This window comes from Siniperca chuatsi, linkage group LG5 (genome assembly GCF_020085105.1).
Source record: "Siniperca chuatsi isolate FFG_IHB_CAS linkage group LG5, ASM2008510v1, whole genome shotgun sequence".
NCBI classification, from domain to species: Eukaryota; Metazoa; Chordata; class Actinopteri; order Centrarchiformes; family Sinipercidae; genus Siniperca; species Siniperca chuatsi.
In genome coordinates this window covers 9,925-152,763 of record NC_058046.1, presented here as the reverse complement: position 1 = coordinate 152,763, position 142,839 = coordinate 9,925, and the positions used below count along the sequence as shown (strand labels likewise).

Genomic DNA, 142,839 nt, shown 5'->3' with positions numbered 1-142,839 from the left:
TGTGATTTTTCAGTTGGAAATTCAAAGTTTAAAGGATAGATTAATGGATTACAATAAATTATTAATAATGGGTTACAATATAATTATATCCACAGCTGAGGGTATTTTAATTGGCCAAATAAAATGACATCACTTTAATTGTAAAGGTACTATTCAAGGTATAAATGAAGGGATGGATTTTATTGGTTAAAAAGCCCTCAACCATGCATACTTCATTAAGAATACAATCATATATAAATTAATATATAACCATTAATTATTCCATTAAAATACCTTAATTACATCATCAATCAATGGAACTTTAAGGTGATTTTCATTTAGTATTCAGGTATTTAACAGTTTTAATCAGATTTGGAATGATTAATGGAATATATTATGGGATTATTAATAGGTTTTCTTCATTGATTAAGGGTTTACAGATTTTTTTACTGAATTTTACAGAATAACATCACAGATAAAGAATAAAGTTTCAGGGGTTCACTCCAGATTTGGAGTTAATTTATTAACCTTGATATATTTTTTATTAATTAATTGCTGGATTTTCACTAAGTGGCTGAAAAACAAAAATCGGTGAATGCAGATTTAAATATTTCAAACATTTATTAATAGTTTTCATCGACATGTAAATATCAAATATTTCCTGAGTTAAGATTCAGACAAACATGGACGTCCCGTGAGCCGTTTCCTGAAGAGCCATTTTTACACATTTAAAACCTGCGTTTATCGTTATCATCGTCATCTTGTGCACAAATTAACAAAGTGAAACCCTCTTTATGTTGATAACAAACAGCCGTCAGATAATCGAACAGATCGGAAGTAGCTGCTTGGATTTTATTCAGATACATTTCACTTTATTGTTAAGAATCGAAGAAAAGTCAAACACAATGTTCAATATTATCTATATTATAAATAAATTAAACTTTATATTTTCATTCAGCAGGTTGAACAAGAAATGTTGTTGTTGTCATGGTGGCAGCAACACGCTGAGCTCATTCAGCAGCAGTGCATTGTGGGTCGTGTAGTTTATCGGTCAGTGATGGCCTGCAGGCTGCCGGTCCTCTTCATGATGTTCGGGACAAACAGAAGTCCCGACGCTCTCTCGATGGTTTCTATGGGAACCAAGAAACGCTCCACAGGAACATTCTCATCTATTGGTTCATTTGGTAAAACATACGACCGAAGCTCCACCCCCCTGCCATCCGCCTGCTCCAGGATCAGCACCTGAGGAGACACGGGACAGGTGAACTCATCAGCTGTCAGGTCGTCATCATCATCAGACAGGAAGACTCACCTTGAAGAAGTGTGTCGGCACGGCGACGTGGTTTCGTCCTAAAACCTGATATCGAACGTAGAGTTTCCCATCAGCCTCCTGCCTGAAACACACACACACCCGATGATGTCATCCTGTAGCCCCTCCCACACAGCACTCTGACATCACAGAAGAAGAAGCAGACAGGTTACCTGGGCAGGTAGAGCGGTCCGGTGCAGACGTAGACGTTCAGGTAACGTTTGGTCAGAGAGCGACACAGTTTCTCCAGGTTGTTCCAGGTTTTCTGGTTCAGATGAGGGTTCTCAGCACAAACACAGAACAGAAGTCCAAAGAACATAACCAATCATGTTGCTCCTCGTTAACCGTAACATTTACCTGTAAAACTGCTTCAGTGCTGGAACCAGTTACAGCCTCGTGTTACCTGCAGTCATGTTCTTATATCCCGGTGGGGACTTTAACCTGAGTGCACACTGACCCACGTGGACTTGTGTCACTGTGGGGACGAAAACCGAGGTCCCCGGGTTTTAGGGTTCAGGTTCAGGTTCGGGAAAACATTATGTCAATGACTGTCCCCACGGGGTTAGTGAAACAATCGTGTGTGTGTGTGTATAAGTTTACCTGTGGTGCGACGTTGCTCAGGTAGAAGGTGTCCTCCATGGCTTTCTGACTCCACTTGTGATTGGCTGCAGCAGCCAGGTGACCTCTGTCGTAGCCACTCCCCCTGTAGTCAGCGTTGGTTGCTCTGTGAAACACATGCACACTGGGGGGACTGTCTCACCTCAAAGGCACAGTACTTCCTGTCTGTTTTTACCTGTCTTACTGTTTATTTCTGTCTCACCTGTCGTCCTCTTTAAAGTCGCAGTACTTCCTGTCTGATGGGCCGCTCAAGGAGGAGGGGTTTAGCCTCTCTATTACCCAGGATGCAGTGCGTGTGCGGGGGTCGTATGAGGTAACGTAGGACTCTCTGGTCTTGATGTTGGCCAATGAGGGGAAGCCATACTTCATCACCGCTCCTGAACCACCTGGACTCACCTGGACGGCGAGACACAACAGGTGAATACTATACAGGAAGTCTCTTTCAAAATAAAACACAGGTTTGATACTGCAGCTGTTCACAATTATCAGGATGAATTCTGCAAATGGAAATTAGTACTGCTACTGAAAACTGCAGGTTTGTTACACTACAGAAATATACAAATTCAGAACCTTTTTTATTAATTAATAATCCAATTCAAACGATAAAAAAACTTGTAGTTTTTTATGTTCTTCCCTGGCCTCTGGTCGTATTCTGCAGGTGAGACACACCTGGAAAATGATGGAAAAGGTCATAAAGTCATAGTTGTTAAGGCCGATGCATCCCAGAACTGCCCACGCTCAACACAGCAAGTTACATTCATGACTACAAGACATTCATCTTGTCAACAACTGAATACCGAACTGTGAAATCTATCAGTGGCTCCTTGAAAGAGTTTCCCCTCGGGGATCAATAAAGTATTTCTGATTGTTTTGTTTGTCACGTGCACGCACATGAGGATACACGTGCACGCACATGAGGATACACGTGCACGCACATGAGGATACACGTGCACATACGCAGATGAAGTAATACACAGTCCGGCCAATGGCTGCTCATTATTCCACTGAGCTACAGGTGGAGGTAATAACACCAGATTCAGTACGTGTTTCAGTCCAGGTTCAGTCCAGGTTCAGTCCCGTTTAGTCCGGTAAGCTGGTATCTGTTACCCCACAGAGACAGTCTTTGTTTTTACTTTTATCTTTCCAAAATTTATTCCAGAAATAAAAATGTTGCGATCAGGCCACTGATGTTTTAATAAGTAAAACCTAATAATATATTGTTTTAATGTAAACTCTCTGTTTCTGCAGCTACACACACACACACACACACACACACACACACACACACACACACACACACACACACACACACACACACACACACACACACACACACACACACACACACACACACACACACACACACACACACACACACACACACACACACACACACACACACACACACACACACACACACACACACACACACACACACACACAGACACACACACACACACACACACACACACACACACACACACACACACACACACACACACACACACACACACAGACACACACACACACACACACACACACTGTCTCACCGTCAGCTCGGAGGCCTGGACTGTCGGTACCGGGATCACCGGGACTCTGCTCAGCAGACCGGGACTCCGCTCCTCCTCCTCCCGGCCTGTGACACTCAGCAGGCGGCTCACTGAAGCTCCGATTCCCGCTCCGAACAACAAGGTCACTCCGGTCCGCCACGACCGCCTCATGTTGCCGGTGGATCAGCTGGCAATGACGCGCTCTGATGACGTCACGAGAGGTGACGTAAACCAACCTGTTTTTTGTTTTGTTTTAATTATTTGAACAGTAATATTAAACAGTCTGGAAACAGTAAATATCAGCTTGTCCCCGATGATCTGAGCCCTGAACAGTCAGGTGCCAGAGCCAATGCGACCTTTTACCGCCTGAGGTCGTTACACTGGCTCCCAGCTCCCAGTTAATGGTGGTTTTTAAGGCCCTACATGGTCTGGCACCAGGCCTGCTGTGCTGGTTTTAACTTTGATTTGATTTGATTGGTTTTAACTCACGTGTCCTAATGTTTGTATTGGTCGACTGTTGGTCTTAATACAGTATAAATCCAATAAATGTAATACATAAATCCAAAATAATAATAATAATAATAATAATAGTAATAAGATGATAATAATCATAATAGTACTAATAATACAATCTTTAGAAAAAATAATAAAAGCGTGAATCCCAATAAGCTGTAGTGTACTTATTTATTTTTTATTATAATTTTTTGTAAAAAAAAAAAAAAAAATTATAGCAAAACAAAAATGGTAGAGATTGTGAGGACATTTGTACTGAGACTCATAAACAGCTGTTTCACATATGCAGACTATTAGTTAGTTCTGTTATATGTTAATAAATGTTATATGATATATATTATTATACATATTATATTATATGTTATAAATAATATATGAGTCTGCGTCTTCTAACTGTTGGAGGGAATGTGGAGGAATCTATTCAAACTGAAATGTTAAAATCTTGCTGGATTGCAGTGAAAAGGGTCCAGATTTGATTTAATTTGTCTTTTTGGTGAAATGCCTCCTTAAATAATAAATATTGAATAATTGGAGGCAAAACGAAGCCCAAGTGTCGACAAAAGAAAAAAGGGACTATTGGAGCAAATTAAAAGCATGAAGAAAATTACTTATAAAATCAGAGACAGTAATAACAAGATGAGCTAAATGTCTTTATTATGTAAAGGGAAATCATGGAGAACATTAATGTCTACAGGTACAACATGTAGAGATGTCATTTAGCTGTTAATTAAATTAATTAAAAATATTAATTAGTAATGTTGATAAATGTCAGAACCAAAGAGTTTAATTCCCCCGATTTAAACCTTTAAAGAATATTATTTTTTAAATACCTCTGTACAATGTTAATGTAATTAGCTACCTGATAAAAGATGCAGCTGAAGAACTTTAACTAGTTTTATGTTGTTTCGTTTTGACAGTTTGATGGTAAAAACACATCTTATAAAGATCGTAGAAAAGGTTTCAGTCGTAGTCGTCTGGACACTGTTTTCAGAATCAAGACGTTTCGGCTCCCATCCGGAAGTCATTCTCAACTGTGAAAATGGTTCGAGAACTCAGAAATTTAAGCTACTCTGAGTTACATAAGCCCTTAAATGGCTTCCTTGACACCCCGTTCAAACCAAGGAAGCCATTTTTGTGAAAAAAGAAAACCCCTCTTTGAACAGAAATGGTGGTCTGAGATTCAACCTGGCCAAAGTTTACCACAGTGTATTAACACCGTGGTCAAGCCAATCACATGCTAATCAGGTACTTAACAGTGATGAGGGAGGTGCAGCCAGAAAACAATAGGCCTGATTACTGATTACTGGGCCATCATGGAAACCATTAGGTCAGTTTCAGGTGAAACTAGCTAATCAACAGATACTCAGGTAGACTCCTTCCTGAGGGCGGGGCTTATGTAACACAGAGTAGCTTAAATTTCTGAGTTCTCAGACCATTTTCACAGTTGAGAATGACTTCCGGATGGGAGCCGAAACGTCTTGATTCTGAAAACAGTGTCCAGACGACTACGACTGAAACCTTTTCTACGATGGACCGCTCCTGGACGAATGAGGGACGACACCGTCTTATCTTATAAAGATAACAGCAGATGGTTTCTCTGACATTTGTAGATATATTTACATAATATTTATATAACTGAGACAGGGGCATGCTAAACTCACTCTGCTGTTGTATGTTTAAGATCAACAGCTTTCCTTTATTGTGCTTTTATGCTGATGAGGGTCACTGAGTTACTGTGTCTTCAGTCATCAATAAAATCAATAATTTTATTATTTTGTTCCTTTTCCTCATTTATTTTTCACAGTGTTTCACTGAATAATTTCTGTTCACATTTAAACTCATCTTTATTGATCACGTTTTTTAAATTCTTTTTATTGACTTTCTTCTTCATGTGTCTCCACAACAGCAGGTGGAGCTGTTTCCTCCATCTTTATTTTACTGCTGAGAGTCATAAAACAATCTCAGCTCCATTAAACAGACATTTAAACCATCACTATGTTCCTGCGACCACTCAGCAAGAAGCAGCAGCCAGGTGCGTGTGCATGTGAGCAGGTATCAGTAACATTGTGGGGACATAAATCTGTTTACACATTGCGAGGACTCGCCTTCCTTTTGGGGACAAAATGCAAGTCCCCATAACGTAAATCATTACGTTTTAGGGTGAAGACTTGGTTTAGGGTTAGTCATCAGGGAATGAATGTACATGTACCAATGTAATGTCCACTGAAGTGATGTGTGTGTGTGTGGTGTGTGTGTGTGTGTGTGTGTGTGTGTGTGTGTGTGTGTGTGTGTGTGTGTGTGTGTGTGTGTGTGTGTGTGTGTGTGTGTGTGTGTGTGTGTGTGTGTGTGTGTGTGTGTGTGTGTGTGTGTGTGTGTGTGTGTGTGTGTGTGTGTGTGTGTGAGCAGACAACTCTGTTCATTTCACGTCTTTATTTCAAACTTATTTGAGACCTTTTCACAGTCAAACACACAAACTTCACTCTGGTAAAAAATACAAAGTTCAACACAACAACACAGTCTGTCTCCATGGTAACTGTCTGTCAAGGATGTATGATGTCACCAGTCTCCACCAGGATCAGTGACGGCAGTGTGAACGCCACAGAGGCCGACCAATCAGAACGCAGCTCTTAGGTTCGCTAACGTTCTTGTGAGGCTGATGATTGACAGTCAGTTCAGCTAATCAGAACGAGGCGGAGACACAAGTAGGAAACAAAAGTCAGTGCGATTTCACTTAAGTTCGTTCTGCTTCCTCCGAGCATTCGTCTTTACTGATCGTAGTTCGTCATCACAACGTTTTTACATCCCTCAAACGTGTCTCAGAGGAGACGAGGAGCCTGTCAGCTGTTCGTTAAGAGTAAAACAAACGGTCGAGCTGCAGTCTTAATAAAATTACATTACAGTGAAAACTGGACAGGAATAACAACGACCCACATTATCGGTCATTACCTCATGTAAGAGATGATAATAATAATATTACCCACCTGTTAAAGACGAGGTGGTTCGTCTCTGTTGAGGCCTTCACAGAAAAACTTGTCAGGTATTATTCTGTTATTATACTGCGACCACTTACCAATAAAATGACACACATCATTAAATGACGAATATCAGTCAATCATCTAGACAGCAAGAGGTTTTAAAATCCTGAGAAATGTTTAAATCCGGAGAAAACTATCTCAAATCTTGAACTATAGGAATAAACCAGACAGCTGTGACCTGAGTCAGAGGTATGTGGTTATTAGACATTAATCTTCCAGCCAGTCACAACGGAGAATTCCCAGTGGACATAGTATAAATGTATTTATTATATATTACATGTTATTCACGTGTTCATGTTTTCTTCACAAAGTAGAAATGATTAAATGTGTGACTTTTGAAACTCATTTTACTTTGAAAGTCATCTTGGATCATTTAAGTGAAGAGATATTTGTCTCAGTCTCAGCTGTTGTTATTAAACTGATGAAACATTTATTTTTGAACATTTATGTCTGATTTTATTGCTGTTTCGAGTCTGTTTTGTTCTTTCTGTAATAAACACACTTTTATTAAGTTACCGTTATGATTTGCAACATGAGGTCATTTCCTGTCACAAACTTGTGTGCCATAGTGAACATTTCCTCCATTTGCAATCTGAGTTTTAAAGCGTGACTCTGATCTAAAATTGATACCTGAGCAGCAGACGTGATCACGGTCAGACATTTAAAATGTTATAAAAGATGTCCACACGTTACAGGACGAGTGAGGACGTCTCATCTGTCTTTAACTTCGTTGTCTGTGGGCGTGTTCTCGGGTCAGTGGGCGGAGTCAGCAGAAGGTGGAGGACATCAGACTGAGGGTCAGCAGGTAAAGGTGTGAGGTCAGAGAGGAAGAGAAGCCCGCTGCGTTGTCAAGGCAACCGCTCTTCTTCAGACAGACGCTCCGCTCGCAGAACGAACCTGCACAGATGACATCATCAGACCCCACCCACATCACCTGAGCTGTGACATCATCATACACCGCCCACAACCCCTAAGCTGTGACATCATCAGACCCCACCCACATTACTCGAGCGGTGACATCATCCAGTTGTTAGTTAGTTAGTTTACCTGTGAAGTTGTCCAGACAAACGCAGCGCTGGAAGTCAACGCAGGTTCCTCCGTTCTGACAAATCAAACGCTCCTCGTCACACACATTCACTGAGCGAGGACAGTCATTGATTATTAATAACATTATTGATAACATGAGGAGTGGTTCTATGTCAATAACACATGTGTTCTGTAAACAGCTGACCTCAGCTAAACTGCATCTGGCTCTGTAGCATTACTGAAGCCCCGCCCCCCCTGCTCTGTGTACCTGTGCAGCTGGCTCCGCCTCCGCCTCCTTTCCACGTGTATCCAGGTAGACAGGAGTCACAGCGCCGCCCCGAGGCTCCGGGTTTACACTGACAGAGACCAGAGTCAGAGCAGTGAGGAGAAACACTGCGCTCCACATCGCAGTCACACTCTGAGGACGGACAGAGGCATCATCATCAGATCATATTGTTCAATCAGTCTCACTGCCTGCCTGCCTGCCTGCCTGCCTGCCTGCCTCACTCAGCAACATTGCCTGCCTTCCTTCCTTCCTTCCTGCCTGCCTGCCTGCCTGCCTGTCTTCCTTCCTTCCTTCCTGCCTTCCTGGCTGCCTGCCTGTCTTCCTTCCTTCCTTCCTTCCTGCCTGCCTGCCTGCCTGCCTGCCTGCCTGTCTTCCTTCCTTTCTTCCTGGCTGCCTGCCTGCCTGCCTGCCTGCCTGCCTGTCTTCCTTCCTTTCTTCCTGCCTGCCTGCCTGCCTGCCTGCCTGTCTTCCTTCCTTTCTTCCTGCCTGCCTGCCTGCCTGCCTGCCTGCCTTCCTGCCTGCCTGCCTGCCTGCCTGTCTTCCTTCCTTCAATCCTGCCTGCCTGCCTTCCTGCCTGCCTGTCTTCCTTCCTTCCTTTCTTCCTGGCTGCCTGGCTTCCTGCCTGCCTGCCTGCCTTCCTGTCTTCCTTCCTTCCTTCCATCCTGCCTGCCTGCCTGCCTGCCTGCCTGCCTGCCTGCCTACCTGCCTGCCTGCCTTCCTGCCTGCCTGCCTGTCTTCCTTCCTTACTTCCTGCCTTCCTGGCTGCCTGCCTGTCTGCCTGTCTTCCTTCCTGCCTTCCTGCCTGCCTGCCTGCCTGCCTGCCTGCCTGCCTGCCTGTCTTCCTTCCTTTCTTCCTGGCTGCCTGCCTGCCTGCCTGTCTTCCTTCCTTTCTTCCTTCCTGCCTTCCTGGCTGCCTGCCTGTCTTCCTTCCTTTCTTCCTGGCTGCCTGCCTGCCTGCCTGCCTGCCTGCCTCTTCCTTCCTTTCTTTCTTCCTTCCTGCCTTCCTGGCTGCCTGCCTGCCTGCCTTCCTGCCTCCCTGCCTTCCTGCCTGCCTGCCTGTCTTCCTTCCTTCAATCCTGCCTGCCTGCCTTCCTGCCTGCCTGTCTTCCTTCCTTCCTTTCTTCCTGGCTGCCTGGCTGCCTTCCTGCCTGCCTGCCTTCCTTCCTTCCTTCCTTCCTTCCTTCCTTCCTTCCTGCCTGCCTGCCTGCCTGACTGCCTGCCTGCCTCACTCAGCAACATTGCCTGCCTTCCTTCCTTACTTCATTCCTTACTTCCTTCCTTCCTTCCTTCCTTCCTGCCTCCTTCCTGCCTGCCTTCCTTCCTTCCTTCCTGCCTTCCTGCCTGCCTGCCTGCCTTCCTTCCTTCCTTCCTTCCTTCCTTCCTTCCTTCCTTCCTTCCTGCCTGCCTGCCTTCCTTCCTTCCTTCCTTCCTTACTTCCTTCCTTCCTGCCTTCCTGCTTGCCTTCCTTCCTTTCTGCCTGCCTTCCTCCCTTCCTTACTTCCTTCCTGCCTGCCTGCCTGCCTGTCTCACTCAGCAACATTGCCTGCCTTCCTTCCTTACTTCCTTCCTTACTTCCTGCCTGCCTGCCTTCCTTCCTTCCTTCCTTCCTTCCTGCCTGCTTGCCTTCCTTCCTTCCTTCCTTCCTGCTTGCCTTCCTTCCTTCCTGCCTGCCTTCCTTCCTTCCTTCCTGCCTGCTTGCCTTCCTTCCTTCCTTCCTTCCTGCCTGCCTGCCTGCCTCACTCAGCAACATTGCCTGCCTTCCTTCCTTACTTCCTTCCTTACTTCCTGCCTGCCTGCCTTCCTTCCTTCCTTCCTGCCTGCCTCACTCAGCAACATTGCCTGCCTTCCCTTCTTCCTTCCTTCCTGCCTTCCTTCCTTCCTTCCTTCCTTCCTTCCTTCCTTCCTTCCTTCCTTCCTTCCTTCCTTCCTTCCTTCCTTCCTTCCTTCCTGCCTGCCTGCCTGCCTCACTCAGCAACATTGCCTGCCTTCCTTCCTTCCTGCCTGCCTGCCTGCCTTCCTTCCTTCCTTCCTTCCTTCTGCCTGCCTGCCTGCCTCACTCAGCAACATTGCCTGCCTTCCTTCCTTACTTCCTGCCTGCCTGCCTTCCTTCCTTACTTCCTTCCTTCCTGCCTGCCTGCCTGCCTGCCTGCCTTCCTTCCTTACTTCCTTCCTGCCTGCCTGCCTGCCTTCCTGCCTTCCTTCCTTCCTTCTTTACTTCCTGCCTGCCTGCCTGCCTGCCTTCCTTCCTTCCTTCCTTCCTTCCTTCCTTCCTTCCTTCCTGCCTGCCTGCCTCACTCAGCAACATTGCCTGCCTTCCTTCCTTACTTCCTTCCTTACTTCCTGCCTGCCTGCCTTCCTTCCTTCCTGCTTGCCTCACTCAGCAACATTGCCTGCCTTCCCTTCTTCCTTCCTTCCTTCCTTCCTGCCTTCCTGCCTGCCTGCCTGCCTGCCTTCCTTCCTTCCTTCCTTCCTTCCTTCCTTACTTCCTGCCTGCCTGCCTGCCTGCCTGCCTGCCTGCCTGCCTGCCTTCCTTCCTTCCTCCTTCCTTCCTTCCTTCCTTCCTTCCTTCCTTCCTTCCTTCCTTCCTTCCTGCCTGCCTGCTTGCCTTCCTTCCTTCCTTCCTTCCTTCCTGCTTGCCTTCCTTCCTTCCTGCCTGCCTTCCTCCCTTCCTTACTTCCTTCCTGCCTGCCTGCCTGCCTGTCTCACTCAGCAACATTGCCTGCCTTCCTTCCTTACTTCCTGCCTGCCTGCCTTCCTTCCTTCCTTCCTTCCTTCCTGCTTTCCTTCCTTCCTTCCTTCCTGCTTGCCTTCCTTCCTTCCTGCCTGCCTTCCTTCCTTCCTTCCTTCCTTCCTTCCTTCCTTCCTTCCTTCCTTCCTTCCTTCCTTCCTTCCTTCCTTCCTTCCTTCCTTCCTGCCTGCCTGCCTGCCTCACTCAGCAACATTGCCTGCCTTCCTTCCTTACTTCCTTCCTTACTTCCTGCCTGCCTGCCTGCCTTCCTTCCTTCCTGCCTGCCTCCACTCCAGCAACATTGCCTGCCTTCCCTTCTTCCTTCCTTCCTTCCTTCCTTCCTTCCTGCCTTCCTTCCTTCCTTCCTTCCTTCCTTCCTTCCTTCCTTCCTTCCTGCCTGCCTGCCTGCCTCACTCCAGCAACATTGCCTGCCTTCCTTCCTTACTTCCTGCCTGCCTGCCTGCCTGCCTTCCTTCCTTCCTTCCTTCCTTCCTTCCTTCCTTCCTTCCTTCCTTCCTTCTGCCTGCCTGCCTGCCTCACTCAGCAACATTGCCTGCCTTCCTTCCTTACTTCCTGCCTGCCTGCCTTCCTTCCTTACTTCCTTCCTGCCTGCCTGCCTGCCTGCCTGCCTGCCTTCCTTCCTTACTTCCTTCCTGCCTGCCTGCCTGCCTGCCTTCCTGCCTTCCTTCCTTCCTTCTTTACTTCCTGCCTGTCTGCCTGCCTGCCTGTCTGCCTGCCTTCCTTCCTTCCTTCCTTCCTTCCTTCCTTCCTTCCTTCCTTCCTGCCTGCCTCACTCAGCAACATTGCCTGCCTTCCTTCCTTACTTCCTTCCTGCCTGCCTGCCTGCCTGTCTTCCTTCCTTCCTTCCTTCCTTCCTGCCTGTCTTCTTTCCTTCCTTCCTTCCTTCCTGCCTTCCTGCCTGTCTTCCTTCCTTTCTTCCTTTCTTCCTGCCTGCCTGCCTGTCTTCCTTCCTTCCTGCCTTCCTTCCTGCCTGCCTGCCTTCCTTCCTTCCTTTCTTCCTGGCTGCCTGCCTGCCTGCCTGCCTGTCTTCCTTCCTTCCTTCCTTCAATCCTTCCTGCCTGCCTGCCTGTCTTCCTTCCTTTCTTCCTGGCTGCCTGCCTGCCTGTCTTCCTTCCTTTCTTCCTTCCTGCCTTCCTGGCTGCCTGCCTGCCTGCCTGCCTTCCTGCCTGCCTGCCTGCCTGGCTGCCTGCCTGCCTGCTTGCCTTCCTCCCTGCCTTCCTGCCTGCCTGCCTGTCTTCCTTCCTTCAATCCTGCCTGCCTGCCTTCCTGCCTGCCTGTCTTCCTTCCTTCCTTCCTTCCTTCCTTCAATCCTTCCTGCCTGCCTGCCTGTCTTCCTTCCTTTCTTCCTTCCTTCCTGCCTGCCTCACTCAGCAACATTGCCTGCCTTCCTTCCTTACTTCCTTCCTGCCTGCCTGCCTGCCTGTCTTCCTTCCTTCCTTCCTTCCTTCCTGCCTGTCTTCTTTCCTTCCTTCCTTCCTTCCTGCCTTCCTGCCTGTCTTCCTTCCTTTCTTCCTTTCTTCCTGCCTGCCTGCCTGTCTTCCTTCCTTCCTGGCTGCCTGCCTGCCTGCCTGCCTGCCTGCCTGCCTGTCTTCCTTCCTTTCTTCCTTCCTGCCTTCCTGGCTGCCTGCCTGCCTGCCTTCCTGCCTCCCTGCCTTCCTGCCTGCCTGCCTGTCTTCCTTCCTTTCTTCCTTTCTTCCTGCCTGCCTGCCTGTCTTCCTTCCTTCCTTCCTTCCTTCCTTCAATCCTTCCTGCCTGCCTGTCTTCCTTCCTTCCTTCCTTCCTTCCTTCAATCCTTCCTGCCTGCCTGCCTGTCTTCCTTCCTTTCTTCCTTCCTTCCTGCCTGCCTCACTCAGCAACATTGCCTGCCTTCCTTCCTTACTTCCTTCCTGCCTGCCTGCCTGCCTGTCTTCCTTCCTTCCTTCCTTCCTTCCTGCCTGCCTGCCTTCCTGCCTCCCTGCCTTCCTGCCTTCCTGCCTGTCTTCCTTCCTTTCTTCCTTTCTTCTTGCCTGCCTGCCTGTCTTCCTGCCTTCCTTCCTGCCTGCCTGCCTGCCTGCCTGCCTGCCTGTCTTCCTTCCTTCCTTCCTTCAATCCTTCCTGCCTGCCTGCCTGTCTTCCTTCCTTTCTTCCTGGCTGCCTGCCTGCCTGTCTTCCTTCCTTTCTTCCTTCCTGCCTTCCTGGCTGCCTGCCTGCCTGCCTTCCTGCCTGCCTGCCTGCCTGGCTGCCTGCCTGCCTGCTTGCCTTCCTCCCTGCCTTCCTGCCTGCCTGCCTGTCTTCCTTCCTTCAATCCTGCCTGCCTGCCTTCCTGCCTGCCTGTCTTCCTTCCTTCCTTCCTGGCTGCCTGCCTGCCTGCCTGCCTGCCTGCCTGCCTGTCTTCCTTCCTTTCTTCCTTCCTGCCTTCCTGGCTGCCTGCCTGCCTGCCTTCCCTGCCCCTGCCTTCCTGCCTGCCTGCCTGCCTTCCTTCCTTCCTTTCTTCCTGGCTGCCTGCCTGCCTGCCTGCCTGTCTTCCTTCCTTCCTTCCTTCAATCCTTCCTGGCTGCCTGCCTGTCTTCCTTCCTTTCTTCCTGGCTGCCTGCCTGCCTGCCTGCCTGCCTGCCTGCCTGCCTGTCTTCCTTCCTTTCTTCCTTCCTGCCTTCCTGGCTGCCTGCCTGCCTGCCTTCCTGCCTCCCTGCCTTCCTGCCTGCCTGCCTGTCTTCCTTCCTTCAATCCTGCCTGCCTGCCTTCCTGCCTGCCTGTCTTCCTTCCTTCCTTCCTTCCTTCCTTCCTTCCTTCCTTCCTTCCTTCCTGCCTTCCTTGCCTTCTGCCTTCCTTCCTTCCTTCCTTCCTTCCTTCCTTCCTTCCTTCCTTCCTTCCTTCCTTCCTTCCTGCCTTCCTGCCTTCCTTCCTTCCTTCCTTCCTGCCTTCCTGCCTTCTTGCCTTCCTTCCTTCCTTCCTTCCTGCCTTCCTGCCTTCTTGCCTTCCTTCCTTCCTTCCTGCCTGCCTTCCTTCCTGCCTGTCTGCCTGCCTGCCTGCCTGCCTTCCTTCCTTCCTTCCTGCCTGCCTGCCTGCCTGCCTCCTGCCTGCCTGCCTTCCTGCCTTCCTTCCTTCCTTCCTTCCTGCCTTCCTGCCTTCCTTCCTTCCTGCCTTCCTGCCTGCCTGCCTGCCTGCCTGCCTTCCTTCCTGCCTGCCTACCTGCCTTCCTTCCTTCCTTCCTTCCTTCCTTCCTTCCTGTCTGCCTGCCTGCCTGCCTGCCTGCCTGTCTGCCTCACTCAGCAACATTGCATCATCATCTTCATCATAGTGATCATCATCATCATCACCACCATCATATTCAGTTATCATTTTTAGTTTTTATTTTGTATATTTTTGTTGTTCCTTGTGTATTAACAGTGTGAGAGTTTCTCCAGCAGGTGGCAGCAGATCTACATAATCCTCTGCTGCAATGACCTTTGACCCCTGATTAAACATCTTCCTCCACTCTGTCCACCAACATTCACAAAAATTTGGCATCATTGAAACTTTGTGACCTGCACTAAAATTTAAAATAAAGGTCTTAATATTTGAAAAACGTGTATGTTTGGTCAGTGTGTGTGTGTGTGTGTGTGTGTGTGTGTTACTGACCGACACAGACGTTCTCGTCATCCAGCGTCAGCGAAGCGTTTCTATAGTAACCTAGGCGACAGTACTGACAGTTCTGTCCTCGTGTGTTGTGTTTACAGCTCACACATGTGATCACGTTGATGAAGTCGATGTAGCTGCAGCGGTTGGAGTGTCCGTTACACTCACAGTCTGACAGGAACAGAGACAGACAGTTACAAAACTGACACCAGGCAACGATATTTAACTAAAGTGACGTAACATAACGTAAAGTAACGTGATGTAACTGAGGGAACTTAACTGATGTAATATAACAAATTAAGTAACGTCAACCTATTGTAACAAATCTTATCATAACATAACCAAAGTAATCCTAACGTAACTGAAGTAACCATTTTTGTTGGTTCTTTTATTTGTTTCCTCTGTTCTCCGGTTGCTTTGGGGACAAATTCCTGGAACTAAGTTTGGGCTCTACTCATAAGATGTTTTCTTTTATGTTTAATGCTCATATTTTTTGTTTTATCCACTATTTCTGTTGGTGTATTTACATATCATGTCAATAAAGCTAATTGAAATTACTGTGTAACAGTAACTGTGTTTGTAATAAACAAACCTGCTTATAACAGTTAACAATGAAGCCCCACCAACTGTACATAACCCCACCCAAAATTCCACCCACATCACAGCATGGTGGAAATCAAACATACAGACAGGTGAGACAAACATGAACACTGATGAAGATGGCAGCAGAGGACAGGTTGTTAATTTAAACCGATCGCAAACCAGATCAGTCCGACCATGCTGATCTTGTGGCAGGTCTCATCGTTACGCAAGTTTGTTTGTAGGTTTGTTTGTGTCCTATATTTCTTTCTGATGACCTTGACCCTGACAGTGACTGTCTCTAGTGAGTTACAGGGGGAAGAGTCAGAGACTTGCTGCGGAGGAGCCTGATGTATCAGGGAGAGGAGCCAGTGTCCGTTAGCAAACATCTAAAGTCACATCTGTTTGTGGAAAGAATAAACAGGGGCGGCAAAAAAATTAAAATATCTGAACACACCTTCAGTTTATCTGTAAGTGGCCATTTATACAGGGGGAGGGATCCGTTTGCAGGGGCAGGAGTCATGTGCAGGGGCAGGGCCAGTTCAGGTCAAGGAGTAAGGTGGTCAGAGGTGGTCTTACCCTGAAAGGTGACGTAGGCGATTTTGGATAGCTGACTGAACTTTGGACCTCCTGGAATCAGAATCTTCTGGATCACTTTGGGTACAAAACAAGGTGTATAATGATGGCAACAGGCAGGTAGCAGCAGAGGTCAGCAGGGGTCAGCACTAACTACCAATCAGAGCTCAGTATTACTACTGAACCATCAGGTCTATTTATCGTTAGTACTGTTACTACTACTGAAACTACTACTACTACTGCTGTTACTAATGCTAGCCAGTAGGTGGCAGTTCTATGACTGTTTATACATATGGTACCTTTTTTCTCGTAGCCTTTGTCATCTTTCTTCTTTTCTCCTTCCTCTTTAGATTCCTTTTTTGTTTCCACTTTGGCCTCATTGACTGTTTGGTTCAACAGAGACGTAAAAGATTTAAATTTGTATGAAAATATGAATTTGACTGCTGGTGGTGGATCAACATGTGAAGCTGCTGCTCATTAAACCTTCAGTCCTGCAGCTGCTCTGATAGAAACTCTACATTTACAGAGTTAATCAGATCTCTGCTGGTTTTCAGCTGTATTTACATACAGCTGTGTCTCTTTTCTCATGTATCCTCCCAGTTTAATTCTTGCATCCTCCAAAACATCCTCCAAAACACATTTGGACAAAAAATTCCCAGCGCAAGGTCCAACTTACTTTTGGTTTCTGAAGATCTCAGCCACATCTACATAGGTCACATGATAACAACCAACTCATCTTCATGATAACTTAGCAACACCTTCTGCTGAGGAAGGCCACAATATGTGGTTGAAAGCTTTGGAGATGACAAGTAAGTTGCACCTTTTGTTAGGATTTTTTTTTGTCAAGCTGCTTTTTCTAAGAATGAAGCTCAAACTAATCCAGATGTAAAAGTAAATTAGCGAGAATCTCTGGATGTGCAGCCATTGTCCTTAGATATATTGTACACTGTATCCTAATCTGACCAATCAGTTCCTCATTTTGTACCTTTCTCCTCTTTTTGCTCTCCTGTCTTCTCTTGTTTAGAGTCTTTCTTTTCATCTGACAGTCCTGCTGGTCCACCGGCAGCTGAATCCTCTCCAGAAGACTTTCCTTCCATCTGAGCTGCTGAAGAATCTACTCCTGGATCATCTACTGCTTGAGAAGAATCTGGTCTATAATCTAGACCAGGACCTGCACTACCTGGTGCAGGGGAATCAGGTCCAGTTGATTCCATTCCACCGTTTCCTGTTTCTCTTGTATCAAGCCCTACTGAATCCTGTCCAGAATTGACAAAATTTGATGCAGGGACATCAACAGATCCACGGAAATCATCTGGAATATTCCCAGGATCACCAACAGGCACTGGTCCTGAATCTTGTCCAGAATCTGCTCCAGGTTCAACTGAATTTGGATCATCCGGGAAAGGGAAGGTGAAGTCCACAGGGGCCAAATCGACAGCAGGGTCAGACCGATCTAAGGTGGTGGAGCTTGTGTCTGGTGCAGCATTACCCCCCCCTTCTTCAGAAGGAGGCAACAAGTAAGGAGCATCAGGAAGAGGTACTTCAGGAGGTGCTCCACCAGGAGAAGGTACATCAGGAGGAGGTATGTCTGGAGGAGATTTATCAGGAGGAGGAACATCTATCAGAGGCTCTGGAGTCCAGGAGGAGGGCACTTCAGGAAGAACACCAGGAAGAGGTACATCTGGAGGAGATACATCAGAGGGAGGTACATCTGGAGTAGTTACATCAGGGTAAGGTACATCAGGAGGAGATTCATCTAGAGGTGGTACTTCCGGAGGTACATCTGGAGGAGGTACATCAGGAACAGGTATATCTGGAAAGACTACATCAGGAGGAGGTAGATCAGGAGTTGGTACATTTATCAGAGTGTCTGGAGGAATATCAGAAGTTGTGTCAGCTCCTGCTGTGGGTGAAGCATCTCCAGCCTGATTGGTTGGGGCTGACCCAGTGGATGGAGTATCTCCAGATGGAGCCCCGTCACTGGCCGGGGTTAATTTTGGGATAGTTGTCGATTGTGGTGCTCCGGTTGATGTTATACCATCAGCAGATTGGGTAGTACTTATGATCAGGTTGGCAGTACCAGTCCCAGAAAGGGCGAAGTCTGTGCTTTCAGGTGATGAGGTGGAGTCAGAGGGCGGAGTCACTGGGTCAGAAATAGACACCTCAGAGTCAGTACTGCGGCCTGGAATAGTGGGGCTGTTGATACTGGTGTAACTGGTGGGACTGGAGGTGCTAATAGTGGTACTGGGAGTGGTGGTGTCTGGTACTGTGGGAGCTGGTGTGTCTCCTGTCTCCAGAGCTGAACTACTGGATGGAGCTGTGTCCGCTGTAGGTTCTGCTGCACTGCTAAAGTCTGGAAATGCATCAGAACCTGTAGTACTAACAGTAGTACTGACAGTAGTAAAAACTGTAGTGCCAGTGTCAACTGTTGTAGTAGTAGAGTCTACACCAGCTTTAGGAAAGTCACCAGGATCACGAGTACTAGTAAAGTACATTGTAGAGCTAGTATCAGTTATGGTGGTACTGATAGTAAGAACACTGTCAGTGTCAAATACAGTGTTAAAATCACTACTAGTACTTGTTTCTGCAGTAGTAATACTCCATGTGTAAGTGGTAGTAGAAGTACTTGCTGTATCTGTGACAGTAAAAGGACTCGCTGTGCTTGTAAAAGCTGCATCAGAAGTCAACATGTACATAAAAATAGTCATAGTACTGTCTGTAGTAGTAGTAAGGTCAGTAATGGAGGTAGTAGTGGTAATAGTAGTAGTAGTGTCAGTAGTTATAATACCGTCAGTAGTACTATCAGTAGTAGAAGTCTCACTAGTGGTAGTAGCAGTTCTGTCAGTAGTAGTGGTAGCAGTAGTAGTGTCAGTCACTCCATCTGATGAGGCAGAGGGTCTATCAGATGCTGCTGAGTTAGAGTCACCAGCCGCTGTCAGAGAAGAAGATTAATGTCTCTTTAGTGAATCAGCTTTCTGTTCTCTACAGATACTGACTGAACTCTCTGCAGAACATTAAACACTGGGAGCGTTTCAGTTTCCTGAAATGTGAATAAGAGGAATCCCAGAAACCCCCACCCAGACCCCCAGGCCTGCAGTAGACTCCAAATAAATGATAGATGTGTTATGAGACTGTCGAATATGTGTAGACAATAAAGGTGTAAGTCTGCTTCAAACAAAGTATTTGTCGGATTGTCTGACAGCGTCTGAAACCCCAAACAGTTTTTGCCGGATGCAGACATATTCTCTCTATGACACCACACAACTGTTCATCCTAAACCTCCTGAACCCCCAAAACATCCTGATCCTCTTCACAAACCTTGATCTGTCACTAAACCTTATCCTGAAACTAATCCTCCTCCTGAACCCCAACATCTTTCTCCTGCGGTTCAACCATGTCCAGCCATGTCAAGTCTTTATTTTCCAAAACACACAACTTCACATTTTAATTAAAACAAAAAATGAAGCAGGGTGTTTTATTTACCCAGCATACACTGGGTAAATAAAACTAAATACTCTATAAAGTTAATTTTGGAGTCTACTGCTGCCATCACTGCCATACCAGTTCAGAGCCACCGAAACCCAACCAGACAATCAGAAGGTAGTAAAACCCTGTGATGTGGAAACACCCAGTTCTGTTCTGCAGAGACCTTTACTGGACTCTAATGTTTCTGTGACCAAATCCACACACTGCTGGACACTTCCTTATTCAAATCCAGATTTTCACTTTTATTACAGATTAATTGTTAGCAAAAAGTAAAATGAACTTTCACATGTTTGAGAAGCTAAATATCGACTTTCTTTTGGGAGACTCTGTCCATATTTGAGCAGTGTTGTGTGGATTCAGCCACTGTTACATCTCCTGTGTAATAATCAGTAATCAGATTGTTCTATTGTTCTATTTGTTCTATTGTCTACTCTATTATTATTTTGATCATTGTTGCATCTTGTAGGATCTCTTTGAAATCCTTTGTTAGAAAATGAATCTGTACTGAGAACAGCTGAACCTGTTGGACATGAGTTTCAAGTGTTTGATTTAGTTTGAAGCTTTCTGATGTTGAACTGCCCCAGAAACATCTGATTATCATGGTTACAACAAAAAGTGCATCTTACAGGTCTGACTGCAGCAACAGAAAAAAAAACACTGCTTGCCATTTGCATACGTTTTCCCACAAACTCTGGTTAATTTCATGGTTGGATATTTGATTTGAATCAGAACAAAGTGCAGTCAGAAAATGCAGAAACCTGGTCTGAAGTAGCAGGGGAAAAAAGTTAAAGTTACAGTTTTACTTTGTTAATCATATGCCTTTTATAAATTGTGTCAATATTTGTATGTGTTAAGTGATTGACAGGTTAAAACAGACTAACACAGATTAAACACACACACCACCTGTCAATGTGTTAACTCGCTCTAATCGACAGATTAACTTTTCTCCCAGAATGCACTCTGGTATTTAACTGACCCACTCATGTGATCGGCCATGTGACCAATCAGAGCAAGCACATGATGTAAAACAACCAATCGGTCTTGCTGTTGATGTACATGAAACTCACCTGTAGAGTCAGCACTTAATTTTAAAACTTTGCTTTGGAACAAAATTAGTCAAGTAGTTGTATATTTGATGAAAAGTTATGATGGATTTACAAACACAGTTTGGTGTTATTGTGATAGAACGCAACAATGTTTAAAACTAAACTTCAGCAGAGAAAAATGTGAATGTTTTAATAATAAATAAAAATATGTAACAGGTAGGACTGATAGTAGAGTTATATCCCATGATGCAACACTGATCACACACAACACCAAGCTACTCTAGTTTTTCTGAGTGTGGAGATGGAGGTGGGTATGGAATGAAACATGACAACGAGGTGAGCAGGCAGACAGGTAAACAGGTGAACAGACAGACATGTAAACAGGTGAGCAGGCAGACAGGTAAACAGGTGAACAGACAGACATGTAAACCGGTGAGCAGGCAGACAGGTAAACAGGTGAACAGGCAGACAGGTAAACAGGTGAACAGACAGACATGTAAACAGGTGAGCAGGCAGACAGGTAAACAGGTGAACAGGCAGACAGGTAAACAGGTGAGCAGGCAGACAGGTAAACAGGTGAACAGACAGACAGGTAAACAGGTGAGCAGGCAGACAGGTAAACAGGTGAACAGACAGACAGGTAAACAGGTGAACAGGCAGACAGGTAAACAGGTGAGCAGGCAGACAGGTAAACAGGTGAACAGACAGACAGGTAAACAGGTGAGCAGGCAGACATGTAAACAGGTGAACAGATAGATATGTAAACAGGTGAGCAGGCAGACAGGTAAACAGGTGAACAGACAGACATGTAAACAGGTGAGCAGGCAGACAGGTAAACAGGTGAACAGGCAGACAGGTAAACAGGTGAACAGACAGACATGTAAACAGGTGAGCAGGCAGACAGGTAAACAGGTGAACAGACAGATATGTAAACAGGTGAGCAGACAGACATGTAAACAGGTGAACAGACAGACAGGTAAACAGGTGAACAGACAGATATGTAAACAGGTGAGCAGACAGACATGTAAACAGGTGAACAGACAGACAGGTAAACAGGTGAACAGACAGACATGTAAACAGGTGAGTGGGCAGACAGGTAAACAGGTGAACAGACAGACAGGTAAACAGGTGAGCGGGCAGACAGGTAAACAGGTGAACAAACAGACTGGTAAACACGTGAACAGACAGACATGTAAACAGGTGAGCAGGCAGACAGGTAAACAGGTGAACAGACAGATATGTAAACAGGTGAGCAGGCAGACAGGTAAACAGGTGAACAGACAGACAGGTAAACAGGTGAACAGACAGACATGTAAACAGGTGAGCGGGCAGACAGGTAAACAGGTGAACAGACAGACAGGTAAACAGGTGAACAGACAGACATGTAAACAGGTGAGCAGGCAGACAGGTAAACAGGTGAACAGACAGATATGTAAACAGGTGAGCAGGCAGACAGGTAAACAGGTGAACAGGCAGACATGTAAACAGGTGAGCAGACAGACATGTAAACAGGTGAACAAACAGATAGGTAAACAGGTGAGCAGTACTTACTGGCTGCTGTTTCTGCTGCTTCACCTGAAAAAGACACATGTGACTGTGTGATTCAGAGTGTGTAGAATAATGTGTGTGTCTGTAGTGAGTCAAACAGAGGTTTGATGAAGGTCGCCATATCTTTATTGGTGTGGTCTTTTGTTAGTGAATACCATATTAGACAAAAAATATACTTAGATACTATTGTACCAAATTATAGTCTAATTAGAAATCAAATAGGAGATCATAATACACAATTAGACACCATTTTACATTTTACAGGCTGATTAAATGAAATATAATGCCAAATCAGATCCAAAATGTGCAACAGTTAGACTCTATTCTACCGTTATTACCAAATAAGTGGGTAGTGGGTAGAGGGGAGTTCAGTTGTACTGTATGTATGAATGTATTTATTTATTATATATGATATTTATTGGCATTTATGAGGTTTATATGTTTTTATGTCCTGCTTGTTGTTACCCTCCCAGAACTAATAGTTGGTGTGCGAGCCCCCAGGGACTTCTTTTTCCCCAACACCCTGGGCGAAGACGAACGGGCAGAGGTTTGTGCATGACTCAGACTTACTCTTACAGGTAGCTTAGCATAGTGACATGGAATTAAATGGTCTGATGTCCTAACTGGTATAGGAGCAGAGTGTCCATTGAGGAAGCATGTATACTAACTACAAACTCCATGGGACTCCGAAGAACATCCAGGCTACGAGGAACGTGTGAAGTAGCCACCAGATGTGGTTTGACTTTAGTTCACAGTGCAGTTTTCTTCTAATGTGAAACAAATGACTCTGTAAGAAAGGGTAACTGTGTTAAACAAAGACCACATAAATGTTTTGTCCTCTGAGTCTAATATAGCATAATTTGGTAGTAAGGGTAGAATAGTATCTAACTGTAGCATATTTTGGATCTGATATGGTATTGTATTTGATTTAATTAGGCTGTGATCTTGTAAAATGGCATCTAGTTGTGTATTATGATGTCCTAATTAGAGTATAATTTGGTATAATAGTGTCTAAGTATAGTATATTTTGGGTCTATTATGGCATTATATGCGGTTTCTAATTACAGCATAATTTAGGTGTATGTTGTCTAATTAGGGTATAACTGTGCTCTGTATAATGTGTGATAAAACAAATCTCTCCTTTGGGTCACTTGTTTAAGTTTGTCTTCAAGTGTAGAATCAGCTCATTGTGGCCGATGAAGAAAAACACCCACTGCTACTACGTCCACATGAAGCCGTGTGTACTTTAAAACACTGTTTGTGTCCTCACTAACAGAGTCTCCAGGTGTTTCAGTAGAGATGTCTGTCTACAGAGAGACACCTGAACAACAGGAAGAGAGTCAAGTAGATCTCTTCTTCTCTTTTCAGTTAACAAACAACAAAAGTGCATCACAGCCAACAGACAGGTGAGGAGAGAGACAGACGGGTGAGGAGAGAGACAGACAGGTGAGGAGAGAGACAGACGGGTGAGGAGAGAGGAAGACGGGTGAGGAGAGAGACAGACGGGTGAGGAGAGAGACAGACGGGTGAGGAGACGGGTTAGATACAGACGGGTGAGGAGAGAGACAGGACGGGTGGGAGAGAGAGCGGGTGAGGAGAGAGGAAGACGGGTGAGAAGTTAGAAAGGTGAGGAGTGAGACAGACGGGTGAGGAGTTAGACAGACGGGTGAGGAGAGAGACAGACAGGTGAGGAGTTAGATAGACAGGTGAGGAGAGAGACAGACGGGTGAGGAGTTAGACAGACAGGTGAGGAGAGAGACAGACGGGTGAGGAGTTAGACAGACGGGTGAGGAGAGAGACAGACGGGTGAGGAGTTAGATAGATGGGTGAGGAGAGAGACAGACGGGTGAGGAGTTAGACAGACAGGTGAGGAGAGAGACAGGCGGGTGAGGAGAGAGGAAGGCGGGTGAGAAGTTAGACAGGTGAGGAGAGAGACAGACGGGTGAGGAGTTAGACAGACGGGTGAGGAGAGAGACAGACAGGTGAGGAGAGAGGAAGACGGGTGAGGAGTTAGATAGATGGGTGAGGAGAGAGACAGACGGGTGAGGAGTTAGACAGACAGGTGAGGAGAGAGACAGACGGGTGAGGAGAGAGGAAGACGGGTGAGAAGTTAGACAGGTGAGGAGAGAGACAGACGGGTGAGGAGTTAGACAGACGGGTGAGGAGAGAGACAGACAGGTGAGGAGAGAGGAAGACGGGTGAGGAGTTAGATAGACGGGTGAGGAGAGAGACAGACGGGTGAGGAGTTAGATAGACGGGTGAGGAGAGAGACAGACGGGTGAGGAGTTAGATAGACGGGTGAGGAGAGAGACAGACGGGTGAGGAGAGAGGAAGACGGGTGAGAAGTTAGAAAGGTGAGGAGTGAGACAGACGGGTGAGGAGTTAGACAGACGGGTGAGGAGAGAGACAGATGGGTGAGGAGTTAGATAGACAGGTGAGGAGAGAGACAGACGGGTGAGGAGTTAGACAGACAGGTGAGGAGAGAGACAGACGGGTGAGGAGTTAGACAGACAGGTGAGGAGAGAGACAGATGGGTGAGGAGAGAGACAGACGGGTGAGGAGAGAGACAGACGGGTGAGGAGAGAGGAAGACGGGTGAGAAGAGAGGAAGACGGGTGAGAAGTTAGACAGGTGAGGAGAGAGACAGACGGGTGAGGAGTTAGACAGACGGGTGAGGAGAGAGACAGACAGGTGAGGAGAGAGGAAGACGGGTGAGGAGTTAGATAGACGGGTGAGGAGAGAGACAGACGGGTGAGGAGTTAGATAGACGGGTGAGGAGAGAGACAGACGGGTGAGGAGTTAGATAGACGGGTGAGGAGAGAGACAGACGGATGAGGAGAGAGGAAGACGGGTGAGAAGTTAGAAAGGTGAGGAGTGAGACAGACGGGTGAGGAGTTAGACAGACGGGTGAGGAGAGAGACAGATGGGTGAGGAGTTAGATAGACAGGTGAGGAGAGAGACAGACGGGTGAGGAGTTAGACAGACAGGTGAGGAGAGAGACAGACGGGTGAGGAGTTAGACAGACAGGTGAGGAGAGAGACAGATGGGTGAGGAGAGAGACAGACGGGTGAGGAGAGAGACAGACGGGTGAGGAGAGAGGAAGACGGGTGAGAAGAGAGGAAGATGGGTGAGAAGGTAGACAGGTGAGGAGAGAGACAGACGGGTGAGGAGTTAGACAGACAGGTGAGGAGAGAGACAGACGGGTGAGGAGAGAGGAAGACGGGTGAGAAGGTAGACAGGTGAGGAGAGAGACAGACGGGTGAGGAGTTAGACAGACAGGTGAGGAGAGAGACAGACGGGTGAGGAGAGAGGAAGACGGGTGAGGAGTGAGACAGACGGGTGAGGAGTTAGACAGACGGGTGAGGAGAGAGACAGACGGGTGAGGAGTTAGATAGACGGGTGAGGAGAGAGACAGACGGGTGAGGAGTTTGACAGACGGGTGAGGAGTTAGATAGACGGGTGAGGAGAGAGGAAGACGGGTGAGAAGTTAGAAAGGTGAGGAGTGAGACAGACGGGTGAGGAGTTAGACAGACGGGTGAGGAGAGAGACAGACAGGTGAGGAGTTAGATAGACAGGTGAGAGAGAGACAGGCGGGTGAGGAGTTAGATAGGCGGGTGAGGAGAGAGACAGGCGGGTGAGGAGAGAGACAGACGGGTGAGAGAGAGACAGACAGGTGAGGAGTTAGATAGACGGGTGAGGAGTTAGATAGACGGGTGAGGAGTGAGACAGACGGGTGAGGAGAGAGACAGACAGGTGAGGAGTTAGATAGACAGGTGAGGAGAGAGACAGACGGGTGAGGAGTTAGATAGACGGGTGAGGAGAGAGACAGACGGGTGAGGAGTTAGATAGACAGGTGAGGAGTGAGACAGACGGGTGAGGAGAGAGGAAGGCGGGTGAGAGAGAGGAAGACGGGTGAGAAGTTAGACAGACGGGTGAGGAGAGAGACAGGCGGGTGAGGAGAGAGGAAGACGGGTGAGGAGTGAGACAGGCGGGTGAGGAGTTAGACAGGCGGGTGAGGAGAGAGACAGACGGGTGAGGAGTTAGATAGACAGGTGAGGAGAGAGACAGACGGGTGAGGAGTTAGACAGACGGGTGAGGAGTTAGATAGACGGGTGAGGAGAGAGGAAGATGGGTGAGAAGTTAGAAAGGTGAGGAGTGAGACAGACGGGTGAGGAGTTAGACAGACGGGTGAGGAGAGAGACAGACGGGTGAGGAGTTAGATAGACAGGTGAGGAGAGAGACAGACGGGTGAGGAGTTAGATAGACGGGTGAGGAGAGAGACAGACAGGTGAGGAGAGAGACAGACAGGTGAGGAGAGAGACAGACGGGTGAGGAGAGAGACAGACGGGTGAGGAGTGAGACAGACGGGTGAGGAGAGAGACAGACAGGTGAGGAGTTAGATAGACAGGTGAGGAGAGAGACAGATGGGTGAGGAGAGAGGAAGACGGGTGAGAAGTTAGAAAGGTGAGGAGAGAGACAGACGGGTGAGTAGTTAGATAGACAGGTGAGGAGAGAGACAGACGAGTGAGGAGAGAGGCAGACGCGTGAGGAGTGAGACAGACAGGTGAGGAGAGAGGAAGACGGGTGAGGAGAGAGACAGACGGGTGAGGAGAGAGGAAGACGGGTGAGGAGTTAGACAGACAGGTGAGGAGTTATGTGTGTGTGTGTGTTCAGGTACGTACAGGTGTTGGCAGGTTGTGTGTGTGTTCAAGTACGTACAGGTGTTGGCAGGTTGTGTGTGTGTGTGTGTGTGTGTGTGTGTGTGCGCGTGTGTGTGTGTGTGTACAGGTACGTACAGGTGTTGGCAGGTTGTGTGTGTGTGTTCAGGTACGTACAGGTGTTGGCAGGTTGTGTGTGTGTGTTCAGGTACGTACAGGTGTTGGCAGGTTGTGTGTGTATGTGTGTGTGTGTGTGTGTACAGGTACGTACAGGTGTTGGCAGGTTGTGTGTGTGTGTTCAGGTACGTACAGGTGTTGGCAGGTTGTGTGTGTGTGTGTGTGTGTGTGTGTGTGTGTGTGTGTGTGTGTGTGTGTGTGTGCGCGTGTGTGTGTGTGTACAGGTACGTACAGGTGTTGGCAGGTTGTGTGTGTGTGTTCAGGTACGTACAGGTGTTGGCAGGTTGTGTGTGTTTGTGTGTGTGTGTGTGTGTACAGGTACGTACAGGTGTTGGCAGGTTGTGTGTGTGTGTTCAGGTACGTACAGGTGTTGGCAGGTGTGTGTGTGTGTGTGTGTGTGTGTGTGTGTGTGTGTGTGTGTGTGTGTACAGGTACGTACAGGTGTTGGCAGTGTGTGTGTGTGTGTGTGTGTGTGTGTGTGTGTGTGTGTGTGTGTGTGTGTGTGTACAGGTACACGTACAGGTGTTGGCAGGTTGTGTGTGTGTGTTCAGGTACGTACAGGTGTTGGCAGGTTGTGTGTGTGTGTACAGGCACGTACAGGTGTTGGCAGGTTGTGTGTGTGTGTTCAGGTACGTACAGGTGTTGGCAGGTTGTGTGTGTGTGTGTGTGTGTGTGTGTGTGTGTGTGTGTGTGTGTGTGCACGTGTGTGTGTGTGTGTACAGGTACGTACAGGTGTTGGCAGGTTGTGTGTGTGTGTTCAGGTACGTACAGGTGTTGGCAGGTTGTGTGTGTGTGTTCAGGTACGTACAGGTGTTGGCAGGTTGTGTGTGTGTGTGTTCAGGTACGTACAGGTGTTGGCAGGTTGTGTGTGTGTGTTCAGGTACGTACAGGTGTTGGCAGTGCCTTTGGGCAGGGGCAGGTATGATCCTGGTCGCCAGCTGCGGGATTTGAACCCTTGGCTGCAGCGCTGACAGTCCTGTCCACTCGTGTTGTGGTCGCATTCACACTGCAGCATCGCATCACGTAACACACACTGAGACGCATGCAGGTTACACTTACACCTGTAGGAAACACACACAGAGAAACACGCGAGTCCTGCTGTTCCTTCTCCGGGACGTCAGGCGTCATTATTCCCCAATCAAAGTGCTTTCAGATGGTCTGTGATCAGAACTTCCTGAAACAGACACTCTGACATCACACCCACCTCACTCAGTGACTGGTCGGCTGTGTGCAGGTGAGAAAGTAGGCAGAGTGTGAACTTCTCTCTTATATCTTTTTTTATTCCTCACACAACTATTTCTGTCAGTCAATGTCTGATCCTTCTCCTAAAGCTTTGGTCAAACTTCAGTACAGATGCAGACAGCTGCTGACGTGTAATTGTTTTATACAAACTACGGAAGCAGACACGTTTCACACATGCGCACTAGAAAACAAGATGGTGACCTCAAGGAGAAGACAGGTTGTCTCTCTGGACGTATATGTATAAGTTAGATACCTGACAGGTACGTTGATGTTTGAAATAGTGTAGAAGTACTTGGGTTGTCTCTGGATTTATTTGGTTTGTTAGTGGATGCATTTAGGTGTTGTTTAGTTGCAGTTCGTTAGTTGGTAGTAGGTGTAGATGTTAGTTACCTGGCAGGTACATCGATGTTAGAAATAGCGTAGAAGTATTTCAGCAGGTTGTCTCTCTGGACATAGGTCCCTCCCAGTGCTGGGCGGAGGAGTCGCAGTCGGAGGTTGGTGAAGGTGAAGAAGTCTCTCAGTCCCTTCATGGTCTCCATTCGGGTGTACAGGGCGTCCATGTTGATCAACTTCAGACCTGCAAACACCCCAAACCGAGCGCGCACCTCGAACACCACAATCTTCTCCTCCTATTGGTCAAACACTGACAGTCACTTAACATGCTTTTTAGCCATTGGTCAGGTACAGTACACATTTCCTGTTTATCGATCACTGCTTTTTACTTATTGATTAATCTCTATTTCAAGTTTCTCAGAGAATTTAAATTACAGTGAATGCAAAGTCATATAATTAAACATCTTCCTGCATAGAGTGTGTATCATTAGTGTTATCTGTTTCCCAGTATGACCAGTATCAGGTCCAGTTACCCACCTTGGCTCCGACCCAGCGAGAGTACTGCTCAGTACAGATAACCCGGGTTAAGTTACTTGGTGCTAAATCAGAGACCCGTTTAGGAGACATACCAAACGCCTCCAGACAGTCATCAGCATAGTACTGATATGGCTGCCATGTTACACCTGGAACACAAACACTCATTAATAACAGTTATTATCCCTCTATTACCACACAATAACCAACACTCTCATGGTTTAGGTTTTATCTAACAGGTCACATTTTGTCCTGCTTAATGAGAACAGTTCATCCGAGCAAACTGTCAACCCAAGTCAATTTTATTTATGCATCTCAAAATCATAAATCAAAAAGTTGCCTCAAAGGTCTTTCTAATCTGAATGACACCTTCTATTCTTAGACTCTTGATTCAGATTAAAAAAACAGTATTAATGTTAGACTTAGTTAGCAAGGCTACTAGGATAACAAGTTTTGGCATCCCTCGTGGCTCAGTACTGGGCCCAGTACTTTTCTCTGTGGGGTGGGAACTTTTGCTGTTGTGGGTCTGTAAAGCCCCTTCAGATTCTGTATTTGATACTGGACTTTACAAATAAGCTCAGCTTGACTTACACTATACTCTCATTACATTGTGTAGTTCTTTGTCTAATGATGACAAGATTTTGACTTCAAATATGTTGAATTAGTCTGACTGAATAGTTCAGCTCATGTTGAGTCTCTGCTCTGTGATGTTGATTAACCCTGTCCTGACTCAGTCTGCTCCTCAGTGGGGGGCTCTACTATACCTGCACAAGTGAAAACAACACAGTGGAAATAATAATCATTCTACTTTATCATTCAGAAAATATCAACTCCACACACTTTTTTTAAGTGAAGGCAGTCGGCCATGTTCACTCAGTCTGTTAGCAGCTTGTGTTTGTTTATGTCATCAGTTTATTTTCAGACAATCTGAGCAAGATCGTCAATAACAGATTTGATATGGGATTTGTTGGCTGCAGTGCTAACAAGGCTGATGTTACCTCTACTGTAAGGTTTTAGTACTAGTGGAGAAGCATGCTAGCACTACTGTTAGCTCAGCTACACCCATCAGTCTCTTGAAGTGAGGCTTCTGTATGAATTCTACTTATTTCTACTCTGCACAGGAAGGGCTTGTTTGTAGCTTTTATTTTGAAGTGTAGCTTTAGCTAACAGGAAGAGGCAGAGTCAAGTGACCTTTCAACTTGTTGGTTGGATTGTCTTTCTTCTGAATGTCACCAAACTGTACAGGTATCATTTATAGCTGTTGAGATCTATTTTCATTGTTTGTAATGTGATCTACCACATTTACTGATCTTTAACCTTTGTTTATTGATCAGATCAGATATCAGATACAGATTACATGTTAGTACCAGCTGGTGTTCAATTGGACAACCCTCTCCACTCTCAGCCCCTCACGGACCAATCACCTTTGTCCAGAGATTTCTCCAGCACCATGCTGGTTGGTCGGCCGTACTCAAAGGTGACGATGATGTCATCAACCACCTCCAGACTCTTGTTCCAGGACAGAGTGATATTGGCCAATAAGGGTTCAGGATACCTGGACCACGTGACTGTCTGCCAGTAGGTGATGAGTCCCCCCCTCTCCCTGTCTCCCATCAGCTGAGGAGGGTGAGACAGGTCAGGGCTGGACGCATCGCACTCATCACTGCACAGGTACGGGTTCTCCTGCAGAGCAACAAACAAACTGTCAGATGGTAAAAACAGAAATCATTGTTCATTTAAAGTCACTGTGTGTAATATTTAGGTGATTATTTCATCTTTTAAAATATTCTTAGTTTTTTAGAGAAATGAGAGTGTTCAGGTGAAAACAGATAAACCTGTTCATTTCAGTGTCTCATTGGTTGGATCTGAGGGCGGACGATACCAGTGAGCATTGCTGTCTGCTTTATATCAGCTTTGATTCTACCACCAGGTGGCATCAAAGTGAAGAAAAATGTTCACCGTCATCACATTAAAGGTGGGGTATGCGAATCTGGAGAAATCCAATACCATGACAAATACCATGATAAAGAGTGAACAACGACACAGCTAGTAATTTAACTAACATTAGCTAGGTTATGGGTAATCTTAGCTAGGTTATGGATTAGCAAATTGTCTCTACAATTGCTGCTGTGAAACTTACAGCCAAATTGGACGAGATGGTTTTGCCCTGGCATGCCCTGACATTTTGACAGCAGCTAATGTTAACTTATCTTGTCCATCTGCCTGTGCAGAGAGAGGCTGCGCACACGCCCCTTTGATTGGGGTGTGGGTTGCCAGGTTGCAGTGACAGATGGGTTGAAATTGTATGTAGTGTGTGGATTGTGTGTGTAGATGTGTTTCATAGACGATCTGGCAACTAACATTCAAAACCTGGATCCGTGGTTTCATAATAATGTTTGAGGACCATGGAGATTACGGGAGTTTCCTGGGAGAAACGACAAAACGGGAGGGCGCTGGGAGATGGCCTTGAAATACGGGAGAAACCTGGGAAAAACAGGAGTGTTGGCAGGTATGGGCTCGGTCCAAGCCACTGTTTGTTTAGCATTTACAGAGCCTGGGCTGTGTACAAACACCAGATTTTTTTTCAGCGCACACAAGCTGGTTCAAATTCTATCTATCAGATCGATCTCAGTTTGGACATGTTAACGATGAATCCTCCATGCACGCCAAAGTTAGTCACGGAGTTCCACAAGGTTCTGTGCTTGGACCAATTCTATTCACCTTATATATGCTTCCCTTTGGCAATATTATTAGGAAAAACTCCAAACACTTTCATTGTTATGCAGATGATAGCCAATTACATCTATCCATCTAACTAATCAGTTAGCTAAACTTCAAGCATGCCTTAAACCTGCAATTTTCTGATGTTAAACTCTGACAAAACTGAAGTTATTGTACTTGGCCCCAAACAGAGCAATGTTGTCTACTCCATTCAGTGCAGTGAGGAAAACTGCAAAAAACAGTACATAGGCGAGACCAAACAGCCACTTCACAAAAGACTTTATCAGCACAGACGACACGCTAACTCAGGATTACAGAGCGCCGTGCATTTGCATTTAAAAGCTACAAACCGCACATTTGATGACAGCGAGGTGAAAATTCTAAGTAGAGAGAAGAGTTGGTTTGAACGGGGCGTCAAGGAAGCCATTTTTGTGAAAAAAGAGAACCCCTCTTTGAACAGAAATGGTGGTCTGAGATTTAATCTGCCCAAAGTCTATCAGAGTGTTTTATCACCTTGGTCACGCCAATCACATGCTAATCAGGCACTTAACAGTGATGAAGTGGATGCAGCCAGAAAACAATAGGCCTGATTACTGATTACTGGGCCATCTTGAAACTATTAGGTCAGTTTCAGGTGAAACTAGCTATTAACGGATACTCAGGCAGATTCCTGAGGGCGGGGCTTATGTAACTCAGAGTAGCTTAAATTTCCAGTTCCCGTCCAATTTTTTCACAATTGAGAATGACTTCCGGATGGGAGCCGAAACGTCTTGATTCTGAAAACAGTGTCCAGATGACTACGATTGAAACCTTTTCTACGATAGAACACTCCTGGACGAATGAGGGACTACACCGTCTTATATGTATGTGTGTGTGTCTGTGTTCTGGTCTGGCTTCCCGGTCTCCGGTTTCCTCCTGATCACCAGCACACTGGACTCCAATCATCACCAATCTACTCCGCTTATCTACCGGGCTGTTCCACACTACCGACGCCAGATCATCTCCGTACATGCACTCTCGCTCTGCCGGTGATCGCAGCTTCAGTCTGTCCTTGGGTCTCCCGGATCTCTGCGGTCACCCCAGTTGCCACGCCATCCTCACCGTCCGGCCAAATTCACCCCCGGAGCCTGCCTTCTTCCAGGACCAAATTCCAGGCTTCACGTGTCCACCGCTCGGTTGGCTCAGCCCTTCCCACTATGCTCGCCAGTCCAGAGCCAGCCCACCTTGTTCCCGTCCAGAGTCCAGTTGAGTCCTCGGGGCGGCCATAAACCACGGTGGATTCCTCACATGCCTACTACTATCTGCACAATAAAACTGTTCCAACCTACCCCCATTCTGGTTTGTGTGTTCTGCATTTGGGTTCAGAAAACAGCCTCTGTGACAGAACGATCTGGCCATCATGAACCCAGCAGACACCAACCCAGAAGTGGTCCCTTTTCATCAGGCAATAACCAGCCAGGGGATTCTTCTGGGCCAGCATGAGCAGTTAATTCGGGCTCTCGCCGACAGGAATCAAGACATGGTCACCCAGATTACTCAACTAACGCAGCAGGTTTCCAAACTCACCGCCCAACTCTCCATGACTGCCTTGCCCGCGTCGGCATCACTTCCTATGCCAGCGGATTTCCGGGTGACGCCACCACCATAAACACCACCACATCTCCGGGAATCCCACGCCCCCGATCCAGTCCCCTTCTCCGGTGATGTCACGAAATGTCCTGCTGCAATGCTCCTTGGTTATCTGCCAGCATCCAGTCACTTTCGCTTTAGACCAGGCCAAGGTGAACTATATAGTTGGACTATTGAGGGATAAAGCATTAGCCTGGGTGGAGGCCACCCATGCCCGACAACCCCTCTCGTCTCTGTCTCTTGCCGAATTTCTGGAGAGGATGACAAAAGTGTTCGACCATCCAGACAACGGTGGGAATGCGGGTAAGCGGTTGCTGCGGATTCATCAGGGGGTCCGCAGTGTGGCGGATTATGCAGTGGAGTTTCAAACCCTGGCTGCGGACTCAGGCTGGAATGAGGAGGCATTAATCAGCGCATTCATAGCCGGCTTGAGCGACACCCTGAAGGATGAGCCGCCCGGGCTAGACGCATTGGTGTCACTGTGTATTCGGCTGGACAATCGCCTGCGGGAGCGGCGTCAGGAGCGCACCAACCGTCCTCACCCTTCTTGCTACATGGCTACCATCACATGCCCCAGAACCAGTTCGCCCAGCCTGACCGCAGCTTCAGAGCTGCCGCCGCCGCCCCCGACTAACCCGGAGGGAGAGCCGATGCAACTAGGTCGGGCCCATCTGACGCCAGCTGAGTGCCGCCGCAGATTCGCTGTAGGGGAATGTTTGTACTGTGGCGACAAGGGCCACTTCCTAGCCAAGTGTCCTTGGAGGCCAAAAGACTAGGCTCACCCGTCGCAATGGGGGTTCTCGTGAGCTGCGACAACCCCGTAACCCAGGTCTGCCCAGACTACAGATTTCAGCCACCCTCTACTACCAGAACGAGTCTCTTCCCCTGCTGGCGCTAATAGACTCCGGAGCAGAGGGGAACTTTCTGGATACCGAGCTGGCCCGCCAGGCCAGCCTCCTCATGGAAGCGCTGGACGTTCCACGCAATGCGGAGGCGCTGGATGGCAGGATTCTAACTCGAGTCACCCATAGTACGGTTATGGTGTCCCTGCTGCTTTCCAGAAACCACAGAGAAGAAATCAAATTTCAACTCATCTCATCCCCTCACACACCACTGCTCCTGGGCTTCCCCTGGCTCCATCGCGGCCACAAACCACGCCGGATTCCTCGCATGCCTACTACTATCTGCACAATAAAACTGTTCCAACCTACCCCCATTCTGTTTCGTGTGTTCAGCATTTGGGTTCAGAAAACAGCCTCTGTGACGATTTAGTCAAATCTACATTGTTCATAGAATATTTATATTGTTGTGCGGTATATTATCATCATATTGCTATTATTACTTGTATGGAGGAATCAGAAATATTTACACTAATTGTAAACAAAAACAGTGTTACTTTACTAATGGAAAGGTATAAATGTGTTGAACATCTGACCTCACTCATGATCACAGAATAAAGAACACACCACAACTTAAATCAGTTCATTCGAATGGAATAGCTGTGATCAGAGGATCCGCTCGAGGAGGCAAAATTAAGCTCAACTTTGGGTGAATCGGACCACACCCATCTTTGAACTCGGCCTTCATTTTGATCTCATCTACACACCTGTGAAGTTTAGTGACTGCATCCTGCACGGTTGTGACGCTATCATTTTCTGTCAAAATCTGTCTACAGACTGACATATAAACACCTGACAAAGTACTCAAAACAGCCTCGGTGGTAGTTCCCGCTACAGAAGGTGTCTCCAGGACCACATTTTGCCAAGATGACACACACACACACACACACACACACACTAACATGACAGCAGACATGATCCAATACAGTTTACTGAGGGGGTGTGTGTTTGTGTGTGTGTCCCACTAACATACATGTGCAGTGTGTGATGGATTAACACTGATAATACTGATAATCTGATCAGTGTGTGTGTTAGAGGTTTAACCTCTTACTTTAGCCGCAGCTGCCAACTGTCACACTGCAGATTCAACACTGTCTACAACAAGACAACAAGATTTAACTAACTAACACTAACTGACTGTAACTTTTACAGTCACAGAAAGGTTTAAAATTGACTTCAGGATTCCTGTCAGAAGCTCGTTATTCAGGACGACCTGCTTCTGCTAGAAATGCTGTTCATATAAAATGAATCTGCAACAACAAATAGGTTTAGAAGGAAACGTAATGCCGCCTGGATCAAGTTTTCTATCAATATAATGAGGATATGTTGTTAATTAACATTTTTGTCAGCTCACAATCTGTTGATACTGAACATATCAGTAAAATGTTCACTGACAATGTATTCCATTAGTTTTCCATCTGATCTTAGAAAACCATATCAGCTGGTTGTGATTACAGCATTATGAAACTAGACTGTTTAGATTCTCAGATCTTCTGGTCTAATACAGAAAAGGTCTGTTTATTAATATTTAACTGAAACTTTCACTAACATTTAAGTGTTTTATATCTTCCATCTTTGGGCTATAAATGTGTTTTGACCAGCTTCACATGTCCAGTACTGCCTGCTCATGTTTATTTCAGCCTTTTTCACCCAAATAGTTTTTACAGGAAACCTCATTTCTATGTAAATCTGTTTTTTCAGTCCAGTTATGTTCTTGTACCATGTTTGGATGGTTGGGTGGTTCTTGAATATGTGACATGCTCAAGCTAAAACAAGGTGTTTAGTTGCTCTTTAAACGTTTCATGTATTTTGTCAGTTTGAGTCTGTTTCTGAGTTTCATTCTTATTTTTTGTCTCCTGGGAATACGTATTGATCAATTATTAACATTTAATTTTTGCTTCATTACATCTGTTACATTTATCAATAATTCAGACATGACTTCAGTTTCCCAAAGGAACAATTAGACAGACAGCAGGACTCTGACGGTCTTTGTGTGTGTGTGTGTGTTCAACCTGTGGGTCAGGACCCTCCAGGAGGTCAAATCTGAAGGGTCATGAGATGATTGAGAGGAGAGGCTTTAATATTTTTATGTGCTAATATTGAACATAAGACAATATTATTTTCTGAACATTATGCTTCAGACAGTGGAGGTCGTATTGTACATCATCAGATATTCTTTCTGACATCTGCTCCTACAGAGAGTGCTGCATTTTGGGTTGACTGTAGCCTTGATGTTGCTACGCTAACGAGTTTCTGTCTGTTAGAGTCAGTCAGCACTGAAAGTGTTTAGTTATTCAAGTTTAACCTGAAGGAGTTTCTGTTTTAAAGGGAATAAATCTCCGAATGTCTTTACAGCAGAAAGAGACTAATCATCAGTTGTCTGTCTGCTGTCGCTGAACGTCATCAGCTCAATGTGACTTCGAACAGGACAACAGACCTGGAAACCAACTCATCCTGAACTACATTGAAACAACAGACTCATCCACTTTTCTTTAAATAATAACATGGACATTATCTTTTCTTTTTTTGTATTTGTATTTAGCATTTAACTGTTTCTTTTTTTCAAAATCAGCTGTTGGAAAAAGGAGCGTGGGCTCACATTTGGTTCATTACAGTACTTTGACCAGCGCAGGATTCATTCAAATTATTGAAATAAAATGTTCAGAGAGAAAAACTGGTGACATTTTCAACCTGAGACGACCAATCAGAGATCATTTTAATATCTATAAATAACATATAAAGGCTGAGAAACAACACAGAGATACATGTTTCACTGTGACTGACCAGTGTGCAGAACCTCTCAGGTGGATTTCCACAGGTGATGCCGGGGGGGTCGACTCTGATCTGCATCACCTCCTTCATGTTGGCAGGTGGAGGCTGACAGGCGTAAAACTCCCATCCTGGCCCCGCCTCCGAACCACGCAGAGACCGACACACGTCAAACTGACCGCCGGTCTGACACCTGCCCAAGGCCGGCAGGAGGAGCAGGAGGAGCAGGAGGGGGAGGAGACGGGGTAGGAGGTGAGACATGGTGGACTGACAGTCAGACAGACAGGAAGTTCCTCAGCAGGTCACATCTCAAAGTCACCTCCCACATTTTTAAATCCACAGGTTCAGTTCGGTTTTCAGTCAGTCCCGAAGATGCTCCGCCCACCGACAGTCTGCAACAAAGAAACAAAAACAACAGTGAGACATACAATGTGCATATCTGAGACCTGGTCGGACCTGGTCCAGATAGACCTGAGGATCGTTAGACCTGGTCGGACCTGGTCCAGATAGACCTGAGGATCGTTAGACAGGATTGGCTGAATGATTAAAAGTAAATCTGCCATCAGTGAACTTTTTAAACCTAATTTTAAATCTTCGGCAGGACATTAAGTCGTTCACAGTCAAAGTGACTTCAGGAGTCTGAAGTCATCAGATTTCTGACTCCAGTCCAAACCAGCGAAACCAGTGAAGCCCTTCAGCACACACATCATGATAATAAACTCCAAAGTTCATTCTGTGACAGTTGAAAACTCACCACATGGTCCATTTAGTATCTGTTCTGGAGCTTTTGATTGTATCACATGCTCTTCCTCAGCAGATGGAGTCCAGTCGTTATTGAATTAAATATTTTTTTAGCGCTTTAAGGTCTTCTGTCCATGTTGGTTTTACACATCCATAATTCAATGACAACTGAGCAACTGTGCTGCTGATGAAGACCATGTGATATGATCAAAAGTTCACATGAAGTGAGATAAATATATTATAACATAAAGTATTCTACCAGACTCTAACACATATAATCAGGTGTAAAAGCGTCCTGTGTAAACAAGTAGAAGATGTTCAGCTTCCTGCAGCCTCCAGAGAAATAATGTCAGATATGAATACAACATGTCCTCCCTCCCTGCCTGTCTGCCTGCCTGCCTGCCTGCCTGCCTGCCTGCCTGCCTGCCTGTCTGCCTCTCTGCCTGTCTGCCTGCCTGCCTGCCTGCCTGCCTGCCTGTCTGCCTCTCTGCCTGTCTGCCTCCCTGCCTGCCTGCCTGTCTGCCTGTCTGCCTGTCTGTCTGCCTGCCTGCCTGCCTGTCTGCCTGTCTGCCTGTCTGCCTGTCTGTCTGCCTGCCTGCCTGCCTGCCTGCCTGCCTGCCTGCCTGCCTGCCTGCCTGCCTGTCTGTCTGTCTGCCTGCCTGTCTGCCTGCCTGCCTGCCTGCCTGCCTGCCTGCCTGTCTGCCTGCCTGTCTGTCTGTCTGCCTGCCTGTCTGCCTGTCTGTCTGTCTGTCTGTCTGTCTGTCTGCCTGCCTGTCTGTCTGCCTGCCTGCCTGCCTGTCTGCCTGTCTGCCTGCCTGTCTGCCTGCCTGCCTGCCTGCCTGCCTGCCTGCCTGCCTGTCTGCCTGCCTGTCTGTCTGTCTGCCTGCCTGCCTGCCTGCCTGCCTGCCTGTCTGTCTGTCTGTCTGCCTGCCTGCCTGCCTGTCTGCCTGTCTGCCTGCCTGCCTGTCTGTCTGCCTGCCTGTCTGTCTGCCTGCCTGCCTGCCTGCCTGCCTGCCTGCCTGCCTGCCTGTCTGCCTGTCTGCCTGCCTGCCTGCCTGTCTGCCTGTCTGCCTGTCTGCCTGCCTGCCTGTCTGCCTGTCTGCCTGCCTGTCTGCCTGCCTGCCTGTCTGCCTGTCTGCCTGCCTGCCTGCCTGCCTGCCTGTCTGCCTGCCTGTCTGTCTGTCTGCCTGCCTGTCTGCCTGCCTGCCTGCCTGCCTGCCTGCCTGCCTGTCTGCCTGCCTGCCTCTGTCTGTCTGTCTGCCTGCCTGCCTGCCTGTCTGCCTGTCTGCCTGTCTGTCTGTCTGTCTGTCTGCCTGCCTGTCTGCCTGTCTGCCTGTCTGTCTGTCTGTCTGCCTGCCTGTCTGTCTGCCTGCCTGCCTGCCTGTCTGCCTGTCTGTCTGTCTGTCTGCCTGCCTGTCTGTCTGCCTGCCTGCCTGCCTGCCTTCCTGCCTGCCTGTCTGCCTGCCTGCCTGCCTGCCTGTCTGCCTGTCTGCCTGTCTGTCTGTCTGTCTGCCTGCCTGTCTGTCTGCCTGCCTGCCTGCCTTCCTGCCTGCCTGTCTGTCTGCCTGCCTACCTGCCTGCCTACCTGTCTGCCTGTCTGCCTGTCTGCCTGTCTGCCTGCCTGTCTGTCTGTCAGCTGTTTGTTTGTATGTTTGTGTCTGAATGAGAAAGATGATTGAACTGAGACTCAGAGACTCGGACGCTTCTTCTTCTTCTTCTTCTTTATTAAAACGTTTCTCTGCTGCAGATTCGTCAGTTTGATCGTCTCAGACTGAAAACAGCTGTTTCAGGATCTAATGAAACACAGAGGTTCTTCCAGCGTAACTCCACTATGACAGATGTTTCACTAACCATCAAAAAATATGTAAAACTGTCATTTTTTCACATTTTCTATATTGTACACTCAGTGGCCACTTTATTAGGAACACCTGTACAATCTAATGCTGCCTTAACATCTGTCTTTACTGCCTTTATCATGTAAACTGAGTTCTGTTTATTACTGAGCTCGCAGTTAAAGCTGCTGTTGTTTCTAATGTTTACATGAGGTGGTCACAATATTAGGAACCGCTCTGAATATAATGCAGTCCAGAACAACACCGCCACTAACTGTGAGCTCAATGTTCAAACAGAGAACTGAATTAATAAAAAGGGAACATTAAAGGAAACATAACAGGTGGGTCAGACTGTACCGGTGGATCCTGTACAGGGGGGTCAGACTGTACCGGTGGATCCTGTGCAGGGGGGTCAGACTGTACCGGTGGATCCTGTACAGGGGGCTCAGACTGTACCGGTGGATCCTGTGCAGGGGGGTCAGACTGTACCGGTGGATCCTGTGCAGGTGGGTCAGACTGTACCGGTGGATCCTGTGCAGGTGGGTTAGACTGTACAGGGGGCTCAGACTGTACCGGTGGATCCTGTACAGGTGGGTCAGACTGTACCGGTGGATCCTGTGCAGGGGGGTCAGACTGTACCGGTGGATCCTGTGCAGGTGGGTTAGACTGTACAGGGGGCTCAGACTGTACCGGTGAATCCTGTACAGGGGTGTCAGACTGTACCGGTGGATCCTGTGCAGGTGGGTTAGACTGTACAGGGGGCTCAGACTGTACCGGTGGATCCTGTGCAGGTGGGTCAGACTGTACAGGGGACTCAGACTGTACCGGTGGATCCTGTACAGGTGGGTCAGACTGTACCGGTGGATCCTGTACAGAGGGGTCAGACTGTACAGGGGGGTCAGACTGTACCGGTGGATCCTGTACAGGTGGGTCAGACTGTACCGTTGGATCCTGTGCAGGTGGGTTAGACTGTACAGGGGGCTCAGACTGTACCGGTGGATCCTGTACAGGGGGGTCAGACTGTACCGTTGGATCCTGTGCAGGTGGGTTAGACTGTACAGGGGGCTCAGACTGTACCGGTGGATCCTGTACAGGTGGGTCAGACTGTACCGGTGGATCCTGTGCAGGGGGGTCAGACTGTACCGGTGGATCCTGTGCAGGTGGGTTAGACTGTACAGGGGGCTCAGACTGTACCGGTGAATCCTGTACAGGGGTGTCAGACTGTACCGGTGGATCCTGTGCAGGTGGGTTAGACTGTACAGGGGGCTCAGACTGTACCGGTGGATCCTGTGCAGGTGGGTCAGACTGTACAGGGGACTCAGACTGTACCGGTGGATCCTGTACAGGTGGGTCAGACTGTACCGGTGGATCCTGTACAGAGGGGTCAGACTGTACAGGGGGGTCAGACTGTACCGGTGGATCCTGTACAGGTGGGTCAGACTGTACAGGTGGATCCTGTGCAGGGGGGTCAGACTGTACAGGGGGCTCAGACTGTACCGGTGGATCCTGTGCAGGTGGGTCAGACTGTACAGGGGACTCAGACTGTACCGGTGGATCCTGTACAGGTGGGTCAGACTGTACCGGTGGATCCTGTACAGAGGGGTCAGACTGTACCGGTGGATCCTGTACAGGTGGGTCAGACTGTACCGGTGGATCCTGTACAGAGGGGTCAGACTGTACAGGGGACTCAGACTGTACCGGTGGATCCTGTACAGGTGGGTCAGACTGTACCGGTGGATCCTGTACAGAGGGGTCAGACTGTACAGGGGGGTCAGACTGTCCCGGTGGATCCTGTGCAGGTGGGTCAGACTGTACAGGGGACTCAGACTGTACCGGTGGATCCTGTACAGAGGGGTCAGACTGTACCGGTGGATCCTGTGCAGGTGGGTCAGACTGTACAGAGGGGTCAGACTGTACAGGGGTGTCAGACTGTCCCGGTGGATCCTGTGCAGGTGGGTCAGACTGTACAGAGGGGTCAGACTGTACAGGGGGGTCAGACTGTACCGGTGGATCCTGTACAGGTGGGTCAGACTGTACAGAGGGGTCAGACTGTACAGGGGGGTCAGACTGTACCGGTGGATCCTGTACAGAGGGGTCAGACTGTACAGGGGACTCAGACTGTACCGGTGGATCCTGTACAGGTGGGTCAGACTGTACCGGTGGATCCTGTACAGAGGGGTCAGACTGTACAGGGGGGTCAGACTGTACCGGTGGATCCTGTACAGGTGGGTCAGACTGTACAGGTGGATCCTGTGCAGGGGGGTCAGACTGTACAGGGGGCTCAGACTGTACCGGTGGATCCTGTGCAGGTGGGTCAGACTGTACAGGGGACTCAGACTGTACCGGTGGATCCTGTACAGGTGGGTCAGACTGTACCGGTGGATCCTGTACAGAGGGGTCAGACTGTACCGGTGGATCCTGTACAGGTGGGTCAGACTGTACCGGTGGATCCTGTACAGAGGGGTCAGACTGTACAGGGGACTCAGACTGTACCGGTGGATCCTGTACAGGTGGGTCAGACTGTACCGGTGGATCCTGTACAGAGGGGTCAGACTGTACAGGGGGGTCAGACTGTCCCGGTGGATCCTGTGCAGGTGGGTCAGACTGTACAGGGGACTCAGACTGTACCGGTGGATCCTGTACAGGTGGGTCAGACTGTACCGGTGGATCCTGTACAGAGGGGTCAGACTGTACAGGGGACTCAGACTGTACCGGTGGATCCTGTACAGAGGGGTCAGACTGTACCGGTGGATCCTGTGCAGGTGGGTCAGACTGTACAGAGGGGTCAGACTGTACAGGGGTGTCAGACTGTCCCGGTGGATCCTGTGCAGGTGGGTCAGACTGTACAGAGGGGTCAGACTGTACCGGTGGATCCTGTACAGAGGGGTCAGACTGTACAGGGGACTCAGACTGTACCGGTGGATCCTGTACAGGTGGGTCAGACTGTACCGGTGGATCCTGTACAGAGGGGTCAGACTGTACCGGTGGATCCTGTGCAGGTGGGTCAGACTGTACAGAGGGGTCAGACTGTACAGGGGTGTCAGACTGTCCCGGTGGATCCTGTGCAGGTGGGTCAGACTGTACAGAGGGGTCAGACTGTACAGGGGTGTCAGACTGTACCGGTGGATCCTGTACAGGTGGGTCAGACTGTACAGAGGGGTCAGACTGTACAGGGGTGTCAGACTGTCCCGGTGGATCCTGTGCAGGTGGGTCAGACTGTACAGAGGGGTCAGACTGTACAGGGGGGTCAGACTGTACCGGTGGATCCTGTACAGGTGGGTCAGACTGTACAGAGGGGTCAGACTGTACAGGGGGGTCAGACTATACCGGAGGATCCTGTACAGGGGGGTCCAGATCCTTTCCTACAAAATCAGATCCTTTATTTTAATGTTGCTATCTTAAAACTTACCTGTCTCTCTGACTCCACCTGTCTTTCTCTCAGTCTGACTCTGCAGTGTTTCTGGTCTCCCTCTCCACCTGTCTGTCTATCAGTGTGTTACTCACCTGTCTGTCTGTAGTTTGTGTCTTCAGGTCGAATCTTGATAATCTCATTAAACAGACGACAAAACGTTGAACGTCTTCATCATTTCTTCTTCTTCTTGTCTTCTTCTCTTTTCTCCTCTTTTTCTTCTTCTATTTCTCTTCTCTGTTTTCTTCTTTTTTATCTTTTCTAATCTCCTCCTGTCTCCGGCTCTTTCTTCCTCCCCCTCTTCTTTCTCCTCCTGTAGATAAACCTCTCAGAGCTCAACAGACTCTCTCTCCACTGTAACTCCACCTCTCTCTCTCTCTCTCTCTCTCTCTCTCTCTCTCCACTGTAACTCCACCTCTCTCTCTCTCTCTCTCTCTCTCTCCACTGTAACTCCACTCTCTCTCTCTCTCTCTCTCTCCACTGTAACTCCTCTCTCTCTCTCTCTCTCTCTCTCTCCACTGTAACTCCACCTCTCTCTCTCTCTCTCTCTCCACTGTAACTCCACCTCTCTCTCTCTCTCTCTCTCTCTCTCTCCACTGTAACTCCACCTCTCTCTCTCTCTCTCTCTCTCTCTCCACTGTAACTCCACCTCTCTCTCTCTCTCAGATTTACAGAAGTTGAATATTGTCAGAAATTCAACAATACAATACATATAGAACATGTTACATTCATTACACCACAGTCTGTTCCAACAGGAATAAAAGAAAATACTAATAAAAAGTAAAATTCAATTAAATTTAAAAATGTATTAAATATGTTTTCAGTCTGCTCTACTGTGGTTTAAATGTTCTTTCTATTTCCAATATAAATAAATATACTGTATATTTCACATGTATTTTATCTACAAATGTGTCCATTCAGCTGTGGAATAAATACCATTATATTACAACAAAAAGTGGGCTTCCTCTTCTTCTTCTGTTGCTGGAGACAGGCAGGCAGGAAACAGGAAACAGGAAACAGGCAGGAAACAGGAAACAGGCAGGCAGGAATCAGGAAACAGGCAGGAAACAGGAAACAGGCAGGCAGGAATCAGGAAACAGGCAGGCGGGAATCAGGAAACAGGAGACAGGCAGGCAGGAAGCCTGGAGCTTGTTGGTGAGTGGTTGCTGACGTGCTGCGGTCAGCGTATTGTGTCATTTCTGGTCACCGATGTTTGTGTTTTACTAGTAGCGTATTTCTGCTGCTCATCACAGTTAATTTTGTTCGATTGTTCATTATAGTGATTAACTATCTGCTATAAACTTACACTAGTTCTGCTCAAGCACTCATAGCTCTCTCCTTCTTTTAACGACTTTCTCGCTAATCTCACAGTTTACATGCTATTCATTTTTGCTAGCCACCGTTCTTTAGCTTAGCATTATGTAGTTCATTTGTAGCATTGGAGGCGAGGCTTAGTGAATTGGAAACGAGATTCCGCACCATGGGAACTTAATCATTAGCTGCTGTAGTTAGCCAGCCCTCAGTAGCTGGAGCTGACCGACCAGAGGTAGCTCCTGTTAACCATCAGGGAGGCTAGGTGGCGAAGGAAGCATAGCCTTAAGCACAAGCCCACGGTTCACCACCAACCTGTTCATGTTTCTAACAACTTCTCCCCACTCAGCGACACACCCGCTGAGAAACCAACTCTGATTATTGGCAGCTCCATTTTGAGAAGCGTGAAGTTAGCGACACCAGCGACCATAGTCAAATGTATTCCTGGGTCCAGAGCGGGCGACGCTGAATCCTATTTAGAACTGCTGGCTAAGGATAAACGTAAATACAGTAAGATTGTTATTCACGTCGGCGGTAACGACTCCGATTACACCAATCAGAGGTCACTAAAGCAAAGCAATGACATGTTTAGCCGCATGGCTGTCGAGGTGGTGTCCAGCAAACGATGTGGGCTTTGTAGATAAGTGCCGGACTTTCTGGGGAAGACCTGGTTAGGAGAGACGGCATTCATCCCACTTTGGATAGAGCAGTGCTCATATCCAGAAATCTGACTGATTTTATTTGTGGACCTAAACCATGACAACTCAGAGTTCAGACCAGGAGGCAGAATTGCAGTCCTACACGCTTCTCTGCACAAATAGCACAACAAAATAGGAGAATTAAATGTGGACTCTTAAACATCAGATCTCTGTCATCTAAAGCTGTACTAGTGAACGATTTAATATCAGAGTATCATGTTGTCTTACTGAAACCTGGCTGGGTCATGAAGAATATGTTGCCTAAATGAATCTACTCCGCCCAGTCATATTAATACTCACGTTCCTCGAGGCACCGGCCGAGGAGGTGGAGCTGCAGCATCTTCGACTCAAGCCTATTAATCAACCCTAAACCTAAACTAAATTATTACTCATTCGAAAGCCTTGTTCTTAGTCTTTCTCACCCGACCTGGAAAACACGACAGCAGATTGTATTTGTTATAGTGTACCTGAGTTTTTATCTGAATTCTCAGAGTTTTTATCCAGTTTAGTCCTTAAAACAGATAAAGTAATTATTGTAGGTGATTTCAATATTCATGTGGACGTTGATAATGAGCCTTAGTACTGCGTTTATCTCATTATTTGATTCAGTTGGCTTCTGTCAGAGTGTACATGAAGCCCCTCACTGTTTTAATCACACATTCGACCTTGTTCTGGTAGATGGCATTGAAATTGAACATTTAATAGTCTTTCCACAGAATCCTTCTTAATCGGGCCATTACTTAATAACTTTGAACTCCTATTACTGGACTACACGCCATTAGGTAAAAACTCCTACGCTAGATGTCTATCTGATATTGCTGTGGCTAGATTCAAGGAAGCAATCCCATCTGCATTTAATTCAATGTTATGTCTCAATATAACAGAAGACTCCTATGCTAATTGCAGCCCCTCCCAAATTGACCATCTTGTTGATAGTGCTGCAGGCTCACTGCGAACGACACTCGACTCTATTGCCCCTCTAAAAAAGAAGATAATAAAACAAAGAAGGTTAGCTCCATGGTATAACCCCCAAACCCGCAAATTAAAGCAAACATCACGAAAACTTGAAAGGAAATGGCGTTCCAACAACCTGGAAGAATCTCGTTTAATCTGGCAAGATAGTCTTAAAACATATAGGAAGGCCCTCCGTAATGCCAGAGCAGCTTACTACTCATCATTAATAGAGGGAAATAAGAACAACCCCAGGTTTCTTTTCAGCACTGTAGCCAGGCTGACAGAGTCATAGCTCTATTGAACCATGTATTCCTATAGCCGTCAGTAGTAACGACTTCATGAGCTTCTTTAATAATAAAATTTTAACTATTAGAGAAAAAATTCATCAAGTCCTCAACTGGTACCGACTTATCTTCAAACACAGGAACCTTGGAAACAGCTGTAGAGCCTGATGTTGTGGCTGTTTTGCTCCTGTCAACCTTCTTCTGCTGACTTAGATGATTAATTAATCTAAGCCATCAGCCTGTCTCATAGACCCCATCCCAACTAGGCTGCTTAAAGACGTTTTACCCTTAGTTAGGACTTCTTTACTGGATATGATCAATCTATCTTTATTAATAGGCTATGTACCACAATCTTTTAAAGTAGCTGTAATTAAACTGCTTCTTAAAAAGCCCACTCTTGATCCTGGGGTTTTAGCCAACTATAGACCTATATCTAACCTTCCCTTTCTCTCTAAGATCCTTGAGAAAGCAGTCGCCAATCAGTTGTGTGACTTTCTAAATAACAATAGTTTATTTGAGGATTTTCAGTCAGGATTTAGAGTGCATCATAGCACAGAGACAGCACTGGTGAAAATTACAAATGACCTTTTAATTGCATCAGACAACAGACTTATCTCTGTACTTGTCTTGTTAGATCTTAGCGCTGCGTTCGACACCATTGACCATCACATCCTATTACAGAGACTGGAACATGTAATTGGCATTAAAGGAACCGCACTAAGCTGGTTTATATCCTATCTATCAGATCGATCTCAGTTTGTACATGTTAAGGGTAAGTCCTCCGTGCACGCCAAAGTTAGTCATGGAGTCCCACAAGGTTCTGTGCTTGGACCGATTCTATTCACCTTATATATGCTTCCTCTAGGCAATATTATTAGGAAACACTACATAAACTTTCATTGCTATGCAGATGATACCCAATTATATCTATCGATCAAGCCAGATGAAACAACCAGTTAACTAAACTTCAAGCATGCCTTAAGGACATAAAAACCTGGATGACCTGCAACTTTCTGATGTTAAACTCTGAAGTTATTGTATTTGGCCCCAAACACCTCCGAGACAAATTATCTAAAGATATAGTTGCTTTAGATGGCATTGCCCTGGCCTCCAGCAGCACCGTAAGGAACCTCGGAGTTATCATTGATCAGGATTTATCCTTTAACTCCCACATGAAACAAACTTCAAGGACTGACTTCTTTCACCTACGCAATATTGCAAAAATCAGGCGCATCCTGTCTCAAAATGATGCCGAAAAACTAGTCCATGCATTTGTTACTTCTAGGCTGGACTGCTGCAATTCCTTATTATCCGGCTGCCTGAATAAGTCCCTTAAGACTCTCCAGTTGATCCAGAATGCTGCGGCACGTGTACTGACAAAAACTAGGAAAAGAGATATTTTTCCAATATTAGTTTCTCTCCCTGTAAAATCCAGAATAGAATTTAAAATCCTTCTCCTCACCTACAAAGCTCTTAGTGGTCTGGCACCATCATATCTTAAAGATCTCATAATACCTTATTACCCGACTAGAACACTGCGCTCCCAGGATGCAGGGTTACTTGTGGTTCCTAGAGTCTCCAAATGTAGACCGGGAGCCAGAGCCTTCAGTTATCAAGCTCCTCTCCTGTGGAACCAGGTCCCAGTTTGGGTTCGGGAGGCAGACACCATCTCCACATTTAAGAGTAAGCTTAAGACTTTCCTCTTTGATAAAGCTTATAGTTAGAGCTGGCTCAGGTGAGTCCTGAACCATCCCTTAGTTATGCTGCTGTAGGCCTAGACTGCCGGGAGACTTCCCATGATGCACCTCTTTCCTCTCTCCTCCTCTCCCTCTCCATCTGTATGCTCTCTCCCGTAGTTCTGTGCTTTCTCGTCTCTCTCCTCTCTCCTTCTGTCGCTTTCAGCAGGTATTTCTGCCTCCAGAGCTGCAGAGTCTGGATCTGTGGTTGTGGGCCACCTGCTGCCCCCGTGTTCCTGCAGAGTCTGGATCTGTGGTTGTGGGCCACCTGCTGCCCCCGTGTTCCTGCAGAGTCTGGATCTGTGGTTGTGGGCCACCTGCTGCCCCCGTGTTCCTGCTCGACAACTGCTATTACAGTTGTTGTTATTGGCTCTGTTACTAATACTGACATTATTATTCCTATAGCTGTCATTCCTATTATCACTAATTTATTAATATTAACACTACAATTACTATTGTACTATTTAAAATTTTAAATTCTACATGGTCTTTGCATTGTGCCTCCCTTTAGGAGTGATGAGAGAAACGGGGAGAACCAGGAAAGAGGAAACAATAATATCCAGGCTACGTTTTGGTCACACAGGATTACACAGCACATTATGTAAAAATAGGAAAACATAACACAAGAACATACAGGAAGGGCATTCTGTGATCAAGAAGAAACTGTAGAACCTGTTATGATTTACTGTCCAAAATATGATACTGAGAGAAGAGAAGTGACACTGAACCTTAAAGAAATAAAGATGATGGTTGATTTACGTGATCTTTTACAAAGCAGTTCTAGAGAGAAGTGTTATCTGTTGTTGTTTCATTATCTTAGGAGAACACACTTGATAGAGAGAATATAACTATGCTGTGATTTGTGGTTGATTGTTCTCATTTTCTTTTCTTTTCTTTAATAATTAGTGAATGTATAGTTAGTCCCGATCCACACTCCATTCCAGTTGGTGGCGGTAATGCACCATAACGTTGATTGCCAACCGCCATAAAACTTTACAAAGAAGAAGAAGAAGAAGAAGAAGAAGAAGAGCCTGTGGCGTCATCTCTGAGCGCCAGCACTAGCAGACAGAACTAGAAGCTGAGAAAATGGCCGACGTGGTAAACGTTGGGGTGAATCTTGACGCTTTCTCTCATGCCATCAGCGGCATCCAGGCGCTGCGCTCCAGCGTGAGCCGCGTGTTCGAGTCCCTGAAGGACGGCATGAAGAACCGTGAAACCCTGGAAGGCCGAGAGAAGCAGTTTATAGCTGAGTTCCAGGACAATCTGCAGGCAGTCAACAGAGACCTCAAGTGAGTCCGCCACACCAGACTCGATTTAAATCAGTATATTCCGGCTCGTAGTCCCACCAGACTGCGTTCAAATGCATACTGATTTTAAATAGTAGACTCAGGGTCATAGCCCCACCAGACTGCGTTCAAATTGGAATATATTTGAAAGAGTCATACTCCCACCAGACTACATCCAAAGTTCAATAGATTTAAAACACTGAAGCGCGCTGTCCCACCAGACTACATTCAGATATTTTTTAAACCGACTTTAAACAGAATAACGTTATAGTCCGGTGTTCCACATCAACCTGTGATCAGATTAACTGAATGCGTCAGTGGTTGCTTGTAGTAACGGCAGATGTTAAAAACAGGAAGAGGAAGCGTTGCTGTCCTCCTGAATGCTTTTGGTCTTAATTTAATTACATTTGCAAAACATTCCCATGTGTCCCATAGCTGTGTATGTCAGTGTGTGTCGCCAGCAGGATTCACTGGCTGCACTTTGGGTGTCTGGAAAAACACAAATCAGCCTGATTCGGTTAGATTCAACTTTATTGTCATTACTGTCACCTCCCTCCTCAGACCTCCCTCCTCAGACCTCCCTGTCACCTCCCTCCTCAGACCTCCCTGTCACCTCCCTCCTCAGACCTCCCTCCTCAGACCTCCCTGTCACCTCCCTCCTCAGACCTCCCTGTCACCTCCCTCCTCAGACCTCCCTCCTCAGACCTCCCTCCTCAGACCTCCCTGTCACCTCCCTCCTCAGACCTCCCTCCTCAGACCTCCCTGTCACCTCCCTCCTTAGTCCTCCCTGTCACCTCCCTCCTCAGACCTCCCTCCTCAGACCTCCCTGTCACCTCCCTCCTCAGACCTCCCTCCTCAGACCTCCCTGTCACCTCCCTCCTCAGACCTCCCTCCTCAGACCTCCCTCCTGTCACCTCCCTCCTCAGACCTCCCTCCTCAGACCTCCCTCCTCAGACCTCCCTGTCACCTCCCTCCTCAGACCTCCCTCCTCAGACCTCCCTGTCACCTCCCTCCTCAGACCTCCCTATCACCTCCCTGTCACCTCCCTCCTCAGTCCTCCCTGTCACCTCCCTCCTCAGACCTCCCTGTCACCTCCCTCCTCAGACCTCCCTGTTACCTCCCTCCGCAGACCTCCCTATCACCTCCTTGTCACCTCCCTCCTCAGTCCTCCCTGTCACCTCCCTCCTCAGACCTCCCTCCTTAGTCCTCCCTGTCACCTCCCTCCTCAGACCTCCCTGTCACCTCCCTCCTCAGACCTCCCTGTCACCTCCCTCCTTAGTCCTCCCTCCTTAGACCTCCCTGTCACCTCCCTCCTCAGACCTCCCTGTCACCTCCCTCCTTAGTCCTCCCTCCTCAGACCTCCCTGTCACCTCCCTCCTCAGACCTCCCTCCTCAGACCTCCCTGTCACCTCCCTCCTCAGACCTCCCTCCTCAGACCTCCCTGTCACCTCCCTCCTCAGACCTCCCTGTCACCTCCCTCCTTAGTCCTCCCTCCTTAGACCTCCCTGTCACCTCCCTCCTCAGACCTCCCTGTCACCTCCCTCCTTAGTCCTCCCTCCTTAGTCCTCCCTCCTCAGACCTCCCTGTCACCTCCCTCCTCAGACCTCCCTGTCACCTCCCTCCTCAGACCTCCCTCCTCAGACCTCCCTGTCACCTCCCTCCTTAGACCTTTCTGTCACCTCCCTCCTCAGACCTCCCTGTCACCTCCCTCCTTAGTCCTCCCTGTCACCTCCCTCCTCAGACCTCCCTGTCACCTCCCTCCTCAGACCTCCCTATCACCTCCCTGTCACCTCCCTCCTCAGTCCTCCCTGTCACCTCCCTCCTCAGACCTCCCTGTCACCTCCCTCCTCAGACCTCCCTGTTACCTCCCTCCGCAGACCTCCCTATCACCTCCTTGTCACCTCCCTCCTCAGTCCTCCCTGTCACCTCCCTCCTCAGACCTCCCTCCTTAGTCCTCCCTGTCACCTCCCTCCTCAGACCTCCCTGTCACCTCCCTCCTTAGTCCTCCCTGTCACCTCCCTCCTCAGACCTCCCTGTCACCTCCCTCCTCAGACCTCCCTGTCACCTCCCTCCTCAGACCTCCCTGTCACCTCCCTCCTCAGTCCTCCCTGTCACCTCCCTCCTCAGACCTCCCTCCTCAGACCTCCCTGTCACCTCCCTCCTCAGACCTCCCTCCTCAGACCTCCCTGTCACCTCCCTCCTCAGACCTCCCTATCACCTCCCTGTCACCTCCCTCCTCAGTCCTCCCTGTCACCTCCCTCCTCAGACCTCCCTCCTCAGACCTCCCTCCTCAGACCTCCCTGTCACCTCCCTCCTCAGACCTCCCTATCACCTCCCTGTCACCTCCCTCCTCAGTCCTCCCTGTCACCTCCCTCCTCAGACCTCCCTGTCACCTCCCCTCCTCAGACCTCCCTGTTACCTCCCTCCTCAGACCTCCCTATCACCTCCTTGTCACCTCCCTCCTCAGACCTCCCTGTCCTCCCTGTCACCTCCCTCCTCAGACCTCCCTCCTTAGTCCTCCCTGTCACCTCCCTCCTCAGACCTCCCTGTCACCTCCCTCCTCAGACCTCCCTGTCACCTCCCTCCTTAGTCCTCCCTCCTTAGACCTCCCTGTCACCTCCTCCTCAGACCTCCCTGTCACCTCCCTCCTTAGTCCTCCCTCCTCAGACCTCCCCCTGTCACCTCCCTCCTCCCAGACCTCCCTCCTCAGACCTCCCTGTCACCTCCCTCCTCAGACCTCCCCTCAGACCTCCCTCCTCAGACCTCCCTGTCACCTCCCTCCTCAGACCTCCCTGTCACCTCCCTCCTTAGTCCTCCCTCCTTAGACCTCCCTGTCACCTCCCTCCTCAGACCTCCCTGTCACCTCCCTCCTTAGTCCTCCCTCCTTAGTCCTCCCTCCTCAGTCCTCCCTGTCACCTCCCTCCTCAGACCTCCCTGTCACCTCCCTCCTCAGACCTCCCTCCTCAGACCTCCCTGTCACCTCCCTCCTTAGACCTTTCTGTCACCTCCCTCCTCAGACCTCCCTGTCACCTCCCTCCTTAGTCCTCCCTGTCACCTCCCTCCTCAGACCTCCCTGTCACCTCCCTCCTCAGACCTCCCTATCACCTCCCTGTCACCTCCCTCCTCAGTCCTCCCTGTCACCTCCCTCCTCAGACCTCCCTGTCACCTCCCCTCCTCAGACCTCCCTGTTACCTCCCTCCAGACCTCCCTATCACCTCCTTGTCACCTCCCTCCTCAGTCCTCCCTGTCACCTCCCTCCTCAGACCTCCCTCCTTAGTCCTCCCTGTCACCTCCCTCCTCAGACCTCCCTGTCACCTCCCTCCTTAGTCCTCCCTGTCACCTCCCTCCTCAGACCTCCCTGTCACCTCCCTCCTCAGACCTCCCAGACCTCCCTGTTACCTCCCTCCTCAGACCTCCCTGTCACCTCCCTCCTCAGTCCTCCCTGTCACCTCCCTCCTCAGACCTCCCTCCTCAGACCTCCCTGTCACCTCCCTCCTCAGACCTCCCTCCTCAGACCTCCCTGTCACCTCCCTCCTCAGACCTCCCTATCACCCTCCTCCTGTCACCTCCTCCCTCCTCAGTCCTCCCTGTCACCTCCCTCCTCAGACCTCCCTCCTCAGACCTCCCTCCTCAGACCTCCCTGTCACCTCCCTCCTTAGTCCTCCCTGTCACCTCCCTCCTCAGACCTCCCTGTCACCTCCCTCCTCAGACCTCCCTCCTCAGACCTCCCTATCACCTCCCTGTCACCTCCCTCCTCAGACCTCCCTGTCACCTCCCTCCTCAGACCTCCCTGTCACCTCCCTCCTCAGACCTCCCTCCTCAGACCTCCCTCCTCAGACCTCCCTGTCACCTCCCTCCTCAGACCTCCCTCCTCAGACCTCCCTGTCACCTCCCTCCTTAGTCCTCCCTCCTTAGACCTCCCTGTCACCTCCCTCCTCAGACCTCCCTGTCACCTCCCTCCTTAGTCCTCCCTCCTTAGTCCTCCCTCCTTAGTCCTCCCTCCTTAGACCTCCCTGTCACCTCCCTCCTCAGACCTCCCTGTCACCTCCCTCCTCAGACCTCCCTCCTCAGACCTCCCTCCTCAGACCTCCCTGTCACCTCCTCCTCAGACCTCCCTGTCACCTCCCTCCTTAGTCCTCCCTCCTTAGACCTCCCTGTCACCTCCCTCCTCAGACCTCCCTGTCACCTCCCTCCTCAGACCTCCCTCCTCAGACCTCCCTGTCACCTCCCTCCTTAGTCCTCCCTGTCACCTCCCTCCTCAGACCTCCCTCCTCAGACCTCCCTGTCACCTCCCTCCTCAGACCTCCCTCCTCAGACCTCCCTGTCACCTCCTCCTCAGACCTCCCTCCTCAGACCTCCCTGTCACCTCCTCCTCCTCATCACCTCCCTCACCTCACCTCCCTCCTCCCTCCTCAGTCCCCTGTCACCTCCCTCCTCAGACCTCCCTGTCACCTCCCTCCTCAGACCTCCCTGTTACCTCCCTCCTCAGACCTCCCTCACCTCACCTCCTGTCACCTCCCTGTCACCTCCTCCTCCTCCCTGTCACCTCCCTCCTCAGACCTCCCTCCTCAGTCCTCCCTGTCACCTCCCTCCTCAGACCTCCCTGTCACCTCCCTCCTCAGACCTCCCTGTCACCTCCCTCCTCAGTCCTCCCTCCTCAGACCTCCCTGTCACCACCTCCTCCTCAGACCTCCCTGTCACCTCCTCCTCAGACCTCCCTCCTCAGACCTCCCTCCTCACCTCCCTCCTCAGACCTCCCCTCACCTCCCTCCTCAGACCTCCCTCCTCAGACCTCCCTGTCACCTCCCTCCTCAGACCTCCCTCCTCAGACCTCCCTGTCACCTCCCTCCTCAGTCCCTCCTCCTTAGACCTCCTGTCTTAGTCCTCCCTCCCCTCCTCCTCAGACCTCCCTGTCACCTCCCTCCTCAGACCTCCTCCCTCCCTCCTCAGTCCTCCCTCCTCAGACCTCCCTGTCACCTCCCTCCTCAGACCTCCCTGTCACCTCCCTCCTCAGACCTCCCTCCTCAGACCTCCTCCTCAGACCTCCCTCCTCAGACCTCCACCTCCTCCTCAGACCTCCCTGTCACCTCCCTCCTCAGACCTCCCTGTCACCTCCCTCCTCAGTCCTCCCTGTCACCTCCCCTCCTCAGACCTCCCTGTCACCACCTCCCTCCTCAGACCTCCCCACCTCCTCCCTGTCTCCTCCTCCTCACCTCCTCCCTCCTCCTCCTGTCCTCCTCCAGTCCTCCAGTCACCTCCCTCCTCAGACCTCCCTGTCACCTCCCTCCTCAGACCTCCCTCCTCACCTCCCTGTCACCTCCAGACCTCCCTCCTCAGACCTCCCTGTCACCTCCCTCCTCAGTCCTCCCTGTCACCTCCCTCCTCCTCCCTGACCTCCTCCTCAGTCCTCCCTGTCACCTCCTCCTCAGACCTCCCTGTCACCTCCCTCCTCAGTCCTCCTCCTGTCACCTCCCTCCTCAGACCTCCCCCTGTCAGACCTCCCTCCTCCTCAGACCTCCCTGTCACCTCCCTCCTCAGACCTCCCTCCTCCCTCCTCCTCAGACCTCCTCCCTCAGACCTCACCTCACCTCCTCCTCAGACCTCCCTGTCACCTCCTCCTCAGACCTCCCCCTCAGTCACCTCCCTCCCAGACCTCCCTCCTCAGACCTCCCTGTCACCTCCCTCCTCAGACCTCCCTCCTCACCTCCCCTGTCACCTCCCTCCTCAGACCTCCCTCACCTCCCTCCTCAGACCTCCCTCCTCACCTCTCCTCCTCAGACCTCCCTCACCTCCCTCCTCAGACCTCCCCTCAGACCTCCCCTCAGACCTCCCTGTCACCTCCCTCCTCCCTCCTCAGACCTCCTCCTCCTCCACCACCTCCCTCCTCAGACCCCTCCTCAGACCTCCCTGTCACCTCCCTCCTCTCACCTCCCTCCTCAGTCCTCCCTGTCACCTCCCTCCTCAGACCTCCTCCTCAGACCTCCCTGTCACCTCCCTCCTCAGACCTCCCTGTCACCTCCTCCTCCTCAGACCTCCCTGTCACCTCCCTCCCTCCTCAGACCTCCCTGTCACCTCCCTCCTCAGACCTCCCTCACCCCTCCTCACCTCCTCCTCAGACCTCCTCCTCAGACCTCCTCCTGTCACCTCCCTCCTCACCTCCCTGTCACCTCCCTCCTCAGACCTCCCTGTCACCTCCCTCCTCAGACCTCCCTGTCACCTCCCTCCTGTCACCTCCCTCCTCAGTCCTCCCTGTCACCTCCCTCCCAGACCTCCCTGTCCTCCCCTCCTCAGACCTCCCTGTCACCTCCCTCCTCAGACCTCCCTCACCTCCCTCCTCAGACCTCCCTGTCACCTCCCTCCTCAGACCTCCCTGTCACCTCCCTCCTCAGACCTCCCTGTCACCTCCCTCCTCAGACCTCCTCCCTGACCTCCCTCCTCAGACCCCCTGTCACCTCCCTCCTCAGACCTCCCCTCACCTCCCTCCTCAGACCTCCCTGTCACCTCCTCCTCAGACCTCCCTGTCACCTCCCTCCTCAGACCTCCCTGTCACCTCCCTCCTCAGACCTCCTCAGACCTCCCTGTCACCTCCCTCCTCAGACCTCCCTGTCACCTCCCTCCCTTAGACCTCCCCCTCTTAGACCTCCCTCTCAGACCTCCCTGTCACCTCCTCCCAGTCCTCCCTGTCACCTCCCTCCTCAGACCTCCCTGTCACCTCCCTCCTCAGACCTCCCCCTCTGTCACCTCCCTCCTCAGACCTCCCTGTCACCTCCTCCCTCCTCAGACCTCCCTGTCACCTCCCTCCTCAGTCCTCCCTGTCACCTCCCTCCTCAGACCTCCCTGTCACCTCCCTCCTCAGACCTCCCCTCACCTCCCTCCTCCAGACCTCCCTGTCACCTCCCTCCTCCTCCCTCCTCCTCCAGTCCTCCCTCCTCAGACCTCCCAGACCCTCACCTCCTCCCTGTCACCTCCCTCCTCAGACCTCCCTGTCACCTCCCTCAGACCTCCCTCCTGTCACCTCCCCCTCAGACCTCACCTCCCTCCTCAGACCTCCCTGTCACACCTCCCTCCTCAGACCTCCCCTGTCACCTCCCTCCTCAGACCTCCCTGTCACCTCCCTCCTCAGACCTCCTGTCACCTCCCTCCTCAGACCTCCCTGTCACCTCCTCCTCAGACTGTCACCTCCCTCCTCAGACCTCCCTCCTCAGACCTCCCTCACCCCTCCTCAGACCTCCCTGTCACCTCCCTCCTCAGACCTCCCTCCTCACCTCCCTCCTCAGACCTCCCTCCTCAGTCCTCCCTGTCACCTCCCTCCTCAGACCTCCCTGTCACCTCCTCCTCAGTCCTCCCTCACCTCCCTCCTCAGACCTCCCTGTCACCTCCTCCTCCTCCTGTCACCTCCCTCCTCAGACCTCCTCCTCACCTCCCTCCTCACCTCCCTCCTCAGACCTCCCTGTCACCTCCCTCCTCAGACCTCCCTGTCACCTCCCTCCTCAGACCTCCCCCTCCTCCTCAGACCTCCCTGTCACCTCCCTCCTCAGACCCTCACCTCCCTCCTCAGACCTCCCTCCTCAGACCTCCCCTCACCTCCCTCCTCACCTCCCTCCTCAGACCTCCCTCACCTCCTCCTCAGACCTCCCTGTCACCTCCCTCCTCAGACCTCCCTGTCACCTCCCTCCTCAGACCTCCCTGTCACCTCCCTCCTCAGACCTCCCTCCTCAGACCTCCCTGTCAACTCCCTCCTCAGACCTCCCTCCTCAGACCTCCCTGTCCTCTCCTCCTCCTGTCACCTCCCTCCCCTCCTCCTCCTGTCACCTCCCTCCTCAGACCTCCCTCCCTCAGACCTCCCTCTCAGACCTCCCCAGACCCCTCCTCACCTCCTCCCCTGTCACCTCCTCCTCAGACCTCCTCAGACCTCCCTCCTCAGACCTCCCTCCTCAGACCTCCCTGTCACCTCCCTCCTTAGACCTCCCTCCTCAGACCTCCCTGTCACCTCCCTCCTCAGACCTCCTGTCACCTCCCTCCTCAGACCTCCCCCTCACCTCCCTCCTCAGACCTCCCCTCCTCCCTCCTCAGACCTCCCTGTCACCTCCCTCCTCAGACCTCCCTCCTCAGACCTCCCTGTCACCCCTCCTCACCTCCCTCCTCAGTCCTCCCTCAGACCTCCCTCCTCAGACCTCTCCTCCCTCCTCAGACCTCCCTCCTCAGACCTCCCTGTCACCTCCCTCCTCAGACCTCCCTCCTCAGACCTCCTCCTCAGACCTCCCTGTCACCTCCTCCTCCAGACCTCCCTCCTAGACCTCCCTCCTTAGACCTCCCTGACCTCCCTCCCTCCTCCCTGTCACCTCCCTGTCACCTCCCTCCTCAGACCTCCCTCCTCAGACCTCCTCCTCAGACCAGACCTCCCTCCTCAGACCTCCCTGTCACCTCCCTCCCAGACCTCCTCCCTCCTCAGACCTCCCTGTCTCCTCCCTCCTCAGACCTCCCTGTCACCTCCCAGACCACCCCTCCTCAGACCTCCCCCTCCTCCTCAGACCTCCCTGTCACCTCAGACCTCCTCACCTCCCTCCTCAGACCTCCCTCCTCACCTCCTCCCTAGTCCTCCCTCCTTAGACCTCCCTGTCACCTCCCTCCTCAGACCTCCCTGTCACCTCCTCCTCCTCAGACCTCCCTCCTCAGACCTCCCTCCTTAGACCTCCCTGTCACCTCCCTCCTCAGACCTCCCTGTCACCTCCCTCCTCAGACCTCCCTCCTCAGACCTCCCTGTCACCTCCCTCCTTAGTCCTCCCTCCTTAGACCTCCCTGTCACCTCCCTCCTCAGACCTCCCTGTCACCTCCCTCCTTAGTCCTCCCTCCTTAGTCCTCCCTCCTTAGACCTCCCTGTCACCTCCCTCCTCAGACCTCCCTCCTCAGACCTCCCTCCTCAGACCTCCCTGTCACCTCCCTCCTCAGACCTCCCTGTCACCTCCCTCCTTAGTCCTCCCTCCTCAGACCTCCCTGTCACCTCCCTCCTTAGTCCTCCCTCCTCAGACCTCCCTGTGACCTCCCTCCTCAGACCTCCCTGTCACCTCCCTCCTTAGTCCTCCCTCCTCAGTTCTCCCTGTCACCTCCCTCCTTAGTCCTCCCTCCTTAGACCTCCCTGTCACCTCCCTCCTTAGACCTCCCTGTCACCTCCCTCCTCAGACCTCCCTGTCACCTCCCTCCTCAGACCTCCCTCCTCAGACCTCCCTGTCACCTCCCTCCTCAGACCTCCCTGTCACCTCCCTCCTCAGTCCTCCCTGTCACCTCCCTCCTCAGACTTCCCTGTCACCACCCTCCTCAGACCTCCCTGTCACCTCCCTCCTCAGACCTCCCTGTCACCTCCCTCCTCAGACCTCCCTGTCACCTCCCTCCTTAGTCCTCCCTCCTTAGACCTCCCTGTCACCTCCCTCCTCAGACCTCCCTGTCACCTCCCTCCTCAGACCTCCCTCCTCAGACCTCCCTCCTCAGACCTCCCTGTCACCTCCCTCCTCAGACCTCCCTGTCACCTCCCTCCTCAGTCCTCCCTGTCACCTCCCTCCTCAGTCCTCCCTGTCACCTCCCTCCTCAGACTTCCCTGTCACCTCCCTCCTCAGACCTCCCTGTCACCTCCCTCCTCAGACTTCCCTATCACCTCCCTGTCACCTCCCTCCTCAGACCTCCCTCCTTAGTCCTCCCTGTCACCTCCCTCCTCAGACCTCCCTGTCACCTCCCTCCTCAGTCCTCCCTGTCACCTCCCTCCTCAGACCTCCCTGTCACCTCCCTCCTTAGTCCTCCCTGTCACCTCCCTCCTCAGACCTCCCTTCTCAGACCTCCCTCCTCAGACCTCCCTCCTCAGACCTCCCTGTCACCTCCCTCCTCAGGCCCCTCTAACGTTATAGCGTAGAGGTTCCTTGAGGTGCTGCTGGAGGCCAGGGCAATGCCATCCTGAGCATTTATATCTTTAGATAATGTGTCTCTGAGGTGTTTGGGACCAAGTACAATAACTTCAGTTTTGTTAGAGTTTAACATCAGAAAACTGCAGGTCATCCAGGTTTGTATGTCCTTAAGGCATGCTTGAAGTTTAGCTAACTGGTTAGTTTCATCTGGCTTGATCGATAGATATAATTGGGTATCATCCACATAACAATGAAAGTTTATGGAGTGTTTCCTAATAATATTGCCTAAAGGAAGCATATATAAGGTGAAATAGAATTGGTCCAAGCACAGAACCTTGCAGAACTTCGTGACTAACGTTGGCGTGCATGTAGGATTGATCGTAGAACATTTTTCTTTTTGTCTGTGGTCCACACTACTCTGCAAGTACATACTTGCAGAGTAGGCTTGGGCGGTATCAAAGTATAACGTTATACAGTAACAGGTGCTGTTGATGGACTCTTGTGCTGCTGGGTTAGCTGAATGAGAGTCTGTCGCAGAAAGTCCAAAAGTTTCAAATTTATTGAAAAAAGATAAAGAAATTCAAAAACATTTTTTTTTTTTTTAATCTAACAAAATATTCTGCTTCAGTCCGTATTTGTTGCTGTTTAGCCTTTCATTCAAATAGAGGATTCGGCTCAAAGATTTTATTTTATTTATTTATTTATTTTTTTTAGAGTTTGATCTCATTAAATATGACGACTATGAGCTTCATTCGAAAATCTCAATAAAGGCTTAGAATGTAAAAAAAAATACATTTGGTTCGACCATACTAAGTAGGCTTATTGCATATTAGACAGCATTGTAGGCTAGACTATGTCATACATGCTACAATGATTTCTGTCAGCAACAGTTCAGTTTTTCCGTTTACTCAGTTTTTTATTTTTGCTTTGTTTTTACACAAATATACTGTCATAATATCTGTCATATACTGTATACCCCGGTTAAATATCAGGAAGGTATGAAAAATAGATACTACCCAAGCCTAGGACACACATTAATGAATTGCATTTCAGGACTGGCCAATTTATCTATTTGGAAAACAAGGAAAAACCGTGTGGTCAGAGGACGTGGTTCTGATGCTGACTGGCCTGCTGGCAGCTCGGCTCAGGGTGGAGTTTGAGTTTTACAGACAGAAGTTTTGTGAACATTTGGGCTGTGCAGGATGTGCTGTGCTCCGAGAGAACTCTTTGGTTCTGAATTTATTTCTTTTTTTTTTCTTTAGTATTTCTGTTTTGGGTTATTTGCATGAATTTGTTTTGTTGGAATTTTTGATAACAGCAAAACATGTGTAAACAGAATTAACTAGAAATAAAGGTCTGTTTTTTAAAATTCTTTTATCTCTCTCCACCTGTCTCAGTGAGTTGGAGCGTCTTAGCGGTCTGGTCGGTCGTCCCTCAGAGTCTCACCCTCTCCATAACAGCGGCCTTCTCAGTCTGGATCCAGTTCAGGACAAAACTCCGTTATACTCGCAACTCCTTCAGGCCTACAAGTGGTCCAACAAGGTAAACATGCTAACATGCTAACAGGCTTTACTCATCACACTATTACAGATTATTGTAAAACTGATACATTTTGTGAAGATGATCCCAGTCTTCATCAGTATTGTACACAAAGATTAGTGGAGTGATGTGAAAATATTTAACTTATTGTCTTATTAAACACAAAAGTAATGTTTGGTGTTCTGGTGGACCACCAGTTACTGTACACAGACTGAACAAGTTTCCTCCTGTAAACATTTAGCCATCTATGTTTTTTTTTCTTGTAGTATGCAAATTACATCTGTTTACAACATGTATTTTCTGAGGAGACTCAGGTCATTTGGGACAGACACACACATTTTGTTATTATAGTTTTGATCTATAATACAGTGTGATACAGTTGTCTCTCAAAGGCTAACAGGCTAATTTCTGCAGGCCTATTAGTGGCCCAACAAAATAACCAGACTAACTGCTAACATGCTCTTAACTAACATGCTAATTCTGTGTTCATGTCTTATTGAAGATACCGTAATCACTAGTTTCTGACATGTAAATATTGACCACATCAACACACACACACTCACGTTTATGTATGTGTGTGTATATACTGGGTAGTTCCCAACTTTGTAAGAGCAACTTAACTCCTCATTTTAAAATGGCATGATGGGAAGATGGCAGCTCCCCTGGCTCTCTGACGAAAACTCTACCTCTGCTTCATCCTAATATTAAGCTGATCCCACTGTTTTTCTCGTGTAAATATCATCGATCCTAGTAGCTTCTATTTCTGCTACACATCACGTCCATCTATGGGCGATCTTTGCCGTCAGATCTCACCAGGTAAACAGGGTAAATCACACATTTGGTTAAGATTAGATCAAAGCCTGGGCATAACTGATAGAGATCTATATCTCTGTGCTATTTACAGCGGTGTGAAAAAGTGTTTGCCCCCTTCCTGATTTCTTATTTTTTTGTATGTTTGTCACACTTAAATGTTTCAGATCATCAAACAAATTTTAATATTAGCCCTGTGTGGACAAAGTGATTGCCCCCTAAACCTAATAACTGGTTGCTCCACCCTTAGCAGCAACAACTGCAACCAAGCGTTTGCGATAACTTGCAGTGAGTCTTTTACAGCGCTGTGGAGGAGTTTTGGCCCACTCATCTTTGCAGAATTGTTGTAATTCAGCCACACTGGAGGGTTTTCGAGCATGAACTGCCTTTTTAAGGTCATGCCACAGCATCTCAATAGGATTCAGGTCAGGACTTTGACTAGGCCACTCCAAAGTCTTCATTTTGTTCTTCTTCAGCCATTCAGAGGCGGACTTGCTGGTGTGTTTTGGATCATTGTCCTGCTGCAGATTTCATGGTTCCATTTATCACAGCAAGTCTTCCAGGTCCTGAAGCAGCAAAACAGTCCCAGACCATCACACCACCACCACCATATTTTACTGTTGGTACAGTATTTACTGTTGGTACTCTGTATCCACAGAGTATTTTCCCAAAGTCTTGGTGATCCCCAAGACTTTGGGAAAAATACTCTGTGGACTGACGAGACAAAAGTTGAACTTTTTGGAAGTGTGTCCCATTACATCTGGCGTAAAAGTAACACCGCATTTCAGAAAAAGAACATCATACCAACAGTAAAATATGGTGGTGGTAGTGTGATGGTCTGGGGCTGTTTTGCTGCTTCAGGACCTGGAAGACTTGCTGTGATAAATGGAATCAGGCATGACCTTAAAAAGGCAGTTCATGCTCGAAAACCCTCCAATGTGGCTGAATTACAACAATTCTGCAAAGATGAGTGGGCCAAAACTCCTCCACAGCGCTGTAAAAGACTCACTGCAAGTTATCGCAAACGCTTGATTGCAGTTGTTGCTGCTAAGGGTGGAGCAACCAGTTATTAGGTTTAGGGGGCAATCACTTTTTCACACAGGTCCATGTAGGTTTGGATTTTGTTTCCCTTAATAATAACAACCTTCATTTAAAAACTGCATTTTGTGTTTACTTGTGTTATCTTTGACTAATATTTAAATTTGTTTGATGATCTGAAACATTTATGTGTGACAAACATGCAAAAAAAATAAGAAATCAGGAAGGGGGCAAACACTTTTGCACACCGCTGTATATACCCCAAGTAGATTGTCCTTATTTTGAAGAAGACATTTTTGAAACTCTCCACTCAGAAATCGCCTAGTTCCAGGCCCAGGAAAACATGCTTGTAACTGGAGATCTGAACGGACGAACAGGAATCAAACCTGATGTCATCGCCCCACAGGGCGACAACCATGTGTTTGGTCTCCCCTGTTTACCACACCAACCATCAAACATCGGAACAACCTTGACTCTGAAATAAACCAAAGTGGCAGGGAGGTAGCACTGTAGGCTGACACTGTATATGAATATCTGTGTGTGTGTGTGTGTATAAATATATAGACTGTGCGTATATATGCTATTTTCTTTGATCTGAAGTGACCTTTAGTTGATTAACCAGCCAAGTCTCTGATCACTGATCCATTAACAAATAACTTTACATTGTGTGAATCTTATTGATGATTGGTTACCATGACAACCAGCTTCTGCCACCTGTTGTTAGTGTTTCTGTCACATCTCACATCTATCTCTGTGTGTAGTTGCAGTACCATGCTGGTTTGGCCTCCAGTTTGTTGAATCAACAGTCACTCAAACGATCGGCCAATCAGATGGGAGCTTCAGCCAAGAGACGACCTAAAGTCCAACCCAGTACTCTAGTACTACCTCCTCAGTGAGTACTGCAGTAATACATACTGTATATACTACCATCATACAGCAGTAATACATACTGTATATACCACGATCATACAGCAGTAATACATACTGTATATACTATAATACCTCAGTAATATATATTGTGTGTACTACTATAATACTGCAGTAATACATACTGTATATACTACGATCATACAGCAGTAATACACACTGTATATACCACTATAATACTGCAGTAATACATACTGTATATACTACTGTAGTACTGCAGAAGTACATATATACTGATGTAATACTACAGTACTGCATACTGTGTATGTTACTATTATACTGCAGTCGTACACATACACAATATAAAAATGCTGTAAAACAACAGGTTTTCTCCGTGACCAATCAACCAGACTGAAACCACCTGAAAAGGGTGGTCTCAGATCAGTCCGGTTCCAAGTGGACTTGTGGTGTGAAAGCAAACAGATCAACCGCAGGATTTTATGATGGTAAATATGTGATTTTAACGTTAATTCAAAAGTTAAACTATGAAATCCATCTGCTGATTGTGAATTGTTCAGGAAGTGAACTTTGGTACTTTGGCAGTTCGTTAAGTCCATTAAAAAGTGTGTGACAGTAATTCTCCTGTAACATTTCAACACATCTCTTTTCCGTTCTGTCTCTACCTGTTTGTCATTATTCACAACACGCCGTCGATTAACAGTCTAATAATGCTGATAACTATAAATAAACTCATCAGAAACATTAAAGTGCAGACTGACCTGCTGTCGGTCACAATCTGATTTCATACCTGTGTACAGGTATGTGGATGATGTCATCTCTCGGATCGGCAGGATGTTTCCTGATATGACCATCGAGCTTTTCAGACCCAACGGGACATCAGCTGTACTGCTGGTAATAAAAACACACATTTCAACACACAGTACAGGTGTGTTCAGACCAGGTAACAGGTGTGTTCAGATACGTGTGTCTGTCTCAGGTAACCCTGGGGAAGGTGCTGAAGGCGATTGTCGTGATGCGCTCACTGTTCATCGACAGAACCGTTGTCCGAGGATTCAACGAGAACGTTTACAATGAGGACGGAAAGGTGAGAGGTCAAACTCACCTGACAGGTAACCCCTGATACCTGTCTTGCTGTCTCCATAGTAACCTGTCTGTCTGTCTGTCCTCCGCAGCTGGACATCTGGACCAAGTCTCAGTATCAGGTGTTCCAGAAGGTAAGACTCACCTGTCCTCACCTGAACTCCTGCATACCTGAGCTGAGTGTGCAGCACTCTGATGGGTTGTGTTGTTGCTAGGTAACGGACCATGCCACCACCGCCCTGCTGCACTACCAGCTGCCCCAGATGCCCGACGTCGTGGTCCGATCCTTCATGGTGAGACACTGATCGATAATCTCTACCTGTCTGTCTCGCCTGTCTGTCTCTCTGTAGACCTGGTTCCGGAGCTACATTAAACTCTACCTGTCTGTCTCACCTGTCTGTCTCTCTGTAGACCTGGTTCCGGAGCTACATTAAACTCTACCTGTCTGTCTCACCTGTCTGTCTCTCTGTAGACCTGGTTCCGGAGCTACATTAAACTCTACCTGTCTGTCTCACCTGTCTGTCTCTCTGTAGACCTGGTTCCGGAGCTACATTAAACTCTACCTGTCTGTCTCTCTGTAGACCTGGTTCCGGAGCTACATTAAACTCTACCTGTCTGTCTCACCTGTCTGTCTCTCTGTAGAGCTGGTTGCGGAGCTACATTAAACTCTACCTGTCTGTCTCACCTGTCTGTCTCTCTATAGACCTGGTTGCGGAGCTACATTAAACTCTACCTGTCTGTCTCACCTGTCTGTCTCTCTATAGACCTGGTTGCGGAGCTACATTAAACTCTTCCAGTCTTCCTGTCAGCGCTGTGGTCGTTTCCTGCAGGATGGACTTCCTCCAACGTGGAGGGACTTTAGGACCCTGGAGGCGTTTCACGACACCTGTCGCATGTGAACAAACTGTTTATCAGTTTATGGACTTTATGTGTTTTGTTTTTCTGTTTGTATTTTCTGTAAAGAAGTTTGAATAAAGTTTGATTTCATTTTTTACAGGTGTGTGTTTTCTTCTTCGTCTTCGTCTTCGTCTTCGTCTTCTTCTTCGTCTTCTTCTTCTTCTTCTTCTTCTTCTTCACAGTAGTCTGAAGCTTGGACCCCAGTATACCTGCCTGTAGGTGCAGTTATTGTTAATATTACTAGTAGTAGTGGTTGTATCAGTACGCTGATGTTCAAGAAAAAGTCATTCTGCGGGTAAAAATGGACCAAATGTAATAAATGATTAAAACTCAGCTCATTATAAAGTTGTGGGAGAACAATACAGGTTTATGTTCTGACCACCAGTTTGAATTATTTACTTTCTGACTAATCAGGTTCTCTTAATTCTACAATACCCATGAGCCTCAGCTCAGAGGTGTGAATGTTGGGTTTCTACGTTTAAAATGTAGCTCAGTTTTACAGACAGAATGTGAAGCTCTGTGATTGGCTGTTTGTTAGTGAAATGCACCCTGGGAGACGGAGTTGACTTCTCTCCAGTTTTTGCGTCCTGAGGCTTCTTGTAGCTTTGACTTTTTATCAAAGAACCAGATATTTTCTAACACAGCTGTTCATCTTTTGTTCTGATGATTCAGCAGTTTCATGTCTGTCAAAGACTTGAGCATTGAACAGATCTGATCAGTTATCAATAAATTAGTGTTCAGAAGTAACTGTTAGTTCACATTTTTACCCTTAAACTGCAGAACTCCACTGAAACTTTAAGAGAAAGCATTTTACTCTTCAAACAGCAGCTGAACACAGAAACAGATCGCAATATTTCATTAATATAATATTTAATGATCAGTTTATTAATAACTGTCAGAGTTTATGATGAAGTCAGTTTCCTTCAGTTGAGTCTGAAGCTCAGAGACAATTTAATCACAAACTCCAGAGACCCTCCAACAATAATCATTAACCTTTATCAATTATTGATCTGCAGCTGCAGTCAGAAGGAAACAGACATTTGCTACAGTCTGATAATAAAATTATCATACAAATGAAATGCCATACTTTATTATTATGATTGTGTGAGATTAATGCAGGCTGGTGACCTTTGACCTTTAACAGTCAGACGACCTGCTCATACGTGATTGGACAGCTGAGTGTTTCCTTAAGGGCGACCTCAGGAGGAGAGATTTAAATGTTTAATAAAATAACTTTATTTTAAATTAATGTTGTCTTTGATCCACAATCTTCAAACACTTTGAAACTCTTTAACATATTAATATTTACATATTATATTAAGTTAGCTTGTCACTTATCAAAACATTAAAACTAAGATTTAGAAGGCTGAAAGGCAAGGCAAGTTTACAACACATTTCAACAACAAGGCAATTCAAAGTGCTTTACATAAAACATAAAAGCAACATAGGGCAAAATAAAAAGACATTTTAAAAACACTTAGAGTTAAATAGAAAATAAAACAGGAGAGTAAAAGTTACAGTGCAGTGTAAGAAATGAATCATTATTTGATTTAATAAAAGGCAGCCGCAAACAGAAAAGGCTTCAGCCTTGATTTAAAAGAACGGAGTCTCAGCAGACCTGCAGTTTTCTGGGAGTTTGTTCCAGATATGTGGAGCATAAAAACTGAACGCTGCTTCTCCAGGTTTAGTTTGGACTCTGGGGACAGAAAGCAGACCTGATCCCAGACCACCTGAGAGGTCTGAATGGTTCATAACGCAGCAGGAGATCAGAAATGTACTTTGACCCTAAACCATCCAGTGCTTTATAAACCAACAGCAGCAAAATCAGTTCTTTAACAGACAGGAAGCCGGTGTAAAGACCTCAGAACTGGACTGATGTGATCCACTTTCTTGGTCTTAGTGAGGACACGAGCAGCAACGCTCTGGATCAGCTGCAGCTGTCTGAGCGAGTTTTAGGAGACCAGTAAAGACAACGTTACAGTAGTCGAGTCGACTGGAGATCAATGCGTGGACAAGTTTTTCCAAATCCTGCTTAGACATCAGTCCTTTAATCCTGGATATCTTCTAATGTGGCAGCAGGCCGACTTTGTGTTTGTCTTAATGCGGCTGTTGTAGTTCAGGTCTGAGTCCATGACTGCACCAAGATTTCTGGCTTGGTTTGTGGTTTTTAACATTACAGATTGAAGCTGAGCGCTGACTTTTAATTGTTCCTCCTCGGCTCCAAAAGCAATGACTTCAGTTTTATCTTTGTTTAACGGAAGAAAATTCTGGCATCCAACCGTTGATTTGTTCGATGCACTCCTCAGCACTTGTACTGGACCATAGTCTCCTGGTGACTTTGTTATGTAAATGTGTGTGTCGTCTGCATAATTATGGTAACATATTTAGTTGTTTTCCATAATCTGAGCCAGTGGCAGCGTGTAGATGTTAAACAGAAGAGGCCCCAGAAGTGTAAACTTTGAAACTGAAAAATATGATTCAGATATTTGAATGAAATAATTGCTTCACTCGCATGATGTTCGCAATGTTTTCAGTTATGAAACTTGCTTTGCATAAATTCAACACTGAAAAAAGGTAGTTGAATCAGTTTTATACAGAGCGAAACTAATGAAATGCAGAGTCTGCAGAACAGATTAATGATCAAAGTAAGAAATGTTCTATTGGTTATTTAGTTTGAACTGAGTCTCTGATATTTAATAAAATAATGTGAGTGACCTTCAGACTGAAGCTGCCGCTCGACTTGTTGAAGGACTCGCTGACATTTCAGTTTCGGATCTGAAGGAAAAAGTTCAAATCTGCAGCGTCAGAGAGAAGAAGAAGGTCGACATGTGACTCTACAGACATTTACTGTCTGATATTCACTGTCAGTTTCTAGAAGGAGGATGAAGTCATCACACAGCAGATTTCACATCCTGTTTTACTGAATACATTTTGAAGGAAATGTGTGTGCGTTGCTCTTCCAGTTGATTACAGAAACTTAGTGAGGCCTCGACCCGCATAATATTTCTGACCTTTAATTGCCTCATGTCCCCTCTCGCTCCCTGAGACCCTTAGACCCTCTCTTCATGGTCTAGACTTGGACACAAACACTTTCAGGGCTCCTGGACTTTGGAACATCTCACCTGAGGAGATCAGGGCAGCAAACTCTGTTTCCTCACCTTTTTTAAAATTGCTTTTCATTGAATTATTTATTATTATTATCGCTTGAATCTTGTCGTGTTCTGTTATTTTAAAGTACTGTATAAATAAAGTTTATCATTATGTTCTTGTACCGCACATGAGTCAGAGGTCAGAGTGAATAACTTCCATCAGTCTGTCTTTATTTTTTTAAATTTTATCTTTATTTTACCAGGAATATTCAGAATCTCTTTTACAAGGGAGTCCTGGCCAAGACAGCAGCATTCTGTGGTCAAGTAGTCCTTAATCCTGTTTTTATAATCTTCCATGCCAATAAAATGATTTAGCTTAAGGTGGTCTGAAATCACTTCCTGTCTCTATATATAGAGAGAGACACATCTGACATGTAAAATCTAAAGAAAGACAAAGCTGCTTCTGATGTTTGATGACTTTATAAATTATGAAATTCTGTACACCAGGTTCTAGCTGCAATTAATTCTGTGAGTTTTATTTTGAAGTGGAGATGTGTGTAATGAAAACATTTAACAAGGTGTGGACTTTCCCCGTTTTCATGCTGGCATCATGTGATCAGGAAGTGTTTCCACCTGGCAGACAGGTGTGGCTCGTTCACTGACTGAAAAGCAGAGGAGCAGCAGAGACCGACAGAGACTCAGGTGGATCAAACACTCAGGTACTGTGATCGTCAGAGTTCATAGTGTAAAATTAAAGCATTCAGTGTTTCTCACCAAATCGCAGAAAATATTTGCAAAGACAGTTTTATTCAAAATATAAAAAATGCTTTACGTTGTAGCAGTTCGACTGGGAGCCTGGTGCCAGAGTTCAGGTCTGACATGTTTCTTAGTTATGTACCAGTAAACCCTACAAAGGACCCACGTCTTTCAGTCCGTGACCCCTTAACAATCAAACCTGCTAACAAGCAGGTATTTCAATATGACAATAGAGTTTTAGCCACAGTTCAAACTCCAAATAATCAGTTCAAATGTCAGCAAGAGTTCATATTTCAACCAAAACTCCTCTTGGCCAGCAAAAAAGTGTACTTTGCACTTATTTTAGCTTTTATAATTTATATCCACTTTGTACTTAATTCATCTTAGCTGTATTACAGTGTATTGTATTTTGATTTGCACAGCTCTTATTTCTTTCTAGAAATAATTGTGTCATTGCGGACATATTTTATTATTATTATTATCTATTTCTGTTCTATTAGTATTTCTATTCCTGTGTGCATTGACGTGATAGTGAGCAGCTGTAACGAAAGAAACACAGTAAATACAAAACAATGCACCTCCATGCTTGCGTATAAAGTAGACATATTTATATCAACCAGCATGTCTTGAATTGTGTATTTCCTTCAAATAGAAATTGCGTACTGACGGTCAGGGATTTGAGTCCCACAGTACCCACGGTCACGTACCGAATGCTCAGACAGGGACTCCTGTTCAGCTGTTTTATTTATTTATTTATTTATTTATTTACAGCACTGAACACACTGCCAATGATCATCTGTTATAGTTAGTTTGTCCTCACTGGGATCCATATGCATATTCACAAAAGTTCTCACAACTGAAATATGAAAAAGTTTAAGGACAAAGGGACAGGTGCACCTGATTAAACTGCATTTAAATATGTACCTTGGAATGCGGTCAGTTATTATAGTTGGACAGCTGCTGGACTGAGCCACGATCTGGAGACCAAAAACAAGGAAAATTAACATTCATATTTATATAAAAAAACATAATGTGTTTTTTTAAATTTTTATTTTGTGGAAGCATTTTTCAGTCAAAGGTGAAACAACACAGATATGATGGGTTATACTGGGACCCGCCCCATCTTCAATAGAAGTGGCACCAAAGTCTGGCACCTCTGCGAAATCTGAATGCTGTCAGTAATGACGTAATGAGCCTTCCTTCTTTTTTAGTTTCCTTGTGTTGTGGTAAATCTGAGAAAACTATGAAATGCTTATAATTGTTAGAGAGCTTATGGGAAGAATTGGGAGCTCTTAAAATATGAGTTGGGGAAATTTCTTAGGGAATTTGGTGATGATCTAGCCAAGGAAAAAAGAGTAACTGTAGAAGAGGTTATTGTGCAGCTCTTTCTCAACGGGGGGCCCTGTCTGATGGGAAGAGATGTGAATATACAAAATTACAAAATAAATTGGATGACTTAAATAAATCAACATTCGATACAGAGCAAAACGCAGCCCACTTTGTTAGATCGGAAAAAAGTAAAACTTGACATGCTACAATTGATCAACTTAAGTTGGATGACAAAATAATCGATGATCCCAGAGAAATAGCTGCCCTTTGCTACAATGTTTTTAGCAATCTATACACATGTAAATATTGCAAGGCACCAGCCAACTCTTTTATATAGTCAATCAGCCATTGTAAAGTTATATTATCAGAAGATAGGGAAGCTTGTGACAGCATTCCCCATGAAGAGGTTATGAAAGCAACTGGAGATCTAAATAATAACAAGAGTCCAGGGTGTGATGGCATTACCGCTGAGTTGTATAAAATAATAAAAAATAATTTTCTGGTTACGGTCTTCTCAGAAAGCTTCGAGAAAGAAGCTCTTCCAACAAGTATGACTCAAGTTTTCCCTCCGATGTCCTACAGCTGCTCAGCTTCAACTCTGATTTACAGAGTTTCCTGATGGATGGATAGCTTTACTTGTTGCTAAAGTAGCTAACCACTAACTGCTGCCAAGTGTAGTTGTCGTTATAATTATTATAATATTTTCTAATAAATCTTTTATTTTTATTTGCTAAATACCACATATAAATTCAATGGTTTTAAATCATTCTTGCCTATTTTTAAAAATGAACTCAATGAATATGTGGATGCTATAAAATATTCAAAGAAGTCCAAAGCATCACTCTGTGGACGGACTGTGCCTTTTCCACAAGTGAGTAGATGTGCGCCATTTTGGTTTGAAATACCGGATAGATAGTCCCTGAGTTGACTGGTGCGTGTGACGCGGCGTCGTGCATACTTAAAGGAGCCGATCGCCACAACATGTTAGCACCACCTGTAAGTCAGTGGAACAACATGAAACCATCGGCAGGAGAGCATATCCTGTTGCCATGACTTCATGTGTGCATGTGCGTCCTCGTGCACGAGGAAAACAGCAGGTGGACTCACTCGTAGAAAAATGTTCCATGTCGCTGCTCGAGGACCGAAACCTTTAACAATATAATATATATATGGACCTGGGACACAGTCCACACTACATACTAACAGTATACAGTTGTAGTATGTACTTTATTCTGACAGGAAATGATGCAAAACTTATGCCAACCAACGTCTGCGGTTTCAGGATGAAGGGTTAACTCTGACCCTTATTTAATTATTGAAATTTATTTTAATGTTTTCCTGCTGACTGCTTTGAGCTTCAGTCTCGCATATAATCCTGCCAATGAAGCCGTAGTTTGTAGTGTAGATGTTCAGTCTCTGATCTACTTTTCTTATTATTTGGATATAATCTGGTTGGTCCAGACTGTGTGAAGGTTTGCTGAGTCCAGGTTCTGTTACAGGAGCTGATCCAGGACCAGCAGGCAGAGGGGACGTCTATCTTTGACCTGCAGAGGAAACAGGAAGTGGGGAAGCAGACAAGATGGAGCATCATTTGGTGGAAATCCAGATGACTGACGGACTGAAACACTGTACAGAGACCAGAATTGGACCTGGTCCAAGTCCTGGTTCTGACTTGCCTGTTCGAGCTGTTTTCAATCCTGCAGATCAGATTCTGTCCACCATCGATTCAGGCGCTCTGCTGACTGCTGCCTCACCTGAGGAAGAGGAGGGGGATGATGATGATGAAGGTCTGAGGAAGTGTACGGTGAGGATGAAGCCTCATCAGGAGCTGAAAAACAGCAGCAGCTGTGTTTTACTGGAGAGACAACGCAGGTACTGACACTATCTACTGGACTTTTATTGTGAAGTTGAACTTCCTGTGTTCAGATTGCAGTATTTAACATGAAGAGAAGCCCCTCCCCCTGCTGGATGAGATCATCACTGTGATCAAGAAGTTGTATGTAAGGGGGGGGGGGCGGTCCTGTCCTGTCCTGTCCTGTCCTCACATGACAAACTGATGTCATCTCTGACAGGAAACGCATCACTCAGAGCTGCAGCACGCTACGACAGCTGCTACCCACAATCCACAGCGGAGGCATTAACATGGTAACGGTGCTGAAGACAACAGTGGCTTTCCTGGAGACGGTCCAGGAATTACTCCCAACTGAAGACCCAAAAATTCAGGTACAACACCGTGAAATAGTCCCAGCCCAGGAGCTTCTTCTACAGCTCATATTAACTGTGGTGTTCCTCAGGGCTCTATGTTGGTCCTCTGTTGTTTTCAGTACAGCTGCTTCCTGTCAGTCAGTTTGTGCAGAACCACGATGTCTTAATGATGATGATGATCTGTAGGGATCGCACTCAGTTAATCCCAAAGCGTACTGTTGATAAATCAGAATTTATTGAGTCCTCTCAGATTCGACCGGCTGTTTGAATAAAAGTTTGATCTGTTCTGAACAACAGGAAGAAAACAGACAGAAATCTAAACTTTAATTCAAACCTTCCATCTTGTTTTGTCCAGTTTAGACATTTAAAGGATCAGTCTGGTGTTTTTCTGTATTTTTTTCTTAGTCCGTCTCTCAGTAACGTCTGACTTCCTGTCTGCGGCTCTCAGCTGCGAGCCCATTGGTTGCTGCTGAAGATGTAAATCTTTAAAAACACCTCACATATACATAGTTTCAGTGTTTAAAAGGCTCAGTAGTTTCCTCAAACAGCTGCTCGCTGTAGTTTTTATCAGACTAACAGGAGGAAACAGAGCATCTGTTGGGGACTATTTCCAGCGGCGGATGAATCCACGTGTGGTGCTGTAGTGAGTGTTTGGGGCAGCAGGACGGTGTGTGTGGGGCGGAGGCAGAATAAACTACAGTGTGTGTGTTCGTGGTGATGAAGGAACATGTCAGCCAGTGCAGCAGAGCGGCTCGCTGATGAGTTTTAATAGTTTCTGGACAACGATGGAGGAAGAAGATCCATCAGCTGTGATTCTCACACACACACACACACACACACACACACACACACACCTGTTACCTGTTAGCAGAAACGTTTACTGTTTTGGTCTAAACGTGGGATTAAATATCACCACAGTTAGAGTTTAAGGCTTTAAACAGTCTAACGGAGAAAATTAAAATATAAGCTTCAGCTCTGTAGTCCATCACTTACTCTTCCTTTTATATGTGGATCTGTGTGTGTGTGTGTGTGTGTGATGATGATGATGATGATGATGTCAGCTGTGTCCTCCTGCTGAGCTTCATGCTAATTGGCTGCTGCAGTGTCAGGAGAGCAGGGAGCTCGGACACAAGATGGCCACCGAGCAGGAGAAGAAGAAGAAGCAGCTCAACAGGTGAGCCAGATCACCTGAAGTGGCATACAAACATGTTTTATGTCAGAACTCAGATACCATTTAATCTGAACGTGATGCTGAAACGTGTCCTGCAGGAGAGGAGACGTCCTGCAGAGGAAGAAGAGCAGGAGACAGGCTGTTTCTTTAAAGCAGCTATAATCTATATTTCTGTAATAACAATGTATGAAATGACACTATGAAAGGGATTACTCCTCGTGATGAAGCCACAGAGAAATATCAGCTGAACCTGCAGCTCCGCTCGGCTTTACGGAGCTTTTATACAGACTTTCAGCTCGCTGTTCATCTGCTGCTGCTCTGGTTCGCTCTCAGCTCTCAGAGCGTCGTTTCCAGAGAAGAAGAAGCTGTAAAAAGCGTCTGAACGCTTCCTGCTCAGCAGCAAACAGCTGACAGACGCAGTCAGAGAGCAGACCGGACCGACGTCCATCAGGAGACACAGACACGCCTCCTGACGAAGCGTCATGTGACTCTGACACGCCACCTGACGAAGCGTCATGTGACTCTGCAGCTGCTGGATGTTTGATCACAAGTTCAACATGTCACCTTAAAAGGATATTTAATGTTGTGTTCACTACATCAGTTAGTGCAGCTTCAGTGTGTTTTTCTTTTTGCGGCTTCATGTCTGTTTGTAACTTTGTGACATCGTACATCATCCTGCTGGCACCATGGCAACAGTCCAGTCTGGAGGATGTAGTCATAGTACTGGTACTGTAGTCTTAATAGTACTGACAGTAGTAAGAGTACTTACTGATCTGACTCGGTTTATAAACTGTTGTTGAAGGAAACTCGGAGAAAGCTTTGTTTAGAGTTTGAGTCTTTTATTTTGATGGAGCTGATTTCCTGTCTGTGTGATTTCTGTTGTTAGAAAGTTAAAATGATCTCCGGTAGATTGTTTGTCTGAAATAAAAGAAAAAAAAAAAGTTAAAATCAAGTAACTTCATTATTTTATTTTGTTTGTATTTCCTGTTTTTGACAAAAATCAGCTTCCATGTTGGTTTGTTTAAAAAGACTTAGCAGGATCATCTGCTGCTTATTATTTAAAGACCTTGAGGTCACTAACGCAGTTGTAATGATCACTGATCAGGCTGCATCTGAAGCTAAACAATAAACAATCGGGTAAATAACACCACAACATTCAGAAATGCAGTACTTGAACTGTATATGATAAAGGGACATTATTATATATATATATATATTATTATAAAAAACGAATAATAAATCCTCCCCAGTGTAGTGGTAGGGAAGCGCTGATAAATGTAATGTGACAGTTGGTGGATGTGTTGGATTCTGAATCGTGAATTAAATGTTTTGAATATAAAATAACTTGTTAAGAAAATATTGTGATGACGTGATCAATGAGAGAAGGGCGCCGCCTGCTGGAGGACTGACACCGTCACCGTCTGTCAGCTCTGGATTTTTATTATTTATATTATTATTATTACATGTAGGTTTAAATAAAATATCGATTATTATATTGATTTAATGATTGACTGTTTCCAAAGGCCTGCTGTATGTTTCTTATCTGTCTGACACAACCGGAACACTCATTGTTAAATGTGTGTGTGTGACAGCAGGGCAGGGCTGCAACTGAGCATGCTCAGTACACACGCACACAATCTCAGCATCTTTACTGATGACAAAGGGTCCTCCGGGGAGACGCGCCGCGCGTGACCGCGTCCTCTGCTCTCGTGCTGCTGCAGACACAGACAGACAGACAGGCCTACAGGGTGAGACCGACCGACAGACAGGCAGCCGGTGTGTCGGTGAGGATGCGCGCGGCGGACAGCAGCAGCTCGCGGTGATTGTCGGATCGGTACCGAGAGGCGGTGCAGCGGAGCAGACCGGACACCATGAACTGCAACTGGGGCACCGAGCTGTGGGTACGTACACCTGTTCACACCTGCTGCACGCAGGATTATACCCTAAAAACCGGGTAACACGCTAACCTGGTTACCGGCAGCTGTGACCGTTTATCCAGTAGCCAGCCGGTAACCGGGCGGCCTGTTGGGGTGTGTGTGTGTGTGTGTGTGTGTGTGAGGCCCTCATGCTTCTGTCCGCTCTGCCATAGCAACACGGTGAGTGACGACAGCGGCTGGTGCTCTGCATCCTCCATGATGCTGCTGCAGCGCGCGACCAGACAGAGAACCGCCAACCCCTAATCTATTATCATTATCATTATTATCATTATTATTGTCAAGTATTTAGCCTTTTTTTACTCTACATTTTTCTCTCTGAGGTTCAGTTCATCCTGAAACACTGAAATATTTCATAATTTCGGTATTTCTACAGTCAGTAGTCTGTAATCAGTAGCTACTACACTCAGTCTGTAATACAATCAGTCAGTCTGTAGTACAAACTCCAAGGAGAATGGGGATGACACATACCACCTCACAGGGGGTGAGAAGGGGATGTGTGTGTGTGTGTGTGTATATATATATCTATATCTATATATCTATATATATATCTATATCTATATATATCTATCTATATATATATATATATATATAGAGTGAGTGGCTTGTCCACTGATCACTGGGTTGGCGGTTTGATCCCCATCTTCTCCTGTCTACATGCCAAAGTGTCCTTGGGCAACTGAACCCCAAATTGCTCCCAATGGTTGGCCATCACCCTGCGTATCCAAATAGCTTTGGATAAAAGCTCTATATAAATGTAGCCAGTTACCATTTAAACAAACACAGAAGAGAACAACGCCATTCACACAGAGGGAGAGAGAGCCGTGATAACATGCAAACTAGGGAGAGAAGGGGGGAGGCTGAATCCAGATCAACGACTGGATGAGACACTGAGAGCCAGGAGAGAGACAGAGGTCCCAGGACGGCCGATGGTCCAGGACGGCCGATGGTCCAGCACAGAGAAGCCTGAGAGGAGGAGGGAGGGAGGGAGGGAGGGGGGGACTGCACAGCGTGGCAGCTTTTTGGGCAAATAAACAAAAACAGCAGAGGGTAAGTAGTACAGTCAGTTTCTAGCCCGTAGTACAGTCAGTCTGTCTGTAGTACAGTCAGTCAGTTTGTAGTACAGTCAGTCTGTCTGTAGTACAGTCAGTCAGTTTGTAGTACAGTCAGTCTGTCTGTAGTACAGTCAGTCTGTCTGTAGTACAGTCAGTCAGTTTGTAGTACAGTCAGTCAGTTTGTAGTACAGCCCGACCGATATGGGATTTTTGAGACCGATGCTGATTTTAGAGGGGAAACATTCACAGATTACTGATATGGTGGCCGATATATCGAATTTTTGAGCTGGAATGAAAATAGACCCTGTCTATGTGGATTGTCCACCGATTTTGTGCCAATATAACTTTGCAAAGGTAATCAGTAGACTGCTTTCTTAAACAAATAACTTTATTCAAGAATATTTAAGTTAAATATTCTTTAAAGTGTTAAATAATTTTACATATACATTGTGAACAATTCTAAAAATAAACACTGAGAAAATAAAGAATAAATAAAAATATATAAATAGCTAAATAAACATCAGTACTGTTCAGTATCAGTCAATTGCTGAAGTAATTCAATTCAATGTTATTTATATAGCGCGAATTCATAACAGAAGTTATCTCATTGCACTTTTCCTATAGAGCAGGTCTAGACTGAACTCTTTATACTATTATTTACAGAGACCCAACAAATCCCACCATGAGCAAGCACTTGGCCACAGCAGCAAGGAAAAACTTCCTTTAAGAGGCAGAAACCTCGAGCAGAACCAGACTCTGGGGGGGCGGCCATCTGCCGCTGCAGTGTTAGGTTTAAGTAGCAGAAAATGCCATGGAAATACTCAAGTAAAGTACAAGTACCTCTAAATTGTACTAAAGTACAGTACTAAATGTACTTAGTTACGTTCCACCACTGCTCTCTACTAAATCACATATTCTCTCAAGCTCTGAGATTCATGCTGCAGTTTTGTTCCGATTCTGAACCATAAGGATTCAACTCGAATCAGAAATGCTTTTTTTCTTGCTAATCAAAACATGTCGTCTGTAGCAATATTTTGCTGTTAATATAAAAACATACATGAACATGAAGGTTTGCTGCTGCCGAGTCAAGAGATAAACAGCGCCTCTGCTATAAACGTTGAGGGGAAACGTTCAATGTATCCAGTGAAAAAAAACAGCTCCTGATGTTGTTTATTTACTTTCTAGCATTGCATCTCACCAACTAGGTAACAACGTAGCGTGAAGTCGACACTAAACAGGCTCAAACCACCAGCGCACCATCGTCTATGGTTTTGGTTGGTCATGCTGCGGTAAGCGTATTGTCTGATTTCCAGTCACCGGTGTTTGTGTTTTACTGGTAGTGTATTTTTGATGCTCTAGCTCATCACAGTTAATTTGGTTCAATTCTTCATTACAGTAACAAATACTATACATTTAAACTTACACTAGTTCTGCTCAAGCACTCATAGCTCTCTCCTTCTTTTAACGACTTTCTCGCTAATCTCACAGTTTACACGCTATTCAGTTTTGCTAGCCACCGTTCTTTAGTTTAGCAGCTAGTGATGGCTTCTCTCCCTCTCTCTCACTCTCCTGCTCGGTGTGTCACATGTTTAGCTATTCCTCTGCCTCCTTTAGTGATAATGGTACATGTAATAAATGTAGCTTATTTGTAGCATTGGACGGGAGGCTTAGTGAATTGGAAATGCAGTTCCACACCATGGGAATTCAATCGTTAGCTGCTGAAGTTAGCCAGCCCCCAGTAGCCGGTGCGAACTGACCAGAGGTAGCTCCTGTTAACCGTCAGGGAGGCTGGGTGGCGAAGGAAGCATAGCCCTAAGCAGAAGCCCAATGTTCACCACCAACCTGTTCATGTTTCTAACAACTTCTCCCCACTCAGCGACACACCCGCTGAGAAACCAGTTCTGATTATTGGCAGCTCCATTTTGAGAAGCGTGAAGTTAGCGACACCAGCGACCATAGTCAAATGTATTCCTGGGGCCAGAGCGGGCGACATTGAATCCTATTTAAAACTAGTGGCTAAGGATAAGCGTAAATACAGTAAGACTGTTATTCACGTCAACGGTAACGCATTTCTTCATTCCGCCGCTGGCTGTCGAGGTGGGCTTTGTAGATAATTGGTGGATTTTCTGGGGAAGACCTGGTCTGATTAGGAGAGATAGCACTCATCCCACTTTGGAAGGAGCAGCTCTCATATGCAGAAATAGTCTTTCCACAGAATCCTTCTTTATCGGACCATTACTTAATAACTTTTGAACTCCTATTACTGGAATACACACCATTAGGCAAACCTAACCTACACTAGATGTCTATCTGATAGTGCTGTAGCTAAATTTAAGGAAGCGATCCCATCTGCATTTAATTCAATGCTGTCTCAATATAACAGAGGACTCCTATGCTAATTGCAGCCCCTCCCAAATTGACCATCTAGTTGATAGCGCTGCAGGCTCACTGCGATCGACACTCGACTCTATTGCCCCTCTAAAAAAGAAGATAATAAAACAAAGAAGGTTAGCTCCATGGTATAACCCCCAAACCCGCAAATTAAAGCAAACATCACAAAAACTTCAAAGGAAATGGCGTTCCAACAACCTCGAAGAATCTCGTTTAGTCTGGCAAGATAGTCTTAAAACATATAGGAAGGCTCTCCGTAATGCCAGAGCAGCTTACTGCTCATCATTAATAGAGGAAAATAAGAACAACCCCAGGTTTCTTTTCAGCACTGTAGCCAGGCTGACCGAGAGTCACAGCTCTATTGAACCATATATTCCTATAGCCGTCAGTAGTAACGACTTCATGAGCTTCTTTAATGATAAAATTTTAACTATTAGAAAAAAAATTCATCACGTCCTGCCTTCAACTGGTACCGACTTATCTTCAAACACAGGAACCTTAGAAACACCTGTAAAACCTGATATATATTTAGACTGCTTTTCTCCTATCAACCTTCTTCAACTAACTTTGATTTCTTCATCTAAGCCATCAACCTGTCTCTTAGACCCCATTCCATCTAGGCTGCTTAAAGAAGTTTTACGCTTAGTTAGCACTTCTTTACTGGATATGATCAATCTGTCTATATTAACAGGCTATGTACCACATATCTAAAGATATAGTTGCTCTAGATGGCATTGTCCTGGCCTCCAGCACCACCGTAAGGAACCTTGGAGTTATCTTCTCTAACTTGAAGGACTGCCTTCTTTCACCTATGTAACATTGCAAAAATCAGGCACATCCTGTCTCAAAATGATGCCGAAAAACTAGTGCATGCATTTGTTACTACTAGGCTGAGCTATTGCAATTCCTTATTATCAGGCTGCCCGTATAAGTCCCTTAAGACTCTCCAGTTGATCCAGAATGATGCGACACTAGTGCTGACGAGAACTAGGGAAAAAAATCAGGTGAGTCCTGAACCATCCCTTAGTTATGCTGCTATAGGCCTAGACTGCCGGGAGACTTCCCATGATGCACTGAGCTCCTCTCTCTCTCCATTAGTATGCATTTTTATCCCATTACTGCATGTTACTAACTAAACATCTTCTCTCTCCTGTAGTTTTGTGCTTTCTCGTCTCTGTCTTCTCTCTTTCTGTCACTTTCAGGAGGTATTTCTGCCTCCGGAGCTGCAGAGACTAGATCTGTGGTTGTGGGCCACCTGCTGCCCCCGTGTTCCTGCTTGACAACCACACTACAATTATTATTATCAGTCTTATTACTGTTATTACCATTATTATTCCTATCACTATCATTCCTATTATAATTATTTGATTAATATTAATATTACCCCTACCAATACATTATTTTTTTAGGTGAAATTTGCTTTGTGCTACTGTATGCTCTTTTGTATGCCCCACCCCCCTCGCTCTCTCAACCCAGCAGCGGCAGATGGCCGCCCACCCTGAGTCTGGTTCTGCCCGAGGTTTCTGCCTCTTAAAGGAAGTTTTTCCTTGCCACTGTCGCCAAGTGCTTGCTCATGGTGGGATTTGTTGGGTCTCTGTAAATAATATTATAAAGAGTTCGGTCTAGACCTGCTCTATAGGAAAAGTGCAATGAGATAACTTCTGTTATGAATTGGTGCTATATAAATAAAATTTATTTGAACTGAGCTGCAGAATGATGAAGAGATACTCTTACACTTACCTTTCAGTCTGCTACCTCGCTAACATAACAAACAGTTGTGATGAGCATGAGTGACGTGACGGTTGTCAGGGACAGGGTTATATTAGTTATACTGAAAGGGGAAAATGATGGGCTCATTTTTTAACTTTCCAGCAATGTATTTCACAAACTAGTAAGCAACTTACTGTAAACACACCTATTTGACTCCACTACGTCTGTTCAGCTGTGCACAAGGCACTCTACTACATGTGCTGCGTAGTGCTGAGAGTATTGTAGCCATAGTGATGGTCCACATTTCCCAGAATGCACTGCCTAATGCTGAAAGTTTAAGTTAGCTGCGTTATGTTCCAAAATGCAAATGTTAGTTTTTGTAAGTGTTTGCGATGTGTCTGTTCAGAACATGGTGGTTTATGTTGGTAGTTGTCATTTTTGTGCTGGTTTATAGTTTTAACCATTAGTGAGGTGGCTGTTAAATTTCTTCACAGCAGCTGTATTTTACTGCCATAATGTGAGTTCTTAAGAACTGTTACTTCACTTTCATTTTAAAACTGTTTGCCACTATAGTGACAGTGCATTCTGCTGGATGAACTTTGTAGTGACACCAATATATAACACAGGTCTTTCTTTTCTTTCAGTTTAAATTCCCCACAGCCAAAGGAGATGTAATCAAATGTCTTGTTTTATTCAACCAACAGTCTGAAATCCAAAGATATTTAGTTTATAATCCTATATGAAGAAGCAAAAGCATCAAATTATCACATCTGAAAATCTGAAACCAGAGAATTTTTAGCATTTTTGCTTGAAAAGACTGAAAGTGATGAATCGACTAATGGTTACAGCTCTACATTTCAGAATCTGACTGTATGTGAAGCAGAATTGAACTAAAAGTCAAAGATCTCAGTTACATTCAGGTTCAACCGCTGTAGAAACATATTTAATGCCTCCACGAAGAGAAAAAACTGTTCTGTGATTTATGTGAAACTGAAGACAACTCCATTTCATTTATTGTTCATTATATGATGGTTTGAGGGCGAAACTTGTTAGTAAAATGTTCATTTCTGTTTGATTATTGAAACGTATAACTGTTTCAGTGAGAGAAACTTTTTTACAGATTTTATTTTTGTTTGAGAGACAAAGTTCTTTGTAAAGTTTTATGTAAGAAGTTCTGTTTATGTTTCACCACTGCAGCAGTATCTAAGCTGTGTGAGCTGAACACTTGTATGACACTATAAATAATATAACTACAGTACAGATGTCAGTGTGGAGATGACAGAACTAAAACTTTACACACTGATTTTTGTCTTGTTTTGTGTTTCAGGATCAGTTTGATAACTTGGAGAAACACACAAGCTGGGGAATCGACTTCCTGGAGAGATACAGCAAGTTTGTTAAAGAGAGAGCTGACATCGAGCTGAGCTACGCCAAACAGATCAGGTATCAACATCACCTGTAGGTCACCTGTATGTCACTCATAGGTCACCTGTAAGCAGTGGTGGGTGGAGTACTGAAAATCTACAATTACTCCCATAAAAATTGCTCAATTAAAAGTAAAACCTACCATTTGACAAACCTACTCAAGTAAAAGTATAAAAGTACTTGATCAATAAACTACTCAAAGTACAAGTTACTTTGTGTTAATATTTTTTTGTGTGTGCGGGCCAGAGATCTTAACAAGTCATTTTATGCAAGTCCAAGCCAAGTCTCCTTTGGTCAAGAGTCTGAGTAAAGTCTCAAGTCTCTTTTTGGAATAAGTGTTACATCCACTGTGCATCAGGTTAGAAATAGCTACTGTGCAACATGGTTATTTCTGCGGAATGCACTTTGCTTTGCATGTTGATTATCTCTAATTTAGCAATTTCTGCTTAATACAATTATTTTACTTATTATTTTTTATCTACATGAAAGATCACTTTAAAATATCACATTTGCTAGCTGCCTAGCCTACTGTTGTTGCGTGTGTCTGTTGTTATCTTGATTTGGACATGTAGCTGTTGGGACTCCACAGATGAATTCATTAATTTGTGGGACTTGAACTGAACTCTATTAGGAGACTGCATGCTCTTTTGTTCTGTAAACAAAGGAGAGCCATGGAACTCAGTCTCCCAGAGTCCCTGGAGGTGTGAACTCCACCCATGTACCCAGTTCCCAGCTACGATTGGTCAGTTTGACCTGTGACCCATGTCACCAGGTCAATAAAGGGGGCAGCGGTATTTCTCCTGGAAGTCTTCACACGCAGCAGACCATTGCTGCTGTGTCCCTCTGTGTCGTCTGCTTGGAGCAGACACACAGCAAAACTGAACTCTCTCTGATCTAAAACAGCACTGCGAGAGCCTGCGTAAGATTTCTGCAACAAAGTTTAGCGTCAACAGCTATTACACAAAGTTTGCCAGCTAACTTTTAGAACTGACTTTGAGGAGAACCACAGATAGAGTGACCGGGTCCTCTAGCTGCAAAAAAGGACTGCACAGTATGAACTTTTCTTCAGTCAGAACCAACATTCTTCTCTGCCTGGCTCATCCAACGGGACTGCCAGATAATCACAGCAACTTCAAAGCAAATTCTTTCTTTACAGACTGGTAACATGTCACCAAACATATAACTGGGCTGTTGGGACTCCACAGATGAATTCATTCAATTGGGTGATTTGTTAACTGAACTTTTGTTAGGAGACGGCATTCTCTTTTGTCTCACAATTGTGAGAGCCATTGAATGCAGCATTGGCAGTCTGACCTGTGACCTGGATGTCACTAGGTCAATAAAAAGGTCAGCGACCAATTGTTCTGACTCTCTTTCTCCTGGAATCCTTCACTGCAGTGGACAGCCGTGGTCGGCTCCCTCTCAGTGTGGCCTGCTCACCAGCAGACAACCACCTGAACTGAACTAATCTGCTCAGAGCAGAAACACGCAGCAGAACCGAAGTCTCCTGATCTACTAAAGCGCTGCGAAGGCCTATTGGATCTCTGCAACAAAGTTTAGCGCAAACGGATGCCACACACAAAGCCTGCAAGCTAACTTCACATGCTAACAGGAGTACGAAGCAAGTTAACAACAGGACAACCACAGACAACTTCCTCCGATCTCCACAAGTGGACATTAAAGAAACCAGTGTAATTATGCACAAGCATTTATTAAAAGATAAAGAAAAAACACATTATATGAAGTATAACTCTAAATGCACTAAGCTAAAGAACAAAAGGGTGTGTGTGTGAGTAATCCAAAATGGCTGCTTGGGTCCAAAATGGCGTCAAACTAAAGAAATCCAATTCAAAATGGCAGCAGAGCAGCAGCCACATGGTTAGACAAAGAAAGGAAATTCAAAATGGTGGCAAGGCCATGTATGTTAAAAAGTGTGGCTCTGTTAAAGGGCCAAATTGACGTGTACGTGGGAACTGTGTAGGGCATGTCTCTTTGTACCGCAAGGGAGACCGGTTAAAGCTCTCCTGCATAACCGCGCACACAGCTTGGGTGACAGCTGATTTTGGTTAATGTAGCAAAATGCATAGTAGATAACAAACTAGTTGTAACGAAAGTATAAATGGCAAACGTAGCACAGTTAAAAGTAGATTACTGGCCCCAAAAAATACTTGAGTAAAAAGTAAAAGTACAGTTTTAAAAAGGAACGTGAAAAGTTACTGTTCCGGTTACTTGTAACGAGTGCCCCTGCCTGTATGTCACCTCTATATCGCCGGTTTGTCACGTGTAGGTCACCTGTATGTAGCCTCTATATCACCTGTTTGTCATCTGCATGTCACCTGTATGTCACCTCCTCAATGTGACTTCAACGCATGAACTTTTAATACAGTTTTTCACAGGTTACAAAGCGCTTAACAGAGTGTCATAAAACAGGAACACCCAGTAAAAGTAACATCAAACACTTCATTCAGAAGCAAGCTTGTGACCGGAAGGTCTTCGGTTGAATCCCACCCTGGCAGGATTAATCTGGGTGGGGAAAGTGAAAAGCAGCGCTTGCCCCTCCCTCTCGCCCCACCACTGAGATGCCCTTGAGCAAGGCCCTTAACCCCAACTGCTCCAGTGGAACTGCTCAGTGGCCAGCAGATCAGGCTGTGGTTGCACTGGGCAGCTTCCAGGTGTGAATGTCTGAATGTGATCAGGGCGTTCCTGAAAAAGAGAGCATTGCTCTCAGTGAAACTACCCCTGAATAAATATAGGTGAAAAAAATAATCAAGTTTTTAACAGAGTTTAACAGAATCAAATAAAATCCTGATTAAATAGGAATATTTTTAATCATGATAAAAATGTAGAAAGTGAGCTGGAAAGCCTCCATAGAGAGCTTCGCCGACAAAGTTTGGTCTTTATTTAACAAACATCATGTGAACCAACAGAAGATGCTCATTAGATGATCTGAGGATGTACTCTGGTATATATGAGGTGAACATATCTGAAATGATGACTGGATCCAGACCATTGAGTTTTTTGTAGGTGATGATGATAAAAATCTTAAAATCAATTATTTTGGAACAGTTAACAGAGTGTACCTGAAGTTAATATGAAACTTCAGCAGGTTCAACATAACCACACACAGTCATCAAACACAAAGAGAATTTTATAGTAAAATCTCAGCTTGATGTGTTGAACTGTTGAAGCTTCATATTAATTTCACATAAACTTTAGAATATATATTTAACATTAAGATGGCTGTAGATTTTGTCCCTCATCACTTCCATTAGAAAACACATGAAATCTGTTAATGTCCAGTACGAACAGATCCATGTTCATATGAACACCTGACTGTTGTTTAACACCGACTTGAAATACTATGAACATCTCCAAGTTGATCAAACACTTTGTCTGTTCATTGAATTAAATATGGAAACAAACATGAGAAATAATGAGTTTGATTTAACATTCTGGTATAAATGTCATTAATGTGAGATCTATCTGTCTGTCTCTATCTGTTTCTCTCTTCTCTATACCTGCCTGTCTCTACCTGTCTTTCTCTCTCTCGATCTTTCTCTTCTCTCCACCTGTCTCTCTCTCCACCTGTCTGTCTGCAGGAGTCTGTCTAAGAAGTATCATCCTAAGAGAAGCAGAGAGGATGAGAGCAGGTCAGTCAGCATGTTTCTTTAGATGTATTATTTTGTTTATTCTTTCATCTGAAATCAAATAATGTTAATTTTTTTAAAAATGTCTCAGTGAATAAATGAAATGTTCAGAGTTAATGTTTGTTGCCTAGACTCTGACCTGGTCACTCCCCATAAGGAAACACTGAGCTCAGCTGCAGGAAGTGACAATACTCCCCCAGGTGAACATAGACTCAGACCCAACAGGTGGATACTGGTTGGAGTTTAATTAATATGAACAGCAACTTAAAGGTGTCTGATTGGTTGTTACAGGTACTGAACTAGCTTTTCTCTAATGCTTGTGCTGGTGAAGGTGTAGGAATAGTTGGAGTAGTTAAGAGCCTAAAAGAGTTCTTGACAGGGAAATACAATTCAGTTATCCATTTATTGCCTCAATTCAACTCGTTTTCTGCAGTATAATCAAGACACAAATGCATAAATCAATAGTAAATACAGTAAATCAAGCTATCCATAACTGAGGTAGAAATGTATGGTCACAAACATAATTCAAACAATAAACTGTCAAAAAGGAAACTAACATTGTCAGTAATGCATGAGGGAGGCAGGGCTGGAGACACCTGAATGCAAGGTCTGCCTGCTCTGAACTGGCAGTGAGTGATCTTGGTCTTCACCTGAGTACCTGAGCACACCTGGAGTCACTTACTCCAATCAGGAGGGTTATGCAAGAGGTAAATTGTCTCCAAGCCCTCTAGGGGCAGTGTTCCTCAGCAGCACAGAGGGAATTCACAACAAGTACACCCAGTGTCTGATTGGTTGTTACAGACACACCTGGTGTCTGATTAGTTGTTACATGTACACTTGGTGTCTGATTGGTTGTTACAGGTACACCTGGTGTTTGGCGTTTGCGGCGACTCTCCGTCAGCTGAATGAACTTTCGGTTCAGAGGGAAGAACTCGCTGAAAACCTGAACACACAGATCGTATCTGAGATGACAAGATACACACAGGAGCTGAAGACTGAGAGAAAGACTGTGAGTAAACAAACAAACACAGACACAAACAAACAAACGCACACACACACACACACAAATAAACAATAACTGATGCTCATCACTCCTCACAAACAGCTCAGTTCAGCAGTTTGGGGAGTGATGACATTACATTTACGCAGAAAGAGTTATGGCTCACTGCAAGCGCAAGTATAAATAACACTGCTGGTTTGAATGTTAAAAAGTGGATCTATAATTAATGTTTGATATTAAGTGAAATTAAATGTTAGAGGCATCATTATACATCTGGCTTCAATTCACGACCTCACCATCTGCTTTGCCAATTTCCCCTGTCTCCAAAATGTGCGTTCGCATGGGTCAGAGTTTACTTACAGGTGCGCACATTCTTCCGTCAGGTTTGGTTTTATAGATCACAACTTTTGTGTGGGAAGTTGTCCTTGGGCTGTCACTTATAGCTCTGGATCACAGTAATTGCCACTATGAGCTGTTTTGGTCATAGTGGCAATGGAGCTGTTCCTCCAAGTTCCTACAAGTTCTCAGTGTCCTGCAACATGAAATTGAAATCAGTGTCATAGTTTAAAACTGTCAAAAAAATATTGCAGGCATATCACATCACTAGACGATACATTTTTAATAAAGGGCCTCTGTGTCAGTCATATCAATGTATGGGTGGATTACAAATTAAATCCACCCATACATTACAATTAAATTTCAAGTTCAAGTTTATTTATAGCCCTTATTCACTGTTAGAGCTCAAAGGGCTTTACAAGCCCACAGTTCATAGAGAACAAAACGACCCCTGATCTGAACCCTAATAAAAACCAGAAGGTGTTGTCAGAAAGGTGCTGGGTCACCACATGCTGCCAGAACAGCTTCAATGCGCCTTTGGATAGATCCTCTAAGTCTCTGAACTCTAATGGAGGGATAGCCGTCATTTGGTGTTTTGATGATTTGGTGGAGAACGCTGTCTAATACCTCAGTCCAAAATCTCCCACAGGTGTGAATTTATGCTGCCCTATTAAAATATCACACTTCATGTACAGTATCTTGTGGAAGAATGGTGTTCATCCCTCCTGTAGAGTTCAGAGATTTGGAGAATCTATGACAAGGTGCACTGAAGCTCTTCTGGTGGTGCATGGCAGGGCAACACCTTGCTTTAAAAGAAAGAAAATGCTACAAAAACATTTGTCACACATCTGAATCAATCTACTTGACAACAGCATCTTATTAAGGAATTATAGTCCTTATTTAATTAGTTTGATGCAAAGTAAGTTCACCTACTTTGAATTCTTTGAGATGTTCCCCATGTTCTCCAAGGTATTCTAAAAGGCACCGAAGGACATCCTTTCTGGTCCTCTCAAGAGAAGAGCACACAAAGTCCTGGAGATGAATGTAACAACTGATTAAAAAAATCACCGTGGGTGTTTCTCTAATTTAGAAGTGTAAACACATAACACTTATAGATAAATTCTGTTTTTGTACAAACTGGATCTTATTTTGGTGGTTTGGTCATCATGCATATCGGTCCTGAAAATATTTTACTTGCCTGCTTCACTGTAGAGCTTTGTCAGACCAATTTTATTTATATAGCGCCAATTCAAACCAGAAGTTATCTCACTGCACTTGTCCTATAGAGCAGGTCTAGATCGTATTCTTTATAATATTATTGACAGAGACCCAACAAATCCCACCATGAGCAAGCACTTGGCGACAAGAGAGAGAGAGCGAGAGAGAGAGAGAGATGCTGAATACATCTCAAACGTGGACCTAAAAAAGTGGGACATTTTGCTAAATTACCTTCAAATAATCTTCAGAAAGGACTCCAGAGAAGAGGTAACCGCATTAATCAACAAAAAAGACAGAAGAGGAAATATCATCTTTGAATATTTTTTTAAAATCCAAACAACTGGCTAACAGTCCATCTAGCTAGCAACTGTTAACATTTCAAAGGAGAAACTACACTGAAGAAGCTAACAGAAGAGGTGCCTTTATAAAGACAAGAAGAAACATTAAAGGATCCTTGTTGGTAACATTAATTTATCTGGTAAACTGTACATAGTTCAGTTTTTTGCCAGTGTTCGTAGGCTAGAAAAGCTAACAAAAATGTAAAAGTGGAAGAGCTAGGGAGAAACACAAGGAGAAGATATTCCGTGAAAACCCAGAGGTCCTCGTCACTGACTACACCCAACAAAAAGAAGGAAGGAAGAACAACCTCATATTCTTAACTTATTCCATCTACATCTGGAAAGATACTCTGTGCAGCAATCATGCATATGTATCCTGTGAGGGCATCGGCTCAGGAGGCAGATTAAAGATGGTCCAAGGGAATAAAGCACACCTGGAGTCCTTTCAAGAGGACACCAAGAGGATCAATGTCCCCTCTGACAGTGAAGATGATGAGAGCCCATTAGGGAATTGAGCCTCTTAGCGGATTGAATATATTCAAAATTTTTGTGATCTGTCCGCACAATGAAGTGTTGTTCTGCTCCTTCCAACCAGTGGTGCCATTCCTCCAATGCCGTCTTTACCGCCAGTAGCTCTCTGTTGCCCACATCATAATCATTCGGCGGGAGAAGAAAGCACAGGGGTGAAGTCTCTGATCGGTGTCGGAATACTGGGAGAGAACGGCTCCGACTCCTACGTCCAATGCGTTCACCTCCACCGTGAATTGGCGTGCAGCATCCAGTTGGATCAGGATGGGAGCGGCGGTGAACAAGGCCTTAAGCTTGGCCAAGGCGGTATCTGCCTTGGCGTTCCATGAGAGAGACACCTTGGAGGAGGTGAGTTTGGTGAGGGGGGCCGCCACACGACTGTAGTCTTGGATGAACCTCCGATAGAAGTTGGCAAATCCTCTCCAGGATGTAACCCAAGAAACTGACAGAGTCCGCAAGGAATTCACACTTCTCGGCCTTGACAAAGAGACAGTTCTCTAAGAGTTGTTGCAAGACCAGACGGACGTGATTAACGTCGCTGGCTGGGTCTCAGGAGAAGATGAAGATGTCGTCGAGGTAGACGTACACAAAGCGGTTCAGGAAGTCGCAGAGGATGTCATTTACTAGGGCTTGGAACACCGCTGGTGCGTTGGTGAGCCCGAATGGCATGACTAGGTAAAGTTGCCCAGCGGCGTGTTGAATGCGGTTTTCCATTCATCCCCCTCCCGTATGCGGACCAGGTGATAGGTGTTGCGGAGGTCCAGCTACATGAAGATGGTGGCCCCGTTGAGGGGTTCGAAGGCTGAGTTGATGAGAGGCAGGGGGTACTTGTTCTTCACGGTGATCTGGTTGAGACCTCAATAGTCGATGCAGGGTTGCAGTGTCTTGTCTTTCTTGGCTACGAAGAAAAACCCTGCTCCAACAGGTGAGGAAGAGGATCGAATGAGGCCTTGGCCTCCTGTTCGGGTCGAGACAGGTTAAAGAGGCGACTTGAAGGCAGAGAGGACCCAGGAAGGAGATCGATTGCACAGTCATAGGGGCGATGTGGTGGTAAAGACAGGGCCAAGTCCTTGCTAAACACCTCCTGCAGATCGTGGTACTATTTCGGAATTGAAGCCAGGTCCGGGGGTGTTGGTTTGGATGGCGTCCTCACTTCCACGGGTGATCAGGCAGATTGGAGACAGGTGGAGAGGCAGTAGGTGCTCCAACTCAGGATCCTCCCTGTTCTCCAGTCAATGTGGGGGTTGTGTTGACGTAACCAGGGGTAACCCAGCACTAGTGGTGTCCCAGGTGTCGAGACGAGCTTGAAGTGGAGGTCCTCACAGTGATTGCCCGATAAGACCATGGAAACTGGGGCGGTGCAATGGGTTATCTGGGCTAGGGGTCTGCCATCCAGTGCCTCCACCTTCTGTGGCCCCTGCAAGACCTCTGTGGGGATGCCTGCCTGTCGAGCGAGCTCCACATCCAGGAAGTTGTCCTCCGCTCCCGAGTCGATCAGGGCTAGCAGCAGAAGTGATCTGTGTGGGTGTTGTTAGGGCTCACCAGAACCCCCATTGTAACTAGTGAGCCTAATCCTTTGGGTCGCATGGGGCAAGTAGCCAGGAAATAGCCCCGGCGGCTGCAGTAGAGGCATTCCCCCGCAGTACGTTGGCGTAGGTGTTTTCTCCGGCGTGAGGTGGGCTTGGCCAAGTTGCATCAGTTCAAAGTCTGGGCTGGCTGATTGTTGCGGGTGAGGTGCAGCGGCAATCATTGGGTTCCCCCGCCGTGGCCCTGGCGGAGACGTAGAGCTGCGTGAAGGCACAACACGAGACCGAAGGAGGCGCTCTTGGCGTCGTTCACGAAGGCGATTGTCTACCCTGATACAAAGGGTAATTAATGCGTCCAAGCCCACGGGTTCATCGTGGGAAGCCAACTCGTCCTTGACGAGTTCGCTTAGACACCTTCTGAAGGCGCTAACCAGGGCCTACTCGTTCCACCCTGAGTGAGCGGCTAGCGTGCGGAACTCAATGGAGAAATCCGCTATGCTACGATTACCTTGGCTGGTCCGAAGAAGGCAATCACCAGCGGTCCCACAGGTGTCCGGGTGGTCGAAGACCGTCTGCTAGCGTGCATCGCCTCAGCCCAAGCTAAAACTCTCCCCCATAGTAGTCCCACTATATAGTTAATCTTGGACTGATTGGAGGAGAATGTGACGGGGCGCTGGCAGAAGACCAAGGAACACTAGAGCCATTCACTTCTCTGGAGAAGGGGTTCGGATCCGAAGCGTAGGAGTCCCGGAGTGGCTGAGCTGACAGTGATGGTGATGGCGTAGCTGGCGGTGAGGACGTCGTCGGAGCTGGGGTCGTGAGCTGGGTGGTGAGTCGGGAAACCTGCTGGGTTAGCTGTGTAATTTGGGAAACCATGGCCTGATTGCTGTCTGTCAGAGCCCGGATTAATTGTTCATGCTGGCCTAGCAGAATCCCTTGGTTAGCAAGCGCTAAGTGGTAGGGTGCTACTTCCGGTTATTGTCTGCTGGGTTCATGTTGGCCAGATCGTTCCGTCGTATGTACGATCTTCGAACCCACAAATGCAGAACACATCGTTCTAGTTTATATAATAGTTTTTATAACCCAATTCACACTTTATTATATGTTAGCAGGAATAGTGGGAAGGGGTGTAGGAGTTCAGAACATAGCCTTTGGCATTGAACTTGGTAACCCCGGGAGAGTAGGAGTGGTTTCGACTTCGAGCCTGGATGCACGGGTCACCTTGCTGACTGGGTCTAGCCGCCGCATGGGTCTGAACAGGCAGGCTGGTCAATAAAGCAGGGTGAGGTGTTACCACGTGGATCTGGCTGGCCGTGGTGTAGCGCTGATAGTGGTGTGTGGAGACTAACCGTCAGCAGAACCAAGATCACGGAGCAGGTAAGATTTCGAGGGTCTGGCTCTGAGGTGGAGTGGTGGTGTATTCACTAATAAACTCAGCTGCCAATAATCAGAGTTGGTTTCTCAGCGGGTGTGTCGCTGAGTGGGGAGAACTTGTTAGAAACATGAACAGATTGGTGGTGAACACTGGGTTAGGGTTAGGGTTACTTCTGCTTCTGCTTAGGGCTATGCTTCCTTCGGACAATCACCCAGCCTCCCTGGTTTCGACTAACAGAAGCTGTTACGGGCTACTAACCGGCTACGGGGGTCTGGCTAACTACAGCAGCTAACGATTGAGTTCCCATGGTGTGGAACTGCGTTTAAAATTCACTAAGCCTCGCCTCCAACACTACAAATACACTACATTTATTACATGTACCGTTATCACTAAAGGAGGCAGAGGAATAGCTAAACATTTGACACACAGAGAGAGAGAGAGAGAGAGAGTGAGAGAGAGAGAGAGAGGCAGGCCATTGCTAGCTGCTAAGCTAAAGAACAGTAGCTAGCAAAACTGAATAGCATGTAAACTGTGGGATTAGTGGGAAAGTCACTAAAAGGAGAGAGCTATGAGTGGAATATGAGCAGAACTAGTGTACGTTTAAATGTATAGCAGATAATTAGCCGCTGTAATGAAGAATTGAACAAAATGAACTGGGATGAGCTAGAGCTGCAAAAATACACAACCAGTAACACACAAGCACCGGTGACCAGAAATGAGACTATACGCTTACCACAGAACGTCAGCACATCAGCAAACAGCAAACCAAACATAGACTTGTGTCTCTGCCACAAGGTACAGCTTCACGATGGCTTCAGTATGGACAATGTACATGATTTTGTGATTATCTTTCACTTTTCAACTGTGAACTTGCCACTTACAACTGTAAACAGAACTGATATTGGCCCTTCATGCATGCAAGCATGAATACAGCAGGTATTCCAGCTGGTCAGACTGGTTTCTCAATCTGATCAATTCATCAAAAATACTGTATTTTAAAGGTTCCGTGTGTAAAACTTAGGATGTTCTATTTACAGCATATGGCAATAATATTCATAAGAATGTTTTCGTTAGTGTATAATCACCTGAAAAGAAGCATCGTTGTGTTTTCATTACCTTAGAATAAGCCGTTTTTATCTACGGAGGGAGCAGTTCCCCTTCCACGGACGTTCCACTAAAATGTAAAAATGTTGATGCACTGACTTTACATGTGTTTTTAAGTAACATATTTACAACAAAAACAGCAAAAGTGTAGAAAGCACAGAGAATGTGTAACTTCCCGTTTCACTTCCCGACACAAAGAGGAAGTAAAGCCAACAGAAGTGTGGCATGTCCAGTTCGTAAAATAAGATTCTCGTTACACTACTGGCGAACCCCCAACATATCCATTCATGGAAAGGTGTATAACCTTAACATGAAACCCAATATACTTACACAATTTCATAAAAACATACTAATGACATATCAACAACATTTAGGAAACATAGGGAACATGATAGCGGAAATGCTAACCTGAATTTTATATTTGATATTTACTTAAATAATTGCCACAAAATCAAGGACGCAATTATATTTAATAGATTTTACCTAATACATTATTTGAAATCTACATGACCACAGAATGATTTATTACAGTGTATAAAACATTATCAAATGAAATCTGATGATTTAAAGTGAAATTAAAACCTGCGGATATCAAACAGAGGAGGAGGTCTGAAAAATAAAATAAAAATGTCCAGAGTGGTTGCAGCTGTTAGTGGAAACTGACAAAGGTTTTTATTTTGGCGGTCTGTGGACTCAGCCTTCCTTACTCCTGTTTTTTTTATCTGGTCCTTCAGAAACCCTCCCATAACAATAACTTTTAAAACCAGGAAACAGTTACTTCATAGAGGAAGAAGACACATACACTTCACACAGCCTGTCATAATAAAAGTCCCTGTTAGGGAACTGCTTTAAAGTAAATTTTCTCAGAATTCACAGTTCAGTATAGACACATTATGAGGTCACCAGTATGTTCAGGGCTGACAAGTTTAACTGGAGTGGTAACCAGTTTGTGTTTTTGTTGTAGCATTTCCAAGATGGCCGTCGCGCCCAGCAGCACATTGAGAGCTCCTGGAAACAACTGGAGTCTGTGAGTGACCTCTAATGCCGCCCGCCAACGCATCTGGCCCCGCCCACATCCCGAACACCCCCATTCCCACACCAGACCCGCCCATAATTAATTACTCCGCCCACCAACACCTCTGACCCCAGAGTCAAAATTAGACCCCATAGATAAAAAAAACAAACAAAAAAAACTGACACATTTCTTTTCAGTTTATGTTCAAATATACTGACTGACAGTATTAAGAGGATAAAAACTGTGATGTTTTCAATGATGTGTTGTTTACTTGTTGTCCTTGTTGTTGTTCAGAGTAAACGTCGGTTTGAGCGTGACTGTAAGGAAGCAGAGCGAGCTCAACAAGTCTCCGACAGGATTGACCTCGACAAGACAGATGGAGAGAAGGTGGATAAATATATATAGATATATACAAACACTGATGCTGACAGAATATACGTGAGTGTTAGTACATTATTAGTTTGTCTACTTCATACTGTAGTTCTGTTGATATTAACAAACACACATGAACATTAAATCAAGTAGAGTTAAATCAACAAAAGCAGAATATATCACACCAGGAGGAGGTGTTGACATGAGTGTATTATTACATTACATTATATTTATTTAGCAGATGCTTTTATCCGAAGCGACTTACAATAAATGCATTTCAACCATGTGGATACAATCCAAAAAAAAGAATCATGCAAGTACATCAACTTCATCAAATATGCTAAACTGCTTCAAGTGCTACATTTAGAAACAATAAGAGATAGAGCAAGGTTTTTTTTGTTAGTCGTTAGTCACATCACTCCATGTGTTAATGGGTGTTAAACTGTCTGAGGGAGGTGAGGATCGATAGTACTGCCTGAAGAAGAACTGAAAAAAAATTCAGATGAGAACAAAAATGTTTTCAAGAAATCTAACTAATCTGAACTCCTGTCTGTCTTTCGGTCTGTCGATGTGTCGGTTGCTCGCTCAGCGTTGCTCACTGAAGGTAAGGTCCTATCACACATTTATTGTAAACTCAATATATGTACTCCATTTTTCATTTTATTATATTTTAGAGTGTATTTGAGCAGACATTCACTGTATTTTAACAGTACGGTCTGTACTGTAAAAAAGTTCAACATTTTGGGAAAGAGGCTTATTTTCCTTCTTTTTGAAAGTGAGATGTTCAGATTATGATGTCTGTGTGTTCAGTACAGAGCTGAAGTCAGGATGGGATTAGCCTAGTTTTACATAAAGACTGGAAGTAAGGGGAAACTTCTAGTCTACCTCTGTCCTGGCTCTACCAACACCTTTAAAGCTCATTGATTAATGTTAAATCTCATTTGTTCAATCCAAACATTTGTGGTTGTAGAGGGAGTTACTGCTGAACTATTTCTTGTTGAATGACAGCCGGCCTAACTCCCACTAAAACCACAAACTGCTTTCTTTACATGTATTGTTTTTATTTGGATTAAACAAAGAGATACACCATGCTAATTACTGAGCTGGAGAGGTGTTGGTAGATATATTTTGGGTAAAACTCAGTGTGTTTTCATCTGTTTACTGGTTTCAGGCTCGTCAGACGGCTCAACAGAAAAAACAAGCTGCTGAAGAGTCCAGAAAAGACTATGTGACCAGTTTAAACCAGTTTAACCAGGACCAGCACCAGCACTACCACACACTTGTACCAGTTATATACCAGGTAAATCTGCACTACCACACACAGATACCAGTTATATACCAGTTAAACCAGCACTATCTCAGTGGTGCTAGTTATATACCAGGTGAACCAGCACTACCACACATATAACTATATATAACTATAAGCTATATCAATGAGGAAAGTCTACTCTTAAATGTGGAGATGGTGTCTGCCTCCCAAACCCAAACTGGGACCCGATTCCACAGGAGAGGAGCTTGATAGCTGAAGGCTCTTGCTTCCATTTAACTTTTGGAGACTCTAGGAACCACAACTAACCCTGCATCCTGGGAGCGAAGTGTTCTAGTTGCATAATAGGATACTATGAGCTCTTTAAGATAATGTGGGAGTTAAAGGACAAATCCTGATCAAAGATAACTGGGAGGTTCCTTACGGTGGTGCTGGAGACCAGGGCAATGCCATCTAGAGTCTCGGAGGTGTTCTGGGCCAAGCACAATAACTTCAGTTTTGTCAGAGTTTAACATCAGAAAATTGCAGGTCATCCAGGTTTTTATGTCCTTAACCCTCTAGACCCCAGTAGAATTTTAGAATGTTTCTGCAGTTCACTGAGAACCCTCACTTAAATGAGCAACAAACGGCTTTATCTCAAAAACAGAAAGAAATTGACAATCATAAGTTCTTTTCTTTTAATAAAAATACAACTTCCTCTTTAATTTGATACCAAACGTGTGGCATGTGTAGCTTTTTAGGCCGAGTTTGATTCAACACAAAAAAAAAAACACCTGACAAAACAACAAATAGTACTAAAACTGTTGTAAAAAGCCACAATGAAATGCATCTTAGTCTACCTAAAAAAAGAGAAAGTAACTTCAGGTCAATCACTGAATTGGTCCAAGCACAGAACCTTGTGGAGCTCTATGAAAAACTTGCATGGCATGCACGGAGGACTCACCTTTAACATGTACAAACTCAGATCGATCTGATAGATAGGATTCAAACCAGCTAAGTGTAGTTCCTGTAATGCCAATTAAATGTTCCAGTATCTATAATAGGATGTGATGGTCAATGGTGTCGTATGTAGCACTACGATCTAACAAGACAAGTACAGAGACAAGTCATGTGTAATTTTTTTACCAGTGCTGTCTCTGTGCTATGATACACTCTAAATCCTGACTGAAAATAATCCAATAAAAAACTATTGCTATGTAGAAAGTCACACAACTGATTGGCGACTGCTTTCTCAAGTATCTTAGAGAGAAAGGGAAGGTTAGATATAGGTCTAAAGTTGGCTAAAACCCCTGGATCAAGAGTGGGCTTTTTAAGAGGTTTTATTACAGCTACTTTAAAAGACTGTGATACCAGTTATATAGCAGGTAAACCAACAGTACCACACACTGCTACCAGTTATATACCATATAAACCAGCCCTACCACACACGGTATATATGGTGCCAGTTATATTTAAATTAAACCAGCACCACCACACATGGATACCAGTTTAATCAGGTTAACCAGCACTACCACACACTGGTACCAGTTATGTACCAGGTAAACCAGCACTACCTCATTGTTACAAGTTATACTAGTTAAACTGGCAGTACCACACACTGGTACCAGTTGTATACCAGATAAGACAGCAGTTGCACACACTGGTACCAGTTATATACCAAGTAAATCAGGCTCAGTATAACAGTGTATACATTTTTTACGTGTCTGTGTCTGCAGCGTATCCAGGACATGGAGGAGCGGCGCATCGAGAGAATCTGTGAAGCGATGCGTTTGTCAGCGGAGGCTGAGAGAAAAGTTATTCCTGTTGTGAGTCGCTGTCTGGACGCCATGATGGACGCTGCTGAGGGCATCCAGCCCAGGATGGTGAGTCTCCTCTGGGCTGAAATCTGTGTAGTTCAGGTAGCTTTGGTAGTTTGTTGGACAGAGATTTGAGCTGAGATGCTGAAGAGTCTCTGGATGTTTTGAGAATGTTGGTTCCTGCCATAAAAGAACCAGAGGATGAAAACACACTCCTTCACCTCCCTCCTGGAACCTCAAGAGTTTTATATCCTAATTGTGGAGCAGTAGACCGGCTCTTTAACCTAACACTGATGCTGGAAGTCTCAAAGAAGTTTGTCCATCCATAAGTTTCACCGGGCATTCAGACAGAAAACAATCCAGCATTAAAACAAAACGAGGGGCTGCGTTAGTGGGGTGTTGTTTCAGGTATCAGTGACACAATGCAGAAATCCCTATTAAGATACCAAAACACTGCACAGAGGGTTTTAATACTATGAGACACATTTTACACTGGAAGGTTATTATGGTGGCTATTATTTTATTTTTTGTCATGTTGATCATCAAGTAAATGTCAGAGATACACGCACCAGGAAAATGCGCTTGCATTTATTTCATTTGCCAATGTTGTGTCTTTCCAGATGATGTTGCGTTGCTTTTAGACAAAAGTTGCGCAAGATTCAACTTTTTTGCAGGACCACCCTGAGTGTTTTTTGTTTTTTTTTGACTGCACCCCCACTGAGCTAATGCAGCAGTCCTGGTCAAATTAATGAGGGGAATACTTTTTTTCAAATAGTCTGAGGTCTGTTTGAACACATGAATTTGCTCCTCAGGGTGTTTGTGTGGGTACTGCAGGGTACTAACACTGTTTCTTGGATCCATCTGGTCCAGTGAGACATCTGTATCTAAACTGGATCTATGTTGACAACCATGGTTACATATAAGCAGAGTAAGAGGCACTTGGGCAGGAGTGCAGGAAGTGTTTGGCAGCTAATGTAAAAGCAGGGCCTGGCTCAAAAAGTGGCAGTGGCTGCTGGAGCTTCCATGGTAACTGCCACACTGTTTGTGGCAGCTGCTGGTAGCTCACTCTATTGGGCATTACAGCTGCTGCATAACACTACCACTGTTTATAGCAGCTGCCAGACAGCAGTTTTTGAGGATTACACTGAAAAAGTTGACCCCAGTGAATGACTGTAACATGTATAGTGTCACTTCCAGTGTCATGTTGATTCCTACTGCCTGTGTTCACCACCTGTCACACTCTGACGGTACCTGACTGTATTTGATCCAATGGCAGTGTGGCAGTTACTATAGCATCTAGCTGGCAAAAACAGGGGCAGAAGTGCCATAACTAAATGCCTCTGTCACTATAATTTAATATGTGTATCCCCTGTAACTACATTGGCAGTTCAACATTAAAGCAAGTAAGTTAGAAAGTACATTAACCCTCTAGACCCCATAGCGCCCCAAAGCGCCTGTTCTATATTTCACTATAGCGCCTGTCATTTTAAAATCATTCCCAGTGTATCAAAACACGGAAAATTAAGTCCTGAGCTTTGTATTGTAGATACTTTAAGCTGTCATCAATAACTGGAACTGGAAATATATATCGTAACTTTGAGATCTGTTTGTTTTTTGTAGCTGATTTTCACCTGGTTTCCACTTGTAAATCAAACAATACCTCCACCTAAATGTCCCTGTCTTCATAATCTTATGGATACCATAAGATTGTGTTGTGAGAGAGATCCATAGTGCATTGTGGAAAGCAACCCAGACATTGTGAATTCAAGTTTATTGTTTGAAATCACATCACATAATAACAGTCAGTAAACAGCAGGACCTACCCGGCTCTCACTGCTAGAGACAGATGCTGCTTTCCAGGGGGCAGTGCGGCGAAGAGCCGGTAGGGAGGACTGACCGGGTCGCTGCGACCTTTCCACATATAAATTTGCCGTTTTTTTTTCTCATATAAGTTGCCAAAGACACTACCTAGTAACACATTACTGTTGTTTTTTCTTAGAACATTGCTGTGTGGGTTTTATGTTGAAAGCCTAGCATTATCCAGTGAAGGATCTGTTTTGTTGTCGGACTCTGAATGTTGACTCACAAAGCAAACGGAGAGAAGTGTTGTGGATCAAATTTGTTTTAAAATTGACCTGAAATTACTTTCTCTTATTTTAGGTAGACTGAAATGCATTTCTCATTGAATGTTTTGATTGTTTGGCATACTTATATATTAATTTCATGTACCCCTAAGTAAAAATAGGGTGCGATTATATGCTATGATTTGTTGACTCTGGGAAGCAGATGGGGAGAAATGTTGTGGATCACATTCTTGTTGTTAAATAGATTTGGAGTTACTTTATCTTCTTTTAGAATCCATTGCATCTCTCATTGAATATTTTGATTGTTTGGCATCATTACAGTTATTAAATTCATATTATGTAGGCTACACCTAGGTAAAAATAGCCTAAAAAGGATGTTATTATAGGCTGTTATTGGCTCACTTTGAGTACAGTTTGTAGTGACTTGAAGTTTTGATAATAAAGTTTCTTACAAAGAAAAAAAGTGTGTGTGTGAGGAAGATAGGATAACTTGTGCAGTTAAAGGAAATATCTATTTACAAGTTTTAATGCTATTTGTTGTTTTGTCTGGTGTTTTTTTTTTTATATATATTGAAACAAACTCGGTCTAAAAAGCTACACATGCCACATATTTGGTATCAAATTAAAGAGGAAGTTTTGTTTTATAAAATGAACACAACTTGTGATTGTCAATTTCTTGTTGTTTTTGAGATAGAGCTGTTTGTTTGGATTTTCATTTTAAGTGAGGGTTCTCAGTGAACTGCAGCAACATTCTAGAGTTCTACTGGGGTCTTGAGGGTTAAGTACATTATGATCATTATTTGACATAGACTTACTAACACAAAATAAGTGGAAATTGTGTTGAGAATTAGTTTATCAAACTCCAGCAAGAATGTTCATATTTCCTGTAGGTGTCACTGAGGGATAACGGTCAGATCTGTTTCTGTGTGTATAGGATACCCGGCAGGTGGTGGAGGTGTATAAATCAGGCTTCGACCCTCCAGGTGATGTCGAGTTTGAGGACTACAGCGCCACCATGAGGAGGAGCATATCTGAATCCAGTTACCTCGACAACCGAACTGAGGGCCGGAGACACAGCAGGAAGCTGTGGCCCTTTATACGCAAAAACAAGGTATAAAAATACACACATGCATACAAAACACAGGTATACACACGCACACACTCATTAGCGCCTGATAAGACCTGATCTGACCAACCTCTAACATTACACCTACAATTTCAAATACATTTCTAGTTACATGTAGAGGCACATGTAGCGCTGTTGCATGTAGTGTGGCGTATCAATGCAGGGTTGAGTGAAGCTGATGCCGGCAGATGCAAACCACTATGTCGCCACACCTAACGTGACACCTGACACTTACAACACTTACCTAATCCCTTGATGCAGTCTTTATCCAGAGAGAGAGAAAAAGAGATTGTTCTACACCCTGTGTGTCATTATTTCAAGTATGTTGTTTTTATAGGCTACATAAAAATGATGATAGCAGTTTGTTTTAAATAAAGATTATTTTCCAGTTATTCAGCAGTGAATAGGTTCACAATGCTCCAGTTCATTATGAGCGAAATGATCTGCTGTCCACAGCTGCTTTATAGTGTATGAAAGCTTCTCCTTCAGTTCACGAAATCCCTGCAGCATCTGAAGGCAGCAGGACTGATATGTTGATAAATCCTCTGAGAAGTGCCGCACCAGAGTGCAGTGCCATTATGGCCGTTCATTGTGTTTACCTTCATTAAATCGCCTGAAAACTGAGGGCCGGAGACACAGCAGGAAGCTGCATATTACAAAATAAAAGCAACATATACTTGTAATAATGACACACAGGGCACAGAACAATTGTAAATCTCTTTCTCTCTCTCTCTCTGGATTAAGACTGCATCAAGGGATTAGGTGGAAGTGTCAGGTGTCGCGTCAGGTGTAGCGACATAGTGCTTTGCACCTGCCGGCATCAGCTTCACTCAACCCTTCACTAGACACGACAGCGCCACACCTAACTAGTTTAACTACGTTCGGTGTAGTGCAAGTTAGGCAGACAGGTACAACTTTGAAGTACTGGTGTACATGTATTTTAATATTTTCCACCCCTAATAATACATACACCTGTCACCTGGATGTACTGACTACACCCCTCTCTCTCTCTCTCTCTCTCTCAAGCTGTTGACCCTCCTCTCCTCCCCTCGGCAGCCTCCCCCTCCACCCCCAACCTCTCCTTCACCTGGGGGCGTGGCCAACAATCCTCAGTCTCCGCCCCCTGCCTCTAGAGAGCCAATCACACAGCGGCTGAATGACCTCATGACCTCTGGCTCCAGAACCAGGAAGCAGTGTCTGCGCAGCCTAAAGAGAGGGGTACACACACACACACACATATGTATACTGTTGCAATTTTGTAATCCCACTCTGACAATGAGGTACTAGACAAACAACTCTTACAGTATTGTCATACTTTTAATGCTCAGAGCATGGTACACAAGACAAGGGTTAGTTTATAATATCCACCCAAATGAGAATCTGTCCACTCCCTTTAAACCCTGGCTCGGTGTTCCCTAGTGGTCAAGACCTTCCGGTAACATCCCTCTGAGAAGTCTCTCAAGTGTGCATGTGGTCTCACTTCAAGTCTTGACACCTGACAAGTTGTTATATTTTCTTGCAGTATTAAGTACTTAACACCTGACCAGTTATTGTATTTTCACACACTAGTGTTTGCTGTTAAGGTTACATTGCACAAGATTCAGCATGATCAAATATAATGGAAATGAACATGATTATATGTGAAGTGTGTGTAATTTCCCTTACAATTCCCCCTTTTTATTATGCTTAATCAACCATAAAATTGAACACTCAAAGGGTAGGGGTACCTCACTCTGCCTGGGGCTTGACTGAGTGAAGTCACTACAGCTGTGTGCCAAGGTCACAGTTGAAAATGATGTGGAGTGGATAAAACTGAAGTAGGGGTTGTACTGGCATTAGTACTCTTTTGGTTCAGAGAACAATACAATTGGGACAACAATTACAGGGGCTAATATCATAAGGCAACATGTTGTTCCCCTAAGATCACAGCCCATTCCCCTAAAGGGATGCCAGGGTCTGTTGTCAGGTAGTGATCTCATAATATGTTAAGTCAATATGTTAACCAAAGGACTGTTCTTTTCTGTTGCCCCTTTGAAGTATCTTCTTTCTTTTCCCTGATATGTGGCAGCCGTTGGCTCTCTATAGGTTTTTTTAAACCAAAGTGAGAGCGGCCTTCCCTTCATCTGTGGGTGGAGTGGGACTCTCTCCCTGGGCCTTTGTCTTGAGTGGCAGCATCTTCCTGCAATTGCTGGCATTTGTCAAGCTGATTCTCCCTTCCATCTTGAGGAGCACTTGTTGAGGTCCTGTCCATCTGGGTTTCCTCCAGTGCTTCCTCCTCAGGTCCTTTATCAGCCCCCAGTCTCATGGCTTCAGATTATGCAGCAGACACTCTGTTGGCTGTGGGAGTGCTGCCTTTACCTGTGTGTGTGTGTGTGTGTGTGTGTGTGTGTGTGTGTGTGTGTGTGTGTAGAGATCAACAATTGGTTAAGTGCACAGAGTAATTAAGCATTACATCTTCCAGGCGGTCTAAGCTAAGGACTTGATTTTCTCAGGGGAGGGCCATTCCTGTGTTCATAGGTCTGCCTGTGAGAATTTAAAATTGTGACAGACCTGTTCTGGCCCTTCCCCTCATTCTCATGGCCATTACCACTAATGATAGTGCTTTTATCTATGAGTCCTGTCTCATCACAAAATTTGAGCAGTTTGTTCTTAATAGTCCCATTTTCTCTTTCAATTGCTCTACCGCTCTGTGGGTGATAGCCACAATGCTGCTTCAGATTGATGCCTAAAAATGTTTAAAGTTGGTTAGTGGCATTATTTACAAAAGGAGTTCCATTATTACTACTGATCTTTCTTGGAATTCCCCATCTGGGAATGATTTCTCTTACTAGAATCAGAATCAGAAATACTTTATTGATCCCTGAGAGGAAACTCTTTTGTTACAGCAGCTGACTATCACGTCAGTGCACACAGGAATAGAAGTACTAAGCAAAAAATATAATACACTATAATACAGGTCAGAAAATAAATTAAGTACCAAGTGGGTATAAGTATAAAATTAAAATAAGTGTGAAGTACAAAGTGGGTTTACCGGTTGATGATAATAATACGGTATAAAGTAATGGTGCATGAACTGTCAAGTTAAATGTAGCTTATTAAGATTACAATGAGACGGAGGATAATGCACAGCAGTAACAGAGGTATGAATAAATATCAATATCAATAAATAGGGAATTTTAAACTGAAGAGTATATTGCACAGGAGTGTTAACACAGAATATTGCACAATTATGTCAAGTATTGCAGAGATGTAATGATCAATGTCCAGTTTAATGACTTAGGGTCATATAGACTAACACTAACACCTAACACCTTTGCCATTGCTGAGGCATCTGCTTTACCTGTGGGGAAAACTTAAACCCATTTAGAAAACATGTCAATAATCACAAGACAATATTTCTTTCCCTCATATGGTGTTAGTTCAATGAAATCCATTTACAAGTGATCAAATGGTTGGTCAGGCTCTAGGAAACCAGTGTTTGTTTACTGCGTCCACCATCCACCCTTTTGACACATGGTCGTTCCCATGTGCTAATTTAGCATAAAAAGGAAACATTTGGCAGGCAGGGACATCCATCCTCTGACTGCCATAAGCTGCGTTTCCACCCAAAGTACCTGGAACTTTTATTCCCAGGAACTACTTTTCAAGGAACTTAAAGGTTCGTTCAGCCCATTGTTGTGTGCGTTTGCACCGCGGTCTAAAGACCCACGAAGACGGGGCAAATTACACCCATTAGGTTACACCATCACACAGTTGCATAACTCTATTGACTAACTAAACACATCACCTGCAATTCAGCATAAGGACCTTTGCTTATTTTAACCTATGCATAATAATAGTGAAATTGACAGCCACTACTTCCTCAGAACTTTGTAAATATTAGAATATGATAACACAAGCATAAGCATTACGTGTCTTTTTACATATATAGTAGTATATACTTCTTTTCAGATTCAAGAACAGCCACTATACACACGTTTGGTTTCACAACATGGCAAGTTGGCTGTGCCTCATTTGTGGGAAAAAAGGCCGTAGTAAACACACTAGCCTTTGTAGCCTGCAGTTCAGTGTGTCTGCCTGTTTATTCTGAAAAACGGAAAACCTCCCATGATGGTCCCTCCTCCAGCACCTCTTACTCTGTTCCCCATTGCCTGAGACATTCACTGAGCACGTTATCTGTTGGGGCCTTATCTTTGATGTACTTGTGGATCTTGGATGTTTCATCCTGGATAGTGGCTCTCACACTCACTTCCTTATGGCTAGCGTACAGTCTCAGGGTGCTGGATTTGGGATTTGGGATGGAACCCTCCATGCATGGTGAGGAGCTTTCATGTCTTAACGTCTGTGGTCTGTATCTCTTCCTTTGGCCACCTTTTTATTCCTGCAGGGCATCTGATCACTGGCAGGGCGTAGCTGTATATTGCCTGGGCCTTGTTCTTTACTGTTTTGTAAAATTTCATTCTGACAGTTCTGCTCCAGGAGGTCCAGGTGCTGCTGTAGTCCTTGGTATGTGGGTGACAGCAGCATCAGGTCATCAGCATAAAGCAGGAATTTAACTTCCTTATTGTTAGGGGTTAGGCCAGGGGTTCCTGATTGCTTCAACAGTACTGCTAGATCTTTAATGTAGATGTTAAATAGAGTTGGAGACAAGCTGTTGCCCTGAAAGACCAGATCTGTAGTTCTGTTGTTTTTGGGCTCTGGTGGGCTGTGTTGTTCCAGATGGCAGTCTCCTCTTTGGCCACTGTGGTGTGTGCTGCTGTCCATGGCTGGGCTGTGGTGGTCCTGTGGTGGGGAGTGGGACTGGAGGCTCTCTGTCAGCTGTTGTTCGTCTCAGGTTCTCAGCAAACTTCCAGACATGGTCCTGATCCAGGTGGATGTGGTCATGCAGGTACTCGCATGTCAGAGTGGGGTGATGGGCGATGTTGACCTTGTTTAGTGCTGCACACTCTGAGGTGGTCACCCTGTTTATGTTGTGGAGCAGGTCCCAGGGGAAGTCAGTCCATGGCAGCAATGTGGAGATGGTGATGTTGATGAACTAACTCCCTGGGTGCTGTCTGAGCCACCTTGATGATGGCCTCCGCCACCCTCTCTCCCTTGTGGTACAAGTCATTTATTCCAGTGTGGATGATGCTGTCAGGGTCACCCAGGTGGTCAATGGAGTTGGAGGGCTTTGTCAGTGTGATAAACCTTACACTTTTCTCTGAGACTCTCAGGTTTCGCTCAGCATGGATGGTATGATCTTGGATGATTGACAGGCGTTATCTGTCCCAGCGTATGCAATGTTTGCTTACCTGGTGACTGATTTGCTTATCCATACCTTCCAGGAAACTGTTTTTAGTTGTTGTTCATTCCTGTTGCGGCCAACCGTTCTTGGACCTCCCAGTATGAGTTATCAAACTGTTTGTTCTGATGTTTCTGATATGCGGCTGAGGCAGGGAGGAGATCCAGTTCTTTCTGTGAATGTGAGACCTGACCAGTTGTTGTATTTTCTCGCAGTAGTGTTTAGTGTAGTTAAGGTTACACTGCACAAGATTCAGCATGATCAAACATAATTGAAGTTAACATGATTACATGTGCAGTGAAGGTATTCAAACATGATTATATGAGTAGTGTGAGTAATTTCCCTTACAACACATATACACATGTATGTATGTATGTATGGATGTATGTGTATATATGTACACATGTACACACGTATATATTAACCCCAAGCTGTGTTTTTAATGTTGTCATGTTTTCTTCATGCACCTCTGTGATTGGACAGCTGTCACTCAAACTGGTCAGTATCACACCTGTCTGTCTGTGACATCACACAGGTGTATTAAACCACATGATGTTTACTGTTATTATCAGTGTGTGTAACTATAATATAATATAATGTAATATAATATATAACAATAATAAACTGTTGTAGGGCTCCGGTCCTGCAGACTGCAGTCACCTCCCTCCTGAACAGAGACGAAAGAAACTTCAAACCAGAATCAACAACATCAACCAGGAAATCCAGAGAGAGAGAGAGCAGAGGTAACACACACACGCACACGCACACACACACACGTACACACACAGCTCATTGATTAAACATTATCTGATGGTAGAATTAGTCGTGTTTTTTATTGTATATTTACATGTTATATATTATATATGTTATATATTATATGTTTTATATGCAGGTGATTTCAGGATAAATAAACACTGGTCACTGATGCTCTGTAGATTGTTAGTATATGTCACAAACACAGAAGCTTTTGTTATACATCTGAGAGGAAACTCAGACTTTAAACCAAAGTTTACAGTGGAAGTACTGTGGAATATTTAATGACCAATTAAAGTAATTTTATGTATTTGCGTTGTGAATAGGATCAATATCTATCTGGTAAGTCTTTCTGAGATAAAACAGAAATGATCAAAAGTTTATCTGGAAAGTATCTCCGATAGTTTAACTTCTGTCTGTAGTTCTGATTCAGATACTGGTTCTGGTTCTCTGTGACTCTGCTGCCTCCAAATATGTGGAGAATCTCACATATTTAAAAATCAGCTGCAGAAGGAACAAAACAAATCAATATTGTCAAATTAAAACTTCAAGTGTATCTGGGGGCCGGGCCTCACTGATTATTGTACAAAAACACAACTTTATTCACTTATCCTGGTGAAACTGGATCATATTTTATGGAGAAAATATTTTCCAGTTTTCCCTCTGATGTGCTCAACTCTTGACAGATAGCTTTACTTGTTGCTAAAGAAACCGCTAAGCTCCCAGTCTGGGCACAGTCAGCCAGTGTTAATAGGACCGCTAGCTGCATGGCTAACTAAGCAACTAGCTAACGGCAACTACAGTTAGCAGCAGTTAGCGGTTACCAGTCTATCTGTAAAGCTATCTGTCCATCAGGAAAATCCATAAATCACAGACAGTTGAGAGAGAGAGAGAGAAGGGGAGTGGGGGAGAGGGAAGCACAGAACTACAGGAGAGAGCAGATGTCGAGTTAGTAACATGCAGTAATGGGATAAAAATGCATAGAGGTGCATCATGGGAAGTCGCCCAGCAGTCTAGGTCTATAGCAGCATAAATAAGCCTACTCTTTAATGTGGAGATGGTGTCTGCCTCCTGAACGCAAACTGGGACCTGATTCCACAGAAGAGGAGCTTGATAACTGAAGGCTCTGGCTCCCATTCTACTTTTGGAGACTCTAGGAACCACAACTAACCCTGCATTCTGGGAGCGAAGTGTTCTAGTCGGGTAATAAGGTATTATGAGATCTTTAAGATACGATGGTGCCTGACCATTAAGAGCTTTGTAGGTGAGGAGAAGGATTTTAATTTCTATTCTGGATTTTACAGAGCCAGTGCAAAGAAGCTAATATTGGAGAAATATGATCTCTCTTCCTAGTTTTTGTCAGTACACGTGCCGCAGCATTCTGGATCAACTGGAGAGTCTTAAGGGACTTATTCGGGCAGCCGGATAATAAGGAATTGCAATAATCCAGCCTAGAAGTAACAAATGCATGGACTAGTTTTTCGGCATCATTTTGAGACAGGATGTGCCTGATTTTTGCAATGTTGTGTAGGTGAAAGAAGGCAGTCCTTGAAGTTTGTTTTATGTGAGAATTAAAGGACAAATCCTGATCAAAGATAACACAGAGGTTCCTTATGGTGGTGCTGGAGACCAGGGCAATGCCATCTAGAGCAACTATATCTTTAGATAACGTGTCTCTGAGGTGTTTGGGGCCAAGTACAATAACTTCAGTTTTGTCAGAGTTTAACATCAGAAAATTGCAGGTTTTTATGTCCTTAAGGCATGCTTGAAGTTTAGCTAACTGCTTAGTTTCATCTGGCTTGATTGATAGATATAATTGGGGATCATCTGCATAACAATGAAAGTTTATGGAGTGTTTCCTAATAATATTGCCTAAAGGAAGAATGTGGCCATATGCGTCCCAGACCACCTCTGAATGTGATCTGAGTGATCGGATCTCAATGCATCCTCAATGCGTCTTGGGTACATTCACACCTGTATTAGTTCTGTCCACTCGTGATCGGATCACACAGGACGCATGTTAATGCCAGGTGTAAACAGGGCCTAAGTTTCCATCCACCTGTTTTTATGTGGATTTTCAGTTTGTACACTAAAAACCTGAGTGGATACACAGGAAATTGAAATAAACTCTAAACATGTAAAAGTGTTTCCTGTTGTCTGAGGTGTAAAAATTGTTTGTGGATAAAAACAGAAACAGACTTAGTGAATAAATGATGACATACATGAAGTATGTGACTTAAAGTTCTTGGGACCACTGGCACTCCACCATTTGACTTCATTCATTTGTGGGATTTTAACTGAACTTTTATTAGGGGACTGCATGCTCTTTTGTTCTGTAAACAACGGAGAGCCATCGAACTCAGTATCCCACAGTCCCCGGAGGTGTGAACTCCCCCCATGGACCCAGCTTCCAGCTACCATTAGTCAGTCTGACCTGTGACCTGCGATGTCACCAGGTCAACAAAACCCCAGCTCGGCCATTGTTCTCACTCTCTCTCCTCCAGGAATTCTTCCAAAGCAGCAGGCGGCTGCTGCTGTCTCCCTCTCAGTGTGGCCTGCTAACAGCAAACACACAGGAGAACTGAACTCTCTCTCTTACAGAATGCGTAAGATTTCTGCAACAATAGTTACCGCCAACAGCTACTACACAAAGTCTGCCAACTAACTTTAAGAAGTAACTGTAAGGAGAATAACAGACAGAGCGACTGGTTCCTCCATCTGCCCAGACAGACTACACAGCAAGGACTTTTCTTCAATCGGAAGATTAAAAACATTCTTCCCTGCCAGGCTCATCCAATGGAACCACCAGATAACAAGGAGGACTTCAAAGCAACCTTCTTTCCCTCCATGGACTGGTGGCGTAATTGGGCATTACATAGCTTCACATAGCTTAACAATGATTAAGCTTGATTTATTTTCTCTGAGTTTTATTGTTGTGATGTGCTTCCCCCTGTTAGGATTTGGTAGCCACATGCTAAGTTGATGTTAGTTAATGTTATGCTTCACACAGACAGTTTCTCTGCATGCTAACTAACTCTCTTTTAACCTGGCAACGTTTATCCTACACAGTTCACACATCCACTCTAATTTGACTTTTAACAGAGACATACTCTTTATCAAACATGGCCTGGCCACCATTTTGAATTTGATTTCTTTAGTTTGATGCCATTTTGCACCCAAGCAGCCATTTTGGATCTCACACACACACATGCCCTTTTGTTCTGTAGTTTAGTGCATTTAGAATAAGACTTCATATTGTGTGTTTTTGGTTTTATTATCTTTTAATAAATGCTTGTGTATAGTTATGCTGGTTTCTTTAATGTGCACAAGAGTGAGTAATTTGCCAACCTCTGCTATGTTGAACTCCATATCCTTTAACCTACTATCTATTAATGGTCATTTTGGTTATAGTTATTAATTTAATTATTAATTGAAGTATTTTATGTGACTGAATCAATTCATTTGGCTATCCTATCCCTTGCACCCGAGGACTTCATTAATTAAAGTTATTATTTATGATTATCTTTGATAATTCTAATATCCATAATTAATTTATTGCACCTAGACAATTGGGTGCCCCTTTAACCATTGTAAATCCTGAAAATATCAGATCTGTGTGGAGCGATGAGGAGACTGTAACATTCCTCACATTAAGACATGAAACTAACAGAAATGTCATGTTTCCCACATGGTTTTCCATCGTCTGAGCTTTGACTGGAGCTTCTTCTGCAATGGTTTAATGGCACGAACTGGAGAATTATCTCCATCAGCTGTTTATCTCCATCAACCAATGAACTCATTCTCATCGTTCACACAACAGGAGTGGATGGAAACAAGCATTCAGTCATATTTTGACCATTTTCTGGAAATTCTGTTAAAATTTGAGCCTCATTTAGATGGAACTTGACTAATGACACAGAGAAAACAACCTTCAAAAACCTTCAACAGCAGAGATGAACTGTTGGTCACAAGCTGTCACTGTTGCTCCTTTGGATAGAAACTAACATGGAAATATGAAATCTGTTCAGGTTCAGGCTGAATGTCTGAAGAACGACATCTTCTTATTGTTCACATGTTGTGATGTTGTTTCTAAAATGTGTGTAATATTTTGTGTGTGTGTGTTGTTTATCAAATGCTGTGTATAATTCTCTGTATGTGTGTGTGTTGTTTCAGAGATGCTTTGTTGAAGATGAGGGAGGTGTATGAACGAAGTCCTCAGATGGGTGACGCCGAAAGCTTGGAGCCTCGACTGGAGGAAGTGAAACAAAGTCTGCAGAAACTGGAGGACGAGCTGAGGAGGAACCAAGTTTGTACTATAAATACTACATAGTACAACTGTATATAAACACAGTTTACACACAGTTCATGTGTATACACACAGTACAAAATGTGAAAATTGAAACTGCAGAGACTGGAAATACTGTACACACATAGTACACACACAGTATACACATGCTGTACTATATATACATTAAGTTTAAGTTATTTATTTGTCATATGCACAACAATTAGAGTGAAGCAGTCATTGGCAATGGAATTCTTGTCCCCAGGCTCCCTCCAATAATGCTCATACAATATGTATAAAAACAAAATCACACAAGTAAAATGAGAAAAAGAGAATCTAAGAAAAAGACATGAATAGTGCAGAATTAAAAGTATAGGAATAAAATATACTGTATATAAAATACAATAAAATAATATACAATATAAAAAATAATGGATGTGGATGCTGTGGTACCGTCTGCCAGACAGCAGCAGGCAAAATAGTGTGGCTGGGGTGGTTGGGGTCTCCATCCTGGTGGTGTGCTGTGCAGTTTTCACCACCCTCTGTAATACCTTACGGTTGAGGGCGGTGCAACAGCCAGTCAGGATACTCTCAATAGTGCACCTGTAGAAGTAGCAGAGTATCCTGGAGTCCATGTTGAGGTTTTTCAGCCTGCGGAGGAAGAAGAGCTGATGTCTCGCTGTCTTTGATTAGGCCGATGACGGTCTTGTCGTCAGCACAAGCAACTTAATGATGGTGTTGGAGCTGTGGGTGGCCATGCAGTCGTGCGTGATCAGGGAGTACAGGAGAGGGCTGAACATGCAGCCCTGAGGGGCGCCGGTGTTGAGAGTCAGGGTGGAGGATGTGGTGCTGCCTTTGCACACGGCCTGGAGTCTGCGCGTCAGGAAGTTCAGGATCCAATCACAGAGGGTGGTGTTGAGCCCTGGCTAGGTCTCTGAGCTTGATGACGAGCTTGGATGGCACAATCCATTTGGTTTGTATACAAATTGTAGTGGGTCCAGTGAGTCAGGGAAGGAGGTGATGAATGTTTTGACTAACCACTCGAAACACTTCATGATGGTGGAGGTGAGTGCTACTGGGCAGTCGTTGTTCAGGCAGAGGGTTTTGGTCTTTTATTTATTTTATTCATTTATTTATTTTTTATTTGAAAAGGGACAATGTACATTAATCAACATTTAAACAAATGTAAATGCACCCTAGTTAGCTGAAAGGCTCATTTTCATCAGCAGTCCCTTTACCTGATGTTGTTGGGCATCCTAGACCTATAATAAAAATAGTACAATATGTACAATAGTTAAAAATATACTACATTATGGTAAAAAGCATATATAATACAGTTAAACAGGGAACATTTTGGACTTGAAACATGTGGAGACTAAAGACATTACAGATATATACACAAATGAACTGTACTATATACAGTGGGGCAAAAAAGTATTTAGTCAGCCACCAATTGTGCAAGTTCTCCCACTTAAAAAGATGAGAGAGGCCTGTAATTTTTATCATAGGTACACTTCAACTATGACAGTCAGAATGGGCAGAAAGAATCCAGGAAATCACATTGTAGGATTTTTAATGAATTAATTGGTAAATCATGGTGGAAAATAAATATTTGGTCAATAACAAAAGTTAATTTCAATACTTTGTTATATACCCTCTGTTGGCAATGACAGAGCTCAAACGTTTTCTGTAAGTCTTCACATGGTTTTCACACACTGTTGCAGGTATTTTGGCCCATGCAGATCTCCTCTAGAGCAGTGATGTTTTGGGGCTGTCGCTGGGCAACATGGACTTTCAACTCCCTCCAAAGATTTTCTATGGGGTTGAGATCTGGAGACTGGCTAGGCCACTCCAGGACCTTGAAATGCTTCTTACGAAGCCACTCCTTCGTTGCTCAGGCGGTGTGTTTGGGATCATTGTCATGCTGAAAGACCCAGCCACGTTTCATCTTCAATGCCCTTGCTGATGGAAGGAGGTTTTCACTCAAAATCTCACGATACATGGTCCCATTCATTCTTTCCTTTACACAGATCAGTCGCCCTGGTCCCTTTGCAGAAAAACAGCCCCAAAACATGATGTTTCCACTCCCATGCTTCACAGTAGGTATGGTGTTCTTTGGATGCAACTCAGCATTCTTTCTCCTCCAAACACGACAAGTTGAGTTTTTACCAAAAAGTTCTATTTTGGTTTCATCTGACCATATGGCATTCTCCCAATCCTCTTCTGGATCATCCAAATGCTCTCTAGCAAACTTCAGACGGGCCTGGACATGTACTGGCTTAAGCAGGGGGACACGTCTGGCACTGCAGGATTTGAGTCCCTGGCGGCGTAGTGTGTTACTGATGGTAGCCTTTGTTACTTTGGTCCCAGCTCTCTGCAGGTCATTCACTAGGTCCCCCCGTGTGGTTCTGAGATTTTTGCTCACCGTTCTTGTGATCATTTTGACCCCACGGGGTGAGATCTTGCGTGGAGCCCCAGATCGAGGGAGATTATCAGTGGTCTTGTATGTCTTCCATTTTCTAATACTTGCTCCCACAGTTGATTTCTTCACACCAAGCTGCTTACCTATTGCAGATTCAGTCTTCCCAGCCTGGTGCAGGTCTACCATTTTGTTTCTGGTGTTCTTTGACAGCTCTTTGGTCTTGGCCATAGAGGAGTTTGGAGTGTGACGGTTGTGGACAGGTGTCTTTTATACTAATAACGAGTTCAAACAGGTGCCATTAATACAGGTAACGAGTGGAGGACAGAGGAGCCTCTTAAAGAAGAAGTTACAGGTCTGTGAGAAATCTTGCTTGTTTGTAGGTGACCAAATACTTTTTTTTACCGAGGAATTTACCAATTAATTCATTAAAAATCCTAAAATGTGATTTCCTGGATTATTTCCCCCCCTTCTGACTCTCATAGTTGAAGTGTACCTATGATGAAAATTACAGGCCTCTCTCATATTTTTAAGTGGGAAAACTTGCACAATTGGTGGCTGACTAAATACTTTTTTGCCCCACTGTAGACACATATTACAAACAATATATAGATGGTTCCAGTTTGGATTCAGTTCCCAGTTGGCAAAATATATGGATTCATTAAGTCCTGACACAAACAAATCTCTTATCAAACCTTTTATCACTCATCACTCTTTTTCAGTAGCAAAGAGCGGCGTTTTTCAAACTGTGAAAGACGAGAGGCAAGTGTGAGGTGAAAGGGACAGGTGCATTTAGTTATTGTAGTTTGGTCGCTCACCAATGCGGTCAGCAGTTGGAGCTAAAACACTTTGTGCCCGATTGCCACAATTTGCGTCAAAAATCGCCCTCCTTCTCGGAGTCGTAACTCAGTCAAATCTGAACACACAGACACTAAACATATATTTTTAGATTCAGTGTAACTTACACTGATATCATTATCTCTGATGTGATCGTGAATAAACGTCCATAAATCTGCTTAGAAATAATAGAAAAGAGAATCATGTTTTTAAGTTTTCTTCAAAGTAATCCAGTGATAGTTGTCTGTAAATCCATGAGTACACTGCAAACAGAAACTGCTAATAGTTAATTTAGCATACTTTTAATGGAGCCAGTTTGACAAGATGGAAACAAATATAGGATTTGGGGGGGGGGTGAATGTGATGTTGCCTGCTAGTTTCTGGGGTGGAGTGTCTTAGGGTACGTCACAGATTTTTCACAGATTGGATCATGATCAATAGATAGAGTAATAAAGTCACTGTACATGTAATTTACTAACTCACAAAAGTGGATTATGTCTTCCTCGGAGTCCCACAAAGCTCCATACTGAGCTCAGTTTAATTCAGTTTGTATCTGCTGACCCTCATTTCAACAGGGTCCTACCACTGTGTCTGTGTATGTTAATGTATGTTAATGCCTATGTTAATATTTATGTTAGTGTAGCATTAATACCACTTAATAAAGGCTGCACCAAAAGTATGTAACGATAATTAATAAGCCTCAAAGGGACACACCAAAAATATGCATCGTAAACACAATTGGTACAAAAGATTAAGAAGAGTGATTGCTCTGAACTATCCAATTAATTAATACAGTCTCACTTCTGGAGGTTGCTACTAAGTGACCCCTGTACAGTGACTGCAATACTTCATACATACAAACCATATAATCAACTTCTTTATAAATGAAAGGTTTATTAAACATAAAGCATAAACATATACAGCGATGAACAATTAATAAATGAATGAGGTCCACCATATACCAGATAAGCAGTGAAGGATATCTTGGCAATATGGATTAACTTGTGGAAACACAGGAGACCACTAAGTGGATGAAAACTCTATCGTTAACCAATGAAATTCACCGAAGGCACCGTTCAGCAGCTGAGAGCCAGTTGGGAAGCACAAGTGAAATACTTGAAGCAATTCCATATCATTTCTATCATGATGGGAGATCCTACTTATGACCTAAAGCTTCTTAATTACTCTTAGTAATCTATAGCATCAACCCCAATATCACATGAAAAGTAAAGTTTCACCTGGTGGCTCAGATGGCCAAGGGAGAAGTTGCGCTGGAAGGGGAGGATCGATTATTTTCGTGTGGACCAGATGTCTGGAGCTCTCAGGCATCCTCGGGTGCGCTCGGTCCCACGTGGCAACTCTGCTTGAGTCGGCCATCTCTCTCTCAGCAGGCAGCAGGATGATAACAAAAGTGCAGAGTATGTACATATGGATAGTGGTAATAAATAGAATGAACAGTAAGGGGTAGATATGAATACGCTAAGATATATACAGTATGAACATGTGCAGAAGTTACAGTAGGCACAAGTAGTAAGTACAAGTAGTGGCAATAGTGAGATATTATATACAGAAGAAACAGCTGGATGAAATATATATCTACAATTTGTGTGTGTGTGTTAGTGTATACACTATAGATCAGATATATGTAGTATAGACAGTAGTATAAATATGTATGGTATGAGTGTTTGCTCAGTAGTGAGTAAGTGTGAGCCAGCACCCAGTGAGGCAGAGTCAGTCATTGTGCAAATGTTCAGTTACTGGAGGAAGATGTGCGGAAGGTGTCCCTGGCGATGCTGCACACCCTCCGCTGAGACTGCTTTTGCTGGACAGTTTTAATGGCAGGAATTTGAGAAGTGGTGATGCGTTAGGGCAGTTTTCACCGCCCTCTTCAGTGCTTTTTTCGGTCCGAGACAGATCAGTTGCCATATCATACTGTGGTGCAGTTGGTTAGGATGCTCTCAGTGATGCAGTGAGAGACAGATAGACTTCTTCAGTCTCCTCAGGAAGAAGAGACACTGGTGAGCCTTCTTGACCAGGGTCGAAGTGTTGAGGAGATCATAGAAAAGGTTTCAGTCGTAGTCATCTGGACACTGTTTTCAGAATCAAGACGTTTCGGCTCCCATCCGGAAGTCATTCTCAATTGTGAAAAAATGGGACGGGAACTAGAAATTTAAGCTACTCTGTGTTACATAAGCCCTGTCCTCAGGAAGGAATATACCTGAGTATCTTTTGATTAGCTAGTTTCACCTGAAACTGACCTAATTGTTTCCATGATGGCCCAGTAATTGGGCCTATTGTTTTCTGGCTGCACCTACCTCATCACTGTTAAGTACCTGATTAGCATATGATTGGCGTGACCAAGGTGCTAATACACTGTGATAGGCTTTGGGCAGATTGAATCTCAGACCACCATTTCTGTTCAAAGAGGGGTTTTCTTTTTTCACAAAAATGGCTTCCTTGACGCCCCATTCAAACCAACTCTTCTCTCTACTTTGAATCTTCACCTCGCTGTCTTCAAATGTGTGGTTTGTAGCTTTTAGATGCAAATGCACGGCGCTCTGTAATCCTGAGTTAGCGTGTTGTCTGTACTGATAAAGTCTTTTGTGAAGTGGCTGTTTAGTCTCACCTATGTGCCGTTCTTTGCAGTTTTCCTCACTGCATTGAATGGAGTAAACTACATTGCTCTGTTTTTGTGTGGGCATCTTGTCCTTAGGGTGAACGAGTTTCTGTCTTAAAGTGCAGATGTTGAGGGACCTCAGCCTCCTCTAAAAGTAGAGACAGCTCTGTCCCTTCTTGTAGAGGGCTTCAGTGTCCTTAGCCCAGTTCAGTTTATTGTCAATGTACACTCCCAGATGGTTCTGCTCACACCATGTGACAAAGTTACCCACTATAGCCCTGTACCCAGCCTCCTCACCCTTGCTGATGCATCCAACTATAGCAGTCATCTGAAGATGGCAGGACTTTGTGTGGTAGTTGAAGTCTGTGGTGTAGAGGGTGAAGAGGAAGGGAGACAGCCAGGACTGTCCCCTGTGGGACCCAAGTGTTGTTAATGTCTGTTTGTATTTATGTGTGTTTGTATAGGCATGGCTGTCGGAGGCGGACAGCAGACTGTCTGATCACAGCAGTAGAAGACAGAGTGGAGGTTGTGGGTTAAATTCCCAGGCGACGACACCAGGCAGCAGCAGCCTGAAACAGCTGGACAACCGCAGTCCAGCCAGCAGAGAGAGGTATTGATTACTGATTACTGATTATTGTTAACAGTCTGAAATGCATCAGAGTGATTGCCCCGTTATACTTGCCTGCAAGTCTAGTTCTTCTTCCGACATTTTCAGACACACAGACTCACTGTTCATAGACTCTAAACATTATTAAACCTTTCTCTCTGTGTACCTGTCTCTCTATGTCTGCCTGTCTGTCTGTCTCTCTACATCTCTCTCTGGTCTACTTGTCTCTCTCCCTCTGCCTGTCTCTGTCTCCTCAGTCCTGATGGCAGCTACACTGAAGACCACAGTGCAGAGCTTCACTTTAAGTCTCGTAGTTCAGAGTTTGATGACGACTTTGATGATGAAGAACCGTTACCAAGTATCGGCACCTGCAAGTCCCTATACCCCTTTCAAGGTACTTTTATTTTAATGCATTTAGTTCTACTGTTAGTACATCATCTGACATACAGGTACAAAGTGATGTCACCCGGGGTCAGACAGGGTTTTTCAGCATCAGACATTGTTGCCCAGGTGACCATTAGTGTTAGTGTAGATTATAATAATTTTGCCACGATATGCCTGTCTCAAACAAATTTCTTTGATCAAGACTAAAACCCTCGAGTCGGCACAGACGTCAGAACGTGTTGTCTAGTCCGAGCTGTTCAGAGACGAGTCTTTACCTCATTGTCCGTTTTTTCAGATGCTACCAATTTAATTAAATTTTATTTATATAGCACCAACTAAGTTATCTCATTGCACTTGTCCTATAGAGCAAGTCTAGACCGTACTCTTTATAATATTATTTACAGAGACCCCACAATTCCCACCATGAGCAAGCACTTGGCGACAGAGGCAAGGAAAAGAAACCTTGAGCAGAACCAGACTCAGGGTGGGCGGCCATCTGCCGCTGCCGGGTGGTTTGAGAGAGAGAGGGTTTGAGAGAGGAGAGCATGCAGTAGCACAATTAGTTAGGAGTTAATGTCCTGTCTCTTTACTGTAGATAACAGGAAGTCATATCAGCAGAAAGGATGAGGGTCAGACTGCTGCACATCCAGGATTTAACCTGATCTACCACCATCAGCCTGAACAGATATTGACTGTTTTATAAAAAATCGTCTCTGGTTTTTCTATCAATAAAGGTTTCAGAGGTCAGCAGGTATAACACCTGAACACCTCTGCAGTAACTTTATCTGATCCAGACTTCTGTTCTGTTTTAGTAAAGTTTAAACTGATTCTGATTAATCAGACCAAATGTTGAGTTCTCTTCTGGTGCTACTGGGTTCCACTCTGGTTCTCTGTGGTCTGAACATGTTGCTATTGATCTTCTGCAGGTCAGAATGAAGGCACTCTGTCAATGGTGGAGGGAGAACTACTTTCTGTGGTGGAAGAGGACAAAGGTGACGGTTGGACCAGAGTGCGGAGGAACTTGGAGGAGGAGGGATATGTCCCCACCTCCTACATCAAAGTCTTCCTGGACAGCAGCGCCAAAGGTGCCATGACCTACATATGACCTTCATATGACCTTCACATGACCTACATATATATTATATTACCTTTTATTTAAACTCGAAAAATCAAGGATGGCCCTCATTTACAATGATGCTGCGTAACAATAATAAAAGATACAGATAAAAGAAAACAATGAATTAAAACAAGTATTTAAATATAGTTCATAAAAGATACAGCCAAACTAGCATAGAAGAGATATAAGATGGCAACTTCCCAATAAGAGCCTTGTAAATAAACAAATACATATGCTTATCACATCTCTCAGACAGAGAAGACCACCCAACTTTTCCACACAGGATGTAATAAATGCTATAAACATTACCAGTAATTAATTAATTAATTAATTAAAGTAATTAAGAGCAGAATGATAAACAACATCAAAGGGCTTAAGAGTAGAGGCAGAGGCATGCCTATAAATCACATCCCCATAATCCATAACAGAGAAAAACAGCTTCAGCAGTCCTTTTCCTACAAAACATAGGAAAGTTAGTTCTATAAAAAAACATTTTTTGTCGTAATTTGTTGACAAGATTGTCTGTATATTTGAATGTGAGTTTTTCATCTATCCAAATACCAAGGTATTTATATTCTGTAACTCTCTCAATGTTGGATCCTTGTACAGTGGAAATACAAAAGTTTTTGCAGTACAATATCATCTGCGTATAAATGTGCATGGGAATTAGTTAAAAATGACATAATATTAAAATAAATTGTAAAAAGAACTGGACCTAGAATTGAACCTTGTGGAACACCCTTAGTAATCGATAAAAACTCTAAACTAACAGCTCCCAAGTTCACTGACTGCTGCCAATCTGACAGGTAATCCAGGAACCATGCACAAGCAGTTGAATTCAAACTAACTTTACTTAAAATATGTAAAAGCAAAGGATGATCAACAGTGTCAAATGCCTTGCAAAGGCATAACAGCACAATGTTTTTTCACAACCAAGGCATTGACAATGTCATACGCAACCATAGTGATGGCAGAAATAGTTTATGCATAGACCTGAACCCAGATTAATGCGGGCTCAGAACAGAATTAGTGATGAGAATTTTTTTTAATGTTGACAGTTTATGAGTGACTCTAGAATTTTAGCTAAACAAGGCAATTTGAATATTGATCAACTATAATTATTTGGATCACTCCTATCTCCACCCTTAACGGGACAACATGAGCTGTTTTCCAGACTCTCAGAACAATACCAGTAGAAATAGAAAGGTTAAAAATGTGAGTTAATTGCTCAGCAATTAGTAGAGCAGAAAGATGAAGAAAATGAGGATCCAATTGTCTTCTCTTCACGTGTGTGTTCCTAATACATGCAATAGGGCAATGATCACTAATACCTAAGTCGAAAATTCCACTTGCAATGATTTTGTCACTCCTATTTGAAAAAATATAATCAATTAGAGTAGATCGTAAAGGGTTCTTCAGATTAGGCCTGGTGGATTCATTGATCAATTGAGATAATTTGTGGCTTAATTAAAGTAATTAAGAGCAGAATGATAAACAACATCAAAGGGCTTAAGAGTAGAGGCAGAGGCATGCCTATAAATCACATCCCCATAATCCATAACAGAGAAAAACAGCTTCAGCAGTCCTTTTCCTACAAAACATAGGAAAGTTAGTTCTATAAAAAAACATTTTTTGTCGTAATTTGTTGACAAGATTGTCTGTATATTTGAATGTGAGTTTTTCATCTATCCAAATACCAAGGTATTTATATTCTGTAACTCTCTCAATGTTGGATCCTTGTACAGTGGAAATACAAAAGTTTTTGCAGTACAATATCATCTGCGTATAAATGTGCATGGGAATTAGTTAAAAATGACATAATATTAAAATAAATTGTAAAAAGAACTGGACCTAGAATTGAACCTTGTGGAACACCCTTAGTAATCGATAAAAACTCTAAACTAACAGCTCCCAAGTTCACTGACTGCTGCCAATCTGACAGGTAATCCAGGAACCATGCACAAGCAGTTGAATTCAAACTAACTTTACTTAAAATATGTAAAAGCAAAGGATGATCAACAGTGTCAAATGCCTTGCAAAGGCATAACAGCACAATGTTTTTTCACAACCAAGGCATTGACAATGTCATACGCAACCATAGTGATGGCAGAAATAGTTTATGCATAGACCTGAACCCAGATTAATGCGGGCTCAGAACAGAATTAGTGATGAGAATTTTTTTTAATGTTGACAGTTTATGAGTGACTCTAGAATTTTAGCTAAACAAGGCAATTTGAATATTGATCAACTATAATTATTTGGATCACTCCTATCTCCACCCTTAACGGGACAACATGAGCTGTTTTCCAGACTCTCAGAACAATACCAGTAGAAATAGAAAGGTTAAAAATGTGAGTTAATTGCTCAGCAATTAGTAGAGCAGAAAGATGAAGAAAATGAGGATCCAATTGTCTTCTCTTCACGTGTGTGTTCCTAATACATGCAATAGGGCAATGATCACTAATACCTAAGTCGAAAATTCCACTTGCAATGATTTTGTCACTCCTATTTGAAAAAATATAATCAATTAGAGTAGATCGTAAAGGGTTCTTCAGATTAGGCCTGGTGGATTCATTGATCAATTGAGATAATTTGTGGCTGGAAGAAACCTCCTTTTAAATAAGCAACCAATCAATGTCCAAAAACAATAATTTCTAAGTTAGAATACTGAGAAAATAACTCAAATAATCAATCAGAATCAGAAATACTTTATTGATCCCCAAGGGGAAACTCTTTGACCTAGCATCAGCTGAAGGACGTCTATAAATTCCAATTACAACAGGCCCACTGTTTATCTTAAGGGCAATAAATTCAAAACATTTGGGCACTGTGACAGCATGTAGAATACAAACAGAAAAACAAGATTTGACATAGATGGCCACACCACTGCCCCTTCCATATGACCGTCACATGAATTGTAAATGGACTGCATTTATATAACACCTTTCTAGTCTTCCGACCACTCAAAGCACTTTGGGAAGCCGGGATCGAACCGCCGATCTTCCGATTATTGGACGACCCGCTCTATCTCTAAGCCACAGCCGCCCCATACGACCTTCACGTGACTTTTTAATGACCTCTACATATGACTTTCACAGGACCTCTACATGACCTATATCTGACCTCAATTTGACTTTTAATCACCTGCATATGCTTTAAGTAACTGCTACATGACTCTTAAACGACATCCATGTGACCTTTTAAATGACATCTACATGACCTCTACTTGACTTTAAGTGACCTCTTGTTAAGCATGTACCGATGCTAGTCTTTGACCTCCAGATGAACTTTGACCTTTCTTATATAAACCTTAAGTAATCCTGACCCCTACCCACCTGATGACCTCTGTGACCTTTGAACTTTGACCATTGATCTCTGAATGACAACATGTTGGTTGCTATGGTTACAGCAGTAGCCTGTCTGTGTCTATATGTGCTCTGCCTGTCTATGTGCTGAACACTACCTGTTGTTTTTCTGCTGCTGTTTGTTTTCTGAGGGAAACGTCACACCTGTGTGACACAACTGTACACCTGTAGGGCAAGTGTGTCTCATCTCAGGCTCTACCTCAATGGGGGCGTGGCCTACAGTGGACTAAACCTTCTCCTCACACATCTATGGAGACCAGACTGATGATGCATTTAGGTGCTCCTGAAACACCTGGTCACATGATCAGTTCACAGACTGATGAGAAGCACCTGAATGCTACATGTGCAACTGATTTTAAGTGAATGCTCTGAACAGACCAGTGTGCAGTGCATTGTGGGATGCTGAAGATAATTTCTATCTTTACTGACAGACAGTAGGTCTTTCTCAATCTGCGTTCTTGTCTGTTCTTTTGTTCTTGTGAAACATCAGTCAATTACTGTTCACATTCAAAGTCACATCTAGTTCAGTCTGAATGACCTGAAGAGGTCTCACTCCACCTGTTTTATCAGGATACTTTAGACCAGATTCCCAGGTTGCATTTCACATCAGTCAGCAGCGATGGAGGAGATTTTGAGTCAGGCTCCTAACTGTTATAATGTTTGTCCTTGGGCTGGTATTATGTCATTAAATTAAGTTTTGATATTTTAAGTAGTAAAATATCATAGTAACCGTTTAGATTTTGTATATGTGGTCAGTTTATTAAAATAATGTCTGTTTGAAAATTTGCTCTGATGTTTTCTGAGATGTGAGGACCAACCGGACATCTCAGCAGCTAGCAGCCAGACTCCTGAGCTGGGCCAGTTAATGTCTGTTGTCGATGTTAGAAATGTTAGAGCCGTGACAAATCTGTTTTCATTCATGTCGAAAATAAAACTCCATCAGACGGAGCTCCATCATGAATGTGTGGTTGTTGATTTTTTGTGGATTCAGTCTCTGATGGAAATTTGTTTAAAAGCGGATTTTTGTGTTGTCACCAGCAACACCATCAGTGTCCAATCACATTAAACATATATATGGACTATGGTGATGTTATCTGTAGACACGCCTCTGCCTCCACTCTTTAACCTCTAGATTCAGTTTAGCACTCCGCCCTAAGATTTCTTACCGGTGACAGTTATTCTACTCATTGCATCTTGTATGAAAAGGTTGGGTGGGCATCTTTAACACTAAGACGTGACAGGCATTGGGTTCTATTTATTTATAAAGCCCTTAAAGGCAACTTGCCACAATATATCGCTTCCTTATTAAACTGGTCCTAGTAATTGGTTGAAGCTCGATGTCAAACGTGTGCGTGCAAACACTAAATTTGGGAAAACTGCTGTTGGTTTTTGTGCTGCACACACTTGGAACATTTTACAACACACACTAAAGCTCAAAACAGTCATACCTACAGCTCAATTTAAAACCATGATACAAACTGCTCCTCACTTGAATGTAACTGTTTTTAACTGTTCTGTTGCTGTTTGTTTGTTTTCTCGTTACTTATTTTTTGTGTGTATTTATTCTGTTTGTACTCTCGACATCATTGAAAATGACGGCATGCCCTCAGTGATTCCTCGAGATTTAAATAAACTCATCCACCCACTCATCCGACTCGTCCACCATGACATCAACATTTAAACTCTGATGATGATGATTGAAGTATTTTCACCCAGAGGACAAATGACTGATACAGCAATACACTACTTGGCCAGAAGTATGTGGACACCAGATACTTTTGAAATAGCAGTTCTTGTGATGAATCATTAATAGACCAAGTCATAACCATCACTCTTTATGACATAGATGTCAGTAGACAGACAGGCAGATAGATTATAAACTAGAAACCTGTTAATCTACAGTTTCTGTCACCAACATGAACCGTAAGTGTTTCATCAGACCTCATTAACTGAATCAACTGATGTTGAGTACAAATGCGTATTTATTAAATCAGTTATTGATGCTGTAAACGATTCATTCAGTCAACACTGCTTCATGGTTTTGTTTTTTCAACTTCACTTTGTCTTTTTATTTTCACATCACCTACTAACTTCTTCTGCAAAACACAACTGCTTACTATTAATAATTCTTTTCATTACTGAATAATCTGCTGATTATTTTCTCAATTAATTGATGATTTGGTCTATGAAATGTCAAAAGTGGACCAAGGTGTCCAAGGTGACGTCTTCAAATGTCGTATTTTGTGCATAAGCCAAAGATATTCCGTTTACTGTCATATAAAACAGAGAAAAACAGAAAATATTGTTGAAGTTTAATTTTAAAAGATCTGATGTCTGTCCGATAAATTAAATACAAACTACTAAAAAACATGTAACAAACCTCTGACCTTTGAACCTTTTCCCTCTTTGACATCAGAAAACTTATATATATAAATATAAGTATAAATTTAGTACCAGCAGTATGATCGTTCTGAGTGTAGTTTTAGTGAAGTCGTCAGTGTTTGAGCTGCAGACAGCAGCAGTCTGACTTCCTGTCTCGCTCTACCAGCTCTAACATATCTACCTGTCTGTCTGTCTCTCTGTCTGTCTGCCTGTCTATCTTGTAGGATTTGTGCAGAGTAGTCGGCTAGTCTAGCACAGTAATCGACCAGTGAGGACGTCTCGCCACAGGAAGTGATGTGCTCTGAGGAAGGCCGGTAACAGCTTTTCATTGGACAGTTTAACTCTTCAGATATCTCGACCAATCAGATGACAGACTGCTGTCGATACGTGATGGAGGAAAACATCTACTGGTGACTGAGAAATCGATTAAAGATCAATCAGATATCAGATATTAGACAGGTCCTAAACACTCTGATCCATATAATCTGTATTTACTGTAAATCCAGATTATCACATTAATCATTACTCATCACCAGATCATCTTTTTTATCTTTATTTGTTCAAATGGGAATAAATCCACATAATGTTTCATGAAAGAGTTTTTAAAGAGCAGTTTCATAACCGGAATCATTAATCAACAGTAATCATTAAATTTAGATGAAGAAAATATGATGTTCTGATCAAATTTATCACATGTTTGAGCCCAAAATTATGAATTTATCTTTTTTGTTCAGTTCTTTAAACATTTGTTCTGATGTGAAAACTGAGTTTCTGTAATTTATCCGTTTGAAAGTTTTTCTGATTCCCTGACAAACTGACCAGAGTTCAGTTTAACTTGCTGTATTCAAACTATGAGGAATTATGAAAAATCCAAATGTAAACTTTTCAAAATGTATGTTTGTAAAAATGTTTTATTGAAAAGAAAATGTAAAATGGTGGACGATCCTTCCTGTTGGCCGATGAAAACATTAAAGTTTAAAGATTAAAGAGAAACTGAACATCTTGTTTCTGTCCACCTCACATCTCACTGCAGTGATGTCACAGTGTGCTCCAGGTTTTGTCAGTACACTGTGACATCACTGTGGATGTGGTCAGAAGTGAAACACTTTAAAGGACATTTTATACTGTGTGAAGTTTAAACTTTACAGTTTAAAACAAAAGTTTAAAAAATGTAAGTTTAAACTTTACAGTGAAGTTTAAACAGTGTAATATCGACTGTGTGTTAATATAAACTGTAGCTGCACAGGTGTAGTCCCGCCCCCTGCAAACCTTCTTATATTAGCCACGCCCCCAGAATAACCAGCCCATATTAACCAGCCCCCTGAGCCCATCCCCCTGCTTGTTGATCAATGATCATGTTATTGATTGTGTGAAATGTGAAACTTATTTATTTTATAGTGAGATATTGATCAGTTATTGATTTTTTTTATTTTTTATTGAGACGTGAGGCTGCTGATTGCGCTCTTTTCAACTTCCTGTGTGTTAAACTTTCAAAATAAAATACATTCTGAATCAAACACTGAGTCTGTTCGCAGTCTTCATCCAGAATCTGTTGCTCAGAGACACTGGCAGAAATATTCAGAGTGAACCAGCAACCTTCTACCTCAGCTGATTAAACTCTCAGGTGTTTCCCTTTGTAACGTTTTGCTTTAATGAGAAACTTACCTGCTCTGACCTTTGACCTCTCACCTCTGACCCTCTCATCCTCTGAGCTCTCTGTGAGGTGGTGAGACTCTTTTCAGGAACATCACAGATGATGGTCCACCTGATGATGATCTGATGTTTTTGCCACAAAACATTTTAATCACAGGTTCAACATAAGTCTATTAAATAAATGTAAAAAATCACTAAATCCGCAAAGATTGTTTCTATAGTTTAGAATTTAGAAATTGGGTTTGTTTTGATAGATTAATATTAATATATTAATAACAAATATTTATTAAAGGATCAAATTAGTTTCCAGTTCATATTTGAACTGTGAATATTGAAATAGTGTTTATCGTGAGGAGTCTGTTTTTGCATTTTATACATAGCAACAGATTTACACATTACAGGTGGACGCCAACAGGGAGGCAGAAAAGGGGAAGACCAAAAGCAACGCGGAGAACAACGGTTGATGCTGAGCTGGAGGAGACGGGTCTCTCCTGGGACCAGGCCGGGACCTGGGACCAGGCCGGAGCTGTGGCCAAAGACAGACTCCAGCGCCAGAAGCAGATTGTTGCGGCCTTAAATTCCTTCCCAGAACGAAGAGGATTAAGTAAGTGAGTGAGTGTGAAAACAGTTTCAGTGTTAAAACCTAAGAACAGAGAATTGACAGTCAGATGATCAAATGTTTTTACTTCTAAATGAGAACTTTTATTTATTAATATCTGTGAATCATCTTTACATATTTTAAACTTAATTTCCTTTGTTTCTCTGTGTGTGAGTGTGCTGAGACACACACGGACAGAGAAGGAGGAGTCAATGGGCAGTGAGTGATGTCATGTGTCTCCATGGTAACCGTTGTGTTGTTAGTAACTGTAGTGTTTTGATCAGTCAGTCATGGAGGAGCAGAGAGTTCAAACCTGCGACGTTTACAGAACGGATCCAAACCTGCCGCACAGATTCAACAACCCTGACTGTTTCCGTGGTTACAGGTACAGTAACTAACTAGTTATACTCAGAGTTGAACTAGTTTACTGTCAGTTCATCTGATGCAGCGACAGAAAGAGCGAGTTTACTTCTGAGAGTCTGAAACAAAGAACACAAAAACTGTCCGTACTTCTGTAGTATTACTATTGCTAGTACTACTTATTATTAATACTGCCGCTACTGCTAATATTACTAATGCTACTATTACTTTGATTAAGGTGGTACTTCTGTACTGCTGCTGTATGTGTTACAGTTAGTACTGTTATTATCACTTCTACTACTCATTAGTATTAGATAGTGTACTTTATTATTGTTTAACTTCCTTACTGTTATAGAAATAACTGCTGCTCATAATATCACTGCTAATACATGTTGTACTGCATGTTCTAATACTGCAACTGTAACTCTGCTGTTTGTGTTTCAGTCAGAACATCAGTCACCCACTTTATCGAACATCAAACCAAACATACGGCAGCAAGAAGCCATCTGTACATGAGATACAGGTGAGAGACAGACAGGCAGACAGACTGCGAGGCAGACAGCTGCTCTCCAGTTAAACTTCACATCAGATCAAACACTTTGATCAAATGTTTCTACTTTTACTGACTGTTTTTCTCAGTTTGAAGTTTTTATGATTCACCTAGTTTTTAAGTATTTTTTTCCACCCAGTTTTTTATACAGTAAATATTTATTAACAGGAAGTTTAACACAGACTGGACACTAAAATAAATCAAGTAAATCCATTTATAAATTTTAAAATTATAAATTCAAATAAGTTCAATTAAATTAAGATGTTACATTTATGTGTCTGAGTTTTTTGTTTTGTGAGTTTCACCTTTTCAAACATAGAAAGAGTTCAGTTGATGATCTCAGAGGACGTCTGTGTGCGTTTCAGACTCAGTTTAAAGTCAATTCCCGTCAGTTTTCGGAGGCGATGCTGCAGAGCGGGATGTACCACGATAACGGCTTCAACACATCTGTGGAGAGGAGCAGAGTGATGGTTTCCACGGCAACCCAGAAAAACAGAGTCAACCTCCATCGTTACTATCACTACGGGGACAAAAGCAATGACCGTGATGGCAACAACAAGTAAAGAAACAGAAGAATATGGTTATGCAGAATAAGGCATTAATAACTGCTTTTTAATGACTAATAAAGAACCAACAAGCTACTAATATGCATGCTAATAAGCAACTTGTTAACAGTGAATATGTGTACCCTAATATAAAGTGTTACCAAATATCAATATAATATAATGACAGCTGTTATGTTACTCACAGTTTCAGATTTAACCCTTCATGCAAATGTAATACTGAGATTTAACCAGCAGATGTCAACAGCTTAAGTGTTTCAGAAAGTTTTCTCCACCACCAACACTGACCTCTACTTACTGTCAGCTCATTTATTATATATTTAATATATTAAATACTAACAGAAGATCATTAGAAAAATAAATAACATGTTTTTCTCACCAACTCTGAACAATCTGCTGTGAAAATACTGTAATTATCTTCATGCCAACGGAGTAAATGTGAATGTTCATTAAAGTAAAATCAGTTTGATCAGTTTGATGAGTCTTAAGCATTTTATATCATTGTTTCTGATATAACATATAACTGATATGTTTCGGTTTGTCCTGTTTAATAACAAAATGTTCCTGAATGCCTAGTTTCTTGTTTTCTCACTGAAATGTTGATTTCTGTCCAAGAGACTGAGTGTGTGTGTGTTCTGAACCCTGCTGAGGACCATCTGACACACACACACATACACTCTTTGATGTGTCTGCAGATGGAGATGCTGTTTCCATGACGACCAAATGAGGAAAATGATGATTAATTTAGAGACATTTTTATCCTCCATCTGTTTCTTCTTCTCTTTGTGTCTCAGACTGAAACACCCTCGTCTCTCTGACCTGATCAGCTCTTGAATCTGATTGATAACTGACTGAGTGACCAGCTTGATTGTACAGCAAGCTGATTGGTTACCTGTCGGTTTTTACCTGATGAACCTGAAGAAACAAAGTATTTCCAGCCAAACCTGAAGTCCCTTTAGTGTTTGAAGCAGAGGGACACTGACCAAGCTTCAGTATTTGACGACTTGGGAGTGAGAATGGGTCGGTCTGCATGTTCCATCTGACCTCTGCAGCTCTTCAACCTACCCGAGTTCTCCCACACTTCTCCGCTCCTCAACCACCTGCACCGGCTACCGGCGGCTGCTCCAATCCGTTTCTAGACACTGGTACTTGCCTACCGTGCTGCGAATAGCTCAGGCCCATCCTTTATCCAGGACCTGGTCTAAACAAACACCCCAGCCCGTCCACAACGCTCTGCTGCTGCCAGTCGGCTTGCTACTCCCTCACTGCGAGGGGGGCCCAGTTACCGCTCAACAAAATCACAACTATTTGCTGTCCTGGCTCCACAATGGTGGAATGAGCTCCCCATCAACATCAGGACAGCAGAAACACATATTCCTTCGCAGACTGAAAACCCACCTGTTCAGACTGAAAACTCACCTGTTCAGACTGAAAACCCACCTGTTCAGACTGAAAACTCACCTGTTCAGACTGAAAACCCACCTGTTCAGACTGAAAACCCACCTGTTCAGACTGAAAACTCACCTGTTCAGACTGCACCTTGGCCCATAAAAAAATCCCATTGTTTCTAAATGTAGCACCTGAAGCAGTTCAGCATATTTGACGATGCTGATGCACGATTCTTGCAGTTTTTATCCAGATGGTTGAAATGCACTTATTGTCAGTCGCTTTGGATAAAAGCGTCAGCTAAATAAATGTCATGTAATCATCATCATCATTAGCCTGACTGAGGCTTTCTTTAAAACGAACCAAACCTTTGACCACAGAGATGTCTGATCAGAAATCAGTTTTGTTTCTATAAGTGTTAAAGAAGATATCGTCCTGCTGATAGAAGTTCAGATCAGAAAACTGACGTGAAAATTACAAACAACATGTTTTGTTGTTTTATTAGTTTAACTTCTTCATCACATCATCAACACCTGGAGACCAGGTGAGCACATCATCTGATCCAGGACCAGATCCACATTGATCTTCCTAAATCTGAACCACAGTCTAGCCACACCTGCAGATTCACCTGTGGTTGTCACCATGACAACAGCAGCTGACCTAAGACCAGCTGAACTGATGATGGAGGATCTGCACAGTGTCTCTCACCTGTAGGCCATGCTCTTGTGATGTCACCTGGTCCAAGGTTGAGGTAGTCGTTGGTCGAGTCATATTCACGATGTCATCTTTTTGTTGTTTTCTTTACATCAAGGTGTCACTTCTTTCACTCAAAGATCATAATCATCATCTAGTGACTGACTGGAAAGACAGCTGGCAGGAGGAAATAGACCCCATTTGGATCAACATGGACTGGTAATCTATGGTGGCAGCAGCCTAGTATTTTAGGCTGCACCATTTCAGATCAGAATCAGAAATACTTTATTGATCCCTGAAGGGAAACTCTTTTGTTACAGCAGCTCACTGTCACGTCAGTGCGCACAGGGATAGAAGTTCTAAGCCATCAGAATATAATACACTGTAATACTTGTAGCTTTAAAGCTAGTAAGAAAAAGGGCATACCCTGAGAGTCAGAGGGAGCAATGGTTGCAGCTGACTCAGGCAGGACCCCCATCTAACGTTGAAGAGGGATTGACATTGAGCAGGGAGAGCACTTCAGTGGAAGCCACAGTATCAAAGGTAGAGGAAAGACAACTGCAGAAATGCCCTTGGGCGGCAGTGGCAGAGCTGGTCGTCCACCAATCGGATGGTCGGCGGTTCGATCCCGGCTTCCCCCAGCCCACATGTCGAAGTGCCGGCAGGGTCCACAATTTCACCTATAGTATTTACTTTGGCAATAGAGGTTGTTATTGGGACATCTAAGTGGGTCGAAGGTGGAGAGAAGCTTCAGTGAGGGCAGCACTTTTCACAGATAAGGACATACATGACAACCATCACTAACATAGCACCAGGTACCAAAAGGCTGCTGGAGAAGTTGAACACTAACTTAAAGTGGGCCATGATGAAGGTTAAACAAAACATATAGAAACACACACACACACACACACAAACATGTTTGTTCTACTATCCCCGTGGGGACATCTCATTGACATAATGCTTTCCCTAGCCCCTTTCCCCTAACCCTAACCTAATTGTAACCTGAACCCTAAAACCAAGTCTTAACCCTTAAAAAGCAGTCTCTACCTGTGGGGACCTCAAGTCTCCATGGGTTAGTGTGCATTCAGGTTAAAGTCCCCACTTGGCTGATTTTTGGCATTACATCAGATAAGATGAACGAGAGAGAGGAGGGAGGGAGGGAGGAGGAACAGCAGGAACGGAGAGACCAGGGAGGGGAGGGAGGGAGGAGGAACAGGAGGGACGGAGAGACCAGGGAGGAGGGAGGAGGAGAAGAGCAGGAACGGAGAGACCAGGGGGAGGAGGAGGAAGGGAAAAGCAGGAACGGAGAGACCAGGGAGGGGAGGGAGGGAGGAGGAAGAGCAGGAACGGAGAGACCAGGGAGGGGAGGGAGGGAGGAGGAAGAGCAGGGACGGAGAGACCAGGGAGGGGAGGGAGGGAGGAGGAAGAGCAGGAACGGAGAGACCAGGGAGGGGAGGGAGGGAGGAGGAAGAGCAGGAACGGAGAGACCAGGGAGAAGAACAGAGAGAAAGATACACAGCACATTAATAAATAGCCAGAGAGATAACGAGATAAATAGAGATTTAACCAGCAGGAGGTGAATGTGTTTGACACAGAAATGGAGTCTGAGGACAATATGCTCAACGTTTTTCTGCTGCTGCTGATCGGATCACTCTTCACTGTGGTGAATTTATAATGTTTCTATTTATATTCTACTGTGTTCTATTATATTCTAATCGCACTTCACTGTGGAAAATTTATAATGTTTCTATTTATATTCTAATCGCACTTCACTGTGGTAAATTTAAAATGTTTCTATTTATATTCTAATCGCACTTCACTGTGGTAAATATATAATGTTTCTATTTATATTCTACTGTGTTCTATTATATTCTAATCACACTTCACTGTGGTAACAACACTACACCCTGTTTCTATTGTTTTCTACTGTATTTTAGTCACAGGCTGTGTAAAAACTCGTTCATTGATGCTCCTGTTTATCATATTTAATTTGACAGAAAATGTTTGTGAGAAAAACTTCTGATCAGATTCATTGATATTTGAACATCAGGGACCAAAATTGAATCTTAAACGAAAATAATTTAATCTCAGAATAATTAATTTGATGAAAATATGATTTTTGTGCTGATGTTTGAACAGTTTGTTCGAAGTGATTTTATATGTTGTTTATTTGACTTTCGATTAATTGATTGATTAATGAAATCAATCAGCAGATAAAAACTGTGGTGTCTTGCTCAGTGGTACAGAGGGGATCGAACCTGTAACATTACAGACTGGAATAGACTGTAATAGACCGGTAGATTAAATACTAACATCAAGGTTTTCTAATTGGATTTAATGTTTGATAAGATTTCTGTCATCAGATGCCATCAAATGTATTACAGCAGATTAGGATCAATAACAGAGAGGGTTAGAAACATATCGACTGCACAGTTACACACAACTACAGCAGTACTGCTACTGCTACTATGACTAATAATAATAATACAAATAATAATAGTACAAGATAATAATGATAGAAATAGTGAAAGAAGTGTGAAGTACATTTTTCTGACATTGTCTCACTAAATGTCCATAAACTCAGATATTTCATTAACTCCATTTTCTCTGTTTGTCTGAGCATCTGAAACTGATTCTGACATTTGTACTTGATGAGGTTTTAAACATCAGGGCTCAGATTTATCCTCCTGTATGTACCTTATGCTGTTTAATTAGTCTCAAAACCCGCGCACATAAAAACCAGGTGTGTGCACGTAATATGAGCACACAGAACAGTATCTGCAAGCACGGGGCTGTGACGAGCGCTTGATTGACCCTCCCTACCATAGACTTAACCCTAACCCTGGCCGTCGCCATCTTGGCAGTGCGTCACTCGGCCCAACTCAGGATAACCAAAAATGGGCAAAGAGGCGGAGCGTGGGTGGAGCTAAGGTGCCTGGTCGCTTAAATACACCCACCTAGCTCAAAGTTACCAAGCTAGCTAAGGCTAAGAAGCTAGGCTATATGCTACTCTGCGTTGCTAAAACCCTGTGGTATGCGGTTGGCAGTCTACGGTTGGTGCCCAGTCGTCATCCCAGTTTACTATCGTAGAAAAGGTTTCAGTCGTAGTCATCTGGACACTGTTTTCAGAATCAAGACGTTTGGCTCCCATCCGGAAGTCCGGATGGGAGCCAAACGCCTTGATTCTGGAAAACAGTGTCCAGATGACTACGACTGAAACCTTTTCTACGATAGAACACTCCTGGACGAATGAGGGACTACACCGTCTTATCCCAGTTTACTCTTGAGGTAAGTTAACCTAAAACTATCCAAAAAAACTTGAAATATTTATTTATCTGTTATTGAGATTATGCTACACAAGATTTAAAATTATGGTAATTTGCAACACTTGATTTTGTTGAGACTTGTAGAAATTTGACCAGTGATAGCGTGGATTAGCATAATGTTTACTTAATACATGTCTAACGAAGAATATATTGTAATTTCGTTAACTTTACATTTTTCATTATCTGAAGCATTTATTACACTAATTTATTTTCCTCCCATAATCACAGTGTGGATCATTGGTGAGAGCTGCAGAGACCTTGGGAAGAGACCTCAGCATGCTGGACGTCCGTGTCTGTTGATTTGGCTGGGGTGGACTGCAGTGGAAAGGCCTTCTTTACCGAGTGCCTGCAAGGAAGAGCAGCACGGGATGTCGTTGTAACTTTCCTCAAGCATCTGTCATGACCTGACAAAAACGGAAAAAGACACAAAATGCCAATAAATAGTTAATTATTGTAGTAAAGAAAAAACCCTACCCCTAACTGTGGTTAGTCAGTGAAATCAGTAGTGTTCATGTGGATGTGTGTGGACAGTGTAGGATGAGGTGTTGTGGAGTAAAAGTAGAACAAAATGTTAAGCAAAGCAATAGGGTGCAGGCGCTGACAGGGAAGAGAGCGAGCCACGCTGGAAGCTAGGACTTCTATATCCTGTAGAGCACTGCGCCCAGGAGCTCCAGATCTGGTTGGATACTGCAATCAGCTCTCTGGTACCTCAAAAGACAACATGGGTAGACACAGTTACTGACAAAGCACACACAAGTAGACTAAGCAGGGGGCCGTTACACGTTCTAATACTACTAATCTAACCTTACCTAACGCAGGAAGCTCGCCCTACAGCCCAGCTCCCTGTCTTCACCGCCGGCAGCCCTAACCGTCATGCGAACAGCACCCCCAACGAGTGCTCTGCTAGGCTTGGCTGTCCACACCAAACGCAGTTCCTCAGAACAGCATAATCACCTCAGCTCTCTCCCTTCCAACATTTTGAAGCCGTCCCTCCAGTTCTCATCAGGCACAGGTGTAGCCACTTATTCTAATCAGTGTCCACAGCAGCTCTCCTCCCTGACCACAGTTACAGTACCTAGTCAAGTCTAGTATTAACATTACGTTAATGTTACATTGACCATATGGTAAGTTTAACGTTAACATTACATGACGTTAGCTAACTAACGAGGTGGACCTTTATTTTCCAACCTCACACAGACGCCATTTATTCAAAAGTATTGTTATCCTTCTCCATTACGTTTTGACTTTGGTGCATGCCGGTTTAGTAACTGTGGCTAACATATGCTCCCATTAAGTTAGCATTGTTAGCACAGCTTTAGCAATTACCTATAGAGACCATGTTTTTTGTATTTCTGCTGCCAAATCTGTATTTAAAGGGAAAACCGACAAGACTCATCTACAACTGCAGGATCTGTGCGCGGCCATGACCGGATGTAATCATAGAAATTTAAGCTACTCTGTGTTACATAAGCCCTGCCCTCAGGAAGGAGTTAGCTAGTTATTAGCTAGTTATTAGCTAGTTTCACCTGAAAATGACCTAATTGTTTCCATGATGGCCCAGTAATCAGTAATCAGGCCTATTGTTTTCTGGCTGCACCTCCCTCATCACTGTTAAGTACCTGATGAGTGATGAGGTAGGTGCAATTTCTAGTTCCCGTCTCATTTTTTCACAATTGAGAATGACTCCCGGATGGGAGCCGAAACGTCTTGATTCTGAAAACAGTGTCCAGATGACTACGACTGAAACCTTTTCTACAAGAAAAGTTTGATAAAAATTATTCTTAAAAATGATGGAGACAAAAATCTTCATTATGGCCGATCTAAAATAAAGGAACTAATATGTTTGAAATAATGTTTTTATTTAATTTTACTGAGTTATGATTCTGAATAATGAGCAGACAGACTGAATAATAAAGAATGAGAGCAGTGTTTGTATTTTAACACATATTTAACACATTTTTTGATTTTCACACGTCTTTAACACATTTGGTCATTTTAACACATTTTTAACACGTTTGGTTACTTTATCCATCATCCAGACTTCATCCATCCATCCATCCTCCTCCTGCTCAGCTCCTACTTTAGGATCCTCAGTGTCCACATGCCTGATATGTCTGTGCTAAATAAAGACAGAACACCAAGATCTGTCCTTGAGTAATTTTATTCATTTGCAAATGGATACAAAGATCAAGGTCTCCACAAACAAGAGCCAAAAAACTGCTCTCTGTGTCCAGTCTTTATACACAAGAGTGAGTATGTCAAGGAGGGGCTAATACACCACTGCCACAAATAGACAGCAAGTTCGACACCAGAATCCGCATCTGCATCGCCATAACCGCAGGTTTTCTGTTTTCTGGGAAAACAGAGGCAGGGTGCTAAAGGAACTCAATCAGACGCAGCATCTTCCACTATCTGTTACCTTTTGACATTTAGCAACAGGGTGCAAAGCATGGTCAAGCAGTTTAAAATACATGTTTCCATCACAATATATAGTATAATCCCTCAATTGTCTTGTGAGTCAATTCACAACATTTTTTCCGGTTTATGTCACATAAAGCATGATGGGAACAGCAGTTCTCCAATAAAAAAATACGTAAAAGGTGTGACAAAATCCACAACAGCAAAGTTTTGTTTGCTCTACACTAAAATACATTTTCTAACAGAATAAGTTTCATCAGCATGGTTCTTATATCTCTGAACACTATAGATTCCTTGAGTATGACATGGAATTTGATGACATTTCTGAGTATCCTAACTCCTTAAATACATATATATCACATGCAGAGCTCTGACATGTCTGACTCTGACATTATGTTATAATAATAATAATAATAATAATAATATAATCAGTATACAGTGGTGTGAAAAAGTGTTTGCCCCCTTCCTGATTTCTTTTTTTTTTTTGCATGTTTGTCACACTTAAATGTTAGTCAAAGATAACGCAAGTAAACACAAAATGCATTTTTTAAATGAAGGTTGTTATTGTTAAGGGAAAACAAAATCCAAACCCATATGGCCCTGTGTGGCCCCTCACACCCAGGCCTGATTACTGCCACACCTGTTTTCAATCAGAAATCACGGATCAGTTTGTTGAGTCTGTTAGTGTCCGCTACCCTCAGCCTGCTGCCCCAGCATGCAACAGCATACAGGATAGCACTGGCCACCACAGACTCATAAAACATCTTCAGCATTGTCCGGCAGATGTTGAAGGACCTCAGCCTCCTCAGAAAATAGCGGCGGCCTGGCCCTTCCTGTAAAGAGCTTGAGTGTTCTTAGCCCAGTCCAGTTTATTGTCCATGTGTACTCCCAGGTACTTGTAATCCTCTACAATGTCCACACTGACCCCCTGGATGGAAACCGGGTCACTGTTGCCTTGGCCCTTCGTAGATCCACAACCAGCTCCTTAGACTTTGTCGCATTGAGCTGCAGATGGTTCTGCTCACACCATGAGACAAAATTCCCCACCACAGCCCTGTACTCAGTCTCATCACCACCGCTGATACATCCCACCACAGCAGAGTCATCAGAAAACTTCTGAAGGTGGCAGGACTCTGTGGTAGCTGAAGTCCATGGTGTAGATGGTGAAGAGCAAGGGAGAAAGGACAGTCCCCTGAGGGGCCCCAGTGTTGCTGACCATGCTGTCCGACACACAGTGCTGCAGGCGCACGTGCTGTGGTCTGCCAGTCAGGTAGTCCACAATCCAGGACACGAGGGGGGCATCCACCTGCATCGCTGCCAGCTTCTCACCCAGCAGGGCAGGCCGGATGGTGTTGAAAGCACTGGAGAAGTCAAAAAACATGATCCTCACTGTGCTTGCCGGCTTGTCCAGGTGGGTGTGGATGCGGTTCAGCAGGAAGATGATGGCATTCTCAACTCCCAGCCGGGGCTGGTAGGCGAACTGAAGGGGGTCTGGGAGGAGTCTGACCATGGGCCGCAGCTGTTCCAGCACCAGTCTCTCCAGGGTCTTCATTATGTGGGAGGTCAGTGCCACCGGTCTGTAGTCCTTGGAGCCACTGGGATGCGGCATCTTCGGCACAGAAACGAGGCAAGATGTCTTCCACAGAACAGGGACCCTTTGAAGACTCAGGCTCAGGTTGAAAACATGTTGAAGGACTCCACATAGCTGGGGGGGGCACAGGCTTTTAGCACCCCGGGGCTAACTCCATCGGGGCCTGCAACCTTGTTTGAATTCAGGATGTCCTTGATGTCCTTTGTTACCCACAGTTTGTTATTTGGATAACAATGGACCATCTTAGTTGGCACATTACAGTCCACACAGAAGTTAATGTAGCCAGTGATGCACTCAGTGAGCCCATCAATGTCCTCTCCATGCGGCTCACAGAGTACATCCCAGTTTGTCACCTCAAAACATTCCTGCAGTGTCTCATAGGCCTCCTCTGACCATCTCCTCATTGTCCTTGTCAGGCAGGCAGGCTGCCTTTTAACCAGAGGCACGTAGCAGGGTTTGAGGTAAACCAGGTTGTGGTCTGACCTACCCAGGGAGGGGAGGGGGGAAGAGCTGTATGTGTCCTTAACGTTAGTATACAGCAGGTCCAGTGTCCTCTCCTCTCTAGTAGGACAACTCTCACATACTGGGTGAAATTAGTCAGTGTTGTTGAAACACTGACATGGTTGAAGTCACCCGATATAAATATGAGTGCACTCGGGTGTTGAGTCTGGAGTTGTGCTATGGCGGTGTGAATGGCGTTGCATGTTAACCAGAACAGCAAGCCCGCCGCCTTTCTGCTTTCCGCTCCCGGTGTGATCCCTGTCGGCCCGAACAGTCTGAAAGCTGTCAATGGAAACATTATGATCCGGGATGTCCTGGTGTAGCCATGTCTCTGAGAAGCACATCAAACTACACTCACGGAACTCCGTCTGACTCCGGGCTAACACCGTTAGCTCGTCCATTTTATTCGCCAGCGATCTCATGTTCCCCATGATGAGAGAAGGCAGACATGGCTTAAATCTCTTGTTCTTAAGTCTCTTTTGTCTGCAACCCTCTTTCTTCCCTCACTGCTTTGTTCCACCTCTGCATCCTCGGTGTGTCCTCCTCCAGAGTGGGGACATCGCTTGTCCAGGGTGCCATGCCGCTCGGCTTCAGTGCGATCAGCTGTTTGGCCGCATTGTTTACACCAGGGAACAGCTGATCGCACTGAAGCCGAGCGGCATGGCACCCTGGATCTGCAGCGGTGCCCTGACCGGGTAACAGGAGAAGAAGTACCATGGCGAAAAAAAGTACTAAAACACTTTCTACTCTCATTTTCGTAAAGAGCGTAGTTTAAATTATACTTACACACAAGTTAATCAAGTTTGGAAGAAAAAGGAAAGCTAAAAGTTGGAAAAAGTAAGACGACGAGACGGAGCTACGGCAACAGGCAGGATGCAGGCTGGCGCATGCGTACTTTGGGGCTGTTTGGCACACTTTGGGGCTGTTTTGCTGCTTCAGGACCTGGAAGACTTGCTGTGATAAATGGAACCATGAATTCTGCTGTCTACCAAAAACTCCTGAAGGAGAACGTCCGGCCATCTGTTTGTGACCTCAAGCTGAAGTGAAGTTGGGTTCTGCAGCAGGACAATTATCCAAAACACACCAGCAAGTCTACCTCTGAATGGCTGAAGAAGAACAAATTGAAGACTTTGGAGTGGCCTAGTCAAAGTCCTGACCTGAATCCTATTGAGATGCTGTGGCATGACCTTAAAAAGGCAGTTCATGCTCGAAAACCCTCCAGTGTGGCTGAATTACAACAATTCTGCAAAGATGAGTGGACCAAAATTCCTCCACAGCGCTGTAAAAGACTCATTGCAAGTTATCACAAATGCTCGATTGCAGTTGTTGCTGCTAAGGGTGGCCCAACCAGTTATTAGGTTTAGGGGGCAATCACTTTTTCCACACAGGGCCATGTAGGTTTGGATTTTGTTTTCCCTTAATAATAACAGCCTTCATTTAAAAACTGCATTTTGTGTTTACTTGTGTTATCTTTGACTATTATTTTAATTTGTTTGATGATCTGAAACATTTAAGTGTGACAAACATACAAAAAAATAAGAAATCAGGAAGGGGGCAAACACTTTTTCACACCACTGTAAATACATCAGTGTGTGATACTGAGTTCAGTCTGCAGAGGACAGCAAACACAGGACAAAACTATTTCCTGTTGATTTTAATTATTTAAAAGATTTCTGCAGGAGAATATTAACATGGGTCTGTTTGCCCCTGAGCAGGACTGGCAGGTTTGAAGGTTGAAGAGAGACAGAAGTAGAGGGACTTCCCTCTACTGCGCTCTCTCTTTGACTACTGCTGTCTCTTGATTGAAATTGATCATTTTAAACACACCTTTGCACTGCAGTAATTACGGTCATCAACAACACTTCGTACTTCCGTTGTTGTCCTCTGATTTCCTGTCTGACAGGTGGGCCCTTCTGTCCCTGAGGAGGGCTGGCAGGTGTACAGTTCAGCTCAGGACTCTGAAGGTCGATGTGTTTGTACGGTGGTTGCGCCTCAGCAGACGGTCTGCTCCAGAGACGCCCGAACCAAACAGCTCAGACAACTTCTGGAGAAGGTATGAAATACTACTTCCGATTATTATACTACTGTAATAATACTACTGATGGTGCTGCTGAAAATAATACTGATGAAAAATAATGCTTATAATAATAACAATAATATTACTACTCCTGATACCTCTGATTCTGGTAATACCAGATAACCTGACAGTGATGTTTTAAAAAAAAGGTATATTGTGTATTATGGTGGTAGTAGTAGCAGTGGCAGTATTGTAGTATTATGTGATAAATGTTGTGATACTGTCATGTTGTCCAGGTGCAGAATAACTGTACTAACTGTACCACTGATTCTGGTATTATCAGCTAACCTATCAATGATATTTATTATAATATAGTAGTAGAGTGGTAGTAGTAGCAGTAGCAGTAATATATACATATTATGTGTTGTGTGTTTGTGTCGTCCAGGTTCAAAATATGAGTCAGTCCATTGAGGTTCTGGACCAGCGGACTCAGAGAGATCTGCAGTTTGTAGAGAAAATGGAAGTTCAGCTGAAGGGTCTGGAAAACAAATTCAAACAAGTGGAAGACGGACACGAGACCAACATCGCCAGACAGTATAAGGTCCCTCCCAAATCATGACATCATGCCTTAAACTACCAATCAACAACTCAGCAAAGCTCTTTTACGCTTCAAGTCTATTTTCTTTTGTTTTATGCATGTAGCTAAAATTATTGTTTGTTGGGATCTGAGTGCTGCTGACCCACACTCAATACTGTACCTGAACGCATCCTGTGTAGACACAGACGGAGGACTGAAGCTGCTGCTCTCCTAACGTGCTGCTAATGCTAACCCTCCCCTGTAGAAGGTTCAGTAATCCTCGTAATTTACAGCTGACATCTGACAAAACTGACCTGAGCACTGTGTAACAATAATTACATATATTATTAAGTTAATTATCCAAATATTAGTCATTAATCTATGAAATGTAAACAATAAAACATTTAGAATAAACAAACATCTGAAGCTCAGACCACCATGTGAAGGTGGACTGTTGAGACAGTCTGGAAATGTCTAGATGGTTATTGATCTTTGCTGTCTGTCTGTCAGTCCATTAAAGCAAAGATGGAGGAATTACGTCCTCTGATCCCAGTCCTGGAGACATACAAGGCAGATGCTCTGCTGGTCCGACAGTTTAAGGAGGAGGCAGCAAATGTAACAGAGCTGCTGGGATCACTGCAGGAACAACTGGGAGGTCTAGATTACCAGGAGCTCCACAGCCGAGTTATGAGCCTGGAAGACCGGTTGAGGGCCTGCATGCAGAGGCTGGGTGAGTAAACAATAGACAAATAAACAAACAAACTGAAAAATAAATAAAGACGCAAATGAACAACAGTAAACACACAAACAAAGAAATATACAAACAGACAAATAACAAACTAACAAACACACACAGCCTGGGCGACCGGCTGAGGGCCTGCATGCAGAGGTGGGTGACTTAATAACAGTGGAATAAACAAACAAACACAGAGAAATAAACAAACTAATAAACAAACACACAGGCAGAAGCCTGCAGGGGGCCAGTGAGTAAACACACAAACGAACAAACAAAGACACAAACAGAAAAATGAACAAAATGAACCACTGAGTCTGTACTTGGGGGGAAAACCTGAGTGGTACTGGGCAAGCGTAGACGCTAAACACAAAACAGACAAACACACAAAAAGGTCTCATTGAAAAAAAAGTTTCACTTTCAACAGTGTTCATATAAACTATTTCTTCAGTAGACAACAGTCCCTCAGAAAACTATTTCTATGGATTATCTGTTCCTGAAAGATGGTAAATGGACTGTACTTGTATAGTGCCTTTCTAGTCTTCCAACCACTCAAAGTACTTCACACTACATATCACATTGCTCATCAGTCCAAAAAAACTAATCTTTCACACTCACATACCGAGGGCACAGCCCTCAGGAGCAAGGACACTTCGACATGTGGGTGGGGGAAGCTGTTGTTTTTTAATGTCATCTTTTAAAGTTGTGAACAACACAAACTAAACTCCATTCCCCTCAAGAAATCTCGGCTGCAGTTTGTGCAGGTGTTCCAGTAATT

At 44.7% G+C, this 142,839-nt stretch overlaps 6 protein-coding genes and 1 long non-coding RNA gene across 17 annotated transcripts in view; 4 read left to right on the top strand and 3 right to left on the bottom strand.

The window, feature by feature from the left end:
* Window positions 1-581: 581 nt before the first annotated feature.
* Window positions 582-3,673, bottom strand: endog (endonuclease G). The gene is made up of 6 exons (XM_044195841.1): window positions 3,457-3,673; window positions 2,109-2,302; window positions 1,889-2,030; window positions 1,462-1,571; window positions 1,292-1,373; window positions 582-1,221 (listed from the first exon to the last, which is right to left on the bottom strand). Exons 1-6 carry the CDS (start codon window positions 3,625-3,627, stop codon window positions 1,024-1,026), a joined length of 897 nt encoding a protein of 298 aa, XP_044051776.1. The 5' UTR covers window positions 3,628-3,673; the 3' UTR covers window positions 582-1,023.
* A 2,711-nt stretch (window positions 3,674-6,384) lies between these two features.
* ntng2a (netrin g2a) lies at window positions 6,385-43,181 on the bottom strand. Of its 6 annotated transcripts, none has more exons than XM_044195833.1 (14): window positions 42,933-43,181; window positions 36,871-37,247; window positions 30,262-30,520; window positions 28,841-28,986; window positions 28,361-28,599; window positions 27,617-27,789; window positions 21,898-21,921; window positions 16,800-18,746; window positions 16,114-16,197; window positions 15,818-15,892; window positions 14,663-14,830; window positions 8,299-8,448; window positions 8,052-8,141; window positions 6,385-7,901 (listed from the first exon to the last, which is right to left on the bottom strand). In XM_044195833.1, exons 2-14 carry the CDS (start codon window positions 37,114-37,116, stop codon window positions 7,771-7,773), a joined length of 3,732 nt encoding a protein of 1,243 aa, XP_044051768.1. In that variant the 5' UTR covers window positions 37,117-37,247; window positions 42,933-43,181; the 3' UTR covers window positions 6,385-7,770. The 6 variants fall into 6 exon arrangements, with proteins under 6 accessions (XP_044051768.1, XP_044051769.1, XP_044051770.1 ...); XM_044195834.1 differs by having other exon boundaries at window positions 16,800-18,167; window positions 42,933-43,178; XM_044195835.1 differs by having other exon boundaries at window positions 16,800-17,957; window positions 42,933-43,177.
* A 5,664-nt stretch (window positions 43,182-48,845) lies between these two features.
* Window positions 48,846-65,348, top strand: med27 (mediator complex subunit 27). Of its 2 annotated transcripts, none has more exons than XM_044197143.1 (8): window positions 48,846-49,109; window positions 60,397-60,541; window positions 63,148-63,278; window positions 64,072-64,165; window positions 64,251-64,358; window positions 64,447-64,488; window positions 64,570-64,647; window positions 65,119-65,348. In XM_044197143.1, the coding sequence occupies exons 1-8, from the start codon at window positions 48,907-48,909 to the stop codon at window positions 65,251-65,253; spliced, it is 936 nt and encodes a 311-aa protein (XP_044053078.1). In that variant the 5' UTR covers window positions 48,846-48,906; the 3' UTR covers window positions 65,254-65,348. The 2 variants fall into 2 exon arrangements, with proteins under 2 accessions (XP_044053078.1, XP_044053079.1); XM_044197144.1 differs by having other exon boundaries at window positions 65,058-65,348.
* Window positions 65,349-68,904: 3,556 nt separating this feature from the next.
* fnbp1a (formin binding protein 1a) lies at window positions 68,905-126,612 on the top strand. 5 transcript variants are annotated; one of them, XM_044196514.1, is made up of 20 exons: window positions 68,905-69,059; window positions 71,925-72,297; window positions 72,498-72,648; window positions 82,219-82,334; window positions 85,916-85,966; window positions 86,825-86,972; window positions 94,353-94,415; window positions 94,698-94,790; window positions 95,365-95,379; window positions 95,947-96,075; window positions 97,758-97,904; window positions 100,857-101,033; window positions 102,105-102,266; window positions 106,813-106,827; window positions 106,963-107,072; window positions 111,256-111,388; window positions 117,705-117,850; window positions 118,105-118,241; window positions 119,158-119,316; window positions 125,320-126,612. In XM_044196514.1, exons 2-20 carry the CDS (start codon window positions 72,005-72,007, stop codon window positions 125,346-125,348), a joined length of 2,274 nt encoding a protein of 757 aa, XP_044052449.1. In that variant the 5' UTR covers window positions 68,905-69,059; window positions 71,925-72,004; the 3' UTR covers window positions 125,349-126,612. The 5 variants fall into 5 exon arrangements, with proteins under 5 accessions (XP_044052449.1, XP_044052446.1, XP_044052450.1 ...); XM_044196511.1 differs by having other exon boundaries at window positions 102,075-102,266; XM_044196515.1 differs by lacking the exon at window positions 94,353-94,415 and having other exon boundaries at window positions 102,075-102,266.
* LOC122876322 lies at window positions 86,981-94,340 on the bottom strand. The gene is made up of 3 exons (XR_006378059.1): window positions 93,401-94,340; window positions 88,233-88,331; window positions 86,981-87,495 (listed from the first exon to the last, which is right to left on the bottom strand). It is a non-coding gene; the product is annotated as an uncharacterized LOC122876322 (long non-coding RNA).
* Window positions 126,613-127,585: 973 nt separating the features above from the next.
* lg5h9orf116 (linkage group 5 C9orf116 homolog) lies at window positions 127,586-129,294 on the top strand. The gene is made up of 3 exons (XM_044197379.1): window positions 127,586-127,731; window positions 128,151-128,229; window positions 128,622-129,294. The coding sequence occupies exons 1-3, from the start codon at window positions 127,637-127,639 to the stop codon at window positions 128,817-128,819; spliced, it is 372 nt and encodes a 123-aa protein (XP_044053314.1). The 5' UTR covers window positions 127,586-127,636; the 3' UTR covers window positions 128,820-129,294.
* A 3,060-nt stretch (window positions 129,295-132,354) lies between these two features.
* The window catches only part of LOC122876388 (noelin-like), a 16,600-nt gene continuing 6,115 nt past the window's right edge, over window positions 132,355-142,839 (top strand). Inside the window, exons 1-4 of the mRNA XM_044196669.1 lie at window positions 132,355-132,561; window positions 140,638-140,787; window positions 141,197-141,352; window positions 141,839-142,058. Of these exons, the coding sequence (XP_044052604.1) occupies window positions 132,496-132,561; window positions 140,638-140,787; window positions 141,197-141,352; window positions 141,839-142,058 (592 nt within the window). The 5' untranslated portion in view covers window positions 132,355-132,495. The remainder of the gene's footprint in view (window positions 132,562-140,637; window positions 140,788-141,196; window positions 141,353-141,838; window positions 142,059-142,839) is intronic.

Coding starts and splice junctions, on each gene's coding strand:
- endog (XM_044195841.1), bottom strand. CDS start 3,627: ATGAGGCGGTCGTGGCGGACCGGAGTGACCTTGTTGTTCGGAGCGGGA. Junction 2,031..2,108: donor GACTTTAAAGAGGACGACAG/GTGAGACAGAAA, acceptor CAGTCCCCCCAG/TGTGCATGTGTTTCACAGAG. Junction 1,572..1,888: donor TGAGCAACGTCGCACCACAG/GTAAACTTATAC, acceptor GTTTGTGCTGAG/AACCCTCATCTGAACCAGAA.
- med27 (XM_044197143.1), top strand. CDS start 48,907: ATGGCCGACGTGGTAAACGTTGGGGTGAATCTTGACGCTTTCTCTCAT. Junction 49,110..60,396: donor GCAGTCAACAGAGACCTCAA/GTGAGTCCGCCA, acceptor CACCTGTCTCAG/TGAGTTGGAGCGTCTTAGCG. Junction 60,542..63,147: donor CCTACAAGTGGTCCAACAAG/GTAAACATGCTA, acceptor CTCTGTGTGTAG/TTGCAGTACCATGCTGGTTT.
- lg5h9orf116 (XM_044197379.1), top strand. CDS start 127,637: ATGGAGGAGCAGAGAGTTCAAACCTGCGACGTTTACAGAACGGATCCA. Junction 127,732..128,150: donor GACTGTTTCCGTGGTTACAG/GTACAGTAACTA, acceptor TTTGTGTTTCAG/TCAGAACATCAGTCACCCAC. Junction 128,230..128,621: donor CATCTGTACATGAGATACAG/GTGAGAGACAGA, acceptor TGTGCGTTTCAG/ACTCAGTTTAAAGTCAATTC.
- ntng2a (XM_044195833.1), bottom strand. CDS start 37,116: ATGTCTCACCTCCTACCCCGTCTCCTCCCCCTCCTGCTCCTCCTGCTC. Junction 30,521..36,870: donor CTGAGAGGTTCTGCACACTG/GTCAGTCACAGT, acceptor GTTGCTCTGCAG/GAGAACCCGTACCTGTGCAG. Junction 15,893..16,113: donor CAAAGGCTACGAGAAAAAAG/GTACCATATGTA, acceptor TTGTACCCAAAG/TGATCCAGAAGATTCTGATT.
- fnbp1a (XM_044196511.1), top strand. CDS start 72,005: ATGGAGCATCATTTGGTGGAAATCCAGATGACTGACGGACTGAAACAC. Junction 72,649..82,218: donor CTGAAGACCCAAAAATTCAG/GTACAACACCGT, acceptor TTTGTGTTTCAG/GATCAGTTTGATAACTTGGA. Junction 118,242..119,157: donor GTCCCTATACCCCTTTCAAG/GTACTTTTATTT, acceptor GATCTTCTGCAG/GTCAGAATGAAGGCACTCTG.